At 47.3% G+C, this 143,866-nt stretch overlaps 1 protein-coding gene across 3 annotated transcripts; it reads left to right on the plus strand.

Annotated features, from left to right (window-relative positions):
- The first annotated feature begins 56,728 nt into the window (after positions 1-56,728).
- Positions 56,729-99,319, plus strand: TBX5 (T-box transcription factor 5). Of its 3 annotated transcripts, XM_066365980.1 has the most exons (10): positions 56,729-56,761; positions 57,364-57,500; positions 59,187-59,371; positions 60,937-61,031; positions 63,196-63,315; positions 64,099-64,246; positions 67,816-67,968; positions 74,883-74,974; positions 88,646-88,872; positions 98,528-99,319. In XM_066365980.1, the coding sequence occupies exons 3-10, from the start codon at positions 59,225-59,227 to the stop codon at positions 99,103-99,105; spliced, it is 1,560 nt and encodes a 519-aa protein (XP_066222077.1). In that variant the 5' UTR covers positions 56,729-56,761; positions 57,364-57,500; positions 59,187-59,224; the 3' UTR covers positions 99,106-99,319. The 3 variants fall into 3 exon arrangements, with proteins under 3 accessions (XP_066222077.1, XP_066222080.1, XP_066222078.1); XM_066365983.1 differs by lacking the exon at positions 56,729-56,761 and having other exon boundaries at positions 56,951-57,500; positions 98,531-99,319; XM_066365981.1 differs by lacking the exons at positions 56,729-56,761; positions 57,364-57,500 and having other exon boundaries at positions 59,171-59,371.
- The last annotated feature ends 44,547 nt before the right edge of the window (positions 99,320-143,866 follow it).

The following is a 143,866-nucleotide window of genomic DNA, read 5'->3' on the forward strand; positions in this document are numbered from 1 at the left end:
GGGCTTTATATGCATCAACTCCTTTAATATTTGCAACAGTTCCAGGTTACATAATATTATTTCTTTCTCCATTTTGCAGATGAGAAAAATGAAGTTTGAAGACCTTAAGTGAACTGTCCAAGATCACTCAGGGACTTGGAGCCAGGATGCCAAGCCAGGTGTGTGGGATGTGGAGGATCTTACCTCCACCTATAGGACAAGCCACCTCTCTGTAGATGTCCCACCAAACCTAATAATGTGTGCTTACACAGCTAGGATCTGCCCTGAATAAATTCTGCAAGGGTACACACCCATCCATCAATGCTGATCGCTGGGCTCAGGGTGTGACAGGGTTTCTTTTTCATTTTATTCACACCTGGGACATATGTATTAGTTCCATAATCAGAAGAAAACAGGGATGTTTAAAAATAATACATACGAAGCCTGGGCAGCAACGCGGGGAAGAATGTCATATATTTTGAGAAGTGAAACAAACAGAGAGCAAAGTGTATCACCTGTGGCTACTCTTGACTTCTCAAGAATGGAAGCCATGAATGTCAACCTGGCCACTTGGCAGTGGAAACGCTGGGAACCAGATCTGCCTGCCGCTCTGGTCTGAGGTCGGAAGTGAGGGCTTCCCCTCTGTTTTACACAACGTCTGTTAAATTATTTTACTGTATACTCATGTAGTATTTTTATTATTTTTTCCTCTTCCACAAATTAAAATATGTTTACAGTAATAATATAAAATGCCTGTGTGGGTTCACTCTAAAAACATATTTAATTCTTTTCTTTTTTTATGTACAAGAGTATGAACATTTGATGTATTATTGTTTGGGGTGCCTTCCATAGTTTTTTATAGGTTCTCAAAAAAGGGAATGGTGATCTTTATAGTAATCATTGAAATCAGTATTATTAAGCACTTACTTTGTTCCAAGAATTATGCTAAGCCCTTCACAGGTATCATCTCACTTTCTGTCTTCATTACCCTGTGAGGTCAAACTATTTTTAACCCCTCTTTGACAGACAAGAGAGAGGCTCAGAGAGGTTAAGTCACTGGTTTAAAGACTCATAGCAGCAAAGACCAAATTTGAACCCAAATCCACTGGACTCTCAGAGCTTGGATCACTCACCTCCTAAAATAGTTAAGAGGCATGGGATTCATGTATTCCTTAGGGCCCCTCCAAGTGTGACATTTAATTTTTTTCAAAGAGGGTTTTAGAAACGTGTAAAATCAAACTCTCTGCATCAGACAAGGAGCGTTGCACCTAAGAGCTAAGAGAATGTCACTTTTATGTACAGCCAGAAAAAGACTCCATCTTCTGCTGGAAACTGGACAGAGGATCAATCCAGGGCATCTGTCAGGCACTCTCCTGGGGATGGGGGTGGTGGCTGGAGAAGGTGGCTTTCATCAGGATAGAAGGGAGTGGGAAATCCCGGACCCAAATAATAAAGCGTGGAGACAAGCACTGCGAATGGCGATGGGTATTTTAAAGCTGCTTTAAAAACACCAGCAAAGCTCAAGGTAGCCTCAGAGGGTGGACCTGCCACTCAAGGCGGGGATTGTAAATAGTGTGTTGGCCAGACTCCTAATTAACCACAAGCCACCATGTCCTAACTTTGGACTGTGTCTTCCATTGTGGCTCCTTGGAGGGTGGAAGCGGGTGTTAAATATTTAGGTGCGGTGAGAGTGGATGGTGGTGAAACCTTCGGTGGGTTATTACCTGGAAAACAGTGACCAGCTCTGGTTACCCCCAGGCGGGGCAACCCCAAGGCAAGGAATAGGGTGACAGTGCCAGGACGATGACTTCACTCCCACAGAATTTAAGGGGGTGCCAACAAACTACGTCATCAAGATCAACAGTATTTTTATGCAATATTTTTTAATCAAAAGGAATGCAAAATAATGTATTATTTTAAATAAGCACAAGATCTGAAAGGTCCAGGATTAAGGTGAAGAAACGTAACAATGGGGGGGGGGGTCACATTTTTTTTTTTAATTTTATTTAAAATTTTGCTAAAGAATTTTTAAAGAAATTCCCATCCATTGCCTTATTTCATCCTTACACATTTCTGTCGGCATCTCTTAATAACGCGGGCTTTTAAAAAAAAATGTCACCTCAGTGCTATCATCGCATTAACAAACAGTAAGAATTCTCTGCTGCCGTCTAATCATCAGTTTAGAATCAAATTTTCCTGATGGACGAAAAAAGTCTTTGGCTTTCTTTTTCCTAATTAGGGTCCAGACTATGTGCACATATTGCATTTGATTGATATGCTTCTTGGTAGCTTTCCTTCTAGGTCTCAGCCTCATTCTTTGTTATGCATTGACTTGTTGCAGAAATGATAGCCCCACACTCTGGATGTTCCTGTTGGCTTCCTCTGAGTCATTTAGTTTCATTTCTTTTCTCTCTGTAGTTTCTGCTTTTAATGTCATTGATTATTGCTTTAATTTGTATTATGGTGTTCCCAATGTTTACTTTACATTTATTTTCCTCTTCTTTTTCTAGTTTCCTAAGGTGGAAGTCTAGATGATCTATTTTAGATTTTTCTTCTTTTCTAATATATACATTTTTTATTTATTATTATTCAGTGAGAGGAGGGGAGGCAGAGAATCAGACTCCCTGCATGCATCCCAACCAGGACCCACCCAGTAAGCCCACTGGGGGAGATTCTCTGCCCATCTAGGGTACTGCTTGGTTGCTCAGCAACCAAGCTCTTCTTAGCGCCTGAGGCAGAGGGCATGGAGCCATCCTCAGCACTCTGGGCAAACTTACTCCAATAGAGCCATTGCTGCAGGAAGAGAGAGAGAAAGAAGCAAGAGGAAGAGGGATGGAGAAGCAGATGGGTGCTTCTCCTGTGTGCCCTGACCAGAAATCAAACCCAGGACATCCACATGCTGGGCTGACACTCTTACCACTGAGCCAACTGTCCAGGGCCTCTAATATATACATTTAATGTTAATACATTTTCTGAGCACTGTTTTCACTACATTCTACACATTTTGATAAATTGCATTTTAATTTTCTATTTGTTGACATATTTCCTAATTTCTCTTGAGACTTCCTTGACCCACATGCTATTTAGAAGTAATGTTTAATCTATTATTGATTAATGTATTAATGTGGTACTTAGAATGTGTTGTTTAGTCTCCAAATATTTTGGGATTTTTCTAGTTTAATCCTATTGTAATCTAAGAGTATCTACTGTATGATTTCTATTCTCATATATATGCTAATATGTGTTTTGTGGTCAGAATGTGGTCTGCCTTTGTGAGTGTTCTGTGGGAGCTTGAGAATGTGTATTTCACTGTGTTTGGATGACTAGTCTGTAAATGCTGATTATATCTAGTTGATTGATTATGTTGTTGAGTTTAGCAATGGCCTTACTGATTTTCTGCCTGCTGGATCTATCCATTACTGATGGAAGGATGCTGAATTCTCCAACGGTCATAGTAGATTTATCTATTTCTCCTTGCTCTTCTATCAGTTTTTGCTTTATGTATTTTGAGTCTCTGTTGTTAGATGCATATATGTTGAGGATTCTTATGTCATCTAGGGGACTTGACCCTTTTATCATTAGATAATACCCCTCTGATGTCGTTTAACTTGTTCCCGAATCCCTCATGTTTCCAATAAATACCAGTGAGCTTGGTATTTATTGTGGAGCTTAGTATTTGTGAGTGGAGACTTGGAGTGGACATTGTCCGGGCTCCACATGTGCCATCTTGCCCATATCACTTCAGTGCACACCAGCCCACTGTCAACTGGCAGTGTCTGCTTTTCTGTGCCTGGAGACGAGGCTACCCAGGCTGAGGAGTGCTGGGGAGTCCACCCCCTTCTCAGGAACAACCCTTAACCAATAACTTACAAGAATTGCTATATAAATACTCCTGCTGTCCCGTCTCTTCGGTGGGTTAACTCTGAGGGGCACGTTTACACTGACTCCCAGCATTCCTGAGCTGGAGTAAGCTTTAATAGTCCACAGTGGCAATCTGCCTGGTAACTCACCCTCTTCTAACTACCTTCCCTTCCTTCTCTCACTCTATTACCAGCACATCGTGGGAATACCTCCCAAACACATCACATGCCTATGGGGATTAAGGGACTGGGTAAAAAAGGCAAAGGGCTTAAGAAGTAAAAATTGGTAGTTATATAAAATAGTCATAGGGATGTAAAGTATAATAATAATAATAATAATAATAATAATAATATTGTGATAACTATATATGGTGCCAGGTGGGTAACTAGATATATCAGGGAGATCACTTTGTAAAGTATATAATTATCTAACCACCATATTGCACACCTGAAACTAAGGCAAAAGAATATTGTATGTAAACTGTAATTGAAAAATGTAAGTGAAACAAAGAAACAGATGTATAACACGTCCTTGAATTCCCATCTTAGAGCTGTTTTGGGGGAACCGAAACTAAGACAAGGCTTACACAGGTTCAGATTCAGCCTGTTTGCAGGGGCCTCACATTATCTGCTTGTCCCATTTTTAATGAGATGCTAATCAGGGATTTCAGTGACAGCAGCCTGATCCTTCCTTTGCAAATTTTCTCATCAGCCTTCTGTCTAATAACCTCATCCACAGGTGATCACTGACTGCATCCACCTCACTTAGTGTTAATGTTTTCACAAGACAGCGAAAGAGAGAAAAACAACATCAATTTGCCCTCGGGTCAAGCCATGCCTGACATTGTCACTAGCCCTGGGCTTCCTAGTTTCATAAGCCAATAAGTTCCTTTTGGCTAAGTCAATTGGAGTCCAATTTCTATAGTTTGCAACTGCACAAGCCGTTGATTAGCATCAAAGTCACTAAGTATTTCTGAAGGCACCCAAAAAGGAAATTCACGTGTGCTCACAAACCGACTTCTCTCCTATAGACACCGAGCTGTGCACGACTGTCTTCCCTCGGTTAATGCCAAGTTCAACATTCAGCCCTAGTTTTTTCCTCTTCTACTCACTATGTGCTTCCTATTTAATTTAATTTAATTATTTTAAAATTATATTTAAAATCTAACTGACATACACTATTGTTTTAGTTTTAGGTGTACAATACAGTACATTTTACATTTATATACTTTACGAAGTGATCACCACAATAAAGTCTAGTAACCATTTATCACGGTACAAAATTATTACAATATTGACTGTATTCGCTAGGTTATACGTTACATCCACATGACTTATTTAATAACCACAAGTTTGTACTTTTTAATCAAATTTCCCCTTTTCTGCCCCCCCCCATTAGTTTGTTCTCTGTATTTATGAGCTTGTTTCTATTTCATTTTGTTTGTTCCTTTGTTTTGTGTTTTAGGTTCCACAGATTGCACATATAAGTGAAATCACACTGTGTTTGTCTTTCTCTGTCTGACTTATTTCATTTAGCAAGATACTCTCGAAGTCCAGCCATGTCATGGCAAACAGCAAAATTTCATTCTTTTTTTTATGGCTGTCTACTCGTTATTTTTTAATCTGAGGATTCAGTTGCACCTGGCATTCCTACTTTCAAACGTGAAACACCTGAGACATTCTCAGATGATTATTTCATTTTTGATTCTCCCGATCAGGCGAACAGAGATGGGTAAGTTGTGCCCTGGTCACGTCCAACTATGTAAGCATGCCACCTCCACTTTACAAAAAACAGCTCAGGACGTTGTACACACAGGAAGCCCATTGTTCGTTGTGATTAAACAAAGCCCAGTGAGCATCTCCAAGTCTCCTTTCCTCCCTGCTCCTCAGCCAGCTGACTGCACACCGGCTTCTGTTTGTGGAGGAAAGTTAAGTGGAACAGAGAGAGGAAGAGGAAACTTGGGTTTGGTTTTAAACTTCAATTTCAAACCAGTTGGGAGCAGGTGGTGTGACAGACCAACTTCAAAGGGAAGGTTGCCCCTGAGCTGATGAAGAACCAGGTGTGCGGAAGGAGGCATCTGGGGTCCTGATGTGCCGTGGTAGACCCTCGACTCCTGGAAGCCCCACGATGATGATGGGAGCACGTTGTGTTCTGGTGAGACCTGTTAGCTGGTGATCTCTAAGGCACTTCCCAAAGCTGCCCCTGTTTAGAAGGGGCGTCGGAGGTCCAGGGGACTAAAGAACCTCTCTGAATGGACAGAACCTATATGTCTCCTCTTGGTCAGGCATTCAGCCTGAGGCATTTCCACACATGCATTCATTGACTCCTCATAGCGATCCTCTGAGGCAGGCAGAATGTGTCTCCCCACTTTACAGATGAGGAAGCGTTGGCTCAGAGGGAAGTTAACGCAGCTAGGAGTCAGCAGAGCCCATATTGAAACCCGTATTGACGTCTAACCCCTCTATTCTACTGTCTTCCAGCCTAGGTCTAAGGATGAACTGGAAAGCCCAAACTGGTGTTAACAATGAAGGGATTATTTCACCCAACAAGAAATACAGGGTTGGGTGGATTTCAAGGCTGGTTGATTCAGCATTGCCATCGTGGGCTCAGATGCTTTCCTGCTCTAGCTTGGCTGTCCGTGGTGCGCAGAACTTGCCGTCAACAACTAGATCACTGTGTTCTCAAGTTGGCTGCATCCAGCTAGACCTGACCTGTCCAGAAAAAGAGTGGGGTGAGTGGATGGGGAGGCGTGTCTCCCTCTGTGTCTCTTCTCAGATGATGCAAGGAAACTCACCCCGGGACCTCCCCCTGTTTCATGGTTCTTTGACTTGACTGGACTCAGCCGGGAAGTTCTCATTTGGGGTCTCTCTGGAGACTGAAGTCAGATGACAGCAGGGGCTGCAGTAGTTTGAATGTCCACTGAGCTCAGTGTCCAACACGGCTTCTTGTCTAGGGCTTTGCCTGGGATGACGGAACAGACAGAGGGTGGCCAGGCATCTCTCTCTCCATCCCTGCCCCCCCCCCCCCGCCACGTGGTGAACTTGGACTTCCTCGCAGCACAACACTCTCGGGGCCATCAGACTTGTCACGTGGCGGCTGGCTTCCCTCTGGCTCCCCACCCCAAGTGAGAGATCTGACTGGGAGCTGCAAGGTTTTCTCTGACCTAGCCTCAGAAGGTACATACACAGCATGACGGTAATCATATCCTCTGGGTCAAGTCAGTTCTGGTGCCAGCCCAGCAAGGCGAGGAGACACCACAAGGGCATCAATACTGAGAAACCTCGTTCACCATAGGCCCCATTCTCCCAGCAAACTTCTCCTTATACATCATTGGTCCAGTTATACCAGTCATTGGCGAGGGCACCAGGGGTGGTAGGATTAGCCATCACACTGGGGAATGTATCACAGTGAAGGCTCAATGTCATCATAGTGCGAGAGGTCACGCGGGCAGGCTGACTTTTGCCTCTCCGATACTGCTGTGAATTCATCGGGACTGGTTTTTACCATGACCCTTTCCCAGAAAGTCCAGACACACCTCTTTATCCCCCTGAGACAGACCAGAGGACCAAGAGCTGAAGACTTCTGCCATTTCTGAGCTGTTGCCGATCCCCTGCTGTAAAATATACGAAGGCTAGAACAAGGTTCTCTACGATTTTTTTTTTTTAAGTTCAAGTTGATTTCCCAGTGGCATGAACCAGCATACTGTCAAGGACTATCCCAATACTGTATTTAGGTTCTGGATTCCTGTGAAGTTCTCCTGTGCCCACAGTTGCCTCTGTGTGAACTGAGGGTTTGGGGGAGAGGGGGTGTCACAGAATGAGAACTGAGCCAGAATTCAAAAAACCTATTTGTCAGGGGATCTTAGACAAATGGCTTAACTTCTATAAGTGTTGGACTCTTCACCCATACATGATAATGGTTATACTAATAAAATACAGAGTTGCTGAGAAGTTTGAATGAGCTTTTATCCAGAAAAAAAAAAAGATTCATGGTAATATATAAATAGGACATCATTGAACTCAATGCACTCAACAGCACCATCAATCAACTGAATATAATCAACACATATAGATTGGTTTATCCAACAACAGGGGCGTACACATTCTTTTCAAGCTCACATGGAACACTCACCTAGACTGGCCACATCCTGGCCATCAAACACACATTAGCGTATGTAAGAGAATAGAAACCATACAAGGTATGCCCTAAGATCACCATGGACTTAAACTAGAAATCAATGGAATTAAACTAGAAAGGTATATAGAAAAATCCCAAAACAGTTGGAAGCTAAACAACACATTTTAAACAACGCATTAATAAATTAATCTAATAATTGAACGCTGTCCTTAATGAGCAAAGGGAAAGGCAGAGTGGTGTAATGGATGGAAGGCGGGGTAGACCCAGAAGCCTAGCTCCGCCCCTTTCCTAGCTGTGGGTGTTCTTGGGGAAATGACACAGCCTCCCTACTTCACATGTCCTTATCTGTCAAAGGATAGGAGGGTGGTCTGCATGTCTGTCTCACAGAATGCAGGGAAGTTCAATTGAGATAAGAGATATGAATGAGATTTGAAACCCATCAAATGCTCTAATGATTATTATGAAAGAGGAAACAACAGAAAGAAGCAGATTTTTTTAAAAAAACGATGGGATCACAATAGATGTCTGGGTCCCTGGGAGGGGATCCTGAGACAAGGTTTCTTTTTCTCTTTTCATTTTTTTTTTTATTTAGAAAATGAAATTTAATGGGGTGACATTGATCAGTGAGAATACATAGGTTTCAGGTGAATATCTCTGTAGCATTTAAAATGTTGATTGCGTTGTGTGCCCATCACCCAAAGTCAAATCATTTTTCACCACTGTATATTTGTCCCTAAGAGACAAGGTTTCATATACAAGCAATTGATTTGAGAGGTGGTCCCAGGAAAACCAGGGTGCAGGGAAGGGAAGGAGTCAGTACAGGATACATAGTCAAGCAAGTTACCTCCATGAAGCTTACTCTCACTGGGGAGTTGTAGGAAATCAGTGTAGACCAAACACCCCAGAGTGATCCAACACAGAGGCAAGAAAGCTGTAGTATTTACCTATAGTGTTCCATGGGTCATTGATTGAGGGCTTCCCTGGGCACAGAAGTGGCCATTCCAATTTGCCCAAGAAGCAAATTTGCCCAGGGTAGGCTCCAAAAGTGAGAGAAAAAGTCCTCAGGCCAAGAATTTCAGGGGTTGGCAGTTGCAAAGTCAACCAGCTTGCTGAAAATGAAAATACGAACAGATACGGGCAGGCACAACAGTGCCTCTATCATAGATGACCTCAGTTCCCTCTTAGATTTAACCTGCAGATAAGACAGTATAGGGAGTGTAGTCATGGTTTGTTACAAAGGTTGCACTTGGTTGCAATTAGACACTGTCCTTGTCATGATAATCACAATTGAGAAAGGGACTCTCACTGAGAAGGGAAACTCGGAATCTCTTCTTCAGTGACCTTTGAGGAGCCTCATTCAACATCTGACTTTCTTCATCCTTGAAAGGGGATTCTGACTGCTTCTCCACTCCGTCCATTTTCCAACTGGGCAATCATGAGTGTTGGACATCTTTGGGATCTCTTAGCAGGAAGGCTCAGGGCAGCCATAAACTTTGAAAGTACACCTCACTCCATCCTGGCACGGGACCCTCCTCTCCCTTCTCTTAACTCTTGGCTTTCATGCATCTGGAAGTCCTTCTTACCCCACCCAAATACCCATAAACCTCTTTTTATGAGTCTTTCCCCCGCCACCCCCAGTCATTTTACAGAGATTTTAATACACGTATTAAGGAATCCATGTCATTGAGGGCGAAGAAGGGAAAGTCATTTTCCTTCTTCCTTTCTTGTTAATCTACAAAAGAACTCTTTTTATGTGCATTTCATAACTATCAGAAAACGTGGGCAAGCGAAAGAGGAACAGCATAAAAACATTGACAGACCAAGGCACCTCAAGCTAACCAACTCTCTGAATGTCTTTTAAAACATTCTTCTCTGCATAAGTTCACAGGTATCCTTTGACTGTTTATACTTTCATTTATTTTTAATGGGAAAACATTCACATGGTTCCCATTCCCAAAGTGACAGAAGTAGAAAGAGTGAAAAAATCTGCCTCCCCCCTCTGTGGGCTGCAGCCCCGTTCCCCAGCCCAGACGAACTACTGTCACTTCCTTGGGTCTCTTTCTCCTTTTTTTTATACACATTGGCTCATGCTCCGCCCACTGTTTTTGGTCTTTGCTTTTTCTTTTGCAATGTATCTCAGAGATGTTTCTCTTTCTGCTCATTTTTAGGGCTGTAGAGTATTCCACTGTAGCTGTTAAAACAGACCCCCTACATCTGGGCATTTAAAATGTTTCCAGCCTAATATTATTTCAAATAACATTGCAATGACTACTCTTGTAGACATATCATTGTGTGAATTTGCAAGTATATCTAGAGACGGAATTACTCGGTTATTTTGATAGGACATTTAGGTATTTTGAAGAAAATACAATCAAACTAGTATTTTGTAACCTTTTTTTAAAAAAAATATTTTCTTAGTGAGCCGAAAGAGATAGCTAGCTAGGTAGATAGATAGAGTTTGTGTGTGAGAGAGAATATATGAATAAAGTTCTAGAATATTAGGGATGCCAAGCATATATATTCCATTTTGCAGATGTATTTATTGAAACCATCCTCAATTCAGGAATGGTTAGACTGTTTCCACCTTGGTAGAATTAAAACTCATTGCAGAATTATAACAGCTTTGTGGCGAATAAGAAAGCCATTTCCAACCAGGAGATTCAGTATGAAATATTAGAACAAGGTATCAAAATGCCACTCGGGCATTAAGGAGACTGAAGAGGATGAGTAAAACCTAGCTATCAAGAGTCAGGTTTTCTTTTTAATCAATAAAGCATGAGGTCTTTTTTTAGTTCCTTTTGCCTCCAACAAGAATTCAGTCTTTTACCTCATACTGTGCAAATAAATTATTTATAAATTACATTCCTCTCTTTTTAAAATAAACACCGTTCCTCCAGAAATTTAGATAAATAAAATGACATCTATTTATCAAATGGACTCTTCATGCCTAATAACCCGCGGCCTAGCTAAAGGAATTGTTATCTAACAGCTGGGTCAAAAGTGCAAGAGTCCAGACTTATTAATTCTCAGCCTAGCCAGGCCATTGATTAGCTCTGTGGGGGGAAGGCGGGGAGGGAATGGCCTGTGAACACCTCACTTCCCTGGGTCTTCTCCCCTCCAAGATGATACCGTTTTCCCTGGCCTCAGTTTGTGTGTTTAACAATGTTTGCATAGCACTCAGATAAAAGGCACAGGGTGAGACTTAAGTGGTTGTTAAAATTGTCAGCCCCAAAGTCATCAGAATTCCAATTGATAACCCATACTCACAGTGAGAGGAGAATTTGTTTTCTTAGGGAGGCTGGTTTTCCCTTTTTAATGACTGGAAGTCTGCATTGGTTTGGGGGCATTTTTATCCCCAGAATCTTACATTTTATTTAGTATTATTATGATTCTTTTTCCTATAAAATCTGAGCTTCTGAGCTAGCAGGAAGGCCTCATAGCGAGTTTGAACTGGAAGCACAGGAAAGACAGGGTTCAGGATCGTAGGGACTCAGAGTGATGGGACAGTCATGGAACTGAGTCCCAGAGAGGGGGACCACCTTGTTAAGGCACATGATAAGTTGGGGTACCTCTGAGTTCAACACCAGGGTTTCTTCACTGTTGGTCCATTGTTCTTTCTCTTAATGGTTCCTTGACAGACCGTTCTCATGGGCCCATCTCCCCATTGAACAGGTAGATAAACTGAGTAAGAGGTCACCCCACAGAAATTCAAGGGTAACATTTAGAATGCCTAATTTTTTTGTTCTACATTATCTCTGCTCCTCAGGAACCTTGGAGCCCATATCCGTATTGTATTAGACTAAAGTTGGTCTAAGATTTAACAATATCTAGCTATGTAAGAGGATACTTAGAGTGTTCCGGGCTATCTCTAAAAAGCAGCCTGAATCCCAATATCACATCTTGGGGTGTTTTAGGGCTGAATCCTGCCATTGCTACTCTGTGACCATGGGAAGTAAATCTCTCCAGGCCTCAGTTTTCTCATCTATAAAATGGGATAGTCATGATTCTTACCTTATAAAGTTGGGAAAATGAAATAAAATAATTCATGTAAAGTTAAATTTCGTGGATTAAATGAGAATTTTTTTTGGTTTTTTGTGGGGTTTTTTTTAATCTATGCTCTAGCACAGTGACTGGTTCCCAAGATGATCTCAATAAATGGTACTTGTTACTATTACTGTTGCTGCTACTGTCATTAGCCTGGGCAAGTCATGTCATCTCTTTTTTTTTTTTTTTTTTTTTTTTTTTTTATTTATTCATTTTAGAGAGGAGAGAGAGAGGGAGAGAGAGAGACAGAGAGAGAGAGAAAGAGAGAAGGGGGGAGGAGCTGGAAGCATCAACTCCCATATGTGCCTTGACCAGGCAAGCCCAGGGTTTCGAACCAGCGACCTCAGCATTTCCAGGTCGACGCTTTATCCACTGTGCCACCACAGGTCAGGCAAGTCATGTCATCTCTATGTGACAATTCCTCCCCTATAAAGCAGGTATACTGTTTATTTGAAGGAATTGTTTGGGGACTAAATGAGATTATAGGTACACGTCCCTCTGTCACAAAATAAATCTGAAATAAATGGTGCGTATCATATTTACCTAGCACAGGATATTTACCTCTCAGAAACACAACATAAGTGGTTGGAATAGTATTGACGGTCACATGACTTTTCACAATTGGTTTTCTTCTCTGTACATCTGGGATCTTCTAGGAGTGATGATGACATCTAAAGCTATATTCAGATTGCAGGGGCATAAGAAGGCCCTTGCCTGGAAAAGGGTGAGTGTTAAAATTGCTGGTGCTCCTAAGCAAAGATTCTAAGCCTAGGAATCAGAGCTTATAACCCATGCATCCGAGGAGAGGGTAGGCAGGTGGTCCCAGATGCACACTCCAAGTAATACTGCCATCAAGGTGAAACCCTTTTGCATAAAGCCACAAAATATTATTTAACTAATTGATCAGTTTGTTCATGCATCGATTAGTTATTGGTGCCTACTGTGGTTCAGGCACTGCAGACAAGCTGACCACCCAGCACCAGCAGAAGGCCCTGCCCCAGGAACTCACCAGCTGCCATTCTGGGGGCTGAGCTGACAGGTTCTATTTCCAGCTGTGAAATATTTCCACTTCATCTACCTTTTCTCAAAAGCCAGCATGCAGGTTTCCTGCAGGCTCGTGGGTAAGGACGTCTACTTCTGGTGCTTCCTTTAAGGGTGTCGGCAAGGGAGGGCAGTCATTAACCTCCTCTGCAATGGTGCAGTGCCTAGAACCTCAGCCCCTTTGTAATGGGACCTCTGGCCTGCTTCCCCACTGCCCCCGTGTCTCAATGCCCCGCTGTCAGAGGTTTCAAAGACCATTTGGAATTACTTAGCCCCAGGGTCATTGGGCCTCTCTTCAGCCCACTGAGATGCCCAACTTTGCCATTTTCTTGCTTCGGTTTTGCTGGGTTTGTTCATTCATAATAGCAACCAAATGTCTCCCAGACCTAAAAGGCCCTCCTCCTCACTCCCGTTGGCAATGACAAGCCTCTCTATGTTCACTCCTGGCCTCTCAGAATAACCTCTTATTGCAAACCCGCCTAATTGACTTCACCCCCTTTCCAGCCCTCCCCGGGCTATCCTGGCTGGCTCATGATCAGACGGTGTGGAGGTCCGAGTGGGCCGCACCCCTCCTCCCACGGTGGCCCCACTCAGGTGAGCAGAGTAGAACCTGGGGTTTTCAACCCCCAGAATCCAGAGCCCTGGCTTCAAGGACAGGGGAAGTTTCGGGAAAGCTACAACACAAAAGCCCCGAAGGGAAAATGAACTTGCACTATGTCTTTTGCACACCTGTGAAAGCACCATGCATCATTGTAAACATGGAAAACATCTTACGGGAAAGTTTCAAACATACCCAGACGTAGAAAGGACACTGTAATGAACCACCATTGTTTCATCATCCAGCTTCCAACATAGACACTTAGCGAGGGAGACAGGAAAGTCCAAAACCTCCAAAATTCTGTAAGCTTACCTCCCAGCATCCACCCTGCTCTATACACACCATCTTTTCCATGTGTATATGATATACATAGAGATGCCCACATACAAAGAATATGGAGTCATAAAAATGCAGACTCCTTTACATCTGCTTTTGTCACTTAAAATCGGATTTTTAGTGGCTACCTAGTATTCCATCTATAGATCAAGCCTAATTTTACCAATCTCCTGTTTTTGCACCTCTTAACTTTTTTGTTGTTATTGTTGGTGTTATTATCTGTTTCATGGTTGTGGACATTCTTATAGATAGATATTCACCTGCATTTCTTTGGAAAGTTTTCCGGAAGGGAAACAGTTGTGCACGCACCTTTAAAATGAACTGCAAACTGCCGGGGCTCCTCTAGTCAAGTTGTTTCCATTTATGGTCCCCCTCAGTGTTGTAAACGAGACTCGCTGTTTCAGTTCAGATCAGCCCCCTAAAGCTCCTGAACTGGGAGACCCCAGAGACTTGGCATGTATTTCTCATTATAATTCTCCTGCTCCAAATAAGAGAGGTCTGAGGAATGAGGGAAAGGGGTAGGGGGGATGAGTAAAAGAAAGAAGGGACTACGGTGGGAAGAGAGAATGACAGGTAGGTACAGGAAGAAAGTAAAGAAGGGAGGGATGGAGGGAGATGGAAGAATACATGTGTGCATGAGAGGAAGGAAGGAAGGAAGGAAGGAAGGAAGGAAGGAAGGAAGGAAGGAAGGAAGGAAGGAAGGAAGGAAGGATAAATGGAGGAGAGAGAAAGGGTGATGGATGAGAGGATGGTTGAATACCAGAAGGAAATAAAGAAAGAAGAAAAAGAAAGAAGGATAAGAGGGAAGGAGAGAGGATCACACAGGGGCAGAAAAAGAGAGAACAGGAGTGAGAGAAATTGGTGGAAATGGAAGAGATCAAAAGAAAAAGGATGGACCGTTATCTTTTGCTAGAGAACTAAAACCAGAGGGACCAGGAGACAGAGAGAGGCAGACAAAACCACTGGTCATTGTTATTCTAAACAAGAAGCAAGATAATGTGTCCAAGGACTCTTCTCTAAGGTATTTCATGCTGCTTTGCACTCTGACCATTCTGCCTTCTCTAAGCCATGCCACAGGCACCAACTGGCTCTTCCCACCTGTCACTCGGGACAGCCTAGAAGTCTGCATTTGGAAGTTCTTAGGTTTGTTAAGAAGGCACTCTGTATTTAAAAGCCACATGACCAAAAACACAAATGCCATTTGGGGAAAATCCCTTTGTCTGAGTGATCAGAGCCAAAATGTATACAAGGTAAATTTATAAAAATTAAGTGGTGACCCTGTGTGTGTGTGTGTGTGTGGGGGGGGGGGGGTGATGGATGAATGATCAGGATAATTCCTTAAACTTCACTGCTCCCTGGCAGGGAACACCACATGGAAAGCCAGGACCAAAATAGGCCAGCCTCAACCCCCAGCTCCTGGTGACCAGCCCTCCACCCTGCAAGCCTGCCCCTCTGCACAAAATGGAGAGTGGATGTGACTCTGCCAAGTCTCTGAGAGACCATTTAAGGCTTTGGAAGTCTCCTGTCCTGAAATGCTAGTCTAGTGACACCCCTGTGCCAAGAGCAGATGAGCATGTTTTGTTCCTGGGACATGTGCTATCTCTGATAGGAATGTCAGAGATGTCTGAGCTTCCCATCTCCTCTCCCCTCTTTCCCTCTCTCCCTCCCTGTCGTACTCCTCCCTCCCTCATTTTTCTCCCTAACCAGTTCAAGTGGTGACTCTGAGCAGAACTTGATCCTGCACTATTCCCCAGAAAAGCAGCCCCACCAATTCCTTGTTTGTTTGCTTGTTTGCCTGGCTAAATCTCCTTTTACCTACAGTGATTAGTGATTAAAAGCCCATACTTTAAAAACACACTGGCAATTAACCAAATAATTAAAAGGCCAAGTGCAGAGCAGTTTATAACGTGAGTTTGATTTACAGACTACAAAAAAATATACAAAACACAAACTTGGATATCAGTCGTTAGGGGGGAGGAGAAACCAGAGAAGTCTTGGCAAGGGGCCATTGCTTATACTTTAATTTGATCATTTTTTAATCATTTGCATTACTTTTTAAAAATCCATTATTATTATTATTATTATTATTATTATCATTATCATTATTATTATTTAAAGCTTGGCAGGTCTGATTCAAATACTGCTTTCCCACCTACTAGCTGTGGGGGGTGTGGGTATGTGACTTCAACAGTCCTTGGCTGTAAAATGGGGCAATTGTATCTTCTGCCTCTTAGGGTTGTTGCAAAGAACAGATGAGTTAGAGCTTGCAAAGCTCTAAGCACTGAACCTGCCCCGTGTGGTCAAGAAATATTGGCCCCATCATCATCATCATCATCATCATCATCATCGTCGTCGTTCTTAGTGTTAGCATCTGTGGCTGTTATCCTGCCACCAGAGAACCTGGCTGATTGTTTGTTTGTTTCCTGAAAGTCAGGAAACCCCTGCAATATCACCAACCGGCTGTTCTTTGAAGTAGGGCTGTCTGCCCCACCAGGGAGGGAGGGAGCCATGTGTTACGGTCCTGAAACATATAGATCTTCCCCCGCAGATCATTAGGCCCACGTTTGTCACATTTATTTTAAGGAAACTAGTAGGGAGAGGGTAGGTGAGGTTAATTGCTCTATGGATCTTGGGCGGCCCTGTTCTCCAGATGGGGGGAGATTCAACAAAGCCTGGAGTGACCCCAGAGCTATAGTGAAGGCCCCAGCCCCTAAGCTGACCAAACAGAGAAACCAGACTGTCAGCCTGGAGAGCGGTGGCTGGGATCTAAGCTTTCAGCCCAGGGCACCGGGCTAGCTGGGAAACTCAAGGGGTTTGGTTGAAATTCTTACCTGGATAGCGCCAGGTTCGTTCCCTTCCAGACCGAGTCAGGCTGGACTCCTCTGCGCCCCACTCCTGGGGCCAGTCAAGGGGCCGTTCTGTCGGAAATTCTCAGTCATGAATCATGTTATGGGGCCCAGAAGAATTGCTATGGGGCCTGTTGGGGTCTGACTGCTTGTCCATTGGGTGGCAGACTGCACCCCAAGACAAGCTAATGAGGGCATCCTTCCCCTCCATCCTCAAGGTTCAGACTTCCCACAAACCTTTGTCATAGACCTACTGTGTGCAGGAAAGGAGAGGAGGCTGACAGAGAGCCACTGGGGTCTGATCCTCCTACAGCTGTTTGACTCCAGGACAACACCTCACCTTTGCAAACCTCCAGTTATTCACCTGGGAAAAAAAAATGGGGAATAGTTACCACCTCATAGACTTTTTTGAAACTCAAACGCATAAGGAAGGACTTAATAAATGGTGGCTACTATGTAATCCTTCTTATTCAAACTACACGAAAGCCAGGATTAGCTCTCTCCCAAGAATCCTTTCCTATCTCTTAAACCCTCTATCTTCTGAAGGAGAAAATAAACCAATCCATTAAACTGTTCATCTCAGCCCTTCCAGAAAGTAATCCGGGACGACAGCGGTCCTGAATAAATTGGTAGAAAATTACCTCCTGGTGGATAGGAGAAGGAGGCAATCTAACTACTCAATATTGATTTTCTGACCACCAAAAATATTCCTTTTTACGGACCTGCTGGAACTCTATAGATTAACAACTTTGGCCCAGTATTCAGGCACTCAGCGCCCCCACCCCGACAAAGCTCCCCAGGCCCGGCAGAAGGTGTGACTTCAGACATAATGGTAAGGATGTGGGGGGGCGGAATGCAGGCCTGTGTGTGAGGTGATTGTAACCAGAAACACCTCGGCAGGCATCTCGCTGCTGTCCTGAGCGGCTGCTGGCAGGCAGCCGGGCCAGGAGCGGGGAACCGGCCCGAGGTGCCTTGGCTCGCTGCTGACCGCCCCTCCTGGGCCGGACCAGTCGATTGCTTATCGGGCCCACTCCGGGGGGAGGCCAGTGCTACAACCGGAAACGCGCCTGGAGGCCGGTGGGTCCTCCATGGAGCGGTTTGCGTCCCCGTGCGCGCGCGCCAGCGCTTAGGCTCCGAGTGCAGGTCTTCGTCTATCCACCGGCAACCAGGTAAGGCATCAGGTGGATGGGGAGGGATTGATGCGCCACCATCCCCAGGGAATTCTTCTCTCTGGTCTGGTAAAAGGCTGGTATTTTATGGGCAAAGGGGGTGGGGAGGGTGGGGTCAGGGTGTGGAAGTGGGAGCCAAGGTAGAGACCCTCGGGGTCAGTGCAACGTCGCAGCACGAGGGCTTCAGGGCGAGAATGACGTGGGAGTAAGGAGAGGACAGGAGGTACTGGGAAGCAGGCTCTGCACGCACAGCTTGTCGGCCAAGGTGCGCCCGCAGGGTGTGCCTGGCCTCCTCTGTGCCTTGTCATTTTCCCACACCTGGGTCCCAGACTCCCGGGCTCCCGCGATAACGCTGCGCGCACTCGGCTCCGCGGCGGCGACGCCAGCATGCGTATTGCGGTGCCTGTGTGTTGGGGTAGGTGGACCTGTGATGAAAGCGCACTGCGGTGTTTTGGAAAATGACAGGGATTTGGAGTCTGAAGCCTCGAATTTGAGTCCAGGCTCTGCACTTTTTACTGTGCATTTCTGGGCTCACTGCTTTAACCTCGCTTAGCCCAGCCTCGTCCTCATCGTGGGGGGAGAAATTCTAATAACTAAGTAAGTGGTTGGGGTTTAGTAAGATGATGGTTTGAAAGATCTTTACGAAATAAAAACAGCTTTATTTCTAGTAGTCTGTTATTAGTAGTAAAATTTGGCGCTGTCTAGGGAGAAGCAAGGGGCAGCCCAGCTGACTGAGATGTGGTTCCCCAGGAAGGGCGCCCAGGTCAAACAGGTTGAACCACGGCCCCCTTCTGCTCTGAGCAGGTGTCCCCCACCTCAGAAAAGTCGTTTGGGAAGAGTAGCGGCGGGAGCCAGTGATCCTCCGACAAGTTTTGCAGACATCAGCCAAGGAGGCCTCCGAGGCTTTCAATTCAGCAAACCAGCGTCTCGGCCCGGGGGCCGGAGCCCCTGGGATGTCTCGGCCAGAGCCTAGCTAGCGGCGCGTCCTCTCCAGGGCGCGCTTGGCTCACCGCGCGCCCTCGCTTTGGTCCAACCGCGCGCGCCCGACGCGGATGGAGTTCACTGGGGACAGCCGGGGACCCGCGGGCAGAAGCGCAGACAGACAGACGCCGCGGTGCCGGGCCGTCTCCGGTTGCGTAAGGGTCTGTGAATCAAAGGAGGGGCGTACTCCTCTCACCCTCTAACCCTGCTCTGCTCGCAGGGAGCACTAAACGGAGCTCTGACCAGTAGGCTCACGTGGCCCGGAGGCGCTCCCCCGCCTCCCCCAGGCTTGCTTGGGCCCTTCCCTAGGGGATGTGGTCAGGGCTTATGCCCTATCTCTTTGCTGTAAGCAAGGTACTTTCACCGGTCCGGAACCTCGGCAAATTGTACGCAAAATTGCCTATTTAAGTGCTCGCTTTTTCTTTTCTTTTCTTTTCCTTTTTGATGTGGAGTCGGTAAATTTTTAAGTCAGCTTCCCAGTAGAATCCACATTCCCCCAAAGGTTAAGAACCACTCTTCCCCACTAGGTACCCTTAGTACCCTGTGAAACATTCCAGAATGTGTGTTCTCCGACGTTACTCTCAGGGCAGTTAGCTGCAAGAAAGAAAACCTGTGTGTGTGTGCACACACATCTCAGAAATCTCCCTTCCAAAAGGTGAAAGGGAAACTGAGGCCCAGAGAGGAGTTGCCACTGACTCAAGGTCAGACAGACCGTTCCAGTCTGAAAGCAACACCCAAGGCCTTTGGCTCTTACTAATGCTCCTAAGAATCTTGAGAGTGTCATGAGTCTAAACTATGGCCAAAATCAGCCTCCAAAATGCACTACATTAAGGTGGTGGCTTCTGATCGTTGCTACTGTTTAATGGCTCATGCGAAACTGGTTTGAAGGACACTCAGTGGAGTGTGCTGCTACCTGCAGCATGGGAGGGGAAAGGTCCAGCTTAGCTCTTTCCTTAGTGGGTTTTTAACCTTTTAGATGACAAAGTATCCACAGGGAAGCTGATGAAAACTACGACTTTTCTCTAGAAAAATACACCAATGTATATACAGTTTTGCAAAGAGCCTACAGTACTCTGCAGACCATTGAGGGCTATCCGTGTAGGCATGGTAATGTGACCTGAAGAAGATCAGGAGAGGACAGTTTGGGGAAATCCCTCTGGTCACCATATCTCAGAAGAAGCTGTCCCCAGAAGTATGTGGGATCCTCGCTCACACACGTGTACATACAAGTGTACACACACACACACTCCATCAGCAGACCCACCTAAGCATACTTCTCAGTTACTGGCATGGCCCCGCAGACCCCTGGCTATGCAACCAGAGCCAAGCCAGGAGGAAAGTTCAAGTCGCCAGCCCACTCTCAGCTGAAGTGGTCTTTAACACCCCGGCCCCTTCAGCCTCATTGTTTATCCATCTGAACGACTCCCCTTCCCGGGCCTGCTCCCACCCCCACTTTTCCAAGGTCGACTATAAAAATAAACTATTTTTCCTTGTTAATAAATCTCCGCCCGGCGCCCTCTTTTAAAGAACTAAAAAAAAAAAAAAAAATCACTGCGCCCAGCGCGAGCGAGCAGAAAGATTAATCTCGAAGCAGGATTTATGTGGCGCGGGCATCCTCAAACAATTGGAGTCATAAAGTGAAATGAGATTCGGAGGCGGGTGGGGGAGGGGGAGGGCCTCGGGAACCACAAACACGTTTGTGTAGCTAAACAATGTGGAAACTCTTAAAGACCCTTTTCTGCAGACATCTTGCAGCAACGGCGCTTCCCTGTCAGCCCGCGGGAAAGGGAGAGAGATATATTAACTGAAGACACGATCTAAAATTACTTAGGGGTTTTAAACATGCGGGCAATGGGGGCGGGGGTGCTGATAAACTGTTGTCCATATTTCCTTCTCTCCGTGTATTATTTCCAAGATATTTCACCCCCTTCACAATGTCCCCTCCTTCCCCGCCCTTTCTTTTCTCTCTCCATTCATTACGTTGACTGGTGTGCAGTGGCCGAAGTCAGGAGGGACTGGAGACCAGGGGCAGGATCCTGGTTTGCGCCACTGCGCGGGACACAGTCGCTCCCGCTCCTAAAGACGCGGGGTGGAACGCAACACAGGAAGGTGCAGGGGCTTAAATTGGTCACATCCGTTCCAGGGGTGACCTTTCTCAGGACCCTTTTTGCCATAACCTGGGGGATATTCTAGGTTCTAAGGGGCTTTAAGGATTCCCAGCAGTATTTTTATGCCCGGCCTTGGTCAGGATCTCATCTACCCTCGAGAGTAAGGGCGTGTGAACACAGATACCCAAGCAGTTATGGGTCCCAGCCCTGTTCTATACTTTTAGAGCTGGTTACAGCCTCCTCCAAGTGTCTGGGCTTAGTCTGGCTGGACTGCTGGGCTCCAGATAGAAGCAGACCCTTGGTGCTGTTGGGAGGACTTGTGTAAAACTGTTGTAAGTCTGGAGAAATTGGGGGCCACAGGCTCAGCACGCATGAGCACGCTGGTATCCAAAGCACATCACACACACAGTCATCAAATCCCCCGAAAGAACCAGCCGACCTCGATTAATTAGCTGTTTGGAGCTCCAGTTTGTTCGTCTGTAAAATGGGGATATAAAGGTACCTTCCCCTAATAGTTGGAGAATTAAATATAAAGCTTGATGAAAAGCGTAGGTGGTCAATGAGTGTCAGATGTTATTGTGGTTATCACTTATTATGACTGAGTTGTGAGCGCCTGGCGGGACCACAAGACAGCCCTGTTATTCTACTGAGGGGATGCGGGCCAGGGAGAGACATTCAATGTCCCAGAGGGGATTGTGATAAAGTGAGGACTGAAAGCCTGATTTCTGGATTCATTCATTGATTCAATAAATAGTCCATTAGTTTCAGGCTCGGTTCTGGGCCCTGATGACTCAGCTGTGATCAGGACTGTCCTCTGCCTGGATCAGCCCTGCGATCACTGGGAGGGAGCGATGGTTTCTTTAAACCAACCGCGACTCATTCGGTGCCAAACTCTTGCCTCTGCACTTCCTTAAAGTCTCTCTGGTCACAGTCGGGAAGTAGCTGACAGAGCCCTTCCCCCAAGGGGGACACAAACGTGGAAAACACACACACACAGAAGCAAAAAGCAGGAGACGTTCTACTCCACCGAGGATGCCACCGCAGCCGCTGCTCAGCGCCAGCCTGTGACCAGCCCCGCAGCCTCGCGCAGGCGGCCGGCCGGCTGCCGCTGTCGCCCTCGCGGGGGCAGGCGTCCAGCAAAACATTTCTAAACGTGTCTGGGCCCGATTCCGGAGTGTGAGGCAATCCCTCCGGCCCACGCTGCCGGCGGACCCTTTATTTAAGCGCGTTTCAAGCCGGGCAGCGCTCGTCAGCGTCACTTATGTAATCTTTTCTGGGTGCGCGCGGGCAAACGTGTTCTGTGCGCGCCCAGCGACCCTTCCCTCTGAGTGGCCCCCACTTGGGCCCCGCCGAACCAGGGATTTGCTCCGGTGGTGAGGTGGGGGGGGGGGGTGGCCGCCCAAGAAAGTGGCCACCGTGCTGTAGTCCTTAGTGCCTCGAGAGTATGGCGGAGGTGGAAATTCTAGCCCAAACCGGGCATTTTGAATTAAAACAAAACGAAAAAACTCAACTAAGCTTTTTACCGTTGGCTCGAAATCGCCGCCTAGTTACACATTCCTCCCCCCACCCCCATCATATGTCTCTTGAATGATCCGGGCGGAATTGCCAATGATTTAGATGTTATACTGACGTATCCCACATTTCCTGAATTTTGCCAGGCGGTCAGCTTCTGCTCTTGTGGGGGACAATTGTCCAGATTGTATTAGCAAGAGTGAAATGTTCTATCCTTCAGCTATGACTCCGAAGGCTACACAGTCTTCTGAATTTTCCAGATACTTCTGCAGTTGTTTTCTTTGCCAAATTTCCCGATGCTTCCGGGTGTGTGTGTGTGGGGGGGGGGGGGGGCTGAGATGGAGAAATGGGGGGGGGGGTGATGAGGGTGCTGAGGTCTGTCCACCTGGCCTCTTCTCAGACTTTGAGGGTTTGGGGGCTCTTTCACTGCTTAGGGAAGTGCCTCAAAGCCAGCACCAAGCTTTCCAAATGGAGGTTCCCTGCCCCAAACACACAAACTCCCCAAGATGCACACAGAAACAGAAAATTAAAGCACTTCTTCTGGTCCTCGAAGCACTAAATCTCTAAACTGTCCCCAAATGTCCAAATAATGAAATGTATATAGGGGAGAGGGAGCTAAGGACAAAACTTCCGGAAAGCATTCTAATTTTCTTTCATCTCCAGTCTCTCAAGGAAGGTGTAGATACACGTGTTTTATCTTGAAAGGCAAACAAAACAAAAACTCCCCGCATTTGTTTGTTTGTTTTAAACAACTCCCTTCCAGAATTTGGCAGCCAGCCGGGGCCCCTCCAACCCAGCAGGGCGAACTGGGCAGCGGGAGAGAGGGCCAGGGTTTGGGATGGTTTTGTCGGCTTCTGCAGTTTAGGAAATGTCTGTCAGATCTAGCCAGGAGCGGATATCGATTGCCGGAGGCGCCAATTTCTGACCATTCCGTTTCCTGGAGAGCCCCTGCAGGGGAGAGAGCTTCTCCAGCGTCCTGTGCCTGGGGACAGAGCCCTAAAATAGGGGCAGGTTCTAATAGCAGCGCCCCGAGATCTCCCTAACAATTTGGATATTTGGGAAGGAAGATGTGTGGGCGGCTGGGGGGATAGAGGTAGAATAATTCGTTCATGCTGGGTCTTGACTTCCCTTCCCTTCCTTTTGCCAATGAAAGTCAGGGAACCAGGACAGAGAAATCTCTTCCCCCCTAGGGGCTCCTTGGGTATTGGGACTGGTTATTGTTCTCTGACTGTGGAGGGACACTTTTGAGGGTACAGTGGCCCCCTGATTTTTTTACAACTAGAGAGAGGCAATGAAACTGTGTCTTGTGGTTGTGTCCGGTGTGTACCCTTCCCCACTGCACACAAGAGGAGGGAGGTTAGGATACGTGAAGGACCCACTATCTCCAAAGAGGGCTGTTGTAGGTCCAACTCAGTCACAGGCCAGTCACTGAACCACAACTGTGGTTCCAAAGACTTCAGCCTGGGTTCCTGGATCGCCACCCCCCCACCCCCCCAGAGAAGGGAAATCCTGAGTTTTTCTTGCATCCCAAACGTGTTCCTAACTCCCAAATGTTAAGAATACTGTCACTAAGACCTGACCCCACCAACAGTCCTCACCTACCTCCGGATTTCAATTAAACTTAACACCCTGGGTGGGGTTGAGAATGTGATTATCAAAATCCAAGGTTCTGGAGTCCCAGTGTCTGAACTGCACCTCTCTCATCACTTGCTGAGTGGTGTTGGGCAAGTGATGTAACCTCTCTGAATCTCAGCATCTTTTCTGAACCAGGCTGATAACAATACTTCCCTCAAAGGGTTGTTCAATGGAGGGGGCAGGAGGAGGTGATGGATGGAAGCAAAATCAGGTCTGATCTTTTCTGGTGGAGCTGAAGGCCTGTCCCTGCTGAGTTCTCAGCCAGAGGGTGGCAGAGTGCAGGCTGGCAGCGGCCCATCTAAGCCAGATGGTGCGAACTTAATAAAATAAATATATATTACTGAGCTATGCCAGAAGCAGCAGTGTGTGGCTTAGGATCCCTCTACCTGAGTTATGTGGGTGGATGTCTGCTTTACCGCCAGTCCCCAGGCCGTGGGTTCCTATCCAAGCTTGGCCTCTTTCTAGCTGGATAACTTTGGGCAAGTGTCCTCTCCTCTCTGTGCCTCCTGTGTGCAGTGGGAGCATTGTGGTCCTGCCTCCAGGGTCATTGTGCGGGTCAAGTAAGCGAGTAGGTGCTCTGGCTCGTGGTAGTGCGATTGAGAGATACAATATCACGGCACGTCGTAACAAACACATAAGCACAGCCTAACACAATATACACATCCTAATGGAAGGTAAACGCGGCATAATACCCGATATTACGATGTGTTATATTGTATTATAATTCTGGGCACACGTGTGCGCACTGGGAGGGACCGACTGCTTTAGCCAGGACATGTTTCGCCACTGCAGTGCCCGTGGGGACACCGGGTCTTGCTGTCCCACCTTTCCCCCATCGGTTAACGTTTGGGGTGTCGCAGCGCAGGAGAGCTTGGTAAAACGCAAGAGCTTTCTCTTTCTCTCCATGGCGCTGGTGTGGGTTGGTTGTACCTGGCTCAGGAAGGTTTTAGGAGGCTCTGGGGTACTGGGAGGCCTTGGCAGGGTCCTGCCGCTCTGTGGCGGCAGCAAGGAGACCTGGGGTCCCAAGGAATTCGTGACCCAGCAACCTTGTGCAAACGCGCCCGACCTCGCAGAGCAAGAAGCTTGGGGGTGGGGGGTGGGGACGGGGACCGCAGAAAGGACCTTACAACGCCTCTCTGCTCTTCCACCCTCTGCTTTCCCTTGGGCCCGAGGAACTGGCAGAGCCCGCCTGGTAGATGGCACGGTTGGAAGAAAGACCGTTTTTCTTTTCCACGCTGCTTCTCAGGATTTAGCCAGTCCTGTGGATGTGCACCCTGACCAACCGTAGAGACACGGATTTAGGGAGCCCTTTCTTCGTCTCTGTAAAGGCATCAGACATCCGCACATTTGTCTGCAGCGGTGGAAACATTGGTGAGAACATCACAGCGCTTGCACGCGGAATAATTTGCCCCAAGAATTATATGCACATAGAGGTACTTGCGCACTCCAAATGGCCCGGCACGTGGGCTCAGAATTATTTGCACATCGATAATCGTTCGCATATGTTATTTGCATTTTCCGAGCTAGGAAAATCAACCCATAATTAATCTTAGACAGAATCATCCTTGCGCACACAATTCTTCGCGCTCGCATTGTATATATGCACATTAGGGCACCCCCGCGGCTAGAGCACAGCCCTTGGCTCGCTCCCACAGGCAAAGACCGCGGGACAGGAAAGCGAGGTCTCTTATCTTCTCAGAAAGTCCCAGAGTTTGGAGGAGAAAACTCTCTAACCCACCGCGTTCGTTCTTTGTTGTCGTTCTTTTTTTCCGGGCAGAGGTCGGAAGCCAGAAAATGTTCCCGCTAGGAAAGACAGTGGGGACAAAGACTGGCCAGCAGGTCACCAGTTTTGAATACAGAGTTCCCGCAGCGGTCCTACGGTTACCCGCCGCGCAACGTGCCTGGAGCTCTGGGCGAGGCCTCCCCGCCTCCCCTGGGCCCGAGAGCCAGGTGGGGCCGGGAGGGACCCAGGACTTGCGCTCCGAGGGCCGGGGTAGCTGTGTTTATTTTCTAGTTATTCTTGGCTGCCTTCCACACGATTATTTGTAGCAGCGAAGGGAACTTCTGGGAGAGCTGGGGCCTTGGGGGTGGGGTGGGGGTCCCTTTGCCAGGCCCCACGAGTTTTATGGCATCGGAGCTCAGAGGGCGAAATTACAGGCGGAATCAAAATGTGTAAATTATAGGTTTGTGTTGTAAAGAGGCCTAAGCGCGGCGGCTCGAGAAAGGCAGGTTGTGGGTTCTAATGTGATCGGAGTCGGAGCAGCGCGCACGGATTCGCCCTGGCCGTTTGCGGGCTCCGTCCTCGCGCCTGGGCGCGGTGGTGCTTGGAAAAGGCTCTGTCCCAAACCTGGTGGCCTCCCCAGCCCGAGAGAAAGGGACCAGGCCTAGGTCTTGGCCTCCCCCGCGCGCGCTCGAGGCCCCCCAATTCCCTCCTAGCCTGGGTCACGGCAGCTGGGGGCCCAGCTTTCCCCTGCCAGCCCCCGCCGGGGACGCCTTGTAGTTCGGCTCGCTAATTAGGTTTAATCGAAAATGCCTTTATATGCCTAGCCATGAGCGAAAGCTCGTTTAAGAGGTTAGATGTATGTGCTGCCGCAAAAGCGGTCCCGGGAGTTTCCGAAACATTGCCAATCGGAAGCTGTCTTGAACATTTCCCCTCATTCAGCTTTTGCCGGGTCTTTCCGGGTCTCTTCTGCTTTTTCCACTCCCCTCCCGACCCCCGTTTCCATCGTTTTCTTTCCTTCTTTTCTCTTCCTCCCTTATTCCTTCTTTCCTCTCCCCACCTTCTCTCCTGGATCTCCTCTTGCTCATTATATGACCATTATATATTCTTTCTCCCTTTTCTTTCTTTTTCTCCTCACATTCGCAGCATTTAAACACACACACACACACACACACACACACATTTTTGGCTGGTGTCGTTTCTTGTACTTACACTATTTTGCATTTCCCCTTTCCCCCTCACATCCACTTCCTTTCTTTCTCCTGTCCAGTTTAGTAAAATGTGCGGCAGTTGAACTTAAACTTTCTGGATTAAGGGAAAGCGAACCAAAACAGGTCCCATTGGTTTGCAGAACCTCAGAAAGGGAAGGAAGACTTTCAAGACCAGCACCCAGCGGTCTGGCATTGGGTAAGCACCGTCCTCTCCAGGACAGGGTGTCCTGGTGTCCTGCTGTCTCAATGTCCTGCAGAGAAGAAGGGGTTGGGAGATTGGTAAGTACTCAAAGGCTCCCGGGTCAGCAAGACTGCCCACGGAGACGGGGTGAAATGCCTAGCCATGCGCAGTCGGCCCTGTGCACAATCATCCACGTATACACGTGCCAGGATCTGTGCATGTTCACTGCCCACTTGATCCCCGTCTTTACCCTGAGCGCCCGGGAGAAATCCTTGCCAAGTGTTAGCAAGAATTCTGAGAAGACAAACAAACTACCCAAGATTAAAATCCTGCTGAGACCACCTTGCTCCTTTCCTGGATGACAAATTTCTTTTTTCTCCCCCCCCCCCCCCTCAGCCCCTTGCAGCTCTGGGCTCCCTCTTCTCAACAGCTGTTCATCCATTGTTGTATTTATTAGGTAAATATAAACCACATAAATACACCTGAATGAAAAGCTTCATGTTCTCTAACATGCTGTTCCGAGCCACCAACATCCATCTTCAAACTGGTTCACTTCTTTGCTTTGACAAAGAGTGTAGGAATTCTACACCCTCGCCCCCTTTCCTAAGTGATGAGAATATTAACATCTGACCACTCTGCCCCCAGAAGTAGCCTCCCCCCCTCCATCTACCTTTCCCAAGCTTCCTTATTAATAAGAGGTCATTTCCTCCCAGGCCTGAAACCTCTGCCTGAAATTCAGACCAGACAGGGAGAGAATGTTGACATCCTCTGAGCCAGTGGCAACACCAGGGTGATCATAGCCTCGTGCAGGGGCAGGCTCCCTGGGGACCGATGATGGGGACTTGTGCTTCTAGAGACAGAGGAGAAACAGGCACTCCTGTGTGGGGATCAAGGAGGTGACTTCAGGAAAAAAATTACTGGTAGCAGCATCACACTTCATTTTCCTGACCACAGGCTCTTTATGTGTGGCTTTTCTGGAATGACCCCAGCAGCTGCCTTGTTTTTTAAACTGATGGTGGCTGAGCTCTCTTGAAGCTGAGAAACCAGTAAGAAGATTAGTAAAGATGAAAATATTTCATTAACCTTGGTGAGGGTGTGGGAGGGAGGCACTCTTGAACAAGGGTCCGGAGAGGGTCAATGATGACAACCAGTATGGGGGGAGGCAATTTCATATAGTCATCAAAATATATATGACTCAGCAGTTTTTGTCCAAGATGTTGATACTACAGATGCAATTAATATATATATGAAATGACCTATGCCTAAGGACAGTCAGTGCAGCACTGTTGTAATAGCAAATATTGGAAAACGACTTTGTGGTGATATTAATGGGGATCTGGGGAAACTATATTAAAAGGAGCAGTGAAATATTATGCAGTGATGAAAAAGTTTAAAGCCTTTCTATGTGTATAGATAAGAAAATATGTCTGAGATACAGGTAAAAATGATACAATTGAAAGCAAGGGACTAACCGGTTTTCACCACGCTACCATCTGTGAGAGGAAACTCATGCTCATATGCAAAAAGGTGGGCAAAAAAGAGCCAGTCACCCTGCACCATAGTTACTTCCAGAAAGCTAACTGAATAGTTGAAGGAGACACTTTTTCATCTTCACTGTGCCCTCTTTTGTTCCTGTTCTGTTGCTTTGCCTTTTGCATGGCTTATCTATACCATTGGCAAGTTTTAAGTGAATTAAAAAATAATAGAGAATGGTTGCTGTTTCTGTGGTCTTTGTCTTAGCAGTCCTCAGACTGCCCACATTTCTCTTCTTCTGCCTTCCAGAAGAATACTCACCATCTATGAGCCCTCACTGTGTGCAAAGATTCAGCCAAACATTTTCAAAACACATCTTTTTATCCTCACATCAGTTCTGCCAAGAGGCCTCCATAGCCCTGTTTTACAGGTGTATAAACTGAAACACTTAGAGGCAAATCTCCTGCCCAAGGTCACACCCTTAGGATGATGCTTTCAAACCCATATAGTCTGTTTCCCTAAACTGAACAACTACAGCCTCACCAACCCCTGTTTCAGTATTCTTCTCCTCTTTGGCATTTTTTTTCTTTCTCCAACTCCCCCAACCCCTCTTCCATCCTTAAATTTCCACCCCATCTCCCACCACTCACGATTGAATATGTGAAAACAAAATGCTTGAAAGAAAATAGCTAAAGTCCAGACCAAGGCAGGTCCACTGGTCGTAATGTAAATGCAAAGACAGTTTGTCGGAGACATGGTGGCAGAAGGCATTGGGGGTGGACTTGAAGTCGGAGACAGAAGTAAGTCAGGCACGTCTCAGCTGTTCACAGGAAACCCACCCGTGGACTCAGGGCTTCAAGAGGATTTGGTCCCAGGTCCTGTCCTTTTCTTTAGCTCCTACCATGGTTGCCATAAATCCTAGCAGGTCATTCCCAAAGCCAGCTCTAAGTCCTGAAAGGTAATGGGGTGTGAGAATATGGCTTTGGAAAATTTCTCGGTTAACATCCGGATGTGGCTCTCAGATTCCTGTGGGGAGCCCTTATTACGTGAAAGCTGGGGTTTAGCAAACTGCCTCTTATCTGAGGATGGGGCTTCTGCTTGTGCCGCTGACAGGAAGAAGCCAGGATTCTACGTTTTGGCAGATGGGACTAACTCATGGCCAAGCCAGCAAATAGCCCTTGAGTGTCTAGGATATCCAGGGTACTACACATCCAAGATGCTAAAACGTGTGTTAGTGTCATATATACATGCATAGTGTAAAACTTGAATTCAAACTCTATTCTAAAATTACGCAGTGAAATGTCTCCATCACAGCCCTTCCGACAATCCTCTGGTTTTCTTCTTCCTGGGCAATTTCCATGGTAGACTCTTTCTTGTAGAGTTTTTGAGATATAATCTATGCATGGTTAATTTCTTCTTATTTGAATGGTACCCTTTGAGATGCAACATATAAGCCTAGTGTGTGAGAGCTCAGGTGCTTGGAGAGTCATCCATCTCCTGAACCATGACTTTTTAGCTCTGTAACCTTGAGCAAGTTGCTCAACTTCTCTGCCTTGGTTTTCTCACCTGTAAAATGGGATTGATACCACTACCTGCCTTAAATGTTTCTTATGAGGCTTCAATGTGACAACTTGGGCAAAGCCTCTAAGATTGAACCTGGCACAGAGAAAACACACAATGAATATCAGTGATTAATATTAGCATGAATAATAAATAACTGTGGTCTATTCTCCTGTCTTGCTGCTATTCTCCTTCACTGGTTCCTTCCTGATGTCGGTCATAGTGTCTTAGACCATTAGAAAAACAACTGAGGAATGAAATTTGTGCAATCAGAGAAAATATCTTAAAACTTGCAACATTTGACAAAGGGCAAAGATGTTAAAATTTCCTAAGCCTGGATTCTTCCAAATAGATTAGGGTTATACAAAGTATAATTGATATTTTGTGTGTGTGTGTGTGTGTGTGTGTGTGTGTGTGATCAGCAGTCTAAGCAAATGCCTGAACCCAGAATCTGGCTACTTTAAATGTGGGTAGACCTCAATAAGGAAGGAAATTTGCATCAAATTTGAAAATGTCTGTGGTCATATTAAAAAGGAGGGAGGTGTTTACAAATTTAAGGCAGCCACACATGATATAAACTTTCTGTTGACTTTTGAAACAAATTCTTCTGGATAAAAATTCATTTCTTTTTCGAAGTGTGCTCAAGTATTGTACTTAACAGTGACTTCTATCTTAGCATAAAACAGTCTGCCTTTGGTAGAAGGTGTTTCTCCTGCATTCTTTGGAGGGAACTTGCAGGTTGGTTCTGGGGACACTCAGGCTGGGGTCTGCAGTTCAGGGCGTGTGGCTGAAAGGCTCTGTATATTACAGAGAGAGCAGCAAGTCCTGGGGCTTCCCTGGAGCTGTTTGGAAAACAACTTGATAGTTCTTTGCAAAGATCATTATACAGTTGGATGGTAAACAATGCATTTTTTTTTTGTCTTGAGGAAAAAAAACCCTACCCCTTCTGCCTGTCAGGAAAGAAGCCCAAAAATTAGAAAAATAGTGTGATCAAAAATATGCTGAGTGGGAGCTTCTCGGCCACATTCACAAACATTTTGTGAGCTTTTTCTTTCTACTTAGAAAAAAATTCTTCAAATACAAAAAAGGTAGATAGGTTAATATCCCTAATACCTGTGTACTTACACTCAGGGAAAAAAATACCTATTCACATGTGGCCATATTCACTAAAAAAATTTTTTTAAATAACAGAAGTGAAATATTATAAAGTTGAAGTAATTTTTCCTTTTCTGACCTTACCTTCCCCCTCATCTGTTCTTCACCTTAGGGGGCAACTACTGTCCTAGTTTTGGTGAGTATCTACAGTCCACATTTTTGTGCTTTTTTGAAAATATTGACTTCTTCATAAGTGATACAAAAATTTGGTTTGCATTTCTTATTTTGCATGAACCTCATCTATGTATATCATTCCACAATTGCTTTTTCTCACTCAGCATTATATTCCTGAGTTTCATTTGTCTTGGTGAATAGACATACTATGTAATTGCAAATATTTTATAAATATATTTCATTCACTTTAATTGTGACAGGGCAATTGGTTATATAATAGTAGTGCCAGCTAACACACCCATGTGCCAAACTGTTCTAAGCAGTTTATATAACACATTCACTTATTACTCAAACCTACAAGAAACTTGCTATTGTTGTCCTCATTGTCTAGGTAAGAAAACAGAGATATGCAGAGTTCAAAAAACTAGCCAAGGTCACTTCATCTGCTGATGGATATTTAGACTGTTTCCCTTTTTGTCCACCACAATAAACAATGATACAGTGAACATCTTTGTGCCTGCTCCTTCATATGTGCCAGTTATTAGTCTATGTGTAAGAGTTGCTATTGTGTGGATGCCCTAAAGAATTTTTGAGACTGCGAGTGTAACCACCAGTGATTTGATCAGACATTTTCAAAGTCACATCTGCACATGGAATCCTGGGTGCCCTTCACCTTGCTGATCCTTGGTTTCTTCCTTTGTAGAATGGAGACAGAAGGGCTGGCTTGTAAAGGCTGAGGTGGAGATTAAAGGAGCTATACGTGGCAAACACTCCATAACTGGTGGCTGTTATAGTGAGTAATAAGAATGTTATTGGTGGCATTGTGCCGTGGCAATGGTGACCAGACTCTTCTCGGGGATACACATTCCAAAGCTGAAAAATGATCTTTAGGACTGAACTAACGATGCTCCTTAGTTGTTATTATTTTACAGGCGTGAAAATAAGCAACAGGGACTTCTGTTAAACTTTTATATCAAACCACATCAAACAAGCCAGAGGGAGCAAAAATGAAGCAGAGACTTCAAATGGAACAGGGCCATTCCAGTGTGTGACTCTAGGCAGCTCACCGGACCTTTCTGGGTTATCTAGTTCTCCAGATTTTACAGGAACACGATGCTATTTTCTTACCTGGCAACATAAAGCTGCTATAAAAACAAACAAACAAAGATTGGCAGGTGGTGGAGTCGGGGTGTGTGAATTGGGTGACTCCTTTGTAAATGATTGAAAATAGAGCAGGAGTTTATTGAAAGGTATTCTTTTCTGTACCTTAGATTTGGCTAGACATTCAGAAGCCATTTGTTTGTTGCATACACATCTCAAAAGGTTCAGAAAATTGTATCTGGACTTCTGAAATGGGAAGAGAAGGGGAACCCATTCCATTGATGTGTTACAGAGTGTTTCTCATGGCTGTGCTAAGTTCTGGTCTTTGCAATTATCAGGGCTTTGTTTTCCTACATAAACTGATTCAGGTAGCAGAAGGATGGGAGGGAGAGGGAACTGCGCAGATGCAACTCAGTCCAGCAGTTGTTTTTCAAACGACTGGTTACTAGATGTAATTCAGTTAGTTGTTTGCAAAACATCATGCCCAACCAAATTCGGTATCTTTTCTTTGTTTCTCTGCCACCATCACCAAGATGTTTGAACCCCGAACTGCGCAGTTGTGTTTAAAATTTCTTCAATCAATTATCAGCTAAATTCAGCTTCTTTTTATGTCAAAAATAGCTCACTGGTAGCTTGCGTAAGGCCAACTGGCTCCTCTTCAAACTGGTTTGTCTGAGGCTTGGGGCCACAGGAAATGCTCGCGTCCTGCTCATAGCTGAGACCCCATTGATGTTGGTTGGAGTTGGGCCATTTTCATTTGCTAATAAAGCCGCAGAATCCATGGTGAAGAACTGATGAAAGATGCTGGCTGCTGCTGGTTGCAGAGAAACAATGCACCATATCCTTGGGGGAAGGGAGACAATCAGATGCGAACTTTGCCAGTGGTCCCAACTGGCTTTTTCAGCCAAGTCCTAGTGGTACAATGGCTGGCTTAGTTTTCCAAAGGCTGATGATATGGGAATAATTGAAATAGAGAAAGGAGAGAGGGACGGGGAGAGAGAGAGAGATGGAAGGCAGATAATGAAATCGATTTTTAAAAATTTATACTTTAAAAATAATTTTTTGTATCGATTTTAGAGAAAGAGAAAGGGAGAGTGAGAGAAAGGAACACTGGACTGTTTCTGTATGTGCCCTGCCCTGGGATCAAACTGGCAACATCTTTGTTTCGGAGCGATGCTCTAACCAACTGAGCTATCCAGCCAGGGCTTTTCCTTTTTGATTCATATCAATCAGCTGGGAGAAGACTAAGGAGTGGACTTTCTCAAAGACAAAAAGGAGAGTTTGTATCGTCTGGTGGGGAAAGGTTTACATGATCAGTTGAACCTCAGTATACGCAGTAGTTGTATCGTGTTAGGCAGAAACATGACTTTGCTAACATTGTTAGTTGGGGATAAAATACAGTTTGAGGAGATGTCATGGGTGTCAAGCTGACAAGGAGTGGACCATGGTGGCTTGGTAACGTGTCTGTGTGAAGTGGCATATTACGGAGGTCATGCTGAACTCTCTCCATCACGTTTCCTATAGTCACACACTATCTTCTCTATTTCCAATTTCATTCTCAGTTCTACACCTAAAATACCCACTTTGGTCTCATCCTAAGCAATCATGAATTGGGTGGGTTAGTCTTTATAAATATAATATACATTAATATAAATATGTAAATATTCATTTGTTCCTAAAGTTCACTGTTTGCACCTAAATCATCTTGAGAATGGCCAAGGGACATTCAATGGGACACTTGAGGGTGATGGTTCAGAAGGGTTGGTGTCAGTTAGACCCAATTTAAATCTCAGCTCCAGTATTTAGCAATGGTATAACTTTGTTCAAGTTTTTTTAACCCACTTTGAGCCTCAGTTTCCCCATTAGTAAAATGGGGACAAGGGTGCCATCTTTACGGAGCTATTGTGAGAACTAAATAGATCAAAGCATGTGAAGTGTTTGCACAATGCCTGGGACATAATGACTCCTTTGATGAGTAAGTAAAAGCATGTGATAGGCTGAACTATGTATACCTTCCAAAAAGCCGTATGTTGAATTTCTAAGCCCTGGTACTTACAGAATGTGACTATATTTGGAGGGTAAGTCATTTAAAGAGGTAATTAAGGTAAAATGAGGTCACACAGGTGGAGCCTAATTCACAATGGTTAGTGTCCTCATAGAAAGGGAGATTAGGACACAAACAGAATGCAGACAGAGGAAAGACCATGTGAAGACGAAGGGAGAAGATGGTCATCTACAAGCCAAGGAGAGTGAATTCAGAAGAAACTAGCCCTGCCAGCACCTTGACTTTGGACTTCTAGCCTCTAGAATTGTGAGAAAACACATTTCTGTTGTTTAAGTCACCCAGCCTTCGGGGCTCTGTTATGGACAGTCTAATGAATTAATATAAAGCGTATTGGGTATAGATTCATGATCATGGTCTCTCCCCTGCCAGGTAAGTATATATTGAGTATAGATTCATGGGAGGCTCAAGTTTATAATCCTGATGATTAGCTATAGGCAGACAGGGACTTAGGCTCTATTTAGATCCACACTGATGACACAGACCACACCAAAAAAAAAAGAATGGGAACTGGATCAAGGCAGTGCCTTCTTGTTGCCTTCTTGACGAATTCCCAGAAATGTTGTCATCCAGGAATGTGGTTATCACCACAAGAAGGGTGACTAATCCCCAGGGAGTCCAACCCATTGTAATGTTTAAGTAGAGGTTCTCAGATTCCATGAAAGGCAGTCATTTTTAATCAGGCTGAAGTGTTCTAAAGAACTCCTGGCCCAGCGTCATGGCTCAAGGGATGGTTTGTGCTTTCAGACATCTCTGATGGGCTCTCAGGCCTGAGAAATCAATGTTCATCTAAGAAATTTGTTTTTAGCTCCTCTCTCTTGGCAAAGGTCATTAACCCCCACCACCACCACTATCACCACCACATCACAATCACATGCTGTTGCAATCACCAACTTGGCTCTATATATGATTGAATGAATTCCAAAAGCATTTCTTCAGTATTATTACACACCAGTCTCTGTATATTCTACTCCACATCAGCTGCAGGTACTGTTGGCAAGGTAGGGTATCCAGTGTCATACACTATCCACACACGAGTAGATGTTTAATGATTGGTCCCTATGGAAACCATGGTCAATGAAGGTTCGTTCATAAAGGAGGGTGAACTTGGGCTGGACCCTCCAGGCCAGAAGGAAATGAGAATTTGGATAGGTGGAAAGAAGAGGAGAGACTATTTCAAGCAAGGAGAGGTTGAGAAAAACCAGATGGTATTGTATTGTAGTAGTTTCTTCTATGTTCATCTTCATATTAGACCATGGGGAGACCAGTTAGAATAGGGATGGGGTCTCTGTCATCTTTGTATGTCAGTTGGCTAGTACAGTGCCTCCAACAGAGAGGTCCTATGATATGACACCATGATAATTGTGAGGGACACACACCTCTCGACTTACTTTACTCAGCAGACAGGAACACAACTCAAACTGGCTTGAACAGAAACAGTTTAAAGGGGAGGAGTTTGTTGGCTCATTAAATGGAGAAATCCGAGGGCATGTGGCTTCAGGCATATGTGGGTCAAAGACTTTAACAATGACTCTTCTCCATGTCTTGGCTCTGGTTCCTTCTCTGCTGGATTGATTCATCATTAGACAAGGGGTTTCCTGATAGTAGTCACTAGATGCTTTGGGCACATAGCCAACCAGGTTTATAACACACTCAACGTATCCTCCCTCCCTCTCTTGATAGATAGATAGATAGATAGATAGATAGATAGATAGATAGACAGATAGATAGATGATAGAGCAAAAGTAGGTTTACAGTTGTGAATAAATTCTTTTGAGTTAGTCAAGCTATTGTAATAATCGTAACCTGCATGTCTTTTTCCATATGAACCACTATAAGCTTACTTTTGCCTACCCCTGTGTGTTTGTGTGTATGTGTGTGTGTGTGAGTATATCACACACACATACATACATATACACATGTGTATATACACATATATGCACACAAATAATTTTTAATGAACTGAGTAAATTAGAGACATGGTCCCTTTTTACTCTAAATGAATCAGCAAGTATTTACCAAAAACAAGGATGTCCTCTTATGTAATCACGGCACAGTGATCACATCAAAAATTACAATGTGGAGTCAACACTATTATCATACACTAAGTCCCATTTTATTCCCCTTGACCGCTCCAATAAGCATCTTTCAAGTTGCCCCGCCTTCCTTCCCTCCTTCGTGCAAATCCAAACCAGGATCACGCATTACATTTAGTCCTCATGGTGCTCTCCTTTCATCTGGAAGAATTTCTTAGCTTTCCTTTGTCATCCTTGACCATGATGTTTTTGCAGTGTATGGCCCAGTTATTTCAGAAAATGTTCCTCTGTTTGGGTTTGTCTGATGTTTCCACGTGCCTTTTTTTTTTTTTTTTTTTGTGAGCATAATTTTAATCCTTTGGAAGGTGATGGCTTTTTCATTAGACACCTAATATAACATTGCTCCAAGCCTTCGGTTTCTGTGAACTCATGGAAGTGGGCTTTGAAGGAAGCCCATCCAAGTTTCCTGTGTTCCTGGCGCATGGTTTCATGATGCTCGTTGGCCAAGCTTTTATGGGTGCTGTGTTTTCAAAGGCCATGTGATTTTTTTAGAGCTACCTTAAAGCCCACAGGCCATTTTAGGTCATCTTCAGCTCGATGTGCTTCCATAAATCTGCTTACAGATTTGGGTCTTTCTAAAGATTTGTTCAGGAAGGCAGCCATCCAGTAAAAACATAAAAGTCTTTTGATTCCCTTTATTTAACCATTTACACTTAACCCATGAGCATCACTCCATATTCCAACTTGTCCGAATGTACTTCACACCCCCTAATCCACTCCAATAATTGAGGTTTCCCTCGCCGGCCGCACATACACTGACGATGGTGGAGTTCCAAAGAGATTCTTTGTTAAAATCAAATTGCTTCTTATTCTCTGAGCCTCGAGTGTTCTCGCCCCAAAACAGGAGACAATAACAATACCTAGTTCCTAGGTGGCTGTGAAGATTGAAAGGATGTTCAAGTTAAGTCACACATTTAGTGAAATACCTGGGATGGTGTCAGTGTTCAGGTCGTGCTCTGTGTCTCCAGCTGTGTATTTGCATGTTGTCTGCATATCTTTCCTTACCTCTCGATATGGGTAGAGTTCACCCTTTACTTTGCAAATAAGGACCTGCCTGTACCTTTCCAGCACAGCGTTGGAGAGAAAGCTGGGAATAAGGCAGCTGAGGTTGAGTTGGGCGAGCCCCTCCTGCATCTGTGGTTGACCAGCAGGACAGTAGCATAGGAGCTTCTTGAGGACAAAGATGTTTATTGATTTTGGTCACCCACTGCTGTGACTTCGGCACCGAGAGTCAGTCTGGGCACACCGTAGACACTCCACCAATGTTTATTTAAATTATGAACCCCTGCTTCGTAGCCCTGGAGGTTGATTTTGGAATCAGATGAGGTTAGACTGCGAAATGAATTCTAGGTATAGTTCAGATCGCCGTCTGTGAAATCTCTTTCAGTTGGTCCAGAGGAACGGGTGGAAAAGATGCTCTCAGCCTTAGGCCAGTGGGGCACTAATGAAGTGCCAGTGTTGGAGCTGACGGCGGTGTTGAGGGAATAGCAGGGAACCGAGGCTTAGTGAATTCAGTCCCACGGGCTCTTGATCTGATTCCCCACTTATGATTCTAATTATACGCAATCTCCGGCTATTGTGTTTCTCTTTGTGCCAGGCACTCTGCAAACCTTATCTGTCATCCTTGCAATACCCTTACAAGGTGGGTGTTCACAGTTTCATCTTCTCAGATAAAGTCGTTGAGGCTGAGGAACAACCTATTCAGGATTGACTTTTCTTCCCATTAAAAGGCCTGAACCCTTTGTTGTGGGTTAAGAGAAGCAAGTTTTCTCAGCTTTACACATGGACCACAGAGAGAAAAAGCGGTAATTTCCCTACATCTGGTGACCCTCTGTCAGTGGTGTATTAAGTGTTATACATGAATATCTTACTTAATCCTTTAATCCTCTCAGCAATCCTAGACAGGAGGTTCCAGGATGTCCATTTTGTGGAAGAGGAAACCGAGGCTCTGAAAACTTTATTAACTAACTCATGGCCACCCGAGTCTGACTGTCTAAGGTTCTGAACCATGACATCTGAATGCCCTGCAGAGGGGTCCAGCTACTGCGCTCCATTGACAGTGTGCTCTGGCATTGAGAATCCCAACATCCTCCAGCATACCTCGGCCAAGTGGTATTGGGTTGTTTTTGCATCCCACAAGAGCCTACTCTAAGATTCACCATCCCTTCATGAAATGAGGCGTTAGATAGTGCTTGGGTCAGTAGGTATTACAATACTGGCACCTAAAGAAATATTCCTGGAATGGCTATGTGAATGCATTCTTTCAGGTAACTGTCCAGGGTTACCGAGATGTGGAAGGTGGGTTGTAACTGGTGTGAGAACCCACCAGCTCGACCCTCTGGCCACCCAGCTCCCAGCAGATGGTAATGACTTTCTCAGCCAGAATGTGGCCACAGAGATGAAAGGCTCTATTTAAGATTTCCCAACCCTTAAGCAAGCCACCTTGACTTTAGGGCCACCCTTTGAACTGCCTTCATAATCCGGCAGGAGAGGAACTATAAGTCAGCTCTAAGTAAGACTGCCCCCCATTAATGCTTAATAACGTCCTGGGGGTCTCTTGGTATATTGCATCCCCTTACTGTTTGCTTTCTTTTTAGGGGTGTGAAAAGGGAAATAAGGCTTTGATATACATAAACAGAGACTAATATTCCTGGGAAAAGAGGATGTTGTTACTGGGATCCATGCAGCCTGTGCAAATTATCTTTCATCATTGAAACATAAATTGTTGCAGGTAAATGACTGAGTTCTCAGAGAAGATGATGGGTCCACACACATTCCCTTATTGTCTCTTCATATAAATCAAGGCATGGCTACTTTATGAGTGGTGGGGGCGGGGGGGTAGGTGCGTGGTGGAAAACCGAGCTGGGACAGCCTCCAGCTGCATTGTCATAAAACAGTGCCGAGATATCTCCAGGTGTTTGAATCAACACCCTGGCTTTTGGGCTTTGAGCACTCAAGACATTTTACAATCTCAGCTCCGCTCATGGCCCCTTTACAGATACTCCCTTAGGAAGACAGCGTGAGCGGATGTCTCATCTGGACGTTTCCTCTTTGCAAAGAGAAGAGTCCAACCTCTGCCCAGAGACCTGAGTCAGATGATTTGCAGCAGAGATTGTGGGTGATTTGTGTGGCTCAGGTCTCAGCTCCAGGGGTGCACGCAGCTGTAGGTGTATACTGAGTCTGTTCCTCAAAATTAGGATTAAAGCAAGTGTCAAGGGCAAGAGTGGGGGGGGGGGATAACTAATAGGTCACCAGTACCTAACACACATTATGGTCTTTTAACTACCTCCTAAGTCCTGAAATGATCTTACTTGTAGACGTGAAGAAACCAAGGCTCAGAGCGTTTATTAACCTACCAAAGCCATATGGTTTGAAATTGTTAGTGTTAGGACTAGAACCCAGATCTATGGAGTGGAGGCTGTACAATATTGTTCTTCAATGACATGCCAGTCACCTTTTTTCCCCGGTGTCACTTCATTTAAATTGTATAACACCCATCCTCTCCGATCCAGCCCATGTGACAGCTGAGGAAGCAGAAGCTCAGAGTAAGTAAGTAATTCATTAGGGTCGCATACCAAGACGCAGATCTATCCAGATTCAAATCTTTGGGTATTTTGTTGCTTTTTTTTAAAAAAAATTTCAGAATGCCTGTCACATAGGTATTGCCCTCATGATGTTCTTCCTGCCCAGCTCTGTGAATTTCAGTTATTCAGATGCTAGAAATATGCCCACAGATCTAGGCACGCTCTGTGGGTGAGCACAGAGGGTACAACCTCTTGTTATGGCTTGAATTGTGTCCCCCGTCCCAAACTCACACGCTGAAGTCTTAACTCCCAGGACTTCAGAATGTGACTTCCTTTGGAGACGGGTCTCCTCAGTGGTAATGAAGTTCAGATAAAGTCATTAGGGTGGTCCTTATCCAGTAATGTCTGGTGTCCTTATAAAAAGGGGAAATTCAAAATCAGACATGCACAAAGGGAGAAGCCCATGTGAACATGAAGGCATAGATCAGGACAATATGTCTACAGAGCAAACAACACCAAAGATGCCAGCCAACTTCTAGAAGCTAGGACAGAGATGTGGAATGGATTTCCCCAGACCTCATAAGTAAGGTGACCAACTTTTTTACAATGAAAAGGAGGACAAAAAAATAATTGAAGAAAACAATATTGTTAATAAAAGAAACATTTTATTATTTATTGCAACAATAATACACTATGATAAATGCAAAATAAAAACATTTGTAATATTTTATATTATAATTATGCTTACATACCTATTAATTTTTAATAATAATTGTAAGAAAAAATTACTCATTTAGGTACAAATACATCACATCACATGCAATAAATCAACTCTGCATTGATCAAATATGGACATTTACAGATTAGTCTTCCAATATCAAAAAAGAGGACATGTAGGAGGACACTTTTCAAGGGAGGATGGAACTTACAAAAGAAGGACTGTCCTCCCTAAAGGAAGATGATTGATCACCTTATCATAAGGAACCAACCCTGCTGACACCTTGATTTCAGACCAGCCTCTAAAATAGAGACCATGGCCTGACCTGTGGTGGCGCAGTGGATGGGGCATTGACCTGGAACGCTGAGGTCGCTGGTTCGGGGCCCTGGGCTTGCCTGGTCAGGGCGAATACGGGAGCTGATGCTTCCTGCTCCTCCCTTCTCTCTCTCTCTCTCTCTCTCTCCTCTCTAAAATGAATAAATAAATAAAGTCTTTTAAAAATAATAATAATAAATAAATAAATAAATAAAATAGAGACCATGAATTTCCATTGTCTGAGGCACTCCATGTGTGATCGTTTGATACAGTAGCACCAGGATAGTAACACATCCTTGGAGGGAAGGAAGACTGTGGATGGCCCTGAGGATAAACTTATTCCAAATGCAACCGGTCCTCCTTGGTACAGGCAGTAACTTCTGCCCTGGCCACGTCTGTGCCTCTGGTGACCAGGGCGGGGCAGTTGAAGGTGGTTCATTTCAAACCTCCCCTCGCTGGAGCAAGCCAAAGGACATGCCTGGTTAGAGTCAGAATTCTGTCTACTTGAAAAGACCGGCTTGAATTTTTACTAGCGCATCTGAGAGTATCCACCATGCAATATGTTTACCAGTGTTTGTATACACATGGGAAGCATCACAGAGATGTGCCTTTATATCTGCTCATTTCTAGTTACAAGTTCAATATCAATTGCAGGTCTAGGCCAATGGTCACACCAAATGAATCATGATAGCTAACCTTTATCGATCACTCTCCTGATACTTCCCCTGTGTTATCTCGTTCAAACCCTCACAACAATTCTGAGAGGGGACACAATTACTATCCTCTTCTCACATGTGAGACAGCTGACTCCTGGGAATGTTGGGCACTTGTCCGTTTGGGCAGACTCTCCCTGGTGTAATAAAATGATGACCAGCAACACTAGGCTTTCCATCCTTATAACACTAAGTCCAGTAGAAAGAGGTCTTCTCTTACCATTGTGTCTGGCAAAAGTCCCACAGTAACTTCTGATTGGACAAAATGTGAACATGTGCCTACTGTTGAACCAATGATGGTGGCTGGGGATGGAATATGCTAACTGGCCACATACTGGGTAAAAGTGAGAAAGGGGTTTATTCCCAGGGAAAATCAGGGTGCTATAACCAGAGGAGGAAATGGATGCTGTTGACTGTGGCATGACAACTTGTGCTATGGGAAAACTTATTATAGTGTTTCTCAGAAGGATTACACATCCTGCTTCTCTAAATCCAGGTCTATGGGTTTTTATTTGTTTGTTTGTTTTATTTATTGATTTGAGAGGGAGAAGAAGGAGGAGAGAGAAAGTGAGACAGAGAGACAGGGAAGCATCGATTTGTTGTTCCACTTATTTATGCATCCATTGGTTGATTTTTGTATGCACCCTGACCAGGGATCAAATCTGCAACCTTGGTGTATCACTCTAACCAACTAGCTACCCAGCCAGTGCCCAGTCTATGTGTTTTTAGATTAACCAGGAAATTTTTTTTGTATTTTTCTGAAGTTGGAAATGGGGGGGGCAGTCAGACAGACTCCCGCATGCGCCCAACCGGGATCCACCCGGCACGCCCACCAGGGGCGACGCTCTGCCCACCAGGGGGCAATGTTCTGCCCATCTGGGGTGTTGCTCTGTTGCAACCAGAGTCAGTCTAGCGCCTGAGGCAGAGGCCATGGAGCCATCCCCAGCGCCTGGGCCAACTTTGCTCCAATGGAGCCTTGGCTGCGGGAGGGGAAGAGAGAGACAGAGAGGAAGGAGAGGGGGAGGGGTGGAGAAGCAGATGGGCGCTTCTCCTGTGTGCCCTGGCCGGGAATCGAACCCAGGACTTTTACATGCCAGGCCAACGCTCTACCATAGAGCCAACCGGCCAGGGCCTAACCAGGAAATTTATTTTGGTATAGAGCTGGCCTTACAGAAATTCTCCCTCATTTCTTGTCCTCCCCAGTTTCCATCGTTGGCACTGATCTATTTCCGATGCTTTCTTTAAATAGCCAATCTTTGAACTTAAAGTCAGGGTCTGAAATTTTGCAACCACAGCCTTAAAACTCCTTTCCTTGACCAAACCTGGAATATGGAGATAGTCAGGGCTGGATTCAGCTCAAGGTTCTGTATCAGTTATCTGCTGCCACAATAATGCTGCATAACAAATATATTTATTTTTGCTTATGAGTCTGTCTTAGCCAGATGGGTCTGTCAATTGGTGTCTGTGGTACCTATGGGCCAGCTGCAATCTTCTGGGTGGCTTTACTGATCTTGGTTGGACTTTCTTACTTATCTAGGGCCTTGGCTGGGACAACTGAGCTGACTCAGCTCTGGGTTTCATCCTCCAACAGGCTAGCCCAGCTGCGCACAGAGAAATCAGAAGGACAAGAGAGTAGAAATGTACAACGTGTCAAGCTGGTTACCATCCCATGGCCAAAGCCAAGACACAGAGGCCAAGTTCAGAGTCAGTGTGGGAAGGGGTTCCCCTAGGACATGGTCATAATTTTGCAATATGCAAAATTAGGTAATTAAATGCAGTCAGTCTTTCATAACCTCCAAATCTATTAGTTTAGTTTCCTAATGAGAGGGTGATCAGGGAGTGAGGATTGTGCCACAGCGAGCCAGAAAATAATACTCTCGCTCCTAGTCCCTGATTTCTGGCCTCATTAACACCTGAGGACAGGAGGGCAACACTCTGGTGGTCCCAGTGTCTTCATTCATTCTTATAGCCATTCACTCGTGGAGCACTTCTTGATGATTTGGAAGTTGGGCGGGTGTGTGTATGTGTGTGTGTGTGTGTGTGTGTGTGTGTGTGTGTGTGTGGCAATTACACAGTAGGGCTGTCTCCTCTAGGTATCAGACTGGAAGTCAGTGCTTACAAGCTAGGTTCTTATGTTACTTGCAGAGATTAGAGGCGAGGTGGAGGGTGTCTCTGGGCCCTTCAGACTGGTCTCCTTCTTCTGTCCCCATCCTGCCTCCCCTTCTCCAGCAGCTTTGGTCAATGGAACCCCAGCTCCTCCTTCCAGATACTATAGGTTGGTTACTAACACTCTCTGGGGGACTAGTTACACATATGACTGCCATGTTCAGTTCCTCCCTTCCTCTTTCACCTCCTTCTTCCTGCCACAGGCTGCGTGGTCCACGAAGCCGGCTCTACTGTATTTTTGGATTGGCATTCTTCAGAGAGATGCACTTATGAAGCCCTACTCTACGCTTGTGCCAGGGGTTTGACGTATATTACATCATTTCCTTTTTCCTCTCACCACCGCCTGAGGCTGGTATCCTTATGAGACCCACTGTACAGACTGAGACACTGAGGCTGAGAGGGGCGAAGAGACCTGCTCGGTTTACATCACCAGGAAGTGACAGGGTCTGGATTGAAACCCACAGCAATGTCTGTGGTAAGTAAGAAGCCCCCATAGCGGGCTTCTTCTCTAAGTCTTTTCCATGTCTTTCCACATCCACAATTCTTGGCTGTAGGTTTGGTCCAATCTGCTCTAAATACAATACAATACAAGGAATATAGTACAAGAAAGTCCTTCTCTATGAGCCCCAGGGAGAGAAATGCAAAGACTCCAGCAAGGGCTCCTTTAAGCTGACTCTCCCCTGAGCTCCCAAAATCGCTCCTCCTACTAGGAACCCAGGTCCCCTCTCTGCCCTTGGGGAAAGAGCCCCCACCCAGGGGAACAGGAGTCCAGGAGGTGGGCGACAGGCCAGCAAGATCAGCTAAAAACAGCCCTTTCTTTTCTGCCGGTGACTGGGTGCATAAATTCTTTCTTTTATTTTTATTATTATTACAGCTCAGGGTCTAGCTTGGGCCATAAATGTATTTAAGAGGCTGCTAGAGTATAGAATTTAATATAGTTGGCACCATTAAATAGTGGCATAGCAAACCCACTTGGGGAAATCCGGACCCCTCCTTCACCACCACCCCACTTCCTCATCCCTCTCACCTCCCTCCTGATCCCAAGTCCTCCTGACAAAGGTCCCCCCCACCACCCATCCTCACCGAGGGGGGAAGGGCAGAGGGCAACGGGACAGAAGTAAGAAGGCCAGGGTGTCTGTATCCCTGGTGGAGAAGGCACTGGACAATTGACCAATCAGGGACACTTGGGGAGATGGGAGAGAGCTTTCTAGATAAGCATGGTTTTTATCAGCCTATAAAAATACCACTTTCACTTATCTGCTGACTCCTTCTCCAGGCTCCTGAGAACAGATGGAAGGCTGAACAAAAGAAAGGCCCAGAGGACAAGGGAGAGATGGTTGGGGGTGGGGGACACTTGAGACAGAGAGAGAGGAAGCAGTTCAGGCTTCGAGGTTCAGAAAGCCAAAAACCTGCTTCCAGGTTTTGTTCCCTCCAAACTTATCACCATTCAGTCTTTTATTCTCATTTTATGAGTGGAGGGGGGTGGGTTCTACAGTCTCTTGCGTTTCATTGATTCCTTATATATGTTTTGTCTGTGTCTCTACATCCTTGGCCCTGAGCCCATCTGCTATAATACCTTTATATATTTTATTCAACAAGTATTTATCTAGTGCTGACTATGTGAAAGGGGTGGATGCCATGATGACTAAGACAGCCACAATCTCTGTTCTCAGCCTCTCAGTGTTGAAGGTGGAGACAATAAAAAAGCACACGGCAAAAATGATAGGAGGCAGTAGCTAGCCATGAGGAGAGCTGGGAGCAGAGGAAATGGCATGTGCAAAGGTCCTTAGGTGGGCACAATGGTTGGTACAAGTGAGGAACAGAAGGAGGTGGTTAAAATGTGGAGGCAGGAGATGAGGTGGGAGTGGGAGGCAGGATCCAGCTCCTGCCTAACCTTAAAGATATGGGAGGAAGTTGGAATTTTATTCTAAGACTTGTGAGATGCCCTTTGAAGGGTTGAGATCAGGGACTGCGTATGACCGATGACTCATTTTCACTTGGGGGCAGGTAGCTCAAGCATTTCAGTGGACAGGACTTGGTGTGGTGGGGGGTTACAGTGATCTTCCAGTAGGGGTCGGCATGAGGGCAGAAGATGGGGCTCCAGTCCAAGCTCTGTTCCAAAGTCTTTGGGAACTTTCACAATTCCCTTCCCTATCTCTGGGCCTCTAGACCTCAGTTTCCCCATATGCAAAATGAAAGAGTTGGAATAGTTATTGCTAAGGGCTTACTCGGGTCCTTCCCTCTTCGATGGACCTGTGTCAAAACCCAGGGGCCTCTTTGTGCATGTGTGTGTGTGTTGAGGGGGGGTGACAGGTGGCTAAAGGACTGGTATCTGGAGACTGGCTTCTTTGTTGCCAGCTGCAAAAACTGACATGTTCTTCCTCCTCCCAAAATGGTGATCCCAGCCTGGGTGGGGCTGTTAAATCAAAGGGTTCTCTCCAGGGGATCCTCACCAAGTTGGTGAATAATCCCCAATTGAGTGTGTACATGTGCCAGGCTGCAAGAGAGAAAACACGAGGGTCCAAGGGGGCCCGTGGACCCGTGACTGAATGCAGATCATGAATGAACGGATGTGAACCTGACCATGCAAGAGCATATGTGTGCATGCAGACACACATGGCTAGTGCATGTGACATGAGCCTGTGGGTAGTTGTGTGTGACCATGGTTGAGTGTTTCTGACCCAGTGTGCGCAGGTGGGTGTGTGTCTTTGTGTGACAATGAGTAGGGGAGTATGTGTGTATGACTGAATGGGTGCATGTTTGTGGTTATGTCTCTGTGTAAGCTCATGTGAGACCAAGTATGTGAGTGTGTCCATGTATTTGTGAGTGTGTGACAGAGTGTATGTGCATGGCTGTGTGTACTATGAGTGACTCCCAAGTGGCTGGGTCTGGGGCATCTTGTTGCTTGACCACTTGGGGACAGAAAGGGGTGATATCACATGACAATGATATCAGCAAGAGACCAGAACACAGAGCTCAGGCACGTCAGCTTCCTCCCAGCCCCATGGGGCAGAAGTGGCAGAAATCAGAAGCCTCATAGCTTTCAGCTTTCAGCGCAGGGCTGTGGGGGGGTGGGCTCAGCAGTCAGGTACAAACTGGTCGGCCCGGTCTTGCTGGGGCATCGAAGGAGCCTACCAGGCCCACATACTTGAGGGACAAGGTCAAAGACTGCCTGGGGTTAAGGCACTTGGGGCAGCCAGGATGCAGTGCCTGATTCCTTGGGACCAACTCCCCAAAGCGAACATGGTTAGGATTCTGAATCAACCCCTCTGTCCTAAGAACAGCAGCACAAAGGGGGATACTATGGGTCAGTGGGTGGGTGGGGTTGTGTATTAACCAGACCTCTTCACTCTGCCTCCTGTCAAGGTGTGTATCAGACACATTTCTTTTTCTTTTCTTTTCATTTTATTGTGGATTGGCTTCAGGTATACAGCTTAGTGGTTAGACAGTCCTCTACTTTACATAGTAATTCCCTCGATAACCCCAGTACCCCAACTGGCACCATACATAGTTATGGCAATATTATCAACTGTATTCCCAATGTTTTACTCACATTTCCAACCTGCCAGAGGTATGGGGGCTTCCCCTGAGCGCTGGGGGAGCGGGTTTCTTTTATGACACTGTCTCCTCTACTCCCAGGCACCTTTTGCCCAGTTCCCAGGAAGTGACTGTGGAATTTGTTTCCAAAGATAGACTCTGGTGACCCGTAGACAGTCCCTTTGGCCTCCCTTCTGATCGACAAAACTTCGACCGCGTCCTAGGCGGCCTGGGCCCGCTGGTCCCTGTGTGGAGCTGTCAGTAAAAAATAATAATCATAAAAATGGCCAATAAAAATGGAGGGGAGTTGAACTCTGGGTTATGAGCCCAGGGCACCATCTGACCCATGGTGATCTTTGGGTGGCAGCTGCCCTGCCACTGACACACACACACACACACCACACACACATACACACACACACACACACACACAAGCCAGAACCACACACACGCAGGTCCCATGTGTCCATCACAAATTCACAGGTGTTTTTACATAAGGAGGTACACAGGAAAAAAAAATCATAAATGTTTTAAAAATGCCCTCCCTCGAGGAAGGACACACAATGACACACACACACAAACTAGCATATAGCAGAGAAGTCCCCAAGAGTCCCTCCTCTAATGACACACTGTCATCCATAGGGACTTGAGGATGATGCTGTAGCCAGACACACAGAAGGAGTCACGGAACCTGGAGCTGATGTTACAAGATAGACTGGGGGTGGATGATCGGAATGCGTCAGTCCTGGGTTCTGGGGTCAGGAGTTCACTCTTGGATCCTGGGTACTCACTCAGATACACTTGAAAATTGGGCCCTCGGAGGAGCTGTTGTTGGTGAGGGTCTGGGGTGAGAAGTCTGGGAGAAAGCCTCCAACCCAGAGTCTGACGTCCTTGACAGCCCGCATCCTGGGGGAGAAGGGTATGGAGGTCGCTGGGGACCCTAGGATGAGGCAGCCTCGGAGGAAGCGCATTTTTGCATGGGGATGGGAAGCATCAGTCCCTAAGCAATTGAAGAGAGGAAGTTGGAGAGCTGGGGACCCTTGAGCCTCCCTCTGGGGGGCTGCTCCCGGGTTTGGATTTCAGAGTCCCTCACCTTCCCTTCTGAACTTGGACTCTGCACCAGAAGCTAGTGTGGGAGAGGTGTGTGCAGCTGTCACGACAAATTAGCAGCAGGAAGAAGAGTCTAGAAGTGAGACAACAAAAGGAACCTGAGAGTCCTCAGGGCACCAAGCGCAGGTCTCCCTGGGTCTCCAGTCTAAAGCCCAAGAGCTCTGGGACATCCTGAGACCCCCCACTGGAACATTGAAACGGCAGTACTCCATTGGCCCCAGGAAGCGCCTTGTGCCTTGAGGGACTCAAAGACAGAAGGGCTCTGCGGGCATGCTCCCTGAAGCCTGAGAAGGAAAGGCAGGACCCCAAAGGCAGGTCAGTCACTTTCATCCCATTGCTGCCTCCACACCTCCTGGGGTGGGAGGGGGGTTGACTTTAGCAAGCGGAGCCTACAACCACCTGCACATACTCCACGGTATGGGGCAAGTGGCTGGCTTTGACTCTCAGCCTATACCTGAACACACAAAGCCTAGGGAATGGCAAGAGGCTGGCTGGGTGCACTTCCAGCACATGCTGTGTAACTTAGGCAAGCCCTCTCCCTCTCTGAGCCTGATTATTTGAGAGCCCACATGAGTGAGTGAAACCACCTTACAGCAGCTCCTGGCCGGCCATAAATGTGAGTGATATCATTGTACCTCAAATGCCAATAGGTTTTTGAACCTCAAACGCCTACATTTCTCTCCTTGTGGCTGTGTATGCACAGACGGGGCTCTTCTGAGAATATTTATGAAGTAAAGGGAACCTCTGTAGGCTGTCTCAGATTCAGACTGGAACAGAGTGGGTGGGCTCCCTACAGGCCAACCCAGAGCTTTCGGGGACATTAGATGGCCCATCTGAGAAGAGTAAAAGAAGCCAAGTCCTTCCTGACCAGCCGGTAGAGTGAAGTGGGAGTAGGACCCCAAGAGATGAGGCACTCCCATCCCATGGCCAGAGGCCTCTGTGGGCACCCAGGTCTGGACCCCCCTTCTTCCTGAGTCCCCTCTGTCCTCTGGCCCACTTAGTGACTGCCACGCTGGCCAGGCAGTGCCCTGGCCCTTTCTTAGAGCTTGCTGTCTCTAAAATGCAAACACAGAGGTCAGCTTGTATTGTCCCTAAAATAATAGAGCACCCCCCCCCCCGTCCCGCGCAGGTTCAAGAAGAAAGGAGTGCAACCCCAAAGTATTGTTTTAATGTCATTTACATGGCCTCCAACATTAAAAATGTTTTCTCTAAGAGGAAAAGGAGTATAATTCATTCTTTCCCTCAGTAAGACTTTGCAGACATTAATGTCACATTTTAGTTTCGACTTTTCTCTTTTCCATTAGGAGAAGTTATTCCTGGCAGGCTTGGAAATGGTTGCTTGGACGGATGTAGGGTGCAATTGCAGTGGGCAGTAGATCTGACCAGATCCCGCGACTCCTGGAGACTCAGGTCCCCGGCTGCGACGTTGGAAGTGCGGGCTTCGTTTCAAGTACCCTGGTCTGCACGCGATTCTCTGTGGTCATCGCTCTGAATTCTAAGTGGGGGTTTTTGCTCAAGACCCCTACCTCCCCCTCAAAGATTGTACTAAATCTCGATTTTCTTCTCTGTTGAAAAAAAAGGGGGAGTTTTTCAATCCCTGCCTCGTTGAACCCACTGCGGTGCGCTCGAGAAAGCCAAGAGACACGGGCGCCTTGCAGGCCTCAGAACTCTCTGCCAACTTGCGGACTGTCCCCGGGACGCCCCGTTGTTGTTCGATGGGACTTGGGGGTTGCCATGGTAACCAGGAAATCGAGGGCCCTCTCGGAAACAATCGCCAGGAGCTTTTCCACGACGAACCTATGTCACTTGCACCCCAGTGTTTTTCGGGTGTGATTGTGGCTAGGGAGGGAGCTGTCTCGGGTCTCCGCTTCCAGACCCTTCTGTCGCGGCAGCCCCCAAAGGCCGGAAACCCAGCACCCGGAGGCTATAGGAGACCCGGTGCAGCGCTCGTGGCCCCGGGGCTGAAAGGGAAGAAAAATTAGAGGTCTCGACCAAGCAATCGTTTTGGTGACGGATCCCTCCAGTTTGGGGTTTGGCCGCCCTTCCTCACCCGCACCCTCACCCGCCTTCCTTCACCTCCTTAACGTCATTACTAGAGTTTTCACTCGCAGCTTCGGAGGGTTGGCCGCCTCCATTTGCCCACCCCCCTTCTCTGCAGCGAAGGGCTCCTCCCGTAACTGGGGCCTGTTGCCTCCTCTCCGAACAAGCATCTCCCTAAAGAGAGGGGTAAGGGATGCGGGTGTTAGCCCTGCAGATAAGCTGGCCATTCCAGCGTCAATAAAACAGCTTTCTAGGTTCTCTTGACCCAGGGAGACCCAAGTCCGAAAAGCCTGGTCGGATTTTGTGAATTTCCAAAACCGCTGGTCTGGCTCATTTGGATCATGGTTACCTGAATCCTTGGGTTCATTGGGAGATACAGAGCTGAGCTTTCTTACAGAGGAGTAAACGAATCTCACGATTCCTATTTCCTTTGTTTTCTTTGCTGCTCTGAGTTCTGACTCTGTGGTGTAGACAGAGAGGAACCATTGCCCCTAGCCCCTTTAAATAAAGCGCTTTATGAAACATCAGATCGAATTTTCTCCGGTGGGGACGCCTTGCCCTGTGAGGCTGGGGCTGGCTGGAAAGAGGCCGGCGAGCAGCCAGAACTGGAGTCGTAGTTTCATCTCTGGTTTTGAATCCGGCCCTTTGAGCAAGCTTAACACGTGTGGATTTAATTTCCCTCTCTTTCTTGCTCTCTTTTCTCCCCCCCCCAACCCCTCCTTATGAGGGAATAAGAAAAATAGTCTGCCGTGTCGACAGCGCGACACCGTTCCCTTTGCCAAAGAAAATTTGTCTTTCCAGAGCCCCGGAGAGCAGCGGGCTCCCAAGTTTCCATTGCACCCTCAGTTGAGGGAGGGGGTCTCCAGACAGCCCCCCACCCCTGCCTGCATCCTAGACCTGGAGGTATTAGTTTGAGTCTCTATCTTACCAGGTCACAGCGCTGGAATTCAGTATATTTTCCTTCACATCTTTAGAGGCTGTGGGGATATGCTGACCATGCAGACATGGTGGCTACACTCAGGCCTTTCTACAGGTTCTGGGTGGCAGATATGGCTGGAGACCTCAGGCTCAGCACAGTCCACAGGATAGGAGGTGATGGCTCCAGATTCAGCTCAAGACCTTCACCCTTCTCCTCTACTGGGTACCCTCAAATTGAAAGGGGCAAGAAGATAGCTCTTTTGCACCCCAAGTGTGGCTTGTTATACCACCTTCTGGGCCTTGCAAAGCTCCAGTCTTGATGTCTCCGCTGGGCTTCCAGAATGAGGCTTTGCTTCCATTCCTTGATTTCACGACCCTGACCAATGGATAAAAACCTCATCCACCAAACAGAGAGGAGTGGGAAGGAATATTTCCAAAGCACAGGAAACAACACCAACATGAGTCACGATAAGCCAAACGAGTTGCAATAATAATCGGTGGAACCATTGGAGAATAGTGGATTATTAAAATAACATCGACAGCCCATATTCTCCCCAAATACATCCGGTCAGAAGAGGTGGGGAAACTAGGAATTGAAGGAGACATTGGGAAGTTAGATATGGCCGTCCTGGAAAAAATATATAATAGAGCCAGATTTAACTAGGCAGGAGGAAAAGTGACCCCCTGAGAAACCAGAGAAATTCCCACCCTCAGTCTGACCCTCTTTCGAAAAATGAGTTGGTCAAAGTTTATAGTTTTGTCATCATTTCTATTGTTGTTAAAATACTTATTAATTTTCCCAGCCCCAGCTGCACTTCTCCCTACTTTTCTCCTTCAGTGGAGACGTGAGTCAGGCACGACACATCTTGAGAGAAACAGAAAGGGCTGGACTCTTAAGTGAATTCTCTTTTGAGAGGAAAAGAACTATGGTGACTTCCTTAAAAACTAGGCAAAAGTAAAGGGAGAAAAAAAAAAAGATCAACAGCAGTCGATCCTCACTTTTGTTTTGTTTTTTACTTTTAAAATAGGAGCAAAACCCCGTTCTCCTATCCACTACAGTATTAAACTCAGGGCAGAAATTTGGCGAAATGAGGAAAATAGATTTCGGGAGAGAACCCGAGCGGGGAGCAAGGTCAGGGAACACCTCAGTCCTTCAAAAGGAGGACAGAGATGGTGCGCATTACAGTTTCTTTTTCCCAGTTTACTGCCCAGTGATGGGGGGGAAATAATGAAGATTCTCAAATCTAGTTGAAATCTTTATTTTTTATTTTTTCTCTCTGTCTCCCTGATGCGGCCTCTATAGAGTGTGGGAAAGCAGACCTGAGGAACTGAGCATGTGGAATCCTTTGTGAGTCTGCGGGGCTGTTTTGGGGCCGGCACCGGGGATTTGAGAGAAATGAGGCAAATGGAAAGGAACTCGCCCCGCTCAGGGTTTCGCCTTCCCTTTGCAGACCCAGCGGGCCGAAGCTTTGGTTTCCGGCCCACCTCGGCCCAGAGGTCAAATACAACTCTTGTCGAGGCTTTGGGCTAAGAATTTTGGGTTGCGCTCTTGGCATCTGTGAGCAAACGCTGCGCCCAAGGGCCTCGGATTGGGGAAAAGATAATGATGAATAACTTGGGAAACGAAAGCGAACCTCAGGGAAGCCAATGCGTCCTGACCGAGAGTGGGGACATGGGTTCTGCTTGCTGGAAGCAGGGGAGTGTGCGGCCCGACTGGCCCGGGCGCCCGCGTCCGGCGCTGGAACCCACTGTACTCTCCCCACGGGCCTGACCTTAGCTCCTTGGGGGGAGCTCAGTCGACCGAGTTCCTGCACGTTTTGCCGCCGCTCCAGCCCCAGAAGACTCAGCCCTGGATCCAGGCCAGACTTAGAAAAGCCCTGGGGACTGGGGGCGCGTGAAAGCCGGGATCGAACCCCGAAGCTGGAGGCCACTCCAGACTCCGAAGTCTGGCTCCCTCGGGGCCCCTTGGCGGGGAACTTACCCTTCCGGAAGGGCAGGCGCTCGCTCGCTCGCTCTGTGCTGGACAGGCCTAGCGCTCTCCTCCGCGCCGCCGGGGGCGTCTACGCAGCACTCGATTCCCAAATGACCCTACCGCGCTCCCAACTGCGCGCAAAAGCTCGCGCGCATCCTCCACGGGGCTGAGTAGAACTTATGCTCATCGATGAGAGCAAAAATAATAATAAACGTTATTATGAAACAAACTAGAGCTCCTCGTCCTTCTGCAGACCCTGGCGCTATCATTTTTCTCTGCAGAAATCACCCCTCTCTATCCCCACCCCACCACCCACTCGCACCCCGCCCCCGCCCGGCCGCGCGGGGCCGACTTGCATGCCCGGAGTTAGCTAAAGGGACCGTTCGCAGAATGTACTTTTTCTTAGCAAGACATATTACGGCCGACTCTCTTTCTTCCTCCCAACGTCTCTGTGTCATTTCCCCTCCGCGATAACCCAGTAATTACTTCTATGCAGGTCTGTAAGGGAACACTGAGTTATCGCGTCCCAAACACAACCAGCTACCAGGCGCCGCAACCATCACTTGCCCAGAGCTCCTCCTCAGAAAAAAAATAATTTTTACATAATAAGGGACTCTCTTGCCTCCTGCAAGAGACCTCATTCCCCCTGGAACAACTTGATTGCTTTCCAATCGTGGGCTGAGGTGGGCTCCCACCTCCCTTCACGAAAAGGCCTCCTCCCCCTCCCTAAGAAAATCGATCTTGGCTCTATTTGTGTCTGAAGTTCGCCACCCCCATTTCCCCAGATGGCGCTAGGTTTGTTTATTTCTTTATTTATTCCCGTGGCCGAGGCGTCCGGGACTTGTGGCTGCGCAGACCAAGGGACTGATAGGCGAAGACGGAAAGAAATTAACCTCCCGCCACTGCCCCCCAGTCGAGCGTGACAGCGCGCGGGCGGGTTGCGTGACTAGTGACGTCTCCAAGTCCTATAGGTGCAGCGGCTGGTGAGATAGCCAGTATCGCCTGGTTGCCTCTTTATTTTATTGGGGTATGCCTGGTAATAAACAGTAATATTTAATTTGTCGAAGACCACAAACCAACTTCGAGCTGGGAGGTACATGCTACTCTTGACAGACGCTGGAAGAAGGTTTGGCCTAAAAGGGGTCTCTTTTGGGGGTCTTTTCCAAACTCCTCACCTGAGGCCCCCCACCCCTACCCCACCCCAGCGAGGCGTCACTACTGGCTTCTGCGCTGGATAGAAGAGGTGGGATTTTTGGAGGTGAGTGTCGCCCTGGAGAGCTCTGGGGAGGAGGGGGGATAGGTTTCTCTCAACTCTTCCTCTGTCCTCGGAACCCTAGTTTCCCACCCTAGCTCAGCCTTGCTGAATCCCGCCTTTCAGCTTTGCTACTTCTCAGGGGCAAAATAACAATGTACTCTTTTGCATTTTGCCTTCGGGTGTCTCCTGGAATAAATAGATTCCCCCTGGAGGTTTCAAAATCCCAGTTTTTGCTTGGTGGCCCACTCCATCTGCCCTGCTTCATAGATTTAAGCGAATCTGGCCAGGCAATGACTTGGGGGAGTCCAGATTTTTCCTCTGGAGAGGGGCCTGCAGGTTATTTATGGGAATTTATTTTATCCGAAAATCTCTGAGAATTTACAGGGATTGAAGAGGTCTTTCTGGATTTCCCTTTCCTTTTGCCAAAGATGCAGGCATTCAGCCTCATCCTGAAGCCATGTTTGTTTTCTGTCTTTGGCCCCGGGGGTCGCCTCCTTAGCAAGCCCAAAGTCCTCTAAACTGACGTTTTGGAAGGGTGAGGGTGTTTTCACAAATAAATAAACGACCTCGGGTGAAAGGCTGTGTGCAAACAAACCTGGAAGGTGGAGTTAGAACTGTAGCAAATGCTCGGGTTGGTTTTCTCCGAGGTTGCCCCACTTTTAGGGTTGGGCAGTTCGTTTTGGAATTCTGCAACGATGTGGCAGGCCTGCCCTGGGATTTCAGCCCCAGTGGCCTCAGAGGGTTACACCCAGGCAGCTGCTGATCTCCAGGACGTTTCTCCTCCCTTCATCCCTCTACCCAGACCTTGGCCTGCAGATCCCAGTCTCTAATCAGAGCCTCAGAAAAGAACAGGGTGAGGAGGTACAGAAGACAAGAATGGGAACCCTGACATTTATCCCAAGCACTTGGTGCTCCAATCTGGGTCTGCTCAGGCTAAAACCTACTGACTGTGTTTACACTTCTATTGATCTCTTCAACTGGACCCTCAAAATAATACATTTTGGGGAGGAGCAGGGAGATGAAAACCTGGGCCAGGCCCCCAATGACTGTTTGATTATTTTAATAAAACTGAGCATTGCCTGTGTACACATCCAGCCAGGGAGGTCTGGTAGCTCTGGGGGGGTGGGGGCCAACAGCGATTTCTTGGCATCTTTGATCTTGCCCCCCATCCCAACGCACCTTCACCCTGCCTTCACCCCGGAGTCATTGAGAGTCTGGGTGATGAGTGGGGAGGGGGGAGAGATGTCAGAGCGGCTAGCGGCGGCCCGCTGGGCCAGGCGGGGTCACACAGCTCTCCTTCTTGAGGTCAGCGTTGAAGAGAACGCGGGCGATTCTGCAGAGGAGGCGCGCAGCGTGTTGTGTGCACGCGTCGTGCGTTCAGACTCTGTTCTCTGCACAGCCCGCGTCACCGAGATTACTTCCCGGGCAGAAGCCGACCGCTTTGCGATGATTTGTGTAGGATTTTTTGCAGCCACCGAGCCGCACTCAGAGCAGCAGAGATGGATGGACGCTGGGAAGGGGGTGGAGAGGAGGGGGTGATCTCGAGGTCTGGGTTTGAGAGTCGTGTTGTGATGTGAGTGTTCGGGAAATCTAATGGAAAATGTGGTTGGGGGAGGGAGTGGGAAGGAATAGGGAGGGAGGGAGGGAGTCAGGGAGAGGAGAGAGAGAGTGAGAGAGAGAGTGAGAGAGAGAGGAGAGAGGAGAGAGAGAGAGAGAGAGAGAGAGAGAGAGAGAGAGAGAGAGAGGCAGGCAGCGTGCAGTAGGAGCTAGTTGAATAGGCAATTCCAGTACTTTGTACGCATCAAGGCAGCCCAACGTCACTGAGCTCAGCTGAGTCGGCTTGTATTTCTGAGAAAGAGAGAGAGAGAGAGAGAGATCTTACCTCGGATTCCGGAACTTTAACCCTGAAAGCGGCACTCAGAGAGGACTTGGACCATTCCCACGGCTTCCTCTGGTCTCCCAACTTTCCTTCCCTGGGAGTTCCAGGGAGGTGCAGGGCATCGAGCTTATCCTATTGAGGGTGCCCCCCGAGGCTGCTGTTTTGCGTTCTTTGGAGCCCTTCTGGCGCCTGACAACTTGGAAGTCTTTAGGGAGAGAGCAGCGCAGAGCGGAGGAGGTGTGTGTTGGAGGTGGGCCGTGGCTGCTGAGGCTCCAGCGGTGGGTGCTCTTTTGTAGGCAGCAGTAGCCGCTAGTCCGGGCACGCAGTCCCCCGCATAAACCCGGAGCCACCATGCCGGCGCCCCCGCCTCGCCGCCGGCTTCCCTGCTAGGAGCACAAGGGATGTGGTGAATGCACCGGCTTCACCGAGCGAGGTAACCTTGCCCGCAGATGGCCCGGGAGGCTCGGGAGGGAGCCACCCGGCCGAGTGGGCTGCGGGAGGCGCGCCTGGCGGTACTGCAGCCTCGCCTTGGATTCTGCCGAGTCCGGCTCGCAGAGATTTCGCGCGGCCCGGAGCTACCGGCGTGTGGGGCCGAGCAGGCGGCCGCGGCCGGGGTGAGCGACTTGGTTTCCAGGATTCGCGGCCTGGTTCTGTCAAACCGCATCTAGTTCGCCTCCGCCAGCCCCTAGCTCCCGGGGACCCTGGCGAGGGCGCGGGGTGGGATTATCCCCGCGGCCAGCGGTGCACGGGAGCGCACGTGGGGGACGCCGGCCCCGCTATCTTTTGTTGTGAGCCGACTGCGGGGCTCTCATCACCGCCTCCCGAAAACCCCAAGGGCGTGGTGAGGGAAGTTTTCGGGAGTCGGGCCTCAGCAGCTGTTCTCGGCCCCATTTCTGGGTCTCAGGCCATGGCAGACCAGGGTGGGATTTGGCTTTTTGCTCGAGAGGCTTCTGAGATTTGGGGAGGCCGTCCCTTGCGCCTCCTTCTGTCTTCCTGGGTTTCCAGAGAGGAAATCTCTACTTGGGAACGTACAAGAGTTTGGAAGGAGATCAGAGCAGAGGCAGTCTCATCCGGGCTTGAACAGCTCTGCAGCTGCTAATTTGTGTGTCCCGACCTCCTATGCCTGCGAACACGGGCCATTCTGCGCGTTGCGTGGGACCTAGGCGGCCGATTCCACGACCGAAGCTCAGGATTTCGCTGGGACCCATTTTGTCCTCGCCAGTGCCGAGCTTAGGCCTGCATTTCCAGCGAGCCAGGCCCGGTTGAAGCTCGGAGAAGCTCCCCTCGGCCTGGCCGCTCGACAAAATGCCCGACCCGCGCTGGAGAGCAGAGAAACCCGGAGAACGCTCGTCTCGGGCGGCAGCAGAGCGCCGGCCACCAGCACACCGAAGCGCGTCTCCCTCCGAACTGCTGCGCTGCGCTTTCCTGCCTGGCTGTCTTTTGGGTCCTTTTTGTTTTTTAACGTTACTTAAGGTTGAGAAAAGGGGAGGACTCTTAATGTTAAAGGACTTTTAATTTTAAGGCCTGTAACTGATAAAAGATGAACATGAATTCTCTTTCAGACAGGTCTCTCGATCTGCAAATCTTTCCCTAAAGTTTTGGGTTTTGCAAGAGACGGGTTATTTCAGACATTTTGCCTGCTGCACAAAACTATTCTGCTTGCGAGTTTTCATAAACAGAGCTCTGGTGACCTCCCGAAATTCGACGAAGAAAAAAAAATTCTCAAAAGGACAATGGGTTTTTGTTTTGTTTTTGGTTCGTACCCAATGGCTTCCAAAAATACCCAGGCCTTATCTTTATTGGCTCTTCCAGAAGTCCAGACAAATTTGACGGGCTTATCGCGGGAGTCTGCGCAGGGTAGATGCGGGCCTCGCCTCCTCCCGGTCTGACGCGGGTCTTTCGCAAGAGGTTGTGCGTGATCATAAAGTAATAGTAATGACAATAATAACGAGACCTTCTGCAGCCTCCTTCAGCTGGGAACGGATGTACTGGTAGCTGGAAAGTGGGGCCTCAACTGCTCCCTCTTGTTACTTGGACTGCTCTTCCAACCTCCTCTCTCTCTCTCTCTCTCTCTCTCCCTCTCTCTCTCCCTCTCTCTCTCTCTGTTTCCTGTCCGCAGTGGAGGACCCCGCGCGGTCACAGGTCCTGGGGCACACCATGGCCGACGCAGACGAGGGCTTTGGCCTAGCGCACACACCCCTGGAACCTGACTCAAAGGATCTACCCTGCGATTCAAAACCAGAGAGCGCTCTAGGGGCCCCTAGCAAGTCCCCATCGTCCCCGCAGGCCGCCTTCACTCAGCAGGTAGGAATACCAGCACCCAGGGGCCCTCTGCAGAAACCAAAGCCCCTCTTGCGGGCAAGGAAAAACCGGTTGCCCACTGTCCTTAATTGTCCCCTTTCCTTTTTATCCCCCCCACTCAATTACACCTTCCTCTGCTCTGCCTCCCCAAAGACTAGTATATTCCAATCCACTTTATTATGACGATTATCTTTATGGCCGGAGTATTTTTGAAATGCATTTAAGTTGTTAGAGAAGCCCTAATTATCCAGCTATTTGGGGCCAGCTAACAAGAACCCAGATCCTGATGCACTAGGTGTAGACTGGGCCCTGAGCTCCTCATTAAGGGCCAGGTCAGCGGCCGTTTCAGGCCGGCATGAGCGATGGCTTGACCCCTCTTCAGATCTTCCGTAGCCTTCGCCTCCGCCCTCCTCCTCCGCGCCGCCGCCCAGAGCCGCGCGGAGCACCATTTGTCTTGCGCCGGGGCCTGGTCGGCTGGCGCACAGGGCTGTGAGGGAAGAAGGGCGCAGGGAGCCGCGGGCTCGCCAGCCTGGAAGTTGGGTCCAGTGCACTGGGGCGCATGGCAACCCCTGCAGACCTTGATGATTTTTTAAAAGCTGTCAGATGGCGCGAAGCGGGATGACTTAACCCGAAGAGATATTTGGACCTTGGACATGGCTAAAACCTTCTTGGGGCTTTCGATGTCCTTCCTGACTAGTCCATCACCTCTCTGCTCTTCACAGGTCTCAGGAAAATATGTCAATTTGTAGAGATGCAGAGAGAGCAGTGGGCACGTAGTTGCGGAAACTTGGGAGTTTTTTCTTTTTACCGAAAAGCCAATCCACTCATTAGACGGTATGGGTTATTGCAAAACGAAGACTTTGTATATAATTTTTTGCATCGCTTTTGTAAAATAACTTTTAGTTGAAAGCAGAAATGTTAGATGGCTTAAACTGTGCTTGTAATTAAAACAGCTTGGGTGAAAGAAGCTGAATGTGAGGGGAGCCTGGAAGGTTTATTAATATAGACATTTGAGGATTCATTTTTGTTTTGGATTGCAGGGACCTCTTATTATCCATAAAACTTTTAAATTCAAAATCGCACCTATTCTATATTTGCGCCTCCATGGTAAGACTAAACACATACCTAGAGAGTATTTGAATGCCTGTATGTTTGCGTGTGAAAATCTGAGTCTCCATAAGAACACCCCGAGTGGCTTTTATTTTCCTTTAGTTGCATCTTGGCTACAGTGAATTGAGCCTGGTCCTGTTTTTCCACAGTCCCCGTCTCCCCATTGGACATTCTAGAGCACCCTGATGGCAGTTTTGTTTTGTTCTCTAGTCTTGTGTACCTGACATTAGGAAGAGACTCTACCACCACCATGGAGCATATATGGGAATTCCTGGGCAGGGGCTGCCTGGGACTCCGGAGCCCATGTGGCTCTGCAGTGGGGCTGGGGACAGTTTTCAGCCTCCGAGCCCACTGGCTCCAGAGAGAAGGAAGAGAAGTCTCCGTGTTTAGGGGCAGTTTGGGGAGCAACGGCCCACTGTCCCGGGCTTGTCCTTGTGACTTTTCTCTTCTTCCTCTAGGGCATGGAAGGGATCAAGGTGTTTCTCCATGAAAGAGAACTGTGGCTGAAATTCCACGAGGTGGGCACAGAGATGATCATAACCAAGGCTGGCAGGTGAGCTGGTGGCCTCTGTGGAGGGGTAATGGAGACGTTGTGGGAGAAATGGGGAAGAAAAGGGGAGTGGGGGAAAAGGAGAAAGCAGAGAAATGAGAGTGAGAGAGGGAGAGGGAGACTATTTTGTTCAAGAGGATTCTGGTTAAAGAGACATGGAGAATTCTTCTAGTGAGCTCCATCAGGGTGGGAGAAACACCTGGGTCAGCTGCAGAAACAGGTATTTCTTCCAACTGGGCATTTCTTCCGCCTCTTATATAAGGAGAATCAAGAGCTTGGAAGGCTGTGCTATGTGAACGTGTTAGTCACGGAGAGACAGAAAGGGAGACCGGGGCAGGGGAGAGAGAAGGGGAAAACAGAGAGGTGCAGAGAGGACTCAGAGATGAGACCCTGTTTCAGACTTGATTCCTCGCCCCCATCCTCCTCCCCACCCTCTCTGACCTTGGAGTGGTTCCAGAGTTCCACCCGATTGCCCAAGTCGGAATCGTTGAATGTATGTGCTACCTCTTTCATTGTTTATAGAAAGCAGGCGAAGCCTTTGAAACTGAACCGGGGCTCGGCCGGGCTCTATATACAGACACCGATAAACACGGCAGTTTCGCCAAGACACTCACCCTGCAGTTCCTTTTTAAAGCTCGCTGAGTTTTAGCTAGAAATATAAGACTTCTGGTGGTGGGGTGGGGGTGTGAGGAGACTCGTGCAGCTCTGTATCTCAGAGTACCAGTGCGTGCGCGGGTGCCCAGGCCTAGGGACATCCTGGCCACATCGCTACCATACGGGACTGGGCCTCAGCGTCCCGAAGGGCAGAAAGCCTCGCGTTGACCCAGAGACAGCGGCATATGAAGCCAGAGAGGCTGCTAGGCCCAAGCCACCGAGTGTGTGAAGGGGGAGGGTGGAGCTGCCTCGCCGGACGCCCCCGGCTCTCCAGCCCAAAGCCTCCTGCAATAAACTGACAACAGTGACATTTATTATTATTTGAAATTAAACAATGTCTGCTCCCCCGCTCGGCCTGGGTGAACTAGGAGGCGCGTTCTGTTTATACCAAAGAACTAAGGGTTTCTTCCCATTCCGCCGAGGAAGGAAAGCCACGGCCAGGCCCTCCTTTCCCCCAGAGCCTGAGCCTGAGCCGAGAGGATTTAACTATAAAAGGCCTGCGCGGCCTCCCGTGCCTCCGCCTCTGGACGCGCTCAGCTCAGACGGGTAGATAAACACCGAGGCTTCGACTGAGGCCTCCACACCCCTGCCCGCCATCGCCGCCGAGCGAGCCAGGATCCAGCTACTAGTCCCTTCGCCCCGGGCCAGCCTTGAGAATGCTAGCTTTTCCGAGCACCTCCTTCCCGAGTCAGGAGGGAAATTTGGGGGCGCCTGTGCGCGCAGACAGGGAGAGGGCATAGCGCAGGCAGGGACACCGGTTCTCCAACCACCCAAGCCTCTATCCTTGTTCAGGCCCCCGACGGACCTTTTCTGGAACCAAATACGAATAGCTTTTGAATTTCTTTGCCGAGGGTCAAAGGGTTTAAGACTCTCCAAGGAAAGAGTGCCTTGGGGAGGTTGTGGGATATTTAGGAATAAATCTCTGCAAAAGGCTCGCATTAGAAGTCACCAAATGAGCTCTCCTCTGGGGGCTGAGGACTGAAGGCAAGACAGGGTGTGTGTGAGCACCTAGGTTTGTTCAGTCCCTAGGGCACACACACCTTGGTGTCCACGTGACATGGCAGCCCTGCCCAGATTGGCCAAAGCACCTGGGGCTGGGTGGAGGGAGAGGCCAGCTTTTTACCTATAAAGCCTCCTGCTGCCCCTCCCTCCCCCAATTTAAAAAGTAGGTGTCCGGCTCTGAAAACAGCATCAAACAAAAGTTGATATGGGGGTCCCCATGCAGGCATCTTCAGAAACAGTTCTCCCGAAGTCCTGCCTCCGGGTTTCTATTTTCCACCCAGATAGACTTAGTGGCCAGCCTCGCTCCTTCGCCTTTCTCCTCCCCATAACTTCAAGGGAAACCTGGGATGGATCTTGGCCAGAACGGAGTGGGGGCCACTTTTGTCTTTTCCTGTTTTTAAAGGAATCTCTTCTGCCTTTAAAGTGTGTGGGCATGCTCTTTGGAATATTAGCTTTAATTCTCTCTCTCTCCTTCTCTCCCTCGCTTCTTCCTCCTTCCCCTCTCTCCTAGGCGGATGTTTCCCAGTTACAAAGTGAAGGTGACTGGCCTTAATCCTAAAACGAAGTACATTCTCCTCATGGACATTGTCCCCGCTGATGACCACAGATACAAGTTTGCAGATAATAAATGGTAGGCCCCCAGTGGCAGGTGGGGAGGGCACTCCCCTCCCCCACTGACCCACTCCACAGTTTTTGAGTCCCTGCAGTGCTCCAGAGGCTTTTGTTGCCTCTCCCCGGCATCCCCCTGACCTCACCCTGAAAGGTGAGGGTCATTAACCCCCATTTCAGAGACGAGAAAACTGAGGCTCAGAGGAAGTTAAGTGCCTGTGTCTACAGCCGCAACCGCTGGTTGTCAATTTTTAAAAAGGGTATTGTTACCAAGCGCTGGAGGTATTTGGAGGTATAAAACCATTTACAGTTACTTTTTATGAGTTACCCGCTTTGAACATGCCTTTTTATGAAATTGCAAAATCGGCCCGTGGTATTTGAGTAAAACAGGCAAGAGCAGAGTGGAAGGCCCATTTCTTGGGGAGATAGCTCTCGCAGCTGCCAAGAAGAGTGCTGAGGCTGGAAGAGGAAGCCCCCTTTGAAAGGCCTCAAGGAGTTTTCCAAGACTATTTTTTTTTTTTTTTTTTGCATGCCCACGTTCCCAGAACCTGCTGATTGTTTGTGGGCAGCGAGAGGCTGTGAGGCCCGGTGTGCCCCTGGTACTGGGGTAGGGATGAGGTAGAAGAAAAAAGGCCAGGGGAGGGCAGCTTGCCTGGATACCAGCACCAGGCAAAGGAGACCCGAGGGGCAGGCCATTTCCAGACCATTCTCATTCTCACCTTCAGCAGCCCGGGCCTGGCCCGTGAACCTGCCGGCACCGCAACACCGTGTGCTAAGACAGGGCGTTGTGCTCTCCTTGGTCTAGGTCTGTGACGGGCAAAGCGGAGCCCGCCATGCCAGGCCGCCTGTATGTGCACCCGGACTCGCCGGCTACTGGGGCACACTGGATGCGGCAGCTCGTCTCCTTCCAGAAACTCAAGCTCACCAACAACCACCTGGACCCGTTTGGCCATGTAAGTACCTGGTGCAGCCTAGCCTGGCATCCTTAAGTCTCTCCCTCTCCCTCTCTTAGTTTCTCTCCTTGGCTTCCTGAACCCACCCTTCTCCTTTCCTCTCCGTTTATTTCACCCCCTTGGTCTTCTTTTCCCCTTACTTTCTTGATTGGCCTTCGTTTCTCTTCTCTTTCCTGTCTCTTATTTTTCACCATCTAATTCAGCTTTCCATTGTCTCTCTCCTTCTCAGTCTGCTGTACCTCTGCAGCCCTCCTTGTAGTCCACTATCCCAAGCTCTGATCTCTTTTTCCCAGGTGGATGGAGATGGGGTCCCCGCTTTCCTGGTCTGGGGCTCACATAGCATCCCTGCTGCCAGGGCTGGGAACCTGGACTGTGCCCCGGTCCCATCTGGGATTAAGGGTGAGGGGCTGTGTTTCAGTCCTGCAGAAAACAAAACAAAAAATATGGTCACACTCGTTCAGTGGGCACCCAGCACAGAGGCAAGACCACAGTGGGGGCCAGAGACCTTCCCCACCCTCTTCCAAATCTTGCTTTAGCTGAGAGGGAGACCCCAGGCCACCTGCCCCTACTTCACAGATGTGCAAACCAACTCACCAGAGGCGAACACTGGTTCCCCTGCTCCTTTTAGCTCATTATTCTTGGGACAACCTGTTTTGTTTTGTTTTTTTTTTCCAGCTTCCAGCTTCTTTCCTCCCCCAGCAATGCCCAGCAGGCAAACCTAGATGAGGTCCTAAACCTGGAGTCCCATTAGCCCCAAGAGAGAGGGGCCTGGTGAAGCCCCTGAAACTGCACACAGGAGATCGAGTGTACAGCTTCCCCATGCCCCCCCCCCTCAAGAGATGTGTAACTTTTAGCGAATGCTCCAGAGGGCATTAGCTTCTCTTCCACAAAGAGAAACAAATGAAGAACAAAACATTGATTTTTGAGAAAAAATGTCCTTAAAACATTTTGTTGGAAAGAATTCATCACCAGGGCAGAACGTGGTCTCTGAATTCAGTGTTTAGACCCCGTAGAATGGTGATGCCACCATAGGAGTGGACTCATTGGTCATAAGGCATGTGATCCTCATAGCAGTCTATGGAGGAGGACTGGAAGGTAGAAACACGCAGCCTTTGTAACCGGGAGTGGGGGTGGGGGGGACTTGCCCAAGGTCATACAGACTGTTTTGAGAACAGGATTTGAGGCTAGGTTTCTAATTCCAAAAGTACTCTCTGTCCTGGTACAATCTCTTTAGAAAGAATGGACAGGAACATGGTCCCCAATTTGGGGACATGGGGGGACTGGGTGGGAAAGGATTTGATTGGGAGGGAGGTCAGTTTGTAAAGGTCCAAATGAGAAATCCGCTTCTGTGGGGGCCTCAGGGCTGAACCCTGAACTCGCAGGGGCTCTGGTGAGAAAGAGACAGCAGGGCCCTCCACGGATGCGCTTAAAGCCTCTTTCTACGTGTGGTTGGTGGGGAGATTGAAATGGTTGGCCGGTGGGGCAAAGAGAAGGGAGGCCGGTTCCCTTTCTGCGTTGTCGGTAGCGCTCAGAAGATGCAGAGGGGGCGTTTCTGCGAAAAAAAAAAAAAATGCAGGTCTCCTTTCCGTTTAAAGCAGGGTGGTTGTGTGTGTGTGTGTGTGTGTGTTTGTCTGCTGTGTGTGTGTGTGTGTGTGTGTCTGCAGTGTCCTGCGCGCTGGTGCACCCCAGAGCAGGAATGATCTCGAGCTTGCGTGGGCGTCGTACCTGCGGGTACTGAACCGATAATTTAGGTTAAGCGCTGGCGCTAGACGGGTCTATTTTGTGAAGGTCCCGCATGCATCTTCCGGCTGGCTGGCGGCCTGGGACCCTATTGTGGGGGCCTATGTGGGATCTTGGTGGCAGGAAGCGGGACTGTCCTCTGGTCCCAATTGAGGTCCTAGTTTCTCTTTGCCGCTCTGGGCGTGCCTTTGGGGTCGCGCTGCGGAGGGGGGCGCCTGGGAAAGGCGCACAGCCCCGCCACCAAGGTATGGGCATCCCTCGGGTTTTTAGGTCCTTACCAGCCGAGCCCAGGGAAGAGAGAGCTTGCCCTGAGCTGCTCCCGGACTCTGCAGCTGCGGCGCATTCCCACCCCAGACTTCGGAGTTTTGAGTCCTAAGCCGTCCTAATGAAATTAGGAGCTATTAGATCGCCCTCGCGCTGATGTCTCTACACTGTTCCCGGCCGTCAAAGCAATTTGGCTAAGCCCGGACGATGGCCGCGCCGGCCGGGGGGTGCGGCGGCCCGCGGGGCCCCGCTGCGTCTCTCTGTCGCCACGCCGCCCGGGCCGGCGTCGCTATCGGCCAGGCTGGCGGCTCGGCTGCGCAGGCCCGAGATTAGAGCCGCGCGGCCGGGATCCCGGGACCCTAGGCCCTCCCCCTCCTCCAGGCGGGTCAGTAGGATTGGCCCGAGAACCCTGCCCCAGGGTCATCAATGCAAATAATCAAAGACACCCAGACAACCTCCGCCGCTCCAGCCTTTGGCCCTGGGAAAAACGCAGGCCAGATTTTCAAACCGTTAAACACGGCGACTTGCCCAATCGGTGGGTACAGATCAGCGCGTTTCGATACATACTAGCGTTAACAGCCTCCCGGGAGCATCCAAACCCAGGCGTCACCCAAACAACAGTCCCAGTATATGAGTAAGGGTGCTGAACAGTCCTGCTCCGGCCAGAGTGTGGGGCCTGAGCCCCCCTCCTAGTACTGATTCTGGTGGTTGTAACAGCGCGGCTCCCATCAGTCAGACCCCGCTTGTCCGTGGGAGCACCCCAAACACGGAGAAGATGGAAAGGAAGGAGACAGAATATTCCCAGGAAAGTTGATGCAGCAGTTTTGTCTGGGGCCAAGTCTGGAGATAATTCCAGTTGTGGATCCTGAAATGTTGATAAAGTTCTCTGGAGAACGAGAACCTCAGGGCAACCAGTTCCCTTGTTTGATGGTGAAGGTGGTGGAGTAGGGGAGTGCTTCCCCCATCTCAGCATCCTGAGAGTCCCTTCCACTTCTTTCTCTTTTTTATTTTTCATTGACTCTCACACTTTGCACATTGTGCAAACAAAGGGCCAAGCCCATGATTTTTATACCAGTTCTGCAAACACTCAAGGTCTCTACTTTTGCATCTCTTCAAGGGTTTTTATTTGGGGTGGGGGAGTTATATGCGCGTTTGATTGTTTGTTTCTTCTCCCCTTTAATTACAAAATTGTCACCCAGGCTTTCCCCGGGCCGCTAGTGTCTTGTTCCAGACTCGCATGGCTCCCATTGGGGGCAGAAAGTGCCCTATGCAGGGAGTTAATTTATTAAGAAAACTTTATTAAGAATTCTGATTTACTGCCGTGTGTGCTTTGGGTAGATTCCTGGAATATTACCCTGGCTTTTTCGGTTGGAAATTGTCATTTTTGAAATGTTTCTTTTTAATGAAATCACTGGACCCTTTTCAAAACAGGAGGGAAAAAAATCAGACTATTTTTTGAGAGCCTATATGAGGAGGCTAATTTTGGGGGGAGGAGGGTGGGGTTTTATCTGGAAACAAAGGGGTTTTCATTTTTCTTACAATCTCGTTTTCTTTATTATTTTTAGATTATTCTAAATTCCATGCACAAATACCAGCCCAGATTACACATCGTGAAAGCGGACGAAAATAATGGATTTGGCTCAAAAAATACTGCTTTCTGCACCCACGTCTTTCCTGAGACAGCGTTTATCGCGGTGACTTCCTATCAGAACCACAAGGTAAGTCCAGGACCCAGGAACCTGAGTGCCCGGGGCTGCCTGCTCATTTGCACGGCTCTGCAGGGGTCTCCTGCTGAAACTTCAGGTGTAGGGCGGCTTCAGTCTGCACAGCAGGCGCCAGCTTCTTATCCCAGGGGGCTGGGGTAGGAGCAGAGCTGCAGCCTAAGGAGTGTAGCTTTTTTGTATTATATTCATGGTTTGACAGATTACACACACACACACACACACACACACACACACACACACACACACACACATTAGAAACAAACTTATCAAACCATACATGTCCACGCACTCAAATGCAACAAGGAGGCATCCCACTCCATTCAAATGGTCAGTGAGAAAAAAGGTCCCCTTCATTGCATGACTCTGTGCTCTTGGGGACCTGGAGCACCCATCCTGGGGCCACTTTTTGTTGGGATCTGTCTCCTTCCCTCTACTCTGCCTTTTGGATGCATTTCAACTCCAATTTGGGCAGGTGGCAAAGTTGCCGGAAACCTTGGGCTTGGATTTTCCAGATGCTTCTCTAATTGGTTTCAGCGATTTCTGAATCGCCCCCCCCCCCACACACACACACCACATGCTAAAGCAAGGTTTGCATTGTTTAAACAAAAACAAAAACAAAAACTGAGCAAGCTCTGCCACCAGCAGCCTAGAGCACCGCTCCCAGGAACTAGATAGGGTCCTGCAAAACCATGGCTTGGGGAGGGGGGTCATGCATGTGGTCACTGGACTATTTGGGAGAAGGCGGCTGCAGATTGGGGTAGGGGTGGGAGGGGGCCTGTCTGATTGTGTCAATGTCAGACCCCATGCTGTTTGACATCCAGACTTCGATTTGGGCATTTCAGAGCTTGGCAGTGATATTGGAAAAGGGCACCCCACAACCACAGGTTGGTGGAGTATCATCCATTCCTCTTAGAAGGAAGGGGCTTGTCTTGATTTGTCGTAGTTGATGTCTGTTCTTTAGAAATCTGAGGGCACATGGATTCATTGTATTGGGTGGGGGCAGGAGTCAATGATACTTAAAGGCTTGTTAGGAACAGATCTGGAAATCTGAAAAAGCAAGGTATGGGCACTGGGGCGGGGCCCTAGCCACTGTCAGGTTATAGGCTGTTAAGAGTATTGAGCAGTGATTTGGGGTCAGAAGGCTGTTGTAGGGGAAAGTAGGGGGTCCCATATGGGATCAGTGAGGGCGGGTCACGTGGACAACTTACATAGGTGGATGTGGGAAGGGTGACGCCTCTCCCTCGCCATAGCTCCTGTCCCCACCTGGAAGACAAGCCAGTTACAGGGGATGTGGAGCCAGGCAGGGTGGGAGCACCCACTGAAGGCCATTCCAGTACAGACTAGGTGTCAGATAAGCCCCCCCCCCCCGTGAAGCCAGGGTAGTTACAAAATGCTGTGGGGTCATCTCCAAATTCAGACAGATTGTCAGCGACCAGGCCCAGCTTTGATGGATGGTCCCTCCTTGGCCAGAGGCCTGCCGAGAAACCCAGGTCTGGAGAGAGCTTCCCTCCAGGAGGAAACTTGCTCTCCCCAAAATGCAATTCTTTTTTAAAGGGGAAAGAGGATTTCTCTGTGTTCTCCCCATTTGTGGAACCAGCAAGAACAGAAAACATTAAGACTAAATGCCCTGAAAGTAGCAAAACCATTTCAGACTAATTTGAGTCTGGCTGCTTCCCCCATCACTGCTGTAAACCCATGTTTAACTTTGTGGTGACAGTCACAGGGACAAAAGTGGAAAAAATAGCAACTAGGAGGCTCCTTTCCATACATATATATGCTTAGAGCCTCCCAGGCCTGACAGAGGGTCCAAAAATATATTGAATCTTTTTTTTTCTTCCCCAACAAAGTCTAGGCTCATACAGAAAGGACAGGAAGTGGGCATATGACAGCGACCTGCTAAAGAAACGTGCATGGTCTGATCCTTGAGGGGAAATGCCTCAGCTTTGTGTAGTTATCGTCTTAGGCTCCATCAGGCCTGGGAAAGTCTGGGAGAGTTCTCTCTCTCTACCTGTTTGCAGATTTTATTGGGACATAATCATCACACGATAAACTACAATATTGGGAATACACACTTTGATTAGTCTGACATATGTATAGACCCAGGAAACTAGCACCGTAACCACCAACATACCCAACATTTCCCCCAAATTCCTATTGTTTTCCTCACATTTTAAAAAATTAAATGTATTGGGGTAACATTGGTTACTAAAATTTCAGACAGACGACATTATAATTTGATATCTGTGTGTTCTGCTAAATTTCTACTTTAAAAAAATGTCTTCTCCAATGAATATATTTAGTGATCTCCCTACATATGAAGAAGTGCTTGTCCAATGGGGCGTCTGTGTGAGAGTTTTGAGCAGAGTCTAGGAGAGCGTGTGTCTAAATGTGCACAGGTGTAAAACCATGTGTCTCCAAGTGCGCACTTGGGTGTCTGTCTGTGCATTTGATGACCACACACAGGAATCGCCTTATTTCTTTATTGGCTGGTGCAGGGAACCCAGCTGAGCTGTACCCACAGGTTTATTTAGCCAGCCTGACATCTGGAAGAGGGATTTCATGGGAGACAACGTTCCGTGACTTTGCCCCCCTGTGCGGTTCTCCCCACTTTGTCAGGAGGAAGTCTGAAGCAGTCGGGTTTCAGTCCAACAAGTCCAAGGCCGCTGCAGACGTTCCCCGCGTGGATATATGATGTGTGACTTAAATCAGCGGGCCGGGCTGAGTGTGATTTACTCTGTCTTGTTACTTTATTGTCCCAGGTGTTGAGACCCCTAGTTTCATGGGTAAAAGCCACCTGAGCTCTTACTTACCACCAGGCCATTGTAGGGTTTAAGGTGGGACTCCGGAGGCAGACTGACTGGGTTCAAATCCATTTGACTTAGAGCGAGTGACTTCACTCAGCCTTCCCCGTCTGTAAAATGGGGATAGTAAAAGGACTAGTGATCATCATCGAGGATTCTGTGAGACAGCGCAGACCCTGCCACAGAGTGTTAGCGACAATTCTGTTGACTGACTCCGTAGCAGATCAGTTTATGAACAACAGGGCAACTCCATCCAAAACGCTGGCTCTGGAAAACTTTCCTACCCAGACTATTTTAGAACCTGAAAGACTGAGCGTTCCAATAAGTTCTTATTACTGTGGTTGCAAAACCGCAAAAGGTCAGTCTTTGGGGCTTCGTTCGTTCATTCGCTGATCATGTCGTCAATTCAAGGACTGTTTTGCCCGGCATTATGCTTTGAATACATGAGCAGGGAAAGAAAACCAAACCGTGAGATTAAACGGCCAGCGCAATTTGGGAAAATAGGAGCCACCAGGTTGTTTGGTTCGTTTGTTTTGTTTTGTTGGCTGAAAGGGCTCAGTGATCACAATGATCTCTGCGTGGATGCAGGTACCAGGTGGAGGCAGGTATGTGGCCATAGGCTGCTAACGACACAAAGTATTTCCTCAGCCCAGCTGTGATTCCCAAGCTGGATTTGGGAGTTATTACCCCAGATGGTTGACAGCTTGAAAAAGATATTTAAAAAACTCGAATCTTCCCCAGCGACGTTCATTCCGTGAAACACGTTTTTGTAAGGTTTTCACTGGTGTTGTCAGCAGCTCCAGGGGCAATCCCTAGAAATATTTAGGTGTTAAAAAAAGGTCACGTGGGCATTTCATTTCCCTGCTCTTGCAACAATGGCTGTGTATGCAACCATGTCTATCCCCCGATATTAACTTACTTTGCCATTAAAAGGCATTTTCCTCCTGCTTAAATCATTGTGTAAGGAGCCTGTATTTATGAGGTATGAGCTTTCTGGTTGGGACCAGGAAATGAACCCCTAATAGAGAGACATAATTAAGATTTTTGGCCCTCGTGAGGGTTTTTTTCTTTTCTTTCTTTCTTTCTTTTTTTTTCAAAAGCAAGAATTCACAACAATTATTCTCATTAATTTTTACAACCTCTGTCTCACTGGTTGGAGCTGGCATTTATATTTGTATCCTCCCCCCACCTCCCCAGCCCTCCCCCGGATATCCGGTTTTATGCTCATTGCAGAGGGAGTACATTTGTATGACGGAGGGAAGTCAGTTGCAGGGGAGCCTTTTGGTAAAACTCAGACATCACAGTGTATCTGTTTGTGTGTCTGTGTGCTCGTGAGTGAGCCAGCTGACACGCAACCCATTAGTAAGAAAATTCAAGGATAGAGTTATTGTATGTACCGAAATAAAGAAGACATTTTTTTTTTTATTATGAACTAAGACAGACATAGGTGAAACAAGACTGGTATTTTCACCTGCAGCTAAGCTTGTAGGTTAACCTCTCTCAAGGATAATTTTTACATTCTGTAGGCATCCATACTCAGTCTCCACAGTGAGAGCATAACATGAGATCAACCCACCTAAGTGTCCAGATAGCAAATCGTACTTGTTCTATGCAATTGTATCTTTGGAAGCTATGGTGAAAAGTGCAAAAATTAGGTCGAGGTAACCTGTTGGAGGTGCAAGACATGGGTTTGAGAGAAAGATTTTGTCCTGAGCTCTTGGTAGAGTAGTGACATCATGGACTGGGCATTAATTCAGGCCTGATGCCACATGTTCCTTTTGCCCTCAGTCCTCTCAGGGACTTGCTGTAGTGACTGTGGGATAGGGGGACATAGGGTGTGGGGCAAGATCTAATTAGATTTTTGAAGATCTAATTTTTAGTGAACTTTTGGATTTATGGTCAAGGGGGTTGCATTTTACTGTGACCCAACCTGAGCGGGAAAGAAAGCCCCATTCGGTGGTGGGGCTTTTCAGCGCAAACCAGAACTGGGCTGAGTGCACGTTTTAAAGGCTGGGTTTTAAAGGGGTTTTTGTAGACTCTTCTACTCATTCTGAAGAGTCAAGTAAAAAATCAGAAAGCTGCAGGAATGGGTATGGTTTTCGTTTTTTTTTGTTTTTGTTTTTTAAATGAGGGAGAAGGGAATGTAGATACACATAAATACCCATCCATATGTATTACAATTTTTAAATAGAATTTAGAGCAGTTTTAGGTTCCCAGGGAAGTTGAACGGAAGGCACACGGGTTTGCTACGTGCCTCTTGTCCCCCCACCTGCACAGCCTCTCCTGCTACCAACGTTCCGCACCAGAGTGAGACAGCTGTTACAATCGCTGAACTGACACTGACACATCATTACTGCCGATGCCCAGGTTACATGAGGGTTCACTCTGGCTGTCGTACGTTCTACGGGTTTGGACAAACGTTGAATGACATGTGTCCGCCATTAGTCTCATACACAGCAGTTTTACTGCCCTGGAGGTCCTCTGTACTGCCCCGCCCCCCTCCCCACTGATTCTGGCAACGACTCATCTTTTTCCTGTTTTCATAGTTTTGTCTTTTCCAAAATTTCCTAAGATCAGAATCCTATGATGTTGTTTTTTTTAAAATATGAAAGTTACATATATTTTTTTTTATCATGAACACACTCAAGTATACAGAGGTAGTAATTTTATGCTCATTATAGAGTGCTGGGGTTGGAAGACCTTAACAAGCCCTCTCTTCTAGAAAACAGAGTGTACCAGAATGCCTGCCCCCAAATGGACAGATTAGAGGGTGCCTTCATCAATCACCCCTAGTACAGAGTTTCTGAAAGTCTGTAACTATACCACCGGGGGGAGAGTTGAGATGATTTGGGGGGTTATTTGGGTTTGATGGAATCACAGAAACTTGTTCTCTTTTTGATTATCTTTCTACTGTATTCCACAATCAGGGTGACAGTCTTAGTTTAGTCAGTAATTTTGTGTTGAATGCTGTTCTTAAAGCGTCTAACCGCCCCTTGCATCAGAGAGAAATCAGGACTTGCGTTTTAGAGATTTCTGTGGGTACTAGCAGAGAGAATTTGATAGAATTGTTTTCTTTTTATTGAACAGCAAGTGATTCTGGTTTGACATAGAGAAGCACTATGTTTTGTGTAGAATGAATTTAAGCAAAAGGCGATTAGATTTAAGTAAAAAACATTGAACAGACCAGTGTGCAGGTGCTATTCAGACATGACAGTGGTGGCGGGGCTGACCCCTGAATGACTGAACCTTGGTGAATGCTGCCTCGGTGCCTAGAGAGTGATTTGATACAGAGAAACGCAACTCACCCTCAGCTTTTAGGAATGGTTTGTCGCATATGTGGCACAGGGGAACGCTGTCATCTGAATCTGTTACTGTTCACTCAGGCTAATAGAAGATATGTTGATGGTTTACACGAAAGTTCTGGGCCTTGAACCAAAAACCCCATTCTATTACTAACTTTTGTACATTGCAACAGAAATACCCAAGAAGAGGGCTTTCTGTGCCTCACTTAAAATTTTAAAAAGGTCCAGGGGCTGTTCGATAGCCATGAGATATAATTCTGTTGGTGTTTATTGAATTAGACACTATTTTTCACCTGAGCTAGCCAGAATCTATCTGAAAACTATGAAATGGACACCAAATGAGGCATTGCAGGACTTGGAAAGCAATAATCAAGCCCCCCTCCCCAAATGGTGACTGCCATGCTGTAGGATGGGACACCATGCCAATATGCACAGTTTTCCAAAAAGGAGGGGGGACCCACTGTTGAGGCCTTGTTGATGTTTGGAACACAAAACGCTAAGCTTAAAATCCACAACAATAACAAACCAACTAGAATGATGCAAAGTATGACTTTCATTAATGGGCTAACCAAATCCAGGTTTTTCTTTCTCTGTGCAAAAGCAGTCTGATCTAGGACATTGTTTCCAAGCTTTCCCCTGAATCAAGTGGTGGGTCCGTTTGACAGGACTGGCTTAATTTGCTTTCTGTTGTTGTTGTTGGGGGGGGGGGTGTGCCAGAGGCTGCATTTCCTCAACACCGTCTCAGCTCATGTCCCCAGGCTGTCTGGTGGCAATCAACAGAAAACCAACTCTCTCCTTCCTTCAGATCACCCAACTGAAGATCGAGAATAATCCCTTTGCCAAAGGATTTCGGGGCAGTGATGACATGGAACTGCACAGGATGTCAAGAATGCAAAGGTGAGAAAGTGGGTTCCTGGGCTCCCTCCTGTCCATGTATCGCCCCCCCCCCCCAGCACCAAACAGCCCAGGTGAGCCAGCCAGCCATTGGTCCGCAGTCCGCAACCTGGTGCCTCCCTCCACCAGCCAGCCTGGTGCAGAGCAATGGGGCCCCGTTAGCTATCCAGCAAAAAAGGAGGACGAGCCTCCTCAAGCTCCACTTGCTGATAATCCTCCTCACATGTGGTTTCCTCTGTCAGGCAACCTGGAGAGTGTATCTTGGAAGTGTGGGGGTGGGATGTGCGAGAGAATCTGGCATCCTTCATCCGCCTAGGGAACAAAAGCTACCATTTTCTCCCCTTCCTTTGCCGTCTCTCTCTCTTTCTAGTGAAGCCCTCCCCTCTTTCTTCCCGTAAGTCACTGCTGATGAATGATTTAAAGAAAAAAAAAATTTTTTTTTCCTTTCTGGCAACAGCTCTTGGTAAATGAAAGGGAAGTTAATGACTTGATTTCCTGGGGGTGAAATTCAGACAAAGTTGACACCACGTGGTGTCCGGGGCACCAGGGGAGAGGGAGATGGTGATAAAAATTGCTCCATACTTTTACATATCCTGTGGTCACGGCCGCTGATATGATGAATAGAAGGCGCTGTAGCAAATGTATAGAGTGGGAATTTGGTCTGATTTGAAGGGATTGTACATGCATTGCCAATTTTGTCAAACACTCTCTCTACCTCTTGATGGGCTTCCAGAATAAGTTACCATATGGCAAGAGAGTTAGAAATACATCTTGATCCCTTTGACCAAGAAGGTTTTTTTTTCTCCCCCTTTTTTCCCCTTTTGGTGGGTTTCATGTTTCAAAATAAAATGAGGTCATTTAGGAAGCTTTTCCTTATCCGTTCTGGAAGATACAGAAAGGGAGAGTTAGGCGGAGGGACAGACATGCTCATTCAAAAGAAGACAAGAGACCCAAGAAAGAAATAGAAAGACCGCAGCTTTGGGATTTTAACATTGGGTTTAGAAATACTTGCCATGAAAATTGTTTTTAGATAGCAGGCTCATCAGATCTAATTTTGCATACTTAAAAAATAATAAAGGGCAGGCCCTGGCTGGGTGGCGCAGAGGATAGAGTGTCACTCTCTGCATCAAGGTCGTGTGGCAACCACTTAACATTAGGTATATTAGTGTTGACTATTTTGTACAGCTGAAACTAATATAATATTGTACATTAGCTTGTATTATAATAAAATAAAAAATAAATGCCAGTATCTTCAGGTACACATATGTTCAACCTGCTCATACACATTCCTGCAGTCATAATTGGTTTTCTTCATGATAGTTGGGTAGCAAGACAGTTTTTGTGGCTAAAATAACCAAGTTCTAAAGTTATATATATTTTAAAATGTGGTATTGTGTGTCTACATTGTGAAATTGGAGTTGGATTTATTAGTCTATGGCCAGTGGAAAAGTTGACAACAAATGTCAAGAAAGCTGAGAGGGATCAAACTCACTGTGGCCCGAGCTCGGCTCACAGTGCCAAGTTTTTGTCTACCTTGTTCAAACTCAGTCTGATGGTCACCTGTCATTCAGGCAGCTTAGCCATTGACAAAGTCTCCTGTCCTGCGGGTAAAGGTCCAGGTTTTGCAGGTGGGAACTAGGTGGAAGCCACCCAATTCCAACCTGCAAATATAGGGGGTTTTTTTTCAGCCCCTACTTCCTCTCTCCATCCCACAAAGTCAAGAGCAGATGGGAAAATGGATTTAGGGTGTTGGGAATCACCCCCTGAGGTTTAACCAGTTACCAGGTCCTGTGGATTCTACCTTCTTAACGTGTCTCAGAATTCACCCCCTTTTCTCCTTTCAGCTGGACTAGTGTAACTACCGCCATACCTACCTGCTCAAATCCCCTCATTTATTTAGACCTGACTTCAGTCCTGTTCCCCTCCACATTGTCCAGGCAGCCGCTGAAGACATTTTTGTAAAACACAAATCAGACAAGGTTACTCCACACCTGGAACCCTGCAGGCCTTCTAATGGTTTCAGTGTAAGACCCAGACTCCTTCTGTAGCTGACCACGCCCCTCCCATCAGCCCTAGTCACGCCCCCTCCAGCCGGCCACCCCCACTAGCTTTGTAGCAGTTCCTCTGTGCTTCAGCCACGTTCCAAACCTAATTCTTTCCATGATTTTTGGCCCTTTGAACAACACGTTTAGTCTGCCTCAGACTTTGTCCCCTCCTCCTGCACTTGGCCATTCCTTACCTCTCACCAGGGTCACCTTGTAGCTGCTCCTTCCTCTGTGAGACTTCCCCTGGCCACACACCATATAGGTAGTCCTGTCTGCTCCTAGGACCCCTCACTGCTTTCCTGGGTCAGGCCAGGGCCCTGCACTTGGGAAGTTGATGGGATGACATGGAAGGAGGGACAGGCAGGAGGTTGTAAGAGCTCAAATGTCAGTGATCCTGGGACTCTCTCCTGAAGTTCTGAACACAGTGGTTAGGTATTTAGGCAGCTGATTCTACTCTGGTTTGAGTTGGCTGTCCTAACCACCCCCTCGTGTTGTTGTTTTTTGGGGAGGGTTTGATTGGGTGACTTTCCTGGGTGGGACTGCAGGTGCACAGGGCAGGAAAGGGTGGCTGGAAGTCATAGGCACTCAGCAATCAACATGCAGGATCAGACCACGTGTGTCTTTACAGCTGTGTTAGGAGGTGCGTTGGGGAGCAAGAGGCTCCTCAGTGACCAGGTAGGGAGGGTGGACGGAGTCATTTGTCCAGTTCCCTGCAGATGGCCAGTGGGCAGGACAGGGAACTAAGCAGAGTGGCCCTAACAGGAGGCTCTGGAGTCAGACAGACCGGGGGCAATCCTCGTTCTGTATATGGCCTTGGACAAATGACTGAACCTCGCGGAGCCTCGGATCCCTCATCTGTCAAACTGGTGAATAAATGTAGCTTCCACTTCCTCAGGCTCCTTCCTGGAAGAAGGACATGAGAGAATGCCGGAGAGGGCTTGGTGCCTGGTGCAGGCTCAGTAACATGGATCTGATTTGGGACGAGACTCCCCTATTACTCCTAGTTTCGCCCTTGTTTAGAATTTATTCTGGGCTGTGGTCCCAACTCCCAGGTTGCAGCAGGTAGTGACAAGTGTCTTGGGAAGGTGGCTGCAATAACAGCCAGGCTGGGCCGGCAAACTCTCTTTTAATCTCCTAATCCTGTTTCCTGTTGCACACACACCCGGTGACAGCTGCAGGGAGAAGAGTGGGAGGGGTGAAGTTTCCTCTCAGTCCAACCATCGGAAGGAGGGCTGAGCGGGAACTCGACGTTAGCCCGCAGAAGTCACTCTGGGATGAGCTTGGCCAATGTCTGGGCACTCACCCCACTATCTCTCCTCACCTAACTCTCCGTGTTTGGAAAAGTGCAGATGGAGTCTCAGTGAGTTTCCGATGTTCATTTACAGTCTCTAGTTACAGAAGCAACAACGACTTACTATAAAAATGGGACAGCGGAAAGGAGGGGAAAAAATCATTTAAAAATCCCATCTGCAGCAGACGCTAAAATATGCGCCAAGGTTATTCTGGAAGGTTAATCTGTGGCTTTAAAAATATCTCATCCTGCTCTGGCCCGGTGGCTCTGTGGACAAAGTGTCGTCCCGGCACGCCAAGGTCCCAGGTCCCATCCCTCGTCAGGGCACATATAAGAAGCAATCAGTGAGCGCACAACTAAGTGGAACAATCATTTGATGCTTCTCTCTCTCAAATCAATTTTAAAAAAATCTTCTTAAGTCTAATCCTAAAAACCAGTATTTTCCAAATTGCAGTGCTCCTACCTTGGTGACAAAGGAGATGATTTGAGAGGACACATCAGATCAGAAAGATTTCATAGACATTATTGCTTAATGAGAAGTTGGAAGGAAGGAGGGAAGGAAGGAAGGAAGGAAGGAAGGAAGGAAGGAAGGAAGGAAGGAAGGAAGGAAGGAAGGAAAAGAATTAACTTAAGGTTGATTATTTAAAGAAAAATATTAACTAAAGAGCAGTAGAGCTGATATCAAGATGTGGTGAACTTTGTCAACGTGACATGAAAATGACAGCAATTTGGGAAATGCGCCTAAATGCTCATCGTATGAAGCTGGCCATGAGAGCATAACTGCTGTTTGAAATGGTCCAGGGCCCCCAAACTTTCTACACAGGGGGCCAGTTCACTGTCCCTCAGACTGTTGGAGGGCCGCCACGTACAGTGCTCCTCTCACTGACCACCAATGAAAGAGGTGCCCCTTCCGGAAGTGCGGCAGGGGCCGGATAAACGGCCTCAGGGGGCCACATGCGGCCCGTGAGACGTAGTTTGGGGATGCCTGGCAGACTCTAAGTTTTCACAGAACATTGCTTTCTTTGAACTTTGCTCCAAACCTTCCTTTTTTTTTTTTTTTTACTTTATTTGGGTGACACTAGTTGACATAATGATACAGGTTTCAGGTGCGCAGTTCTATCACCTGTAAGCCATGCTCAGACAAGTTCTGAAATTCCGAAGAGTCAAAGATGCAAGGGCCGGTGTGTGTGGGAGGCAGATGGGGGTTGGACAGACAGACACCTTTATGGAGATATGGGCACTAGGACTTGTAGGAAGAAGAGGATTTCAATCTGTTGGGAGGAAGGGTTTTCTGGGTTTGAGCAGAGAAGTGGGCAGGGCTCTAGAAGTCTTGGGGTGTAGAGAAGGGATCAGATTCTGAAGATCTCTGAAAGCCACCTGGAGTGGTGTTATGGCAGGGGACACTGGGGTTCTGGAGGTAGAAAGGACCACAGGAGACAGCAGCCGGTCCAGCCTTCCAAGCCCTGGTGCAGAAGGGGAAACCAAGGCCTGGAGATTCACTTGTTTATTCAGTTTTTTTTTTTTTTTTTTTTTTTTAGTCAGACAGACTCCCGCATGCACCTGACTGGGATCCACCCGGCACGCCCCTCCGGGGCGTCGCTCTGCCGCGACCAGAGCCACTCTAGCGCCTGGGGCAGAGGCCAAGGAGCCATCCCCAGCGCCCGGGGCCATCTTTGCTCCACTGGAGCCTTGGCTGCGGGAGGGGAAGAGAGAGACAGAGAGGAAGGAGAGGGGGGGTGGAGAAGCAAATGGGTGCTTCTCTTATGTGCCCGGGCCGGGAATCGAACCCGGGTCCCCCGCACGCCAGGCCGACGCTCTACCGCTGAGCCAACCGGCCAGGGCCGTTTATTCAGTTTTTGATCTGTTGATTTGTAATTCAGGTATCATGTATTTATTACGTGCCTACTGTATGCCAGGCACTGGGATGCAAAGGTGAATCAACATGCAGGGGAACAGGGTCCACAGACAGAGAAGCAGGATCTGGAGTTGGGGTCCAGGCTACCCCATGGAGCAGCTCCAGGCCCCTGACTGCACTGAGCCTCTACTTCCTTGTCTGTAAAATGGGGTAAGAATGAAACCTACCTGCAGGGCTGTTGTATGGGTGAAAGGAGGTAGTGTATGTGTCCTGATTGCTGTTGCTACCTCAGGAAGTACTCCCAGACTTCAGATAGACGGCTGGGAAGGCCTGGGCCCCCAGCTGTGTCTTCAGCGTTGTGTGTGACTCTAAATCTAGGACAGCCAAAGCTCCAGGGACCACTTCTCCCCAGTGTACTCTTGTCCCTTCTGAAGGGACCAGGAAATACAGACAGCCTCTGTCCACCCATGAATTGACAGTCCAGCATGGTGGGCTCAAGGGAGTCGGGCTCCTTCTGCGCTGCCTGGCTGCCCCTAAGGGAACCAGGTGGAAGCCGCATGGCCTTTGCTTTCACGGAGAGTCACTTCTGCGGCATTCTGCTGGTTGAGCAGTCCCAGGGACTCATTTAACTGGACCTAGATTCAAGAGAGAGGGGCAGCGATCCCTCCTCTAGGTAGAAGGAGTCAAAGAGTGTGTCTACATGTCATCACACTGCCCAGGAGACACAGAAGCACTTGGCACGGGGTCTGCCCAGAGTGATGCCGGATCGATTAGGTATAAGAGAGGGTCTATGCCCTTGTGAAGCCAGAGGCCAAGTTGGCTTGCCCAAGGTCACATGGCTGATCAAGGTACAGAGAACTGGCTGTGGGCCTGGCTTCCTTAAGTAGAGCAAAACCCCTTCTGCCCCATGTCCTCTTATAACAAAGCCTAGAATAAGAGCGAGCAGCAGGCGCTCCATGCTTTGCCTCACACACCGTGGCCGTGAGTAGTGCCTGGTCTCCCCGCCGTCCACTGTCATTAGGGAGTGTTATTGGGGACTAGCAGCTTGTGGCCGTGGCACACTCAGGGGGTCAGTGGTGGCTTCAGAGCTCCTCACAGGAGGACTGAGGTTGTCACTACTTCCTTCATCTTTTTTTTAAAATTTCATTTATTCATTTTTTATAGAGGGGAGGAAGAGAGAGAGAGAGAGAGAGAGAGAGAAGGGCAGGGGGAGAAGCTGGAAGCATCAACTTCCATATGTGCCTTGACCAGGCAAGCCCAGGGTTTCAAACTGGTGACCTCAGGGTTCCAGGTTGACGCTTTATCCACTGCTCCACCACAGGCCAGGCCCTTCATCTTTTCTTGACCCGTGGATGCACTGTGTGTGTGTGGGGGGGTGTTCTCTGGAGCAGGGGTACCCCGAGGCTCCGCTCTGGCTGGCCTGGAGTTTGAGCCCCACGACCAAGCCCAGGAAATTGTTCCATATCTTTTTGAACTTATATATTGAGTTTCTCAGAGAGTTCCGTTGCTTTAGTTGAATTTTCAAAAAGGGGTCTGAGACCCTGAGCAAGGAAGAAGATAGAGAAGGTGAGTCTAAGCATCGCAGAGGCTGGTGAGAATGATGTAAGTGCGTAAAGACTTTTCACGTGGCAGACTTAGCCTGCTTGTATTCTCATGCTTGCGGCTAAAGGTCATTTAAATGCCCAAGTAATGAGGAGCGGTTTCCAAAACGAGGTTCTGGAGAGGGCGCTGCTGTCTTTTTGGCTAGCCAGCTGGCTTCCCCCAGAAAAGTGTCATTGTCATTTTATATAAGACAAGAGGGTGCTGTGTTTGGGAAGCGGGGATAGACTCCGTGGTGAAATGGAGGTTTGTCCCAAGGGGCCCCGTGTCGGCTCATGGTTGTTCCACCCAGGATATGGGTGCTCAGAACAGCCCTGCTCCCCTTTTTCTGCTTATCTGCCACACTGTCCCCACTCCTCTCCTTCCTGCCTCCCTGCCCAAATGTACCTGCTCTTCAGGGACAGTGTCTTTGAGCAGATCACTCACTTGTCCACCATTTCTCAGAAGACTTTGGGCAGACACCACAATTACCTAGGGTTGGGGGAGGCTTGTTTGAAAAACAGCAGATCGCTGGGTCTCCCCTTCAGAGGTGCTGAATCAATGGCTCTAGGGACAGGTCAGACATTGGCCCTTTAACAAGTTCTCTGATGAAGGGGTCCCCAGCACCAGGATAATCCCTTGACCCCACAGAATGGGCAAGGACACATAGGTAATGCATGGCCTTATTTTCTGGAAATGGAGCCCCTATGCTGGGCTGCTTTATAAAAAGAACTCTTTTCTCTATTCACTGCTCAACTCTGGTGGAACATCAGAATTGCCTGTAGTGCGCTCCAGTGTTTTACCATGAAAAACGTGAGACGTGTAGCAAACATGGAAGAATTGTACAGCGAGCACACACATGCCCGCTGCATAGGGTCTTCAATTAATATTTGGCTACATATTTGGTCTATCACACATCCACCCACTCATCCACCCACCTATCCACCTACCCACCCATCATCCATCCATCCATCCATCCATTCTTCCATCCTTTATCAGCCCATCCATCGACCCATCCCTTCATCCACCAATTCATCTATCCATCGATCACCCCATCTTATTTATTTTTTTGATGCATTCCAAACTAAGTTGCCCACCTGAGCACATTTCACTCCAGTGTACTTCCACATGCATATCATTAACTAGGATTCAATTGTTGTCTATGACTCTTTACTTCAGGTAAATTTTACATACACTGAAATACACGAATCTCAAGTGCACCATTTTGCTTTTTGACAAATGCACAGAACCTGGAAAACCCAAACCTCCGTCATCACATAGAACATTCCTCCACCCCAGAGTTTCCTCACGCGCCATCCCAGGGAACTCCTGCCTCCCCTGCCCCACCCAAAGCAACCAATGCTCTTTTCGTTCACTGTAGGTTTGTGTTGTCCGTTATGGAATTCAGTATAGATTGAGTTATTCAATGTGTGCTCTTTCACATGAGGCTTCTTCCTCTTGGAGAGCTTTAAAAATGCCTGATGTCCACGCTGCACTGCAGAAGGACAAAGGTCAGGGTCTCTTGCCGGGGTGGGGGTGGGGGGCTCAGGAATCAGTACTAAAAAAAATTCCCAGGCAATTCCCAGTATGCAGTCCAGGTGGAAACCCCTCCCCTAGAGAGACTTCCCCATCTCTACCCCTCCTCACTCTAAGCCTTACTCCTCAACTACCCCATCCCCGTAATTAATGTTCCCACATTAGGAATTTGTTTTTACAGAGACCCATGCCCCTGTAGGTGTTCTCTTGTTTTCTCTTTTCCCCGAGAGGACAGGCAGCCTTGAAATTAGTACGCAGACCATTCAGCATTCCTGTGGGGCTTGCTGCTTCGGGGTGACTTTGTCAAGGTCACCATTTGCACTGAAGGCCACCAAGGAGTCCTTGCCTTTACTTCTCTGTGACCAAGGGGCCCTCACATGATTGCCGTTGGAACAGAGGAGGCCTCGACACAGTCCCCTTGGGTACAGGAAGCGGTTTGATGATGGGCAGTTAGACGTGGCTCCTTGAGCCTTCTGGCTTCCAGGAGGACCAGGGGTTAGCCTCTGACCGCTTCTCTCCATTTCCCCCCTTCCTTCCAAAATCATTATTAAAAAAACAAACAAACAAAACCTACTAAAACTAAGACATGATTAAACTCATTAAAATCGTTAGTTTTATGAGACTGAACTAAAATATTGAGCTCTTCAATTCCATATGAGGAACCTGGCAGTCCTGTTTTGTGTGCTGTTACCACGAGCCCAGCAGAGGTTTGGTTGGTCTTGACCTTTTCCATCTGTAAATTCACATCCTGAATTCACATTTTTCCTTTGGGGGCTCACAACTCTGACATGTGACAGAGATTTCATTGCTCCATTCTGCGAATAGAGAAACTGAGGCAAAGTGAGATGTCATGAGTAGTCCAATAGCTGGTCCAGGACTTTGCCTTTGCCTCCAGAGCCCCCTCTATAGTGTTACTCAAAACTTTTTTTTTTTTTAAATCATAGACCCCTTCTGAGTAGCTGATGCAAGTGTGGGACACTCCCTAGAAAACTGACAAGCTCTAAATAGCTGACACGTGTGTGTGTGTGTGTGTGGGGGGGGGGGCGGAGATTGTTTATAGACCGTTTGAGGCCCTTGCAAGATAACTTCTGCTTCAGAATATAATAAGGTGTGATTTATAAGCTGGTGTTTGTTGAGCAGTATGTTGCAGATATATGCTAAATCTTTCTGTGCACCATGTTATTTTATAACCCCAAGAGGTGGTATACCTTATTATTGACAGAAGACTGAGGCTCAGAAAAGGAAGAACCCAGCCAGCACCCCATGGCCAAGTATATTGGGTACTGAAGTAAAGGTAAAGCCACTCAGCCTGACTCTAGAACCCCAACCTAAAATGCCCAGCCTGACATTAAGTGATCTAGAGATTTAACAAGAGAGCCCCAAGATCTCAAACCAAAGCTGCTTTACGTGTTGGGTGCTCAAGGCCAAAGAGGGAGACGTCTTTGAGTTTCTCGGTGCCTCACAAATCACACAGCCCTGGTTGAATCAACGGTGGGAAACTTAGTTAACTTTTTGTGTCCCGTTCTCACCAGCTAGGCTTAACAGCCAGCATTCACTGTCCCTTCTCTGCTGGTGTGGTGTGAACAGAGCAATAAAACGACTGGAGATGTGAAAGAGAGAGTGATTATTATTAGTACTGAGCTAAATCCCACCTGGGGTGAACCATTCCTGGTTCTTCATGTGTCCACACATGTTTCATCAGAATAAGTTCCCAAGCCTATGAGAGAGTTAATAAATCGCAAAAGCTGTTGCGGGACTGTGGGGACCCTCTGTGAATTTTAATCACGGATCCCAGTGCTAGCCAGCAGAGGAATCTGCTCCCCGAGAACAGGAATGTTACAGTCCCCAGCCTTGCTCCACTGCACGGCTTTGGCTGCCAGAACCTGAGTAAGCATCGCAGGGCACAACAACAACACCATCTCCCAGCGCGCCAGCAGCCGGGCCACCTGCTCCAGTGAAAAGGCCAATTCAGACGGCTGCAGTGGAAAAAGGTTCTCGGGGGCGTTCGTTAGCTGGCGGCACGCTGTGGGTGCAGTTTGGCCATGGATTTCAATATTCCCTTGTAACGTTTTACAACCCAGACCCGGCGACAATGGCGTCATTCATTGCACTCGCTCACATGGAACAGAATGTGAGAGCCTGGGAGAAGCTGGTCTGCGGGCTCCGACACCCAGGGTGAAATGAGGTGCTCAGGACCCTCAGCGGGTGTCCTGTGAGCTCAGGCTTAGCAGGGCAAGTTGGCAGGATGTGGGCACAGCTGTTGATACAACCGAAAGCAGTGGGATTTGACAGTAAAATAAAGGTTCTTCAAACAGAAGGATTTGGCCAATTGGCCAGGAGAACTTGACATTGCCTGGGTGTAGCCAATACCCAACTCTGTTATCACTAGGAAGCTTTTTATCACAGGATGGTTGTGTTGCCCAAGCAGTTGGTGTGAAGGCAACGATTTTGTTATCAAGTGTAAGTTGGCAAGAGCTTTGAAATAGCACTGATCTGGGCTGAAGGTCAGCTTTACCTCTTCTTAGCTGTGTGATCTGGGGCAAGTTGCTTACCATCTCTGAAACTTAATTTCTTTACCCTTAGAGTAAATTTAATCATACCAATGAAATGGAGTTTTTGCCAGGATCAAATAAGGGGAAGCATATAAGTCAACCAGTACAGTGGCTAGGACATTAGGAGACACAGGATAAATGGATGAGGAGGATGAAGATGAGGATGAGGACAATGATGATGTTGATGGTTAAGATGGTGAGAATGATGAGGGTGATGGTGATAAGGGTGATGGTGGTGATGAGGTGATGGTGGTAGTGGTGATAGTGATGACGGTGGTGGTGGTTGTGAGGGTGATGGCGGTGGGGGGGTGATGATGGTGATGATGATGGTGGTGGGGGTGATTGATGGTGGTGGGGTAATGACGGTGATGATACACCAGCCCCTCTGTTGCTGCCCTTCTTTCCAGACACACACACAGGGAGTGTTCAACTTTCACTTTAATTCTCCAGTGCCCAGGATTCTCCAATGATGCTCTCAAGCTGTAGAGGAATATAGTATATCTTCTCATCACATGAACTTTAGAGATCTTTGCTATGTTGCTATTAATCATGTTCCTTTGACTGGCCCATCTTTGAGCCCAGTGAAAATCACCCTATTGTCATTTGTAGCATTTTCTTCCCTTTGCCCCTATCATCTCATACCGATGAGAAGTCACTTCTCCCTTCCATGCCTCTATTTTGATAGCAGTCAGATAGGCTTGTGGACATTGTACTTCAGGCACCAAGATGTGCTTGATTGATGGTGGGGATGGTGTTTCAAGCTCCTTGGGGAGAAGGAAGCTGTGAGGGACAAGCGGTTATTGGGGTGAAGTGGCTTTCCCATTTCTATGTTAGTAATCAAAGGCAGGATTTGCCCTTTCCAGAGAGTAATTTTGCAATTTGGCACTGCTGGCATGGAGAATTCCTCAGAGCCCATTGATACGTTCTCTTGTAAACGCCCTCAGCCAACATTTTTGGGAGTTATTTTCTTTAATTAAAAAAAATAACCATCTCCATTAATAATATAAAACCAAGAGAGATCCCTCTCTTTTTGGGAGCTCTGACAGCCCAGCACTTCCACTAAGCAGACCCAAATAGAATTGCCAGTGAGATTTGACAACTTTTATATTTTATTATTATTATAATTCTTCTTCATTTTCCATGACGTAGCTGGAGCCGCAGAGCGAGAACTATAAAGCTAATTTCATTCCTTTCAGCCTCCTGGCCCCAGGGGGAGATTCTGAGTGGTGTGGCTGCCCAGGATGGCTCCAGCTTTGGTTTTGAGATGGCACATGCCACGAGAAAACTCAGCTAGGAGGAACCCTGGGTGTCCGGAGGGTGTCTGGAGCCTCATGGAAACTTGGCAGACACTTTGTGTCCCCTGCCTGGCTGCTCTGACATGCTTTCACATGACAAACAAAGGCAGGGGCCCAGACCAGAAGTTGTTACACCCATAAGGGGTGGGAATTGTGAACCTCAAACCTCTGTCCTCCTAAAAGCATGTAGTATTTTAAATACTGACTAGTAATTAGGAGATTGTCCAGAAGTCATTAGGGAGCTGCTGAGTTAGATTTCTGCTGTCTCCTACTTGCCCTGCGACCATGAGCAAGTTGATTACTCTCTCTGGGCCTCAGTTTCCTAATCTGTAAAATGGGGACAAGAACTACACCTACTTCCTATGGTCATGGCGAGGATAAAATGGGCTAATGCAACATCTTTCAAAATGTGTTATATTTTGGTGTTTTGTTTTTTCTTTATATGAGATGATTTCACGTGTCCTCTTTGATTTTAATAGGTAAGGATTTATTTTAATGGCAGTAGAGGAACTGTAATTAGCATCACAGGCCTATAATTTTACAGATATAAGCTCAGAGTGAGGCTAAATTTATTTGGATAAAAAAAGCTTAATTTAAGAAATGTAACAAGTTAAAGAGATGGTTCTGGGTCATGGCAGAAATCACTACTACATTCTGGGACAGGCATTCTGAACCTGCTTAGTGCTATGGACCTCACAGCCAGCCTGGTGAGGACTGTGGATTACTTCTCAGTTAATATGATTAAACGCATTGAACAAAATGGGTAGGTTGCAAAGGGAAGCAATTATATTAACAATGACAATAACGATGATGGTTGACACTTGCTGAGCACTAAGCAATGCCAAGTATTGTCAGTTTTTCACATGTATTCCCTCATTTCTTTTCTGAACACCCTTTGAACTAGTTTTTTTTTTTTTTAATTTTCCCTCGGAAAATGAAGTCGTGAAATTAAATATTACATCCGTTGTGACAAATACAGCAGCTCAAAAGGAAATTCTAAGGCACTCAGCCACAAATTATTCAGATTAGGGTAACCTAGGGCCATCCCCGGCTGTCCTAGTGTCATCTACCATTCTTCACACATTTACCCTTCTGCACACACATGCAACTATTCATAAACCTACTTGCCTAATGTATAAGGCATGAAAAGTTATTGCCCAAGCCAGAGAGCCTCATTAGGATCTCTGTTTCAGCATCCTTGTGACACTTCAATTCCAGGTATTCTGCTTCATTCTACCCAGACTAGTGACCTAAATGAATTAGAGGCAGGCCCTGGTCAAATGGCTCCATTGGTTGGAGCATTGTCCAGAAGCAAAAAAAAAAAAAAAAAAGTTATTGCCCAAATATGTGTATCTAAGGTATACAATGCACTTGAGTATAATCGAATCACTTTGCTCATCAAAGACCCCTGTTGCTTATTTTGTGACTTTCCTGATGGATTCCTTGGCCCCCATGGTTCAGCCAATGGAGAGCTCTGTATCAGGGTGCTGATTGATGCTATTTCCCATCTTCTGTCCTTCAGTAAAGAATATCCCGTGGTTCCCAGGAGCACCGTGAGACAAAAAGTGGCCTCCAACCACAGCCCTTTCAGCAGTGAGCCTCGAGCTCTCTCCACCTCATCCAACTTGGGGTCCCAGTACCAGTGTGAGAACGGTGTGTCCGGACCCTCCCAGGACCTTCTGCCCCCACCCAACCCATACCCACTGCCCCAGGAGCATGGCCAAATTTATCATTGCACCAAGAGGAAAGGTGAGTGTGACAACCCCTGTCCAACATACCTCTTTCTCTACTTCTTTCCTTCCCTTGGGGCAAGGGTGGGTGGGTGGGGGAAGTACACATAACTACATTTATTTGTTTAAAAAAATGTAAATAATACAAGAGCACGTGGAGATTGTATGAAAGTCAAACCATACCAATAAAACATGTCCTTCCCTAATTCTAGCCCCTTCCTTGAGGAAAAGTCGTTTGAAAGGTCCAGACCTATTTTACTCATTTACACACATACACACACACACACACAAATAGCTTTGTTTTTACTTCTAGCAGTTCATGTCACACTGTATGTGTTTTGCAACTTGCATTTTTTTCAACTTCAGAATATCTTGTAGATACCTGAACTTGGATTGCCTCATTTTTTTTAGCCAATGAAGAGGAAGTGTTGCCTCAGAAGAATGAGGTGGACTTTGTTGTCAACCTCACTAGTGGACAGGGAGGTTGTGTCCAGCATTCCTGGTTATATCGTGAGCCATGCTGCAGGGCATGTCCTTCTAACTGGATATACCTCTTTGGTTCATGTGCTGGGATTTCTCCCAGCTGCACTCTAAGCTCTGCTTTCCTTCCCAGAACAAAATCAGCACAGAAAGAGAAGAAAAAAGTCGCAACTGATTTTCTCTTCTCTGCATCCCTTTCCTCCAATCTACTAGGCTTGTGTCTGAGACACAAGGAGCTTTCTTTGCCAAATAAGAAATGGATGACTTTTCCTCAGTCATGTGAATCCAAAGGGACTAGATTAAGGAAGGAAATTTCTGGTGGCCCGTCTTTTTGAGCCAGAATCAAAGCGGGTGAGATGGGCGGTGCGGTTGAACTTAGCCTACTAGAAACAGTGCTTGATGTGAGCTGCGGACAGGAGCGATGAGGACAGGGAAGGCAGTGGGGCCAGGGAAACGCAGGTTCGAGTCTCACCTCTGCCACCAGCTTCTCGTGTGACTTCAGGCAGGTATCCTAGCCTCTCTGTGCCTCAGTTTCCTGCTTTGTAAACTATGCTAAGATTTCTAGAGCACCCGATACTTGTAAGCATCCAATTAGTGGTAGCTGTGATTTCATAAGTGGCAGGCGTAACTCCAGAAATGTGTCACAGGAGGAAGCAAAGAGAGGCTGCTCACCAGGTAAAGGCTTGAGAAAATGGGTAGGAGGAAGGGATCATGCATCCGAGTGTTTATGCTTATGGTCTTCAGAATCAGACAACAGGGATGAATTCTATCTTTGCCAGTTGCAAAGTTTTATGATTAGGAGCCCATTACTTAACTCATTTATGCCTCATTAAAAAAAACCAAACTTGTACATATGGGCTTATGATTAGACCTGTCTCATAGGCTTGATGTGAAGATGTAGTGGTATCAAGCTTGTATTTAGCACAGGGTTGACTCAGTAAGCAGTCACTATTTTGCTCAGGCCGACCCAAATCCTAGTCTTTAGAGGCCTGTTGTATCTCAAAGCCACAGTAGCCAACACGATGCCTCTGGAAGTCTAGTGCCCAGGGTTTGGCCCTTTGAAACAACAACAACAACAACAACTCCGTAATAAGAACCAATAGAAATGATGCTTTGGTGGCTTTCTCTGGAGCTGGGGTTACATGAGGAAACACATAGTCTGTTTGACATTCATTCATCTTGCATTGGGAAGGAGGGAAGAGCTGTCTTTGGTCCAAGCCTGGGCTGGGGAGCTGACCTGGGTGAGGCTGAGGTTTCCAGACTTACCTGAAGCCCATCCAAGCTCCCTGGATCTCAAAGACCTGAACAGGATCACCTCAGCAGACCCCCTGGCCAGACTCCCAGCACATCCGCCGCCGGATAGGCTGCAGACCAGATGCCTGTAAACATGTCTGCCTCTTCAGGCACAAGCAGGGGTTAAAAATGTCTCATGGAACACAGATCCCTGCATGGAATCCTGTTTTATATTATTCGTAAGGGTGCCCTGCCTAGGTTCCAGAATGCTGCCTTTTCAGTAACGCTAGGTAGGGGTGCTATTATTAACCCACTTTACAAGTGGGGAAACTGAGGTTCAGAGAGGTAAAATCACATGCTGGTGGTTCTTGAAGGTGGAGTTTGAACCCATGCCTGCTCTGCAGGCTCCTCCTGGGCCCCGAACCACCACTCTGTACACCTTGGCTTATCAGCTACAATCTCAAAATTTCATCCTTCACTAGACGTTTGCTCTGGAGACTGGGTCAAGCGTGCTGATTAAGAGCTCACCAGGTTTGAATTAGGAGCTCTGTCTATTAAATTAATTCCAGACCGAAAGAAGAGGACGAAGAAGTTAAAAAGAATCAAGACGCTTTTTTTAGGTTCAATATTTATAGCAGCATCCTTACAAGTGCATTCCTGGAGGATGCAGCAGGGAGGCTTTGAACAGAAGGCGGGCGAATCGCTTTCGATTACAGGAGCCATGGACTTTCCTTGTGGCACTTTGCAGGATTCTCGTGGGAACTCAAGGTCAACTGCAGGTGGCCACTGGGAAGGCTGGAGTTGGTGGCTGGTCCATGGCCAGACACTCCCGTCACTGACCCTTTCTAGCTGTGTGGCCCTGGGCAAGTGGCTTGGACTTTCTGAGCCTCAGCTACCTTGTCTGCAGAGTGGGGATGACGCTAGTGCCGACCCCGTGGGGGTTGTTAGGGAATGAAATGAGGTAATCCCTGTAAAACACCTAAAACAGGACCTGACATATAAGTGCTCAGTGAACGTGAGCTGGCTGCAGCCATGTCTTTGCCCAGCGCACATTGTCATAAGCCGGTCAGACAGCACTGTTACAAATAATTAGGTGGTGGTTTGGCAGAAGTGGTGATGGAATGCTGTGAGGGGGATATGCAGAGTGCTAATGGATATGAAAGGAGGTGTCGGAGGAGGGGGTTTAGGGGAGAATTTCAGCTCAGAGCAGGAGCTGGATAGGAGGAGGGGAGAGAATGGGGGTTCAGGCACAGAGGAAAGCATGTGGGCTCCCCTCGGAAGATGGGGGCCCTCTCCCCGGGAGCGAACGAAAGGCCCGAGTCACTGGAGCACAGTGAGGGGAAGGCAGGGCCCAGCCTGCAGCTGGCCCACGGGAGCCATTCAAAAGAGTTTAGGTTTTATCCTAACACCCATGGGCAGCCGCCAGAGGGGCTGGAACCCAAGTGGCAGGGCAGTGTTCGGGTTTTGTTTTGAAGCAGTCACTTGGCGTTGATAGGAGGGGACTAGAATTGACACCAGAGCTCTATTGAGAGGCTGTTGGGGGCTCTGGGATGTGAGCTGATGGTGGCTCAGACCAGGGTGTGGGGAGAAAAGCCGGAGATGTGGGTGGAATCAGGACACAGTGACAGGCTGGAGATAACAAGGTGAAGAATTACCCCTTTTTCATGGATGTGTAAACCGAGGCTCAGAGAGGTTGAGTAACCTGCCCAGAGTCACCCAGCTAGTGAGTGGCCCTGCCCCCATCTATGCACTTGGGGTGCGTGGACATGCACCCTGCAGGGCTCCTTTCACCTCCACAGAAACCTCTGCCCTTCTCACCTCCCTCCACCCCCAAAAGAAAGCTCCCAGGGACAGGGAACATTCCAGCCAAGCTCTGTCTGTCCTGCCTGCCTCAGAGACAACAAAAAAGCAATTCATCATCAGCCTCCATTGTAAAGTGATAAGGAATCGGTGGAGGTTTCCTTCCAGTTTGGGATTCCCGTTAAGTGATAACTCCATGGGTGGCTTTCCCCTGGCCCCTGCCTGCCCCACTCCCTATCTGACTTCCCCTCATTGTCTGTCTCCTTTCCAACGAGCCCCGGAGGCCAGCGCAATGCAATGTCAAAGGGCCAGGCAGGCCAGAGGGCTCCTTGTGTTTGGGCCCAGCTGTCTCCTAACTATCTATCCCGATGGATGGAGCCGGGAAGGTCTTTTATCAATGCCACTCCAGCACAGCCAGGACCCCGGGCCTGGGAGAGCACTTGTCTGTCTTCCTTCGCCCCCTCCCACCCTGACCACCCCCCCAACCTATTAGCAACCCAAGGCGACCCAAATAAAGATTTTAGGCAAGCCATTTACTGCCTTGGATAGTCAAAGGGAAGTCAGAGGTGGGAGCGGAAGGGGAAGTGGATAGAGGAAAGGGTTCTGCAGGGTGTGTTTTCTCAGTGCAATGTACTTTTTAGGGTAATTTTGTGTGGCTTCCTTCACCAGGTCCTCACTGCCATCTTTGGGCCTGGGGAGAGGTTCCTCATCCCCATTGTGCAGGGACAAGCAGAGAACTAAGAGTTTGGGTTAGACTGCCAAGGTTCTGTGGCTGGTGAGGGCACATCTGGGATGCACTCACCAAATATATATTGGTCAGGCACTTTTTTCTGGGCACTGTGCTGGATGCTTGGGACAGAGCAAGATGGCAGAGCTCCCTGCCCTCATGAAACTTGTATTCTATTGGGGGAGATAGTTAACAAGCAAGTCAATAAATCAGTGCGATTTGAACTGGAGTCTTTTTTTTTTAATTAATTTTAATGGGGTGACATTGATAAATCAGGGTACATATGTTCAGAGAAAACATCTCCAGGTTATTTTGACATTTGCTTATGCTGCATTCCCATCACCCAAAGTCCAATTGTCTTCCGTCACCTTCTAACTGGTTTTCTTTGTGCCCCTCCCCTCCCCAACACCCTTCCTCTCCTCCCCACCACCCCGTAACCCCCACACTCTTGTCCATGTCTCTGAGTTTCATTTTTATGTCCCACCTATGTATGGAATCATATAGTTCTTTAGTTTTTTCTGATTTACTTATTTCGCTCAGTATAATGTTATCAAGGTCCATCCATGTTGTAAATGATCCGATGTCATCATTTCTTATGGCTGAGTAGTATTCCATAGTATATATATATGTACCAAAGCTTTTTAATCCACTTGTCCACTGATGGACACTTGGGCTGTTTCCAGATCTTTGCTATTGTGAACAATGCTGCCATAAACATGGGGGTGCATTTCTTCTTTTCAAACAGTGCTATGGTGTTCTTGGGGTATATTCCTAACAGTGGTATAGCTGGGTCAAAAGGCAGTTCGATTTTTAATTTCTTGAGGAATCTCCATACTGTTTTCCATAGTGGCTGCACCAGTCTGCATTCCCACCAGCAGTGCAGGAGGGTTCCCTTTTCTCCACATCCTCGCCAGCACTTATTCTGTGTTGTTTTGTTGATGAGCGCCATTCTGACTGGTGTGAGGTGATATCTCATTGTGGTTTTAATTTGCATTTCTCTAATGATTAGTGATGTTGAGCATTTTTTCATATGCCTATTGGCCATCTGTATGTCCTCTTTGGAGAAGTGTCTATTCATTTCTTTTGCCCATTTTTTGATTGGATTGTTTGTCTTCCTGGTTTTGAGTTTTATAAGTTCTTTATAAATTTGGTTATTAACCCCTTATCAGACAATAAGAACAGAATAAAATGAACTAGAGTCTTTTGACTCCTAATCAAGGATATTCCTGTAATACCATTCCAGTCCTTTCTACTTTAAGAGCTAAAATCCATCCATACACCAACTTATCTATCTATCCATTCATCCATCCACCACCCTTTATCCATCCACCCCCCATCCATCTACCCACCCACTCATCCATCCATCCACCCAACCATGTGGGTCAAGGTTACTGCCTTTTCATAGTCTCTGGGAGCTAAAATTCTGGGGCTGTCTAGCAGAAAGAGCACTGTTTGGTGAGTCAGAAGGCCTGGCCTATAGCTCAGCAAGGCAGTGACTGCTCACCACTCCGCCTCTGGGGTCTTGGTCTGAACGAACTCAGTTGCCAAGGGAAATGACCCGTTTGGGAATGGTGACAATATTTGCTTGATGGGATTAGTGATTTGAAAGCAGCTCTATGAGTTTCACAGCTCTGGAACCCACTCAAATACCTCCAAGTATTGGATGACCCTCACAGAGCCATCTGTCCAGTCTACCAAGGGGGGAAAGAAGTAAGAGAGTAGACCCCAGTTATTCAGACAGATAAGATTTAAACCCTCACTTTATGTGCAAGGAGATAGACAGAAACTAGACGGCACTTACTATTATCTCAGCCCGTACACGAAATTTCTGTACTACCATCATGTTTAGTCAAGAGCTGAGATTGGAATGGTCCCAGTGGTTCATCCAAGGTCACATAGCCCGCGAAAGCCAGAGACATAACTCTGTGCCCTAAAATCTGTGTTCTGGATTCATCATTAAAGCCACTTTTCTCCAGAATCAATAGCATCCAGAAAAAATGCAAGGGGCTGGGGTTTTTCCCAGGGCTGCGCAGTGATTGGAGGTCAGAATCAGGAAAAGTTTTGCTGCACTCTGAGATACACAGCGGGACACTCTTCCCACACAGTTTTCTGAGACCGAGCTGTGGACTTGTCTCATCCAGGACTGGACCCGTGACTCCAGCCCCCTTCCTAACCGTAGAAGGTAAACACGACTTGGCTGGGAGAGAGGTCTTAGCTGTTGGTCAGTTATCGGGCTCCCAGTAAAAAGAAAAAAAACCAGAAACAAAACCATAACCAAAATAAACGCAGAGATGACATCCAGAGCATTTATCGCCACCTGCAATCTGGAAGCTGGCGCTGGAATGTCTTTACAACGTGGTGAGGTTCGAGAGGAACTTGGGAACGCTCAGGGCCTGCTTTCATCAATGAGCCAGAATCGGGCTTCTCTCAGGGCTCCGCACCAGATCTTCGGGGTATTAAAGCCTGGAATGTGTAATTTTACAATTTTCCAAAATGGGCTCCAGCCTTTTTCATATTATTCTTCCTTTTTTTATTTGTAACAAATCTGGAAGGGGATCAGAAACTCGGAAACGGTTAGTTTGCCTTGGTGTGTATTTTCTTTATTTTCTCTTGCCAAGGGTACCCTCCAGCTGTACTTTGTATTATTGAGAAGGGGAACGCCCTGGTTGAATGGAAAACCCGAAGGTTCTGATTCCAGCAACAATGGAAACATTCAGATTTATGGATCTGGGGGTGGAAGGAAAAATGGAGGGAAGAACCCAAGGGAGGAAATGACCAAGACAAAAAAAAGTTGAATGTAGCCATGTCTTCAAGATACCCAAAGAATGCCCAGCTGAAGGGCGAGCGTGGCCACTGGCACATCTGGATGTCTCAGACATCTGGCATGACGTAGACAGAACACCTGGAAGAGTGGCTGTCTTTTTCACTTTTTTTTTTTTTTTTTTTTTTTGACAAATCTCTGGGCATCCTATGGGTCCCAGATGTGTCCCAGAAAGAGTCAGGTTAAAATAAATTTGCTGGCTCTTTGATGAGTACAACCTTCACTTAGCTGTGTTTTGTTTGGGAGATATTTGACTTAGGTGTGAGTGTCACCAGGAGGAGGATGAACATGGAGGTGTTGGGGGAACCCATACCCAGGATACCCTATCCTGGCTGGGCAGCTGTTCTGTAATGCAGTCCAAAGTCAAAGGATTTACTGTGGGGAGAATGCCTGATCTGGAGCTTTATATCTGAGGACCCTCCTGATCACAGAGGGTCAGCATCCTGCCCTCACTGCTCAGGGTAGAATGGAGAAGGACCAAGAATGTGTACTAGAGGAGGACTAGGACTACCTGTTGACCACTCTATGTCCCAGCACCTGGCACAGGACCTAGCACCTGGTTGGGTCCCACAAATGCCTGTTGAATGACTGCCTGTGTGGCGTTGGATATTAGAAATCTAGGGAGCTAGCAGCAAGGTATGCCAGGCAGAGTTGGGCAGACTCGGCTTTGACTCCAGCCTCTGTCCTTCCTGGCTGCATGACCTTGGGTGGCTCACTTCCCTGCACCTCAGTTTCTGCCCCTGAGACAGGAGTAAGGGCAGCACCTGGAGGATTTACTATGAGATCAGAGCAAGGTCACATAGTAAGTGCTCAGTCACTAACGGCCGTCACTTCCTCCCATCTCTGAGTCCTGCACCCTGCCCTTACGCCATCCGCCCTCGCAGTGAGTGACAGGGATGCCCCAGTGTTTCATTTTTCTTCACACAAATGAAGAAAATTTGTCTTTCTAAAGACAAATGAAGGCCTGACCTGTGGTGGCCCAGTGGATGGAGTGTCGACCTGGAAATGCTGAGGTTGCCGGTTCGAAACCCTGGGCTTGCCTGATCAAGGCACATATGGGAGTTGATGCTTCCAGCTCCTCCCCCTTCTCTCTCTCTCTGTCTCTCCTCTCTCTCTCTCTCTCTCTCTCTCCCTCTCCTCTCTAAAAAATTGAATAAATAAAAAATAAATAAATTTAAAAAAAAAAAAAAAAAAAAAAAAAAGACAAATGAAGTTCTTAACATGTGTTGATTAGAAACCAATCGGAAGATGAGGAAAGGAAATCTGCAGTTTGGGGGTAGAATTCCAGCTAAGGATGGGTCTGGGTTGAGGTTTACAGAATGGTGGAAATCCCCAAGTCTTGCCTCCCTGAAGGAAACGCCTGGAGGTGGGTTACTCTAGATTAGCTCTGCCGTGAGACTGGCTGGTGGCGTTACCCTCACTCCAGAGCTGCCCTTGAAGATGTCATAGCAGGAGAGCCACACGTTTGATCTTATTTCATTCCTAGCTACCCCACTGGAGGAAGCGTTACTAGCTCTGATTCAGAGACGATGAAACTCAGTCTCTGAGAGGGTAGATGCTGGTGTCCCACAGATAGAAGCAGAAGAGCCAGATTCAAACCCAGATGTATCTGGACTTCTTTGCCTGGAGTCTGGGCTTTAGGGAGTCCTTGAGCCCCTGGCAGTTGTGAGCACACTCCGTTCTCCAAACTTTGCGGTTCAGTGTATTTTTCTAGGAGAGAGCCCAGCACTTTTGAGAGTTCCCAAAGGGGTCAGTGACCTCAAAGGGGTCAGAACCATGTCCGCTGCCTCATGCTCAAGGTTACCTGTGCCTAGGGAATGCAGGTGGCTTGCAGCCAGCAAAACAGCGACCCCTTAGTGTGTACTGCCCGGTGGTTCGTGCTTGTGTAAGGCATCGGGAAAGAATTTGAAAATCCATTCAATTGTGCTCCCATCCACTTGTCCATTTGTCCATCCTTCCATCCATTGCACAAATAGTTATTGCATGGTATTGGAGAGCAGAGACTTTAGAGCTGGGTCACTTGGACCCTGATCTTCGCTGCACTGCTAATCAGCTAGGGAAGACCTTGGCAAGTTTGTCAGCCTCTCTGTGTCTCCTTTCTCTCCTCTGTAAAAGGGGGATCATAACAGGACTCACTGCAGAGGGTTGTTGTGAGGATTAAATGTGTTTTCGCATGGAGAGTACTCAAAACACTGTGTGTTGTTTTTACTGTTATGGTTGACTTTCTTATTCTTCTCGTTACTTGGTATGAACCAGGTATGCTGCCTTCACAGAGTTTACACGCTGGGGAGGAGGGAAGATATAATAACAATGCTTCTTATTTATGGAGTGTTTCCCGACTGTGGGCTAACGTGCATTCTCCCGTTTCCTCCCCAACTATTCCCAGTGTAGAAAATGCTGTTACTGCCTTTTCCGTTTTGCAGATGAAGACACGGAGCTCAGAAAGGTCAAATAGTTGCTTAGAACTCCATGGCCCAAGGTGCGCAGCAATGGAGGCTGGGGCTTACCGTCTTAGGAGACTTGTTCTTCAGGCCTCCGGCCAGATGGCTGTCTCTGCCTCTAGTCGTGGGGTGGCTGGCCCTGGCCTCACGGGTCTCTCTCCTCCTGTCTTAGCAGATGAAGAATGTTCCACCGCAGACCATCCCTACAAGAAGCCCTACATGGAGACCTCGCCCAGTGAAGAGGACCCGTTCTATCGGCCCAGCTACCCCCAGCAGCAGGGCCTGAGTGCCTCCTACCGGACAGAGTCAGCCCAGCGGCAAGCCTGCATGTATGCCAGCTCCGCGCCGCCCAGCGAGCCGGTGCCCAGCCTGGAGGACATCAGTTGCAACACGTGGCCCAGCATGCCTTCCTACAGCAGCTGCACGGTCACCACCGTGCAGCCCATGGACAGGCTACCCTACCAACATTTCTCTGCTCACTTCACCTCGGGGCCCCTGGTGCCCCGGCTGGCTGGCATTGCCAACCACGGCTCCCCGCAGCTTGGAGAGGGCATGTTCCAGCATCAGACCTCCGTGGCCCACCAGCCTGTGGTCAGGCAGTGTGGACCTCAGACTGGCCTGCAGTCCCCTGGCAGCCTTCAACCTTCTGAGTTCCTCTACTCCCATGGCGTGCCAAGGACCCTGTCCCCACACCAGTACCACTCCGTGCATGGGGTTGGCATGGTGCCAGAGTGGAGCGAGAATAGCTAAAGTGAGGCCTGCTTCTTAATAGACATTTGCTAAAGAGAGGGGGTGGGGAGATAGTAGCAGAAAGAACCCCACGGACAAGATTCTTCATTTTGCCCCATGCTCATGTCTGCACCCGAGACCCCTTAGATGCTGATCTAATCAGTAGCCTGAAACCACAATTCAAAAAATGTGACTTTGTTGTTTTGTCTCAAAACTTAAAAAAAAAAAAAGATGAGCCCCATTCCCTCCCACCCCCCCCCCCCATGACCACCACACTCACCAACGGGCCACGTTCACACCACCTCCAGAGGTCTGCCCTGATTCCTTCCTTCAGTCTCCGGAAAGTCTTGCCTCGTCAAGTGTTTTATTCCTACGTGGAGTTGGAGTCTTCCTATCTTGGTGTTAATGTTGACATTGTTATATAATAAATAATAATATATTTTTTTCTTTCAATTTTCTTAACGGGACCCAGTCCCTTATTTTGGGGGAGGTCTGAGGCAAGTATGTTTCCAAGTATGGGGTTCCCTTCCTATAAACTACCCCAAAAACCTAAAAATGCCACCCTCTCCTTGACTAAGAAGTGACCTACCTCTGCCATGTGATGTTTCTGAAAACGTGCCCCATGTCTCCAGCTTTCCTCTGATTGTGTCCTATCTTCCCCCATCATCACGGAACCCCGTTTGCCTCCCAGGGGAGTCAGGACGACCTTGGATTCCACCTGGCGTCATATCTTCCTCAGCGCTCCCGTCTTCCCAGCTCTGGGTCGTTGCAGCCATCTGTCGCTAAAACGTGGCCTGCAGCTTCCCAGCAGATAGTTTGCTTTGGAAAACTTAAAACGCCCTGGTTTACACGGAGGCGGAACTGTGATAAGCAAGGGGCAAGCTTCGAGCTGACAAGAGTGGTGAAAAAAGCCAAAATAAATACTTGTCCTAATCAAAAAAACACCAAAAAAACAAAACAAAAACAAAAAAACTAAAAAACCAAAGCCAGCCCCCAGCCTCCAAACCTCCTGAAGACCCAACTGGGTGCAAAAGAAAACCCACGGTTCCTAAAGACGCAAGACGTGCTCACTGATCAGTTCTCTCCAAGGGATCACACCTGATGTCGACACCAAACTGTGGTCACGGGAAGCAGAAAACAGCATATATACATATATATATATTAAAAAAATGTGTAAGTAAAACGTTATTGCAGGGTTCTTCAGATGTAATATTTTACTGGTTCTATTTATTTATAAATAGGAGTTCTAATTAAGTAATAACATGAGATGAAATCCAGCCTAGGGGCTGGCCAAGAGCTTTTAATTTTATTGATACTCGAAACCAAGTTTGCGTTCTTTATTTTTCCCCTCTTTTGAATGTGCTTTGCTTTCTTGATTTAAAAAAAAAAAAAAAAAAAAGATTGTTTTTTTAAACCGACCCTAATGAAAAGAACAGGGTAATATGCGAGGCTGAGATGTCCAAGTACGTGAGCGTGTGTGCGTATGTTCGTACGTGAGTGTCTTCAAGCGACTTTGTCCTTTTTATGTTGCTAAGGGTGGGGGGAGAATTAAGTACTCGTTTCGTATATTTGTGTGCCAATTAATGCCTAATAAATACCATGTGCTTAAAAAAGTACAAGGGACTTGAACATCCTTTTTTTTCCCCCCGTTCTTTCTACTGACTGGATAGGAGGAAACCTAGGGAGCGAACATAAGGAGTTGTTGTATTACAGGTGAATTTTTCACCCCACCCCTGCCCTCCCTTGCTTGTTTCAAGGTATTTAGAATCCCTTGTACTTGAATGTGATGAAGCTGAAGAAGCTGAATAGTTTTATCCCCTGGCTTATGTCCCAGGATTGGAATTATTTGTTTTCATTGAATTGTGTCAACATTGGAAAAGAAAAACCACCAGGAATTCCAACTGACCAAAAAATGATATTGGTCACGCTTTGTCTAACAGCCAATACTCGGTTTTCTGAAGGATCTCTGTTTTTGAATTAATTGCCGAAACTGAGTATTTTGGAGGGTCCAAAGCACGCAACTTTTTGGGTATTTACTTAAAGCCCACAGATTTAGAACCTGTGAGTTGGCCCTGTATAACCCATGTGGGCAGAACAGAGCAGTGAATTGGTAAGTTAGTGCTTCAAATTTTATTTTTATCTCAATTATCAAGAATATTACAACCCCCTGAAACAGGAATAACTGGTGTGTTGATTACAAATCATTCATTTAATCAGATCTCCCTTGGGAATTTTCCTAGTCAAAGAACACCCGAGAAGTATGAATTGATTATGAAGTAATGACAATTCAGCTTTTTAAAATACAACAGAGAAACTAGGTCAATGGCCTTTTAGTCCCCACAGAGAATGAATTAGTACAGTTTCACTAAGTTCTGACTGTCCCCTAAAGAGATACTTATTCTGATGGGTACAAACACACACACAAATGACTTTTGAAACAAACTGCCTTCCAAACAAATCTGCCAAAATACAAGGCAGTCAGCCTTGTTCTTTCATTAAGAACATGACAAGAATACCAAATTGACACCCCAACCCCCAGCACTCAAATAGTTACCACCCTTGGAAAATTATTAAAAACATGTTCACAGCAAGTTTCATGAATCAGAAAAGGGACACTGTCATTCTGTAACAGATGCAGGTTAACTTCTCTGGGTTCCAAATGGTGATGATCAAGGATATTTTCATTGTATCGGTTGTTGTAGGATGTGATACCTAAGTGTTCCTGTAGTTTTATCACTATTTAAATGTCAAGAGGCACAACACAAATTACTATATTTCTGTAATATATTGAGTGGATGCTTGCTCTGGACTAGACATGTCATAAGTAATGGGAACACAGTGGTAGGCTAGGTGGTGGAGGTTGTGTCCTCCTGGGCCTTATGTTTTGGTGAGAGATACAGCTCTTAGGTAATTGCATAATCAATGGATTGTAAACACAGGAAGACTATGAAGGCCATGGGCATGATGCCATAATAGGATAAGATGAGGGGTCCTAACCTGGTCTGGAGGAGACTTTTGAGCTGAGCTCTGAATGATGAATAAGAATTAGCCAAGTGAAAAGTTGTGAGTAAAAGTATTTCAGGCAGAGGGAATAGCTTGTGCAAAGGTCCTGAGGCAGAAACAATGACAGAGAAATGAGATATCAATTCATGAATGTGTAGCATTTACCTAGTCTGCATCATCCATTTATTCAATAAGCATGTGTTAAGGTCCCAGACTATGTGGTAGACACCTTTTCTCACTGAAGACCCACTGAGTATGTTGGGCTTTTTTCTAGCTCATTCCCACAGCTGTAGAGGACAGGCTAGATTTGTGAGTGGGTAGGCTGCTTTGTACTTGGAAGAAGAGTGTTACAGTATCCTGGCTTCCTGATCCAACACTTCAGTATGGGATTCAAAGGTATGGGGCAGAAGGATCACCAGAACTTTTGAAGATTCAGATCATTAGTATTCTTAAGCTCAGAGAGGTTGGAAACACCCCCAACATTACACCGCTGGTATGTGGCTACCTAAGCTAGTCCAAGCCTTATATTCCTCATTCACTAACAGGCGACAGTCCACCAGTGTCAAAGGACTGTTGAGAGGGTTAAGTGACATAATATCTGTGGAAATGGCCAGTTAAGTAACTAACACAGTAGATGCTCAAAAATGCTTGAACAGAAAGGCTTTCATCAATGAAACACAAGTTAAATACAGTTTTTCTTCACTGACTTGGCAAATGTATATATTAAAAATAATGATACCTATTGCTAATGAGAAAATAGAACATTTCATAAACTGCTGGTTGAAATGAAAATAGATAAGCCTTTTGGGAGGAGAGATTGGCAAAGCATATGAAAAGCCTTAACATTGTGCCAATCATTTAATATGATAATTCTACTTTGGAGAATTGGTCCTAAGGAAATAATCAGGACTGTCCATAAGTTGTTTAATTTTTTTCCTGGGAAGTTCATCATGAGTTTTTTTTTAATCATAAAAACTGGAGACAGCCTTATTATCCAATAATATGGGGCTGGTTAACTTTACACCAGTGTACGTAATGGCATACCACAGAGCCAATGAAAAACATGTTTGTGAAGATGATTTAAAGAAGATACTTAAGATACACTGTGAATAAAAAAGCCTATTACAAGTAGCTTCTCAGTTTTATTAAACACACCTGCATTCTTCACTCTTATGGGGAAAAAGAACCCAGTTAGAATGTATAACAAATAATAACAGTGGCAGGACTGTAAATTAAAAAAATGTTTTTTGTTTTATTAGGCATTTCTCATTTTTTTATGATGATGAGGATGAATTATTCTTTGTGATTAGGAATACAATTCCTATGAAAAAATCTGAGTTTATTTCTTGGGCACTGATCAAATGGAGTTTCCATGGAAGGTGGGACACTTTGTTCTACTTTGGGGATGAGGGGTTGACAATGACAGGATGTCCTACCTCAAAGCCAGGAGATGCCCGGATGCTTCTGTCTCCACTTTCCGGACCGCTCCTTGTATTCTTGCTCCTCTTGGGGGTTAAGCTATTGAGCCAGCTAGTAGTAAGAATATCACTTTTGTTCTCTAACTGACCTGGCTTCTATAGTTCACTTTGCCACTCACTACTTCTGTGACCTTAGGTGACCTTGGGTGAGTCATTTCGCCCTTTACCCCTCTATTTGATCATCTGTGAAACGAGGCTAAGGACTCACCCCATAGAGTTGCTCTGGTGAGGACTCCATGAGGCAATGCGTATTTAGCAGACAGCATGTGGCCCGGGATTGAAGAAGGGCTTGGTTGCTGTTAGTGAATAAAAAAATGGATTAGTACTGATTATCGATTATTATCACTATTAGTAATATTACTGCTCCTCTCCCGCATCATGGGTGGTATTGATGGACATAGCAAACACTGTGAGCGACCGGCCCGGTCTCCTGGGTCCACCCTCTAGGTCGCCTGCAGGTCCAGAGCGTGGTTCCCACACATACCAGTGACTTCCCACTGCCAGTTTCTGTGTCCCTCTGCCTGAGGTCCTCTTCTGGCCTCAGGTGTGTGCTTGGCCAGGGAATTAAGTAATGAGGGACAAAAGTTGGTTTGTCAATATCCCCGCTTCCTGTCCCCTGGGTGGGACAATTCCGAGTATGTTTTACACAGGCTCTTAGAGGGGCCTCAGCACAACTGAGCCCCATTGGTCACAGAGGTGACCTGTCATCACCACGCCCTTCACTGGCTTCCTTCCCTTCCTCATCTCATACCTGCTCGCCCCAGTACAGCCCTGTACCACATCCCTGTTTCGGGGCCTGCTTCGGGAAAAGCCTAAAGGCAGAGTAAAACTCTTAGTCCAAGAGCTTTACCCCTCAGACAAGAGGGTAGGGATGCTCGACCTAAGAAACATTTATCATCTATCATCTATCTATCTATCTATCTATCTATCTATCTATCTATCTATCTATCTATCTATCTGTCATCTATCTAATCTGTATCTCTGTTCTCACTCCCCCAGAGACCAAAACAGTGAGTACACATGAGTCTAGTCTCGGACTAAACTTTCTTTTTTGGTTCCTTCCACTGAGATCCCCAAGCTTGTCGCTTTAATATAATGATGGCTCTCCAATACTCTCTTTACCTCTGTGAGTCCCCTCTTCCCACTGCCACCCACGGGTGTCTAGGCTGAGCACGGCACAGCCCTCACCCATCACTTACATAGGCAGTCTATCTGAACAGCAGCCCTACACCATGGGTACTTTCGATACATTCTTTGCTTTAAGGTTGTACCACGGCTGCGAACAACCTTGATGTGGAAATAACCTAGAGGTCTTCTGTTCCAGCTCTCTGCCTTCAGATGAGTGAAGGTCGAAACCATGGGAACAGGATAGTTGCAGAGCAGTCGAATCCTGCTGGAACGCAAGTCGGTATCCTTCAGGTTCAGGATTCTTCCTAAAACAAAGCCTTTCCTAACTCTGTTACCTGCCTCCTTTCCTAGAGGAAAATGCAGTTGAAGGGAAAGAAGAGGAGTGAGGAGAGAGAGAGAGGGAGACCCAAGAAAAGCTTTTACATTGCTCTAATTTCTGAAACATAAAAGCTATTCTTTTAGAGAAAATCCATTTTTTCCCCCGTGGCATTAAGGATAGAGAAATTCCTAGGAAAATAATTTGTCAAGTCTTGACTGATCAAAGATACATATGAAAGGACCCCACTTTTTTTTTCCCAAGGCAAAACCAGCCCCCATCCAAGCTCAGAATGAATCGGCAATTCATTTGCTGACTGTCAGATAAAGTAGCACAATCCCCATCACATCTTTAACGGGGACGGGGCCAGAAGGAAGCAATTCTGTGCCCACCGCGTGTACAAGCTGGGGGTATGTTAGTGATTAGAGGGATCCTGGGCTGGGGGAGGCAGAGAGATATGACTCAGATTCACAAATGCACCATAAATCTCCCTTTTATTCAAAATGTGTGTTTTATAGTCGTTTCCTGGCCAGTTGCTGCCTTGAACAAATATATAACATATCTGGACTTCGCTTTCAGATCCAGAGCTGGGGTTTGTCTTGTGGGCCAAATATTCTTGCTATTTCCAAGAGCAAATAATGCAACTCTCCTTTCTCCCCGACTCACTAGCCATGTCCAGCATCAAAAATAAAACAGAGGTCTGTGCTAATTGGGCCGAGAGAGAGAGAATGCAACACTTGGCCAGTTGAGCTAATTTCTTATATTCTTCCAGCAGGCTACCTACCCTCTCAACCCGACACCGCTCAGCCGGGCACACACATGCCCATGAAGTTGCAGCCTCTGAGGGTCACTGACTGTATCTGGTTAGATCCACTAAACTTGGACGTTAGCCAATAACTCTGGTTTGGAAGAGCAAGAGTTTTTAGGAGATTTCCATTTGTTTTTTGAAACATCAGCCCCCTCACACCCCTCCCCCGCCCCAAACTTCGATCCCATTGCATGGAGGCAGCCTCCTCCAGAGGTGGGAAGGGGGGAGGCCAATGACTTTTTTCATTCTTTTCTTCCCCTAGCCATCAACTTCAGTTGAACTTGGAGTTCAAAACCCAGAGTACTTTTATAGCCCTGTTTATTGAGGGCTGATTCCATGCTAAGCATTTTACGTATTTTCCTGCACAGGCCCCAAACTTGACTTTTGAGCTTTTTGGAAGTCAATGCAAAAATGGAGACCTATTCAGTTACAAGATTCCCATTCCAGCCCTGTGAGGTGCGCAGAAAACGTGCTTATTCCCATTTTACAGGGGAGCAAAACAGAGGAGGCTTTTGTGGGGTCGTTACTCACGCAAGGTTTCACTGTAGCAATGGACAAACGCTTTCACTTGCTCCAGTCACGATGCTGGGCATGTAGAGTATACCCAACTACAAAGCCAAAATGGCACAGTCCCTGCCCTCAAATAGATCTCAGTCCCACGTGACATTCAATGTCTTGTGTCTGGATTCCTGAGAGCTCGCGCAGGGCCTGGCAGGAAGTGGGTGCTCAGAGACTTTCTGCCAAATTCCCAAATTCCTGACAGGCTGGCTGATCTAAGCTTGAGAGAATGTTAATTCTGATACACACAGAGAGGTCCATAATAGTCTTATGGCCCGGGGAGGCATCTAGGGAGAGGGGAGGGCCACATCTGGTGTGCTTAATGGTGCAATATCAAGTCAGGGTCTTGGTATGGAGTGAGGTTCCAAGAATGAGCGTGGAGGTGTGTCAGGTGACTCTCCCTGAGTCAGGCTGCCCCAGACGGAACCCCACCTCTGACCCTTCTCCACTAGGCCTAGTCCAGCAAACTTCTACTTCCTATCCTTTGGTTTCTCTACCTGCAAAACACTGCCAAGAGGGATATTTGTGAATTAAACTGGTGCAGGCATGAGGAAGGACCTACGTGTACAGCCCCACACATGTAATAAGCACTCAGTACAATGGCACTGACCCTAGATACGGTCCACCTACTGCTGTTTCCAGAAAGGATCTTTGGCTGCAAAAAATCCATGTAATCCGCACGCTCAAGCCAAGAGTGACAAGCACGTATCAGTGGATTCCATTGGGTCTTATGTGGCAGATTGTTTTTTCCAAAGTGGCCGCAGCAATATTTTTGTCCTGTACTGTGCTCCAGAGCCATGGTGCTTCCCCATCAAGAGGGGGAGTCTGGTTCTCGCCCTTGATTATGGGCTGGACATAGTGGCTTTTTTCTAGCCAACAGAATGTGTGTGTGTGTGTGCGCGTGCACGCGCTGGGGGTGTGGGGGTTGGTGATGCCCTCGGCACTAAGGGCCGAGCTGAAAACAGGCCAGGCCCAGGGTTGGGGACAGGTGGTGACCTTTCCAATCAGAAAACCTCTCAAGGCTTAAAGGTAATATGACTTCTGCCTAACTTGCCCCTTGAAATGCAGCGCCAAGCTGTGAGGAATACCCCAGGGAGACCCCAGGAGGACATTAGCCGAAGCCTAGGCCTAAACCAGCATCCACCCCAGACATGTGAGTGAAGGGCCTCCTAGTCATTCTTCTCCCAGCATTGTCCTTTGGAGACCAACTGGGCCTGCCCAGCCCTGTCCCGTCCTGCCCTGCCCGGCCTGGACCTGCCCTGCCCTGCCCTGCCCGGCCTGGACCTGCCCTGCCCAGACCTGCCCTGCCCTGCCCGGCCTGGACCTGCCCTGCCCAGCCTGGACCTGCCCTGCCCGGCCTGGACCTGCCCTGCCTGGCCTGGACCTGCCCTGCCCTGCCCGGCCTGGACCTGCCCTGCCCAGCCTGGACCTGCCCTGCCCGGCCTGGACCTGCCCTGCCCGGCCTGGACCTGCCCTGCCCTGCCCGGCCTGGACCTGCCCTGCCCGGCCTGGACCTGCCCTGCCTGGACCTGCCCTGCCCTGCCCGGCCTGGACCTGCCCTGCCCTGCCCTGCCCTGCCCTGCCTGGCCTGGACCTGCCCTGCCCGGCCTGGACCTGCCCTGCCCTGCCCGGCCTGGACCTGCCCTGCCCGGCCTGGACCTGCCCTGCCTGGACCTGCCCTGCCCTGCCCGGCCTGGACCTGCCCTGCCCTGCCCTGCCCTGCCTGGCCTGGACCTGCCCTGCCCGGCCTGGACCTGCCCTGCCCTGCCCGGCCTGGACCTGCCCTGCCCGGCCTGGACCTGCCCTGCCTGGACCTGCCCTGCCCTGCCCGGCCTGGACCTGCCCTGCCCTGCCCTGCCCTGCCTGGCCTGGACCTGCCCTGCCTGGCCTGGACCTGCCCTGCCCTGCCCGGCCTGGACCTGCCCTGCCCGGCCTGGACCTGCCCTGCCTGGACCTGCCCTGCCCTGCCCGGCCTGGACCTGCCCTGCCCTGCCCTGCCCTGCCTGGCCTGGACCTGCCCTGCCCGGCCTGGACCTGCCCTGCCCTGCCCGGCCTGGACCTGCCCTGCCCTGCCCCGCCCTGCCCAGCCGGCCAGCCCTGCCCGGCCTGAATCACTGCCCCACAGAACCCAGGAGCAGAAGGAAGGGTTTGAGGATATTTTGCTGCTGTGCCTTCGGAACTGGAACATCCTGTGTAGTTAACAGAAATATATTTGGCTCTGAGCTTCCTCACTGCCAAAACAAGGAGAGAATTATAGTTCGTTACAAGAGCCCAAAGTATTCGTAAAAGACAAACAAATGGAGATGTTTGCTAAAAACCAGGAGGGAATTTTCCCTGAGGTTCTTGGAAAGATCTCACGCTATGTGATTTTTTTTTTTTTTTTTTTTTTTTTGGTGATGTTCTTAAGGAGACAGTCACATTCAGCCCTATAGCATATAGTACAGGATGATTTATTCTGGGTTTCCTTGATGTGCTACCAAACCCCGATTCACAACTGGACAGCAGCAAGAGGCCCAGAGGCAAGAATGATCAACGCTGGTACCAAGGTTACCCCGAGGTCTCTGCCGGTCCAGCTTCACCGTGGGGAGGTTTCACAGGAAGCAGGAAGCAGCTGAGACCAGGCCTTTATTCCAGTCCCTATAGCAGATCCTGGCACAGAGGTCATGCTCTGAAAGTATGTGCTGAATGAATAAAGGAGAAATGGCTGTACAGCAGCTCACACAACATGATTTCTCATAACAAAGGAGGGCCAGAAACATCCTGGCTAAAGGGGCAAGACGTCAGCTTTCAAACTGAGAGACCTGCAGTTTCTAACCCCACTGAGATCTCTGATGAGCTGTGTGACCCTAGGGAAGTTTCTTAACTTCTCTGGCTCTGGTTGCACGATTTGTCAGACAGGGAGAATTACAGCATCCATTCTATAGTCTAGTAGGAGCCACGTGGGTTTTTAATGGATCAGGGGGCAGAGCAGAGGTCAGTACGAGTGGCATGAGGCCTTTCCCTTTTGCCCACTCTCTCTTTCCCGGGTTTCACACTCCTCCGGCCACTTGAGAACGACATGTTTGGGTTTCAAGTGGTTCCCCTGGGAACAGGGTGCCAGGTAGGGAGCCAGGGCAGGACCATCTTGCCAGCACTCTGGGCTGAGCTAAAAACAGGCCAGGCCCCGGGTGGGGGTGGGGTTGGGGGTCACCTCTTCACTCTGCAAACCTATCCCTGCTCTCTGGGGAAGCAGGTCAGCCAGGGTGCCCCGTCCTAAGGGCCTCACTTCCTCCCCTCCCCCAGCTTCTCCCTGTCAGGCCTTCTTTAGAGGAGGGAACTGTAAGTACTTTAGACAACAGGCTGATAGTGTCAAAGAGATGGATGGGACAGGCAGCTTATCTTGCTTAAAGAGACACGACTGGATGGGCCTGTGGCTTCTCCCCCTCTCTTCCTCCCTGGCCTGTGAATTTAATTTTCTTTCAGACATGCACACAGACATACACACATAAGCACGCAGGCACATGAGCGCGTGTAAGCACAGTGAACCCAGACCCTGGGAAGCTTCTGTTTCTCAGGAAAGCTTACCTGTCTTCCTCCCTCTTGCCCACTATTCTCAGCACTTATAACACTCAGAGAGCAACCCGGACACAGAAGTGTGGCCTTAAACAGACAGAGTAGATTCTGGAACTTTGAGGTGAGGGCAGTATGAGAAAAGTATCTTCCCCTCCCCTCAGCAGAATTACCTAAAAAAAGAAAAGAAAAAAAGAAAGACACCAACCACCCTCCTTATCCTTATTTGATAGTCCCTGTACCCCAGACCTCTGGACTCACATTCTAGATCCCAGAGTTGTATTCCAAAGCATGGTAGCATTTCTGGGCTCTGGGGCGGCAGGAGGTAGTGTGGAGGTGAAGGCGCTCAGGATTCCAGCCCAAATCCTAAATCCAGACACCGGGACAGAATGTCATCGGCAGCAAGGTCCTAGTAAATGAGGAATCGTAGATTAGTGTAGGCTTTTTGGAGCACTGTCGACTCCAAGGAAGGGTCCCCTGGAATCCAGGCTTTTCCCTTCTGGGTCCCCACCCCAGAGCAGGGGCGATTTTGCTCCCTAGAGATATGTAATATCTGGACACATTTTTGATTGTTGTGATGTGTGTGTGGGTGCGTGAGATTCCGCTCGACATTACACAGTGCATGGGGCATACCCCCCACAACAAAATAATTGGCCCCAAATGTCAACAGGGCCGAGGTGGAGAAAGCCTGCCCTGGAGACACACCAGAACAGCTGTGCCCAGAGTAATGTTCAACATGGAGCTCAGCAGGCATTTTCTTCTTACAATGGCTAAGCCTTTGAGATAGCTTAAATGTGCACTAATAGGGGACTGGTTAAATGATTATCTTGACACTGGCTGCAAGTTAAAAATCACTGGGAACTATAACATTCTCACTCAGTTTGTCTGGAGAGGATATCTATACTTTATACATGACTGCCTCCCCAACACACCTCGATGCTGTATTATGTAGTCAGAGTTGAATAAATCAGGTTCTAGGCCCCCAGGAATAGTATACAGCAGTGAAAAAGATAGAGGTTGATCTGTATACACCTGGATGGCAAGATTCCCAGACACACTGCTGAATGAAAGGAGCCTGTTACAGAGACATTATGTTCAAGGTGGGACTACTCAAAGAACACCCAAACAACTCAACCCCACTAGAAAAGTCTTTATATCAATACCCTCTCCACCCACAAAACAAGACAACCTATTGTATGATGTGAGGGTTGTCAAGCAAAAAACGAGTTCTGGAAAGATACGTACACCCCAAAATGCTGTCAATGGTTACTTCCTGAGAGGCGTTGAGGGGACCAAGATGGGGGTGAAATTTCTGTGGCCTTATCTATAAGGTTAATTTTTTTAGAGCAAGGGGAACATATTCTTCAGTGGATAAGTAAAACTTAACAGGAAATGCTAGGAAAACAGAGGAGAAAATTGAGCACATAGTCACTTAAAGCTGTCTAAACCCATTGAGGTCAGACATTACAGGGCCACTGGGGCTTTCTGGCGGAGGCCGGGGCTTATTTATGTGTTTAATATCTGGAGGCAGCAACTTCTTGCTGGCTCCCCCTCCCACACCCCCAGCTGGTGGCTGCCCCAAGCCTCCCCTTCTGCCCGAGCAATGGATGCTGATTGGAGCAGAGGCTGACAGCTGCTCGTTTTATTAATAAGTGTCATGTCTAGGGAGCTCAAATTGCCAGAGCTCTCTCTCTCTGTTTTCCAAGAAGGCTCCTGTCAGTGATCAAAGCTGTTCTGTGTCTCTGGACAGGGAGAGGGAGACAGGGGGTTGGGGAGGTTGTCCTACCACAGGGTGCTGTGGATCCCCTACCCCGGGTTTTAGAAGGGGAGATGGGCAAGGCCCGAAGCAGGCAGCAAGGCTAGGATTCGAGGTGGCTTGGGCGGGCGAAGCTTTCTAGGGAGTCATTCCCATTTTCACACATTCCACCATTCCCCATTTGTTGCACACCTACTAAGTGCCAGGTCCCGTGCCAACTGATGAAGATAAAGAAATGAAAAGGCATATCATTATCTCTGCCTCAGTGAGGCAAATATTTATCTAGTCAGCAAGTGGTTGTTCTGCAACTGCTTTGTGCCAGCATTTGGGAATGTGAATATAACAATAATAACAATGCTATCAACATCATTATTATTTGTATATGAAATACTTACATAATACTTACTATGTATGGAATACATACAATTAAATACATACTATGCAGGCACTGTGCTAAGCTTTTTAAGATATATTAACTCATTTAATCTTTAAAGCAACCTTATGACAGATTTTATTCTTATACAGAGGCAGAAATTGAGGCACAGAGAGGTTAAGAAACTTACTCAAGGTCACACAGCTGGTATATGCTATAGCTGAGCTTTAATCCCATGCAGCTAGCCTAGTTCTAAAACCTCTGCTTTTACTTATTCCATTATGCTTTTAGTAAGAAACATGAACATTATGCTTGCCCCTCTTGGAGCTAAATGCCAAGTGTATGTGTTTGGGAATTTGAGAAGTTAGACTTAGATTAACCACCTGTCAATAAGGCTGATTTATATCCTAGTGTGGGGATGCAGTGAAGGCTGCTCAGAAGAAATGTTCTTTAAGTTGCAATCTGAAAGAAAAGATAATTAGCAAAGGGTGCGGGCAACAGTTCTCCAGGCAGTAGAAATAGTTATGTGCAAAGGTCCTGAGGTCTGAGTTGGCACTGAATTTAACCAATTCTTGTAACAAGAAGAAAAAGTCAGTGTGGCTGGATCACAGGAGACCTGGGGTCAGAAGGTGAAGAAGGCCAGAAGGGTTGCCAGGAGCCAGGCCACAGGGGGCCTTGGAGACTAGGGTAAGGAATTTGGTCTTTACTCTTCAGAACATGAAAAACCCCAGGAAAGGTTTTCAGCAAGGAAGCATGGTGACAAGCTCGCTGTGGCTGCAGTGAGGAGGAAGTATGGGGGATTTTGGTACAGTAAGTGCAAAGGTGGGGATAGAAGAGGACTCTTAAACCAGCCAGGGAAAGCAAGAGCTCAGAGTCTCTTTTCTTTTCATGCTTACCCCCTCCCAATTGACACCCCCAGTTTCTCCCCTGCTACATCCCCCATCCCAGCCAGAATACCCACACTCACTCAGCACTCACTCAGGCATTCTGTTTTCACCCTGTTTTCTACTATCAGTGCCCATATGTAGCCTCAAATTGGCTCATGCATGGCTGCCTTGTCTCTCTGAGTAGACTTGGGTACAGATTATAGGACTCTCAACCTTGAGGCCTCTCAGGCAGACACTGTCAGTTCCTTCCCCTTTCTCCTGACCCCGGTCAAGGCAGCAATAGGTCCCTAGAAATCTCATGTGTTTTTTAGGTCAAGTTGTTGTTTTCCCAGCTTTCTTGCAGCACAAAGGAGACATGTGATGCAGTTCTGGCCAAAGAATCATGAAGAAAATCTATTGGGGAGTTTCTAGAAAAAAATTTTTCTTTTCTTTCTTTCTTTCTTTTTTTTATAAAGAAAATGCCTTATTGTCAGCCCTTTCCTCCCGGATTTGGACGCTGGAGTAAAGTGTGATATTTGGTGCTATGGCAGCTATCATGTGACCATGAAACACCAAGGTAAGACGGAAGCCAATGTGTTAAATATGGTGAAGAGCAAGGATTGAAGAGAACATCTACACTTTTGATAAATTGTTAAGGAGATGCAGCAGTGCTGAGAATTTTCAACTTCAGATTTCTTGTTAAGTGACATTGTAACATATATTTTAATATTGTTTTGTTTTTTTTGTCTGCTACTTACAGCTGAACATATCCCAAATGACAGAGTATGACAGGGTGGATGGGAGGTTGAGACCACTGCATTCAATTTCCATCTTGGACAGAGGAGAAAACTAAAGCTCAGAGAGGGTAAGAGGCTGGTATGAGGTCACAGAGCAATTACTAGTAGAGCTAAAGGCAGGAACTTCTTCCTCACCGGTTCAAGGGGAATCCAGGCTCTCCCAGCTTGGCATTCACACTTTTCATTCTATGGGAAAGTTTCAGTGCAGACAGGAACATTCAGGATGCATACATTCTCACCCCATTTTCCATTTACAGAAATATTGGGGACATTAGGGAAGAAGCCAGAGAGATCTGACACATCTTGTTGCCATTGACATAGAAAAATAAATGTCTTTAACACAACTATGTCCATTACCTTAGGCCTATGAGGTAGGGTTGAAGAAACATCAGACCTGGGTATAAAGATATCAGGCATTGAGAAAGAGTCATTCATTCACCTATCCACCTGTTTGCCCATCCATCCACCATCCATTCATCCAGTCATTCCTTTATTAATTGTTACTGAGTGTCACTCTGTGCTAGGCACTATGCTAGACCCCAGAAGTAAATGACGAGTGGGACAGTATTATCGCTGCTATAATCACCACTGAGTGAGTGCTGATTCTGCACCCCGTTCATCAGGATTCCAATCCTTTGAGAAGCAGATGCCAAAATGAGACAGGACCTTCAGGAGGTTGACTGAGGACAACCATCCAGGAGGGTGAAAGTAGCTGTGAGAGCCATTAGATCATGATGCCAGGGTGTCCCCTGTGAAGGAGGGGGGAAGGAAGGAAGTTTAATTGCACTGAGACTTCAGTGCAATTTAAAGGAAGGGTCAGCAAATCCAACGGGCAGTCCTTGAGCCAAAGTCAACCCTCCAAGGAACCCAGTGCCTCCCAGAAACACACCTGCCCTAGTGTCCTCGCTGTGCTGAGTCCATGGCTAGAAGCAGCCCAAGGTAAGTGTGGCCTTGGCGCACACCTGGTGATGGGTTTCAAAGCACAGTGGCAGGAGCCCTTGTCAATTCCTCCCCTTACAGTTGGGGTCTGTGTGCCACATTTTCACGGCCAGCAAAGCATCATTTCATTCGATTCTCCAAACCAGCCTATGAAGTAACAACTTCAATGAATTCAGTTAGACTGCATAAGGCTGTCCTAAAGAAAACTTACCATGTCCTACAGTCATAGTTTCAGGGCAGGGCAACGCCAGGGTGCGTTAATTTTGTGACGGAGTCCAGTGAAGGATCCAACCTCCTTCCACCTTCTTGCCCTACTGTCCTGAGCTTTTTCTGATTGGCTCTTTGTGTGGCTTTCAGGTGACTTCAGCAGTTGTGGTTCCTCCAAAAAGATCTAACGATGTCCAGGGCGGAGGAAGGGCTATCCTGCCTCTGTTTCCTAGAAGCCCTTGACCCACCTTTTCCCAAATCTCATAGGTCAGAATTGGCTCAGAGACTTCTTAAAAGGATCACCAGCAAGAAGAATGGGATTTTCTTAATAGGCTTTATTCTAACCAGGATTCTGCCCAGGGGCTGGGGCTTTCTATCCAGAAGCACTGAAAATGGTTCAGTGAACAAACAGATTCAGGTTATAGGAGGTACAGTACATACGTGGGTTGCAGTCATATCTCACAAGCTGATAGTCTTTTCTGAATCTAACTGCACCAGTCAGGGTAGGCTAGGTAAGGCTACAGTGACAAATCCCCAAAACTCGGTGACTTAACACTCTTACTTCCAACACAATCTAATAGGGGAGGGGCAGCCATCTTTGACTACTCCCCTCCAAGTGGTGATTCAGTGATCCAGGTTCCCTTCATCTTAAACACATAGCTTCCTAGGTCACTGAGGAAAGAGCAGAAGAAGATTATAAATGTTGTGCAGGGAGTCTCATGGCGGGATATGAAAGTAGAGGATATATTACCTTCCTCCCAATGGCCAAGACTTACTCACATGTTACCAACCTCACAAGGGATCCTAGGAAATACAAGATTGAAATGGAGTATTAAAAACATGTAGCATTATCTCTGCCATGGCCATGAATGCCTCCAAAAGGGCACAGACAATGTGGAATGATAACTCTCTAAAACTAATATTTACAGTTGGGTTTGGAAGATCTAATACTTTCCCTTTCAAGCCCTGGCTTTGGGCTTTCAAGCCTTCCTGTGGATTTTGCTGGTGGAATAGTCAGGTGACCTGTATTCACCAGCCTCAGGGCATTGATAAACACCACCGTCTCATTCCTTCTGAGCCTGTTCGACCCTCTCCCAGGTTTCTTAAACTTCTCTGCAGTCTGTGGATCCTGGGGGTCTCAGAGCTGAACCAAGAGACCCCGAGAAGGGAGAGAAGTGATCTGGGTTTAAACTGTTCCCAGACGAGGGGGCTCTTAGTGCCTAAGCCTCGAGGGGAGAGACACTTGTCTTGAGACACTGTCTGAGCCCACACCTGGAAGAGATTGATTGAGAGACAGTTAATATGGCTGCGTGATTTATGAGGAGGAGATATTGTAGCCAAGGTGCGCGGAGCAGGGGGTGGGCAGGGCGAGTACAGGCGGTGTTAGGTACTTACTGCTGGGTCAGGAAACACTTGATAAGGTTCCACTGTAGAGCTCATGGCCGAGGGAGGAGGGGCAAGGGCCAGACAACCACTCTTGGGAAAGCTGGCTCCATATCCAATTGCGGAGGGGGCCGGGGGATGTTGAGCACTTCTCCCATGGATGCTGGTTTTGGTGGGACCCAGGGCTCAGCCTGGCTGCCTCGCATTCATCATGTGGATGAATGGTCCCATGTGAAATATCCCATCTGTCAGGAGCCCTCGCGCTTGCTGGTATCCATTGCTGCAGCTTCAGCTCACGTCCTTCCAGTGTCGACTTGGTGCCAAGTGCTTAATTCTCACACGTGTCTGAAAGCAGACATCCCTGGGAGACTGGGTGTTCTTCCAGCGTGCTGCTCTCTGAGCCCCGCTCCCTTTTTCTGAATTCATAAAAACATGTTCTTCCAGGGGCTTAGCTGATCCTTAAACATACTGGTGACTTCTTATGAATTTCAGGTTAACGGTCTATACCTCCAGTTCCCATCTGTAAAGTGGGGATAAATAAATTTTCTTTGCTTGCATCCCTGTAAGAAGGCAAGCATAATACCAACTTACTATCAAGGCATTTAAAGCCAAACACATGTGGGTTTGAGTCCTGGCTTCACTCCCTGGTTTCCTGTGCAGCCTTGAGCAAGTTACTTAACCTCTCTGAGAGAGCATCTACTTACTCAACGATGAAATAAGTGACAGCTACCTCTTAACATCATACAGGATTAAAATGATGATATAGGTGAGGGGCTTACCTCAGGGGCTGCTGCATAGCGTGAACTCAACTAATGAGACACAAAACAATAGCCACCGAAAATGCTAATATGAAGGATAGATAAAGGGCACACACAAGAAAGTGTTTACAAACATAAGCAGTTGTCACCATTGATTGCATACCCAAAGATCAGGCCTGGCACGGCCAAGGACAGAAGTTACAGAATCCCTACAAATGACTGTAACACTTTCTTTAGCAGGTTTCACACATCTTGGCCAAATGCCCATCAACCAGTCAGAGAACTGAGCCTGAATAAATAAACTCACACTTCGTTTCTATTGTCTGGATAATACTACTCCGGGAAGTTCCATTGTGTGTACTGTCACAGGTCAGGAGGGGAGACACTGAAATAAAAAGACTTGGATAAAATCTAGTCTGGTAAGGGCATCTGATGGAATCAGTGCAGCTGGGGATGGAGGTAACCCTGAAAAGAGTGATTAGAAAACCATTTTCTGGAATGGACCAGGGAGGGAGGTTGTGACATTAGAGCTGGTTTGCAAGGAGCATAGGAGTCTGGCAGGTAATTTTTAAGGTTTCCGCTTATTGAAGATTTTCAGTCAGTTGATGGGTAGAGCACCTATAAAACAGCTTGGCTGAGAGCATCATTTATACCTTCAAGGAAGGCTGCAGGGTCCCCAGAAAGACCCCAGGGCTGGGAAGGTGGAATAACTAAAGTTATGAGATAGACTTTCTTTGCACAAACTCTTTGTAGTGGTCCTCTTGTGGTTTTTAACTATCCCACATTCATTTCCTCTTTTTCAGGCAAAAGTGTCTCAGTTTTTCTTTGGAAAGCTGCCTATTCTCTACTCCCACTGTAGTTTAGGGTAGAGTCGACTGGACTTCTCTCTCTGGCTCTCTGGGTCCCAAAGCCATTCATCAGAGAATTTCATTTCCTAGTGGATTTCACAGTGATTGGTTTAGGGATGGTCATGTGACTTTAAACCAGGCCAATGAGACTCCGTCTTGGAACTTTTGCTGATACGGTTGGAAAAGAGATGCTTTCTTTGTGCAGGCCTTAAAGTTGGGTGAATAGAAGCCAGAAGGCCACCATGGGAAAAAGGTTGGACTGGAACAGAACTAATAGGGAAGAGATCAGAGCTGAGAAAAGAGACAAAGATCTGATGGCATCAAATGCTCTGGCTTTTAGGTTCTTGAGTTACACTTCTCCCATGTTGCTTAAGCCACTTTGAACTGAGTTTATGTTGCCTGCCATCATAGTGATTGTTAAAAACAAAACAAAACAAAACACAAACAAACAAAAAAACACCATTTGCTCTGCAAATATTAACTGAGTCTGCCTACATGTGCATGCTTGGCACTGAGCATACCTCTGTGTTGCAGGTTGAGTTCACTGTGAGGCTGACTGTGCATGGAGATTAGGGTACGGGATGTTTATTGGCCCTTGGGACACACAGCTGTGGAAAGAGAGAAGGAAGCAGATTTAGGCAGTGGGAGAAACTGAGCTGTGATGTGGTTACAACCAGGACACAGGTAAACCCACAGAGATGCTGAAACTCAGTGGCCCTCTGGGTTGTCCTGAGTTGGGAGAAGGAGGCCAGCATGAACCAGTTGTTGGGTGTGAGCTGCCCTAAGGAGGGAGTGTGACCTTGAGAGGAAGGGCTTCCTTCAGTCAAGGGCAATTTCAGAGGACTCATCAGCTAAAAGCCATCAGCTGGCAACATTCCTGGCAGGTGGGGAACAAATCCTTTAGTCCTGAGGGGGGCGCTGGGCAATACAACACAGCATCCACAACAAACATGGGCCTTTCTCTTGGTTGCCTACTATCCAGGGTGGAGTCTCCAGTTGTGCATGCTCCGCACTCTCAACTTTGCACCTTCTGTAAGTTCCACTGAGTTGGATGAAGCATGTGAGAGGAAGGAGAGCTGGATGGAAAAGAAAGAACACCAGAGGACACAAGAGAGCCCATGTGTCAGACAAGGACTTGAGAATCTTGGGGCCCAGGAAAGACGACTACTCACAAAGAAAAAGTTACCAGCTTCACTGAAGGCCTCCCCAGGGCAGGACTCTGTTTCCCTTGATTACTGAGCTAATCCCTGTCCCTAGCGCTGGAACTGGCACACAGCAGATGCTCAACACATCTGTGCAACCTTGACTGAGCCCTACCCTGTACAATCTCACATTTAACATCATAACAAACCAGTGAAGTAGGTGGATTTGCTGGGTCTCTTTTTGCAAATAATAAAAGAAAAGCTTAAAGAGATAGGTGGCAGAGTCAGGATTTGCGACCCTGTTGGTTTGACTTCAAAGCTGATGTTCGCATTGCCTTGTGGTATGAAGGCTCATCCTAGACCCTCTGCAAGGAAAGGAATATGCATTTGCGAGTGTTTGTGACTAGAAACAGAAATGACGTGATCATAGTCCAAGTTTCAGAATCCAAGTGCTCGGTTTTTCAGAGGAAAAGGGGAAGAGGTGAGAAAAAGACAGGCAGAGACCAGTGCGTGCATTTTTTAAAATGTACTAATTCAGTGAATTAAAAAATAATAATACACTTAACACCTAAACATTTAACAACCATACACTGTAAAAAGTTAAAACATTTCTTAATAATATATTTAAAATATTAAAATGTCTAAGAGTAATCACACATCTAAAACATTTAGGTAATATTTATACATATTAAAACTCTTAGTGATAATGCATTTAAAATGTTAAAACGTTAGTGAAACTGGAAATTATTATTATAATTACTGAGCGTGGCCTAGACCTAGACTATGTACAGCTGTCTCACTTATCCTCCCATGGAGTCTATGAGGCAAGTTCTAGTATGATCCTCATTCACTGTGGAGGAGGCTGAGGGTTCGGGAGCACGAGTTAACTATCCAGAATCACACGAGTCAGTGGGGTTTAAACTCCGGGAGTCTGATGCCCCGGCCCTGCTCTGCCCCAGAATGGGATAAAACCCAAAGGAAGCAATGTTCCTTTTTTCCAGGAGCTCAGGCTAGAGAACCAACTGCCCAGTAGAGACAGAGAAAAGGGCTAGGTTGGGGTGTCTGGAAGCAGAGAGGGGTCCGGAAATCTCCCACGGTGGCTGCTTGTCTGTTGAGCTTTGCCTTCGCCGGCCCTCCCTCTCCATAAACAGCTGAATGGGAAGGGCTGCTCATCTTCCATCGCTCACCCAGTTACTCATCTGTCAAATTCATTCATCCAGCAAATCTTGTTTATACATCAAGCATTGTACTAGATTCTGAAAACACAGCAGTGAACCAGACAGACAAGGAACCTGCAGTCTTGTGGCTTCTATTCTAGTGGGAAGATACTGGTGACAAGTCATCAGAGGACTAATGAATAAGGTGACGTCTCACAGTGAAAAGGAAATAAGCTGGGTGATGTGTTTGAGCACACCTGGGTGGAGCCTACCAGAGGTTGAGTGGTCAGGGAAGGCTCCTCAGAGGAGGAGACAACTGGATTGAGATTTGATAGTTGAGAACGAAGCGCCTATATGGGAAGGTCTGGTGGAACCTTCTGGTGTAGAATCACCCATGTGTCAGGTGTTCTTTGTAGGAGAGAAAGATGAATGAATCAGGCTCACAGCCTCAAGCTGAGTGGACTGCTTTTATTGGTGGAGAATTTATTGCCTGGCCCGGGAGCACGGGGAATTGGGTCTGCCTAGTAGGGTCCCTGGGAGCTCTTTCCAGCTGGGCATTCGAGGCTCTGGTGTCTAGTTCTTCCAGAGGTCAGCTTGTGGCTCCCCAGAGGGCCCTGGGGACATGTCTGAAGCAAAGGCTGGAAGCAGCCATGCCTACTCTCCACTGGGAACTAAGAGGATTAACTCTCCAGTCACTCACCCTGGGGTCTTTCACAGAGGGACCGCCAATCCAGGCCGGATCCCAAGAGGGCCACCATCAGCTTTTCTTTGCCTCCAGATAATGGAGACAGCTGCTCTAAGACCAATTTGGCTTCTCTGTTTTTATAGGGGAATGAGCTTGCTCATAGCACCAAGAGACTGGAAGGTCACGGAGAGGCGCAGATGTTGTATTATTAGTTCTTGAGTAAGGCTGACAATAACACACTCTGAGTCCTGGTGACCGCCTATTTGGGCTGCGGGGCAGGAGTTACCAGGATAATCTGATCTTTGAATAAAAATAATAGAAGAAAAAGACAAACCCTGTCCTGCCCAGTGAGACCAAACCCTGGTCTCACTCTAAGAGTTTTTTTTATTGGATCCTCAATCACAGTGGTTTATTGGGGTGACTAAAGCTTTTGGGTCCTTTGACTTTGGTTCAAATCCTGGCTCCACCTCTTATTGCCATATAACCTTGATTAGGTTTTGCAATCTGAACCTCAGTTTTCTCATCTGAGAAACGGGAATGACAGTTTATATCTAATAGGGTTTTTGGAGGTATGACTGAAGCAGAACACTTAGCATCGTGCCTGGAACATACTAAACCCTCTGTAACTGTGAGGTGCTGTTACTCTTGATATGATTATTAACAGTAGTAATAGTCTTATTAGTGGTACTCGTAATTCATAACAGAAGATCACACTCTATTTCCAGAAGAGGAAACTGAGGCACTGAGCCATAAGGCACCTTGCTTTAGCCAAACTTTCCCATCATTTATGTCAATAATGGGCTTTACAGACCCAAGCAGTGGAATTTTAAAAGTCTCTCCATAAATAAGTGGGAAGAAAGCAATCTCTTGGCCCTGGAAACAATGTCCTAAGCTAGGATAAGCAAGCAAGATATTTACGATGCAGACTCAATAGAGGGAGTATTGTTCTGGGGGGACAGGGAGGGCACCTCTAAAATGCTTGCATTGTGTTTCTTTTTCTGGGGCTTTCCTTTTCATAAAGAAAGATCTTACTGGCTCATGCAGGGGCCGCTCGGGTAATTTCAGGTGGCAGCATGGCTCTGGGAAAATCCTAGGAGAATATTCCAATGGAGGAGGTGCTTGGGGGAGGGAATGCAGCAGACGCATGACCTCCTCTGGTGCGCAAGGCAAGGGAGAACACCATAAAAACAGTGACGCTTAGTGAGGGAAACCAGCCTTTGGCGCTGCACGTGGTGACAACACGATCAGCAATAAAGGTGGGCAGTTGACTTTGACAAGCGCCTACTACATGCTCTGTTCCCATCAGCCCTTGATTTTAGTTTTCCCATTTGATCCCAAAAACATCCTGCAAGAAAGACACCAATTTCATATTTCACAGATGAGTCAAGTGAGGACCAAAGAAATGAAGTCATTCTCCAGTGAGCCCTGGATCCCAATTCAAGTCTGACAGGTGGCTTTCGAAGCCCATTTTTTTCTCCCTGCTATCAGATCTGCAATCCAAGATAATGAAAGTGAAGCATGGACACCTACCTCCTCCTCCCAAAACAGGAGGCCTGGCCTTGGGGGCGGGTGGTGCATGCTGGACTTACCCTGACACATTGGTCTCCTTGTAGCTGGAGAAATTCTGGCCTTCGAAAGAGCCACCCTTCTTTGCCAGGAGGCCAGAGGCTGGAGTCCTGCTGGCTGCTCCCTCCTCCCCCGGCCCACACACCCACAAGTCACTCCCAGGGGTGGGGAAGCCTTTGAAGTCAGCGGTGATGCCATGGAAGGCGAAGGCGTCAGGGAACTGTGGAAGAGGTGAACACGAGGCCAGCAGATAAGCAACCTAAACAACCATGAGCAGCTGCCCAGGCAGAGAATGAGGGACTTCCGGCCGCGGGTTCTCGCCTGGGGTTTGCTCGCTTCATCTAGTTCAGCACTCTGAGAGATGATGTTCCCAAACGCAGCTAAGCCAGAGTGAGAGGGAGTATGAGCTTGGCAGGTGTGCGTTTGTCCCCAGAGTTAGAGCTCTGGGCCAGCCACTCCCTGCTGCTGACTTCCCCATGGCTTCCTCTCTCTGTGTCTCCATGTTGGAAAAAGTCAACCTGGGGCTGAGTCCTGTGAGGTGCATTTTGTGTGAATGCACCATTTTTCTCTTGAGAGTATTCATAACATGTGTCAGGGCCTCTGTGACTCACTCCCTGAAGAAAGTAAACAAACAAACAAAAAAACTATTCTGGAATAAATGAAGGGAAAAAAAAGGCAAGAAAATATCAAAAAGGTAGAGAATACCAACTCTCTTTTTGTTAATAATCCTTATCTATTAGGTACAGTCCCAAGTAGACCATGAGACAAGCATCTGAGTGCCAGTAACTTGGTTCTGCTTTGCTATGATTTGGAGGTCAGCCCAGGAAGCACCAGGAAGGGTGTAGAGAGATTTGCAGGGAAAGCAGCCAACAGAGCCTGTGTTCATGAGCAGGCCACTGCTGTGAGAAACTGAGGCTCAGGCCTACGGGGGGCCTCTGAGACACAGTACAGAACAGGTCTCCAAGTTGTCGCACCTGGGGGAAAAGAAGCTGGAGTATCTCTCCTCCAACCCCAGTTTGTCATTGTCTGAGGGCTACTCCCAGAGGCGTCAGCTCTCTGGACTGCTGGTCTACCCTGTGAGCTAAGGCCAGGGGATGCTGCCAGGTGGTGAGCTGCACATGCGTGTACTAGGAAGCCGCCAGCAGGCACAAGAAGGGTGTGTGCCGAGAGCATGTGGGTGAACTCCCCATGGGACCTACTGCATCCATAAATTCACATTTACTTGTTTCATCGCTGAGTGCAATTCCTACTGACGGGAGACACGGTGCTCAAAATGACAACCTTGGATTTCACAGTAAATTGGGAACAGGGCTCATGTAATATTAATAATTTAAGTATTTACATAAATGCTGTGGGCTTGTGGGTGAACTTCTGGGTTAAAACATCATAAAATATTTCATTGCATTGGAAATAAATATGCACAAATGTCTCAGATGAACTAAAAAAAATGTGAAATGAAGGAACATTAAAGTCAAATGAGATTTCTATAGCTACCCTGAAAGGATTCAGGTAGTTCAAGTCCTAGGTCTGACACCTAGGATTCTGTGGCCTCCAAGAAGTCACTTAACCTCAGAACTTCAGATTTTGTCTTTTATTTTTAACCTGTCAGATAATATGACTACCTATCATATACAGCTGTCATGAGGATTAAATGAGGCAATGCATAGTGACAATAGTTGTGGGTTGTAGCATTTGTTTCTATTTCATTTTTCTCTTCACCCTGGTCACAGTTTACTATGTCAGGGGTATATTTTCTGATCCTGGTGATTTAATGTTTGGCCAAAGGATCTGAGCAGATATAACATGTGCTCCACCTGAGCAGAGACTTCACATGTGCTTATATAGTTCTGGTTTGCTCTTTTGAACTCTTGCCCTGAACTATGAGAAGGGCATGCCTTGGGCAGCTGATGAAGCTTTAGCTTGGGTTGCAGAGTCACAGACACATAGAACAGAATTGTACTCAATCCACAGTCTGAAGCAGAGGCACACCAGTTAGTCCCAGGCCAAAGAGTGATAAAAAATACTATTGAGCCCTGGCCGGTTGGCTCAGCGGTAGAGCGTCAGCCTGGCGTGCGGGGGACCCGGGTTCGATTCCCGGCCAGGGCACATAGGAGAAGCGCCCATTTGCTTCTCCACCCCCCCCTCCTCTCTGTCTCTCTCTTCCCCTCCCGCAGCCAAGGCTCCATTGGAGCAAAGATGGCCCGGGCGGTGGGGATGGCTCCTTGGCCTCTGCCCCAGGCGCTAGAGTGGCTCTGGTTGCGGCAGAGCGACGCCCCGGAGGGGCAGAGCATCGCCCCCTGGTGGGCAGAGCATCGCCCCTGGTGGGCGTGCTGGGTGGATCCCGGTCGGGCGCATGTGGGAGTCTGTCTGACTGTCTCTCCCCGTTTCCAGCTTCAGAAAAATACAAAAATATATATATATATATACTATTGATATGCACCATTGAGAGTTGGGCTTATCTGTTATGCAACATTATCCCAATAATAGCTGACTAATGCACAATGCAAAACATTTGGCACAAAGTCTGACACATTGTAGGTACTCAATAAATAGTTATTGTTGATATTATTATTACTACTGGAAAAAAAAAGGGTTGCTAGGCAAATATGTTTGGAGCACACTGTGATACCCCCTATAGGAGATTTAGAAATATTAACATATTATAGGCTTTGAGAAGTTCTGTAGTTAAAAAAAAAAAGTAAACTTGGAAACTTTTTCTTAAATAAACACGTACTTATACTGTTTAGGTCATTTTAGGAAATAGCAACATGAAGGCCTTGCATTTAGGATGGGAAGCGCTCCAAGTCAAAAACCAGTCACTTCCCATCACTTGTGTGATGGAGTGTAAGACGAGCACAGAAATAGATGCGGAAGCCTCACACCCCACCGGCTGGACCAGCTGCTCGCTTTTCCTGGTAGCCACCATGCAGTTCCCTTCCTTCTCCCTGCTGTGCTCAGGCTGAGACTCTGCCAGCCGGACACGGACATGGGTGGGGAGGAGAGATGCTCCACAATGCTCAGAGCTGTTGTGTCCTGTGCGTCTTATCCCTTACTGAGAGCTTAACACACACGACCTCATCTCATTCTCCCTACAACTCCACAAAGCGCATGCTTGTGTTAGCCCCCCTTTCCAGAGGAGGAAACAGGAGTTCAGAGATGCTGAATGGTCTCGCCAAAGGCTACCCAGCTAATGAGCATGGCACCAGCACTCACACACACGTCTGTCCAATGCTCCCTGGCTGTAAGCCTGACACTATATTGCCCGTGGACATGGAGAAGAGACTGTTAGGTAAATAATTCTATTTTCCTTTTTTCCATCCCTGCCACACTAAAGGGAGTGGGCAGCAGTAAGACTGAACTTTCCGGGCATGTGCGAGGACCCAGATGCAGTCATAAGGAGAAGGCGCAGCATGAGGCAGCAAGCTGTCATGGGAATCACAGAATCAACAGTTTATCTGAGGTAGACAGTGTCTTGCCCGACGTCACCAGCTAAGTACAGTCAAAGTGGAGACTGGAACCTGGGTCCTCTGACTCCCAACTTAGTACTTATTTGAGGAAGAGCTGATAACTATTCTTATTTCTTTAATAAAAGCCCCCTATGTTGTTGGAAGCAGCATGATGCCAAATTTAAAAAAAATTATAGTTTGAAGCACCCCTTGCGGGTAAGAGTGGTCAGTGAGATAGATGTAAGAAGTTATTGTGTGGAGCTTCCAAAGAGCTCTTGCCCTTCTTTCTTTTCTCCCTCTTCCCAGTGTGATGGCTGGAGCTCCAGCAGCCGTCTATGATCCTGAGGCCCCCTTGACAATAAAACCCAGTGCTAAGGCTGATAGAGTTGAATGATCCAAGCAACCTGAGGATGCTGATGGCATCATGTAGTCACTGCATGAGCCCAAACACCCCAACCAACCCTGGTTGTTTAACCCCAGGGGGCGCCATTCTCTGTTTATGCTGTGCCTCGCCATCCCTGAAGGAGTACAACATGGTGGTCCTGGATACCTTTAAACTTTTTTTTACGGAAGAGAAGATGAATCACTACTTTGCTTATTTTATGTCTCTCTGACGACAGCTGAATGCAATCTGGACAGATACATTATTGCAGTAGGTTTATGTGTCCTGTGTTTCTCTGGCTTCCTCCAGATCCACTTTCCACTCTTCCCCACCCATGTGACCAACCTGTATAGACTCCAGCAGGGTCTCCTTGTCTCTGGCTTCCAACTGGATTCAAGTGATGGGAGGTGCCAGTAGGAGGTGCGAGGAACGGAGGACAGTGAAATAGGGTCTTTACTTCCTTGGCTCCTTCCTTTCAGGTCGGCCAGGGCTGGAAGTGTCCTGACCACATGTCTCAGCTTGCATCAGGAGCCTTCTCCTTCTCTCCTTCTTTCTGGGTTCGATGGCATTTCCTCTCTTTGCTTTTCAGGACTGGTGACAGCAACAGCTCCCCAATGTCACTAGTGCTTAGGCGCTTCCCATCACTTGCTGATGTCCTTAAACCTGCCCCTCATTATAAAGAGCCCCTTTGTTAAACTTTCCTTTTCACACTCTCTCGCAGCTTTTCTCTCCAGAAAGACATCCTTGAGTCTCTATTCTTCTCTCCCCTATTATCCTAGAACTGTTTTACTCCTACCCAGGTTTATTAGTAGTAATTTTTTAAAAACCACCAGACAGTGAGCATTTATTACATTCCAGGTACCACATAGGGTGTCTTGTGTGCATTGCCTTTTCGAGTCCCTACAACAACCCAGTGGAGTAGGTCTTCTGCCCATTCTACAGATGAGGAAAGCAAGTTCCCTCAGGCCAATGGACTTGCCCAAGGCCACACAGCTCAGGAAGTGGTAGAGCTGGGACTTGAATCCTGGGTTTTCCAACTCTGATGCAAGTGTTACTGCTAAGCATGAGGCTGGTCTTGTTTCTGGTTTGAATATAGTGATAACCATGGCCCCAGCTGTCATGGCTTGCTCTGTCTGCATACATTAGGACACTTCCAGAAGAGGGTGTCAGATGTTCAAGTGTGCAGAGGAGACCAGTAGTGTCTCCTAAGTGTGCAGAGGATATCTGGCATCTCTGTTACTCCAAGTTTTGGGGTTGAGTGCACGCTGAAGTAGGGAAGCCAGTGGTCTCAGGAATATAACTGGGAGAAACTCCTCAGTTTCCGGTGTCCTTATCCAGCTTGTACCTTCTCCTTAGTACCCGAGGTTGAATGAGCTCCTCTCATTGTCTTTAATTCAACCAGCATGCGGGCAATTTGCTGGCCTCCTGTGGCACAGCACCAACTTCTGCAAACCTGTCTCGGAATAGACTGTCCCAAGCCAAGCTTGCTCAATGCGTTTCATTTAGCCTATACTTGGTGGTGCCAGCCAAGTTGGACACATCCCCAAAGAAAGGGCTCCTGGTCTCCATAGTTTGAGACATGATTGCTGAGCAGTTCCATAAATCTGCTTCAGAAAGGCCTGGCAATTTTTTTGGAGGTAAGAAAGCTAACAAAATTAATCCTGCACTGTTCCTTGAAGTGGACTCAGATGGAAATAAAATCTTTCCACAAAGTGAGCTTTGGCCCAACTTCCTCATTTCGGGTCCAAAAGTGACTTTCAGAGAGCATGTTAGCAAGAGCTCTGGCTGTAGCTCGGTAAGGCAGGCCTGCCACGGGGCGGTGGAGGGGCTCTGTCTCCATGGAAGCATGCTAATGAGCTGGGCTGCACAAACATTATTTTTTAATTCTGAGGTAGAAGCAACTGTTAGAGAATTCATCAAACTCTAGACAGGAAAAGGGCTTGGTTCCTGCTCCCTGGCACTGCCTGAAGCTCTGAGTGGAGCCGAGTCTCCTCCTGTTATTTGGGACACAGCCAAAGCCAGCTCTCGGTTACCAGTAGGCCCAGTAGACTTTATGGGAATGGGAAGAGGAGCGGTGGCCAGGCTATGGACCCAGACTGATGACTATAACGGGGCCACATGGAGACTTTCTGGAGTAGGGCAGAATTGGGCAGCACAATGGTGAAATGTGCTTCTTTCTTTCTCCATCTGAGTTTGCCCCTTTGGCCTCCATGTTGGAAGCCAAGAAGGACGTGAAGGAAGACAGATTACATAGAGAGGGACCTCTCATGCCTGTTTCTCTCAAATCCATTTCCTGCCCTTCCTTGGTTCTCTTCTGTATAGCAGATGTCTGAGTACTACAAACTACAATTCCCAGTGTCCTTTGCTGCTGGTTAGGTTCAGCCAATGGGAACCTCCAGTGTGGGGGTAGTCTTGGCAGATTGAAAGATGATGAAAAAGGTTAAGGTCATTCTCCCACACTCCACATTCTCTCGTATTTGAGAGGCCTCTCTGGGCATGGTGGCTCCAGCACAGCTGTATTTCCTGTGTGGTTTCAGCTTTCTCTATGTCCCTCCATGGTCCCAACTCCCACTGGGAAGCTCCAGCTCCTGGGTTCTGGTAACACCACCTCCTCCCTTGGTCTCTCCTGTCCCAGGGTAGTAGTGGCTTCCTGCTCTTGTTCATCTCTGAGTTGTCTCCCATGCCCTGTTTCCCTTTTCAGCTCTCCCAACACCTTTGTAACTAGTGACCTATATTCAATTCTTCCTCTTGAGCTTTCTGGTTGGATGGCTTTGTCATCTTCTAGGCAAGAGACAGACTAGTAAATGTTAAGACTCTGCAGCAGAAACTTGAATCAAATGACTATGTATATATAGAGACTCTGTCAATTGATGACTCAGGCTAACCTATTACAAGGATACAGGTTATTCCAGTGTTTGAAAAACTAATAACAGCAACAAAAAACCCAAAACTGAACAACAGAGTAGAACAATTAGAAAGTAAGAAGCTTCCATTATCTAGGTAGCAAGAAAAATACAATCTCTTTAGGCTTCGACCTTTGAGATGAATCAGCTCCAACTGCCTTCCATGTGTCTCCCATGGTACCCATGGTTCATTTCTTAGCAGACAGAGGCTCTCATGGCCTTATCTTGGGTCCCCTGGCCACTGGTTGACCAGAAAGCACAGGGGACCCTAATAGTCCCATCAGTGCTAAATACAATAGGGAGATGAACTTGCATTGGGGGGGGGGGGTACACACACATTCATCGCATAGCAGTTTCTTTTTAAGCAGTTCTCTTAATTAACTTAATAATGAGAGTATCTTGCATGAAACTGCAGACTCACAGTACCTTAACCACAGCAGGTGTCTTTAGCAGATCGTGTTGATTTGAGTGCCTACCATCTTCTTCATGTATTCCCTTGACTGCGGTTTACCTCCAGTATCTGTTCTCTCCTTCTTCTGTAGTAAGGAAACAAACGGGCCATAAGAAATCAGCAATAATAGAAGAGAGAGAGAAAAAGAGGGTAAGAAAGTAGAGAATGACAAGGTATAGTTAAAAGCAGTCCCTTTAAGAAAATGAATTTGAACAGAGACCTGAATGAGTTATGTGAATGAGCAGAGCAACACAGACATCTGTGAACAGAGTACATCAGGCAGAGCAAGCAACAATTGCAAAGGCCCTGGGGCCTGAGCATGATTTGCATGCTGAAGGAAGAGCAGAGGCCAGAATTTCTGCAGTAGAATGAAGGAGTGTGAGAATGATAGGAGCTGAGGTGGGGAGATCAGCATGAAGCAATTCCTGCAGAGGCAGAGGGTTGTGGTCAGGACTTTGGATTTCACTCTGAGTGAGTTGGGAGGAACTGGAGGTTTTCAGTAGAAAAGGATGGAATTGCATACATTTTAGGTCAGATCACTGACTGCTGTATGGAGAAAAGACCAGTGGGGAGCAAGACAAGATCATTATTCTGTACAGTCAATTATCCACATGTCAGCCAGAGAAAGTGTGAATGTTAGAAGGTAAAAGAACACATGGATATTAAAAGTTAATGGTTTAAGTAAGAGTTCAAGACAAGACTGGAACAGCTGCTATAGGCCCATGTATGATTCACTGCCAAGTGCAGGGAATAGACAGGATTTACTCTGGGAAATCCGAGGTGGGAGCAAATACTTCAACCTGGGAAGAGAAGGGAAAGTGTTACAAAGGAGATGGGGTTTGAGCTAGGCTTAAAGAATGATGTAGACAAATTCAAATCCATGCCACTGCAGGAATTCATAAGCAGAGGAAAAGCCTGGGCCAGACAGGTCTACCAGTTAGTCTCAGGCCAACCAGGATTATTAATACATCCAACTGTGGGGGAGTGATGAATGGCTCTTAACTCCATTAGCGCTGGCTGGGTCTCTGCATCTTCCTCCAAAGGCTCTGAATTCCAGCCTCTTTTGCTGGCAGAGTCTGGGCTTCTAAATGGAAGGTTAGTGGGTGAGGTAGAGGGGTCTACAGTGATGAATAAAACACACAAGCCCACTCCCCAAGGGGCTTATAGACAAGTGGTAGTGTTAAGTAAGAAGGGGGAAATATATCATTACAAATATTGGATGTTGATGTAAAACATCAGAATTGGGGAGAAGGGGAGAGAAGTCCTCCCTAGGGGAAGTGACATTTGGGTGGAGAGCTGAAGAAGTCTCAGGTTTTGTGCAAAATTGGAGGAAAAAGCATTGAGGGCAGAGGGAACAGTAGATGTTAAGAGTTCAAGGTAAGAAAGAGCTTCCTGGATTCAAGGAAGTGCAAGGAAGTATGGTAGGAACAGAGTGTGCAAAAAGCACAGTGAAAATTCTCCAGCTATTCTTTTCTACTTTTATTTTCTACCATTTATTTGGAGGAAATGCAGAGAAGGATGCAGAGGCAAGAGTATGAAGTTGCTGGGCATTTTATTGCAAAAATAAAACCATTTCTTGTGTGAGGAATAATGTAGGGCAGGGTATGTGAATGGCTGAGCATCCATAGCAGCAGGCACTGGACTGATTTTTAATACAGAGGGTCCTCGAATGAATTCGTTTTGTTCAACATCATTTTGTTAGAAGGTTGATGAGATGTCATAGGAACCCAATTCTTTTTTATATCAATTAGCCTGTGGTGAAACTGGTTTCATTATACGTCGTTTCACCACAGTTCCAAGAACCTATCAACGACGTTAAGTGAGAACTTACTGTATTCTCATCAAGAAGTAATAATTTCCCAGCCTGACAAAGTCATGAAAACTCACTTTAAAACTTTATTTTGCCAAGTACCAAGTTCTGCCTTCCCGGCTCAATGGTTTGACTTGTCTACTTGGGGGAGTGTTTTGTCCCCAAGGCTTTGGTGGTCTGGACTGTTTGCTGAACTGCTACTGTGCCCAGAGATGTCAGTTAGCATAGAGTCTTTTTCAGACGCCAAGGGGCTGCCCCGGAAGCCTAGTTCCAGGTTGCCAAGAAACCAATCCCAGCTACTCCTGAAAATTGGAAAAAAAATAAAAAAATAAAAAAAGCCTGCCATTAGGGCAGGCCCAGGCGCTGGGTGAGCTCAGGGACTTGCCTGAAAGTCGTTTAAAAAAACATTTATTTCGAGGACCCAGAAAATATTCCAGCTGAGCTCTGTTTCATTCTGAAGCCAATTCATGTTCCAGAGGATTTTAATTCCTGTGATTCAGATTCATTTGCACCCAACTCATCAAAAGGGATTTGTTTGGTTTCCAAATCCGCACAACATCATGATACTCAAGAAACCTCACGCTCCTCGCAGCCTCACCAGTCAGTGGTGTTCCGCCCGTTCTGAATGGGATCCAGAACAAGTTTGGAGCCCAGCAGGCAGGAGCCTCACGTCACTCATTGGCAGCTGTATTCTTTATTATTATTTTTTTATTTTGTTTCCAATTTGAGAAAAGAATTGGTCCCTGGACAGTATTTTAAAGAGATTCTTTTCCATCTCTCCATTCTCTCTGACAACAATGATCACTCATTCATTCAACAGGCATTTAGCGAGTCCTTACTTTGTTCCAGGCCCTGAGCTAGAACTGGGGACAATACACAGCATGGGTATGACTCATGCCCTGCCCTAAATGGCATTTGCAGTCTAATAAGGAAGATAGATAGTAAACCATAATGACACATCAAGTAATTTAATCAAAGGTGCAATTTTCAACAATCAACGATTGTCTGTCGAGCATCTATACGTGCTAGACATCATCTAGGCACTGGAGATATATAGCAGTGAACAAAATAGATCCCGGCAAAATGGGGTTATTAATAGTACGGAGGTTGAAATGAGATAACGCACAGACTCTTCGCTCAGGGACTGTTATTATGAGTGGAGCTGCCAACTCTAAATCGTCAATGGCTCCCCAGTGCTTAGAGGGTCATAATGTCCCATATCTTTGGGTTACAAACAGCTGGGCTTTTCTTTGTTAGCAAATCAGTCCAGTCCTGGTTTTACCACCTACCAGCTGTGCAACTGTGGGTAAGTCACAGTACTTCTCTGAGCTTCAGTTTCTTCTTCTGTAGAGTGGGGATAAGAATGGTATTTTCCACAAAGGATTGTTACTGAGGATTAAAAGAATTGTGCCTAGCACAGGAGCAAACACTCAATGTATGCTAGCTATTATTAAAATTAATTCTTTTTTTTTTTTTTTTTTTGTATTTTTCTGAAGTTGGAAACGGGGAGGAAGTCAGACAAACTCCCGCATATGCCCCACCGGGATCCACCCAGCATGCCCACCAGGGGGCGATGCTCTGCCCATCTGGGGCGTTGCTCTGTTGCAACCAGAGCCATTCTAGTGCCTGAGGCAGAGGACATAGAGCCATCCTCAGCGCCCGGGACAACTTTGCTCCAATGGAGCCTTGGCTGCAGGAGGGGAAGAGAGAGAGAGAGGAAGGAGAGGGGGAGGGGTGGAGAAGCAGATGGGCGCTTCTCCTGTGTGCCCTGGCCGGGAATTGAATCTGGGACCCCTGCACGCCAGGCCGACGCTCTGCCACTGAGCCAACCGGCCAGGGCCTATTAAAATTATTCTTAAAATGTATTGCTACTTGTGGCAGAGAGTCTTCATTATTTGATTTATCCATTTAATGATAGAAATAGAATCTTTAGTTGGACACATGATTACCCAGCATAAAAAATACATTTCCCAGACTTTTTTGCAGTTAAATGGAACCATGTGACTAAATGCTGGCTAATGGGGGTCTGAGCAGAAGAGATTTGTGCAGTTTTCACTCTGCCACTGAAGAGGAGGGATGTACCCAATTTGGCATTTCCGGGTGCTATGTACTGTTTGGGGCTCTTTGGATCTGAAGAAGAACATATAGTCACTGTTTTCAAGGAGCTCAATCCTTCATCCATTATTTCATTCAACAGATACTTTATGGTCCTACTATGTGCCAAGCACTGGACCAGGTTCTGGGGAGTCAATAGGGAACAGAATGAAAAGGGTCCCTGTCCTCTTAGAATTTATATTCTAGTTGAGGGAGGGGCAGAACACAAGCACATAAACCCATAGAAAGGGCAAGGAAAGCACACATTACCTAATAGAATAATATAATGTTAAGTGAAGGGGACATATGAGTCTAGAAATGACCAGAGGAGGCCTCTTTGAGAAACTGACATTTGAGCTAAGATATAATAAATAATGAGAGGAACCTTTCATGGGACAGTCTGGGGGATGCATGTCTTAAGCAGAAAGAACAGCATGTGCAAAGGCCCTGAGGTAGGAATGAAATTGCTGCATTTTGAACAATGGCAGGAAAGTCAATGGATTGGAATCAAGTGAACAAGGTAGAGAGGGTAAGAATGATTATTGGAGAGGTAGAAAGGGGCCTGACCACAGGGGTCCATGTGGCCAGAGTAAAGAGTTTAGATTTATTCTTAACACAAAGGGAAGCTATTAGGGGATGGAAACACAGGAGTGAAATGATATGATCTGCATCTTGAATGGCACTCTGGATTAAAGGAGGACCAGAGGGGTTGTGAGAAACCACTTAGGAGCCTGCTGTAGTCACCCAAGCAAGAGAAGGGAGTGACAGAAATGCTCGGGTAACAGAAATGCAGAGCAGTGGATGAATGATGGACATATTTTGGAGAAAGAACTAACAGCACACAACAAAGATGCATGGGGCTCATTCCTTGTCCTCATGCAGCTCCCACTGCAGTGGGGAGACAGATACATAATCAGATGAATATATACAATGTACCACCTGCGATGAGAAAGCTTCACACAGACCCACATCATGACTGAAACTGCCATTGATCTTGTCACATACCAAGCTCTAGTTTCCCATGTAAAGTTCCTTGAGAACTGGTTCCTGGTGTCACTGACAGCTCTTGGTCCCATGCACGATTACAAAAACAATGTAATTGTTGTGCCATAAGTATTTGTCAGATGCCTTGAGAGGCACTGTGCTGGCCACCTTTGCCTTTTTAGTCTTAAGTCATCCCTACCACAACCCTGTGAGGTGGATTTTACTGTTACCTGCATTTTGTATCTGAGGTTAACTGAGGCTCAGAGAAGTGAGGCAGTTTGTTCTCAGTCACACAACTTGGAAAGGGCGGCATTGGGATTCTAACTCAGCTTGGCATGTAAATTCTTTCAGAATCCAGGCTCTTGGCTGAAAAATTGTATTTATTTCTCCTTTATAAAGAACAAGTCCTCATTCCATCTTTTTTGTTTTGTCTTGGTTTTTTTTTTTTTTTTTTTAATTTTATTTATTCATTTTAGAGAGAGAGAGGGGGAGAGAGAGAGAGAGAGAGAGAGAGCGAGCGAAGAGAGAGACAGGGGGGAGAAGCTGGAAGCATCAACTCCCATATGTGCCTTGACCAGGCAAGCCCAGGGTTTCTTTTTTTTTTTTTTTTTTTTTCTCTTTTTGCATTTTTCTAAAGCTGGAAAGAGGGAGAGACAGTCAGACAGACTCCGGCATGCGCCCAACCGGGATCCACCCGGCACGCCGACCATGGGGCTACGCTCTGCCCACCAGGGGGCGATGCTCTGCCCATCCTGGGCGTCGCCATGTTGCGACCAGAGCCAATCTAGCGCCTGAGGCAGAGGCCACAGAGCCATCCCCAGCGCCCGGGCCATTTTTGCTCCGATGGAGCCTTGGCTGCGGGAGGGGAAGAGAGAGACAGAGAGGAAGGCGCGGCGGAAGGGTGGAGAAGCAAATGGGCGCTTCTCCTGTGTGCCCTGGCCGGGAATCGAACCCGGGTCCTCCGCACGCTAGGCCGATGCTCTACCGCTGAGCCAACCGGCCAGGGCCTTGTCTTGGTTTTTTAAAAAATTTTATTTATTCATTTTAGAGAAGGGGGGAGAGAGAGGAGGGGGAGGAGCAGGAAGCATCAACTCCCATATGTGCCTTGACGGGGCAAGCCCAGGGTTTCGAACCGGCAACCTCAGTGTTCCAGGTCGATGCTTTATCCACTGCGCCACCACAGGTCAGGCTCCATCTTTTTTAAAGAAGAAAAAGTGGGAATAAACTGGGCCTGTTTCTATCTGGCCTCCCTCACCAGCTGTGTGCTTGGATAAATGAGCCACCACTTTGCCTTCCCATCTGTTAGAATATCTATAAAATTTTGGAAACTGGGGTGAAGAGACTGTCCCAGATCACAGGACACAATCATTTATGTTCTTCTGCCGGGTGAGAGTGTGATGGGATGAGGCCTCTAGTTGTGGTCAGAGAAGTCAGCTTTGCCACTCAATGGCTGTGTGGCCTTGGGCAAGTTACTTAATCTCTCTGAGCTTCATCTATAAAATGAGGATGATAATGATAATATCTGTTTCAGCAGATTGCTTGAAGGAGTAAATGTGCCCATAGCAAGCACCCAAGGCATGGTGGTTATTGTCACTGTTATTCTGGAGGTGCAGGTTCAAGGTCAACAAAATTGTGGAGGCACTACTTCAAGGTCTTGTTTCTAAAGATACAGAAGGTGTAAACGAATTCCTCTCAGTCTGAATGATTAGCACGTTAGGTATCCTCTTGACCTCCCAGTGCTCTCCATTCGACTCCTCCTATGATTTGGGCACCTCACTCAGTGATTCTGGCTGAGGAACAAGAAGACCAGTTGCACTTTGGAACTATAAGAGTTAATCATTGCCCCAGCTCACATGCACAGACAAACTCCACAAACATACAGGGGAGATATTCCATCACCAATAAGGAGTAAGAATGGTGCAACTCATTCCACATGGCCAGCCAGAGGGAAGGCCAGGAGTGGGCGGAGCCGCAGCCTGCACGGTAGTGCTGCTCTGGCAGGGGACCTGGCAGCCACTTTGGAGGGATCAGGGGTGAGGGAGGTGAGAGGGAAGATCTGAGTCCTGGACAATGAAGGGGTATTGCAGGAGCCCACTGCAATTTTACTGACGGGTGACAGATAGAATATGTGTCCACATCAGTTGTTTTGAAAGAAATTGCAACTTTAACTCGAGAGGGACATGGGAAGGGCGGCATTCATTATTTTCCAGCTTTGAGTTGATCTGGGCAAAATCCAGATGGATTCCAGAAAAAAAACCAAAACACAACAATCACATAGTCCATCTTGGTGGACTGTTTGGCAAGACTGAAGAATGTGATTTTTCTTAGAATTGGTGCCTGAAAAAGAAATTAAATACTGCTTGAGTTGAACTGGACTGACCGGCTGCTTGGCTGGGTCCAGTGCACAATGCAGGTCCTGCGCTGTGGTCCTGTCATCCCAGCCACTTCCCAGGCTGTGCTCTCTGCCTGGGGCATCGTCTCTCCTCATTTTTTTTTAACCTGGACATTAACTAACACTTACCTAAAAATGTTTCCTGGCCAGGCATTTTCTAAGAGCTTTCTAAAATATTGACTGCCTTCTAAAATAACCTCCCTAATCCTTGCAGTAAAAGGATTTTGTCCATACTATCCTGGTTATATGAGAGGAAAAGCCAAAGGAAGCCATCCAACTGATACCACTCAGCTGGTGCACGGCAGAGGTGGGATCTGAACCCAGGCAGCACACTCTGAGGTCTAGTCACTTAATCACCCTGCCACATACTTCTCCTTAAGGAGCCTTCAGGTCTCTACTTATTTTCCCGGTCAGGGATGCTGTCTCAGACTTAGGAGCCAGATGAATCGACTCTTCTGATCCCCTTAGCACCATTTAACGGCCCTCTTCGGGGTGTGAGAGAGGCACAGAGGGGCCTGTTCAGACTTCCCTTTGACAAAGAGCTTCCTGTTCAGAGGTGAGTGGTGCCACAGCCCACAGGCTCCAGAGGTGGCATCTTCGAGATCCACCTTGGTTTCCTGCTGAGGTCACATCCTTTGAGGCATCCCCAGTGGATGACTGAGAGTGACAGAGGTCCTTGGGCCTGGCTGTTGACGTCAGCAGTCTCTGCTCCGGAGCACCCCACGTGTTGACACAGACTCTCGGATGAGTCACAGTCAGAGGCCCTCCTGGTCATCTGCTTTCTTCTTTCCTTTTCCCTGGCTGCATGACAGGGAGGGCCTTGTCCACAGGCCTGTTGTGTTTTTAGTCCCCCACTCCATGCCTGGTATTTGTGGTGGGGTACTATTTTTAAAACGCTAAGTGACCAAAAATATTATCTTGGTATTTTGATATTTACTGTCGCGCTTCAGACTGCGGCCGCTGCCTGTTCCGCCAGTCCTCCCCTCCTCCCCCCATTTGAGCGAGGTTCTTTGCACTCACTGCTTTAGGGAAAAGTTGAGAGAGTAGAAAACAAAGGAAAATGGGTATCGCCCTGTATTCTGAAATTCAAAATCCTATACATTTTCATGGGGCATGTGAGGCACAGACAGTATATTTGGTTTTTTATTATGCATAAGAGTGAGCTTTCATTGCCTGAGTTAGAAAGGGACACCCAAGCTGGGAGGGAGGGGAAAAGATGGAGAGGATTTGAGGAGGAAAAGAGAAAAGGGGGCTGAGAGGAGAGGACCCACCCGGAAGAGGCTGAACAGACATCAGGTACTGGATCAACCTCCTCCTGAAGGTGCATCCATGAGCCAGACAGGATCTGAGCCATGTGAAATTGTCCAGTGTCCACTCCAATGAGTGCTGGGGACCATACCAGCTTTCCTTCTTGGTAGTATCCAGCTAGAACTTTCTTTCAACCCCAGACAGCATGCCACACGTCGAACATCCAGTCTATGGGGCCCTGAAGATCACAGTGTGACTTTCTCCTCTGAGCAACTTCTCCTTTCATTGTCCCAGTTGCTTGTCACTTGGAGGGGGATGAAGACAGAGGGTGGGGTCCTGAACATTACCGAGATGGGTGCTATGCCTGGGTGAGGCTGAACAGAACCAGATCAAGTTTGAGTTTGTCACTGAGCTGGGGCAGTTGTAAAAGAATCCTCTGGTCTTTGAGTTCCTAGTTATCCTCTGACCTATGAGTTCATTTTAGCACCATCAGAAATTGTCTTCTATGTTTATTTTCTTGTTTGGCATCTCCGTCCTGCCCCCCACAACTGTAGGACCAGGTGGGCTTGTTCAAGGTACCATTCCCAGTGCTCGGTCCAGGGCAAGCCCCATTCCCATCCTGAAGGAGGCATTTAATACTCTGCAAGGAATAAACAAACTCCTCCTTGTCTTCAGAATAAAATCCAAACAGGTAGTGTATTACTGCAGACCTCTTCTTGGCAAGTGGATGAATAGGTCTATTGAGAAGGGGGTGAAATGGAAGGGTGGGAACAACCGATGAGATGTTGGTTGGGGTAAAACCAGTCATGGGAACAGGGAGAAGACCATCTCAGAGGGAACCAGAGGATGTGCTGGCAAACTCAAGAGATGGATGTGGTCCAGGTAGCCATGTTTTGCTGGAGGTAAGCAGTAAGACGCCCATCTGCCCAGTGCACTCCCGTGACGACGAGGTGGACCTTGGCCAAGTTTGAAGGTAGAGAGAGAGCCTCCTCTCCACTGACTTTCATTTTAATCGGATAAAATTCCTGATTGCTGAACTCCCTTTGTGGTCTTTAAAAGCATCTCTGCCAGAGCTGCAAATCATTCAAGGGCAATCCCGAATGGGGAACACCATCAGCCTGCTTTCTGCGTGGGTCCTTAGTGGGCAGTAAATCAGTCTCCTTGGCTCACCCTGCCCTTGGAGCCAGAGATGGGAGCTGCTTGCCAGAGTTAGTCCACAGGCCAAGGGCTCTCTGAAGAGGTGGATCTTCCCAGCACAGAGGGGAAGGGAGGGTGTTGTTTGGGGCACTGGGAGGGAGAGTGTATTCTCCATTGGGTTCCAGGGCCGAGGGATATCCTCAGTCCCAGTAGTTGGTGAAGGGGAGGGAAGAAAGGCCGGTCAGAAGGTGGGGGCTGGTCCCCCTGGCAGGCTAAGGAAGGACAAACAGCCTAAGAACAGTAGAGGTGACATAATTAATGGGTATTCTGGGGGCCTTAATGAAAATATACTTGGAACTCTATTCCTGAAGCAATCCATGTTTTTAAAATAAAAATGAAAGAACAGAGACAAGCCAAAAGAAACAAAATATATACATGCATAATCCCTCGACCCAGACATAACATTATTAACATGTGGTTTAGCTTTCCAATAATTTTATTCATAAATATATATTCTTTTTATTAAAATAGAGTTATACAGTATATACTGTTGTATGACTTGTCTTTCTCACTTAGCATTATGTCAGGACATATTTCCTTGAAAATAAATGGGGAGCTACCTCATCATTTTTGATCATTACATAAGATTCCAATGTATGGATAGCTTGTGATTAAATAGTGATTTAACCAAGTTACTATTGTTGACATTCAGGCCATTTCCAATTTTTTTTTGCAGTCATGAATAACAGTGTTGTGAGCACCCTTTTTATGTCCCTGTTTTCATATATTTCTACGTATTTCTTTATAATAAATTAATTTAATTGGAATTGCTGGGTCAATGGGTAGGCACATTGTGATGATTTGCTTGACATATGTTGCCAAGAAGCTGTGCTAGAAAGGTGTATCAATTAAAATCTCACGAGAAGTATTTATGAGAAGGTGCATTGATAGAAATCACCTTAAACAAAACATCTGCGTGTATAAAGGTACCCAAACAATACAGAAATATGAAGCGGAAGCTGTTGCTTTCATTTTCCTGCCTAGAAAAGATCACATTTGTACAGCCCAACATCAGATCCCACCTTTCATTCAGTCTTGATCTTGCCACCTAACCTCACCCTCTTTACAAGGCTTGTTTCTGGGCTCTGCACTCTGCTGCGGCAGAGGCTATACTTGTTTTGTTCATTTTCCATGCTAGTGCCTATTTCAGGGCCTGCTGTGCAAGGGATATCTGTAGTGTCACCAGTTAGCCCCAAATTTAGCAGTTTAAAACAATGAGCACTTATTACCCTCCCCAGTTTCTGTGGGTCAGACAACTGGGAGTGGCTTAGCTGGGTGGGTCTGGCTCAGGGTCTCTCATGAGGCTGCAGTCAGGTTGTTGGCAGCGGTTGCGTTTTACTGGAAGACCTGAGTGGGGCTGGAGGATCCACTTCTGAAATATTTCACTCACATGGCAAGTCACGCCTGCTGTGGGCAGGAGGCCTCCATTTCTTGCCACACGGATTTTGTACAGGGCTGCTTGATAGGGCAATGGTCTATGAATATGTCTCAATTCTGTTTGTTCATTTATATTCCACATATCAGTGAAATCACATGGCATTTGTCTTTCCATGACTGACTTATTTCACTGAGCATAATACCCTCTGGGTTCATCCATGTTGTCGTAAATGGTAAGATTTCATTCTTTTTTATGGCCAAGTAGTATTCCATTGTATATATGCACTACAGCTTTTTTATCCACATGTGGAAGCTGTAGTATCTTTTATGACCTAGCCTCAAAGTCATACTCTGTCATCTCCACGGTATTTCACGGGTTACCTTGCTCAGCCCTATTCCGTGTGGGAGGGTCCTATATAAGGACATCTGTTCCAGATGGTGGAAATCAATGGGGACTGTCTTGGAGACTGGCCACCACATTTATTAAAATGAGCTAAATAAATGATTGAGCGATTGAATCACAGCCTCAGAACTGGAAAAGGCCGATGGTGTTCTCCATGCCTTCCCAACTGTTCTGTGTAGAGATGGGATAATTATCTGAGAATTGAGTTTGGCCGAAGCTGTGTATTTGCTGTACAAGCTGCCAACGTGAACTATTCCTGCTATGAGCTAGGATGGGCCAGCAACAGCTTTAAACTCCCAAAGACATCTGGGAAATTCCCAAGGGGTTGGGTCTTGTGGTTCAGACCACAGGCCTAGGGAAAAGCTGGTTCTTGCCACTCCAAGGAATGCCAGGTCTGCGTGTCAATCAAGACAGGGTGAGTCATTTGGCTAAGGGAGGTCACTCTCATCATTGAAATACTCAGTAGTTTATGACCTCTATAAAGCTATTAGCCCAGAGAGATGAGGGGAAAGTGGTTACCAGCACCCTTTGCTTCTCTGGGGTCCATTAGTGTTAGGGTTGTAAACTCCATCTCCAGCCATGGGTGACTGGTTTTATTATCAATCAATTACTCATGCTTGTCAGCAAGTTTCATGCATCTCACAAGCATGGAATCTGGCCAGATAACTATGGTCAAAGGGGGCAATTCGGCTTCATATCCTAGACCTCAGTTTCCCCATATGTTGAGTAAGAGGTTGGACTAGGTCAGAGGTTCTCCTAGTTCTCATTACCAAATTTTATTTCCTTTATTGTACTTCTGTTGTGATTATTTCATGCTTTGAAATAAATAACTTCTCTAGCAATCAGAATTCCTTAAAAAAATTGATTTTTCTTCCCCTTTATTACTTCCTATTATTAAAGACAGTTCTCTTTATATAAAAAAGGAATACATAGCTGACCATGAAAAATGCTGACCACCACAGGCAGGCCTGTGCCCGAAATGTATGGGGTCTTAGCCAAGTGTCTTTTGCAGGGCTCTCCCTGTTAAACAATTTGTGTTACTTAAAATCAGCAGGCAGAACTATTTTGGTGGCATGATTCCATAAAAGGGATCCCAGGCAGGCCTGTGGGTGTGATTGTGCCCCAAGCTTCCCTCCGGAAACTGAGGCCAGCCTTCGGGCCCTGTGACAACCCTACAGATGCAAGTCCTGGGGCTCCTCAAGGCATCTGGCTGACCTCATGCATGGACTAGTCAGGGGTCCCCAAACTTTTTACACAGGGGGCCAGTTCACTGTCCCTCAGACCATTGGGGGGCCGCCACATACAGTGCTCCTCTCACTGACTACCAGTGAAAGAGGTGCCCCTTTCTGGAAGTGCGGTGGGAGCTGTATAAATGGTTTCAGGGGGCCACATGCGGCCCACGGGCCGTAGTTTGGGGATGCCTGGTAGAGGGTCAGAGAGAGCCACAAAAGGGAGCAACCGGGACCAAGACCCGTGTGGGTCCCATCCCGACTCAGAGCACTCTATCAGACAGCAGAGTCAATCCTGGCTGGCCCCAGGCATCAGAGGGGACCTAGAAATGTCAAGGAAAGTAGTGCAAAGTACAGGGCCTGGATCACGGTCCCCTTACCCAGCTCTATGGGACACACTGACCATAGGATACTTAATGTTTCCATGATGAGCTGTAAGCATTCTGACCCAAAGTGAAATAAACACATTTTTGTTCATCTGAGAAGCCAAATCATTGGCAAATGAACAAATTGGAAATACAGAACAAAAACTGAGTCTCACTCTTGGTGCCTTCTGAGACTTTGAGGGCACCAAAGACCCCAGTCATTATACTCCCTCCTCTTTATTGAGCAGCCATTTTGCCCAAGGCCCTATGCATATAGTATTTCTTAACCTTTGTAAGAATCCCGTAAGGAATCCCTCTTCACAGATGCATAAACTGAGATTCACAACACCCCCTTCAGGTTGAGAACCAAAGGAACAGTCAGTCTCCAAAAATTATTCTCTAATAATTGCACCCAACATTTATTGGTGGTTCTCTAGGTACCAGGCATATTTGAGCACTTTCTATGAACAGGGTATCTAATCCTCACCACAATACTTGGATAGAAGAACTATCATCACCCCCATTTTACTGATGACTAGACTGAGGCTCAGAGATAATACATCACTGGCCAATGTCACAGAACTTGTATGTGATGGACATGGGAACTGAAGGCAGGCTGTCTAGCACCAACTGCTGAGTTCTTAGCCACTAAAGCACACTGCCTTTCTTTGACTTCACTCTCCCAAGATTCTATCCCAAGAAGACCTGTTCAGTGGGTCTTTAGAAGAAATGTGCTTGGGCAGCCAAAATACTCAGCTTAATATGTGGAAGCATAAAACTAGATTTTAAATCCTTGATGGGAATTCACTCCAACTCTCTGAGCCTCAATTTCTTCCTCTGTAGGATGGGGATAATCTCCTCCTGCTGGAGGCTGTGGTGGAGATGTACTGACACAGGGTGTACAAGGTGCTGGCTTTATAGGGGTTTGCTAGCATTTCTATTCTTAGCCCAAACTGCCCAAGGAAGCGAAGACAACTGATGGCAAAGGCAACCTTGATTGCCCATGCAAAGTGGAATTAAGCTTGCAGATAAACAGGCTGGGGATGCGTGCTGATGTCAAAGGAAAACTGGTACCTCTTTTGGCAGGAGTTGGAGTAGACGGATGTGGAGCAGGTTGGAGACTGAAAGAACTTATGCACCTATGTCTCAGGTTGAGTTTTCTAGAAACAGACAGTTACCTGCAT

This window comes from Saccopteryx leptura, chromosome 2 (genome assembly GCF_036850995.1).
Source record: "Saccopteryx leptura isolate mSacLep1 chromosome 2, mSacLep1_pri_phased_curated, whole genome shotgun sequence".
NCBI classification, from domain to species: Eukaryota; Metazoa; Chordata; class Mammalia; order Chiroptera; family Emballonuridae; genus Saccopteryx; species Saccopteryx leptura.

What these genes read in the sequence shown, in the direction of transcription:
- TBX5 (XM_066365980.1), top strand. Translation starts at nt 59,225, where the DNA reads ATGGCCGACGCAGACGAGGGCTTTGGCCTAGCGCACACACCCCTGGAA. An exon ending in ACCTGGACCCGTTTGGCCAT is followed by an intron (nt 64,247 to 67,815) that starts GTAAGTACCTGG and finishes TATTATTTTTAG; the next exon opens with ATTATTCTAAATTCCATGCA. An exon ending in TCATTGCACCAAGAGGAAAG is followed by an intron (nt 88,873 to 98,527) that starts GTGAGTGTGACA and finishes CTCCTGTCTTAG; the next exon opens with CAGATGAAGAATGTTCCACC.